The sequence below is a fragment of the Oncorhynchus clarkii genome, chromosome 4 (genome assembly GCF_045791955.1).
Source record: "Oncorhynchus clarkii lewisi isolate Uvic-CL-2024 chromosome 4, UVic_Ocla_1.0, whole genome shotgun sequence".
NCBI classification, from domain to species: Eukaryota; Metazoa; Chordata; class Actinopteri; order Salmoniformes; family Salmonidae; genus Oncorhynchus; species Oncorhynchus clarkii.
Window position 1 is genome coordinate 34,663,777 of NC_092150.1, and position 144,179 is coordinate 34,807,955.

General features: G+C 42.2%; 1 protein-coding gene across 1 annotated transcript; it reads right to left on the reverse strand.

Moving 5' to 3' along the window:
- Positions 1-38,302: 38,302 nt before the first annotated feature.
- LOC139406752 (cadherin-2-like) lies at positions 38,303-111,620 on the reverse strand. The gene is made up of 16 exons (XM_071149748.1): positions 111,401-111,620; positions 100,749-100,887; positions 69,939-70,183; positions 67,765-67,938; positions 67,063-67,218; positions 65,843-65,987; positions 65,590-65,762; positions 65,326-65,463; positions 64,862-65,047; positions 63,223-63,476; positions 61,971-62,113; positions 60,916-61,149; positions 60,340-60,573; positions 51,383-51,522; positions 47,975-48,136; positions 38,303-39,924 (listed from the first exon to the last, which is right to left on the reverse strand). Exons 1-16 carry the CDS (start codon positions 111,446-111,448, stop codon positions 39,718-39,720), a joined length of 2,778 nt encoding a protein of 925 aa, XP_071005849.1. The 5' UTR covers positions 111,449-111,620; the 3' UTR covers positions 38,303-39,717.
- Between the last annotated feature and the right edge of the window lie 32,559 nt (positions 111,621-144,179).

Genomic DNA, 144,179 nt, shown 5'->3' on the forward strand with positions numbered 1-144,179 from the left:
TCACGCTCCTTTTCCATCTGCCTCTCTCTTCCCCTTCTTTCCTTCTCTCTCTTTCTTGTTTCTTTCTCCCTGCTTGGAATTATACTGGCATAAGCACACATTGAGATATGAGGCCTTGCATGGTTATGACATTCTCCATCTGTCTTTGAGACACAGAGACTCGGAAAGGGAGAAGAGACTTCAGAAACACTGCCACAAGGAGAATACAATGCTCTGTTTATTTTTTACTGTGCGTTGGTTTATGTACATGTGTGTGTGTATGCAGCGCTTCAAGGCCAAATCTGATCTTCCACTTGAACAGAACAAATGCTCCAATTCTGATTGAATGATTCTCAGCTCTCCTCTCAGCTCTCACACTGCTGTCTCCATGGAAATTAAATTTGGTTTGGGTTTCTTTGCAGGGCTGTTAGACTATTTAACAAGAGTATGGACTGATCAGAGTGAGACAGTGTGTGTGTTACAGAGTGACAAAGAATGTGCGTGTGCTATATAAAGGTAATGAACAGTTAATCATGTTTTTCATGAGATTGGATGATATTTGTATGAAACCAGACCAAAGTATGATGACCAAAGCATGAAAAATGACTGTAGCTTCTATTCAGAACAACAAATTTAATCGCAGCATGCAACAATTTCAAAGATGTTAATGAGTTACAGTTCATATACGGAAATCAGTGAATTGAAATAAATACATTAGACCCTAATCTATGGATTTCACATGACTGGGCAGGGGCAGTGCCACCCGCTGAGGAGCCAAGCCCAGCCAATCAGAATGAGTTTTTCCCCACAAAAGGGCTTTATTACAGACAGAAATACTCCTCAGTTTCATCAGCTGTCCGGGTGGCTGGTCTCAGACGATCCCACAGGTGAAGAAGCCGGATGTCGAGGTCCTGGGCTGGCATGGTTACACGTGATCTGTGGTTGTGAGGCCAGTTGGATGTACTGACAAATTCTCTAAAATTTTGTTGGAGGTGGCTTATAGTCATCCGGTGCCGAGTGGCTAATCTGCCTTTGCCATCTGTACTATTTGAAAACATACAATCACTGGATAATAAAGTGGACGAACTAAAAGCACGTTTATCCTACCAATGGGAAATTAAAAACTGTAATGTCTTACGTTTTACTGAGTCGTGGCTGAACAACGACATGAATAACAAGCAGCTGGTGGGTTATCCTGTTTGGGATAGGGGGCAGCATTGGGAAGTTTGGATGAAAAGCGTGCCCAGAGTAAACTACCTGTTACTCAGGCCCGGAAGCTAGCATATGCATACAATTAGTATATTTGGATAGAAAACACTCTAAAGTTTCCAAAACTGTTAAAATAATGTATGTGAATATAACAGAACTCATATGGCAGGAGAAAATCTGAGAAAAATCCAACCAGGAAGTGGGAATTGAGGTTTGTAGTTTTCAAGTGAATGCCTATCCAATATCCAGTGTCTGTGGGGTCAGATTGCACTTCCTAAGGCTTCCAGTAGATGTCAACAGTCTTTGGAAGTTGTTTCAGGCTTCTATTGTGAAAGGGGAAAGAATAAGACCACTCAGAGTAAGTGGCTCAGCTGAAAGCCATGAGTTGTTTGATGGCCGCCGTTGGTTATCTTTCTTTTCTATTGTCAACGCTGTTGTCCGGTTGAAATAATATTGAATATTTATGATAAAAAGATGCTAAGATTTGATTAAAGACATCGTTTGACATGTTTCTATAAACTTTAATGGAACTTTCTTGACTTTTCGTCTGGATGTTGTGCCCGCGCTTTGTGCATATGGATTACTGAACTAAATGCGAACAAAAATGACTTTTTTTTTACATAAAGATTCACTTTATTGAACAAAACAAACATTTATTGTGTAACATGGAGTCCTGGGAGTGCTACCAGAGGAAGATAATCAAAGGTGAGTGATTAATTTTAATGCTATTTCTGACTTTTGTGACACCTCTCCTTGGCTGGAAAATGTATGTATGTTTTTTTGTGGCTAGGCGCTGTCCTAACATAATTGCATGGTGAGCAGGAAAGCCTTTTTGAAATCGGACACTGTGGTTGGATTAACAAGAAGTGTATCTTTAAAATTGTGTATAATACTTGTTTGTTTGAGGAATTTTAATTATGAGATTTCTGTTGTTTGAATTTGGCGCCCTGCAATTTCACTGGCTGTAGGCCAGGTGTTCCGCTAGCGGTTTTGCTCGCCCGAGGTAGAGAATTTCATGATAAGCTGTAGACCACACTATCTAACTAGAGTGTAAGGGTCCTGTGTGTAGCTGGTGTAGAGAATCAGGCGCAGGACAGCAGATACGAGCCATCGACGAACTTTACTCAAAAAGACAAATATACAAAGTAACCTCACGAGCCCACAAAGGCATATCGAATTACAATAAACAATCACTCACAAACATAACATGGGAAACAGAGGGTTAAATAATAAACAAGTAATTGGTTGAGTGAAGCCAGGTGTGTAAGACAAAGACAGAACAAATGGAAAATGAAAAGTGGATCGGCGGTGGCTAGAAAACCGGTGACGCCGACTGCCGAACGCCGCCCGAACAAGGAGAGGGACCGACTTCGGCGGAAGTCGTGACATATGGAGTTTTCATCTATATTCTTCGTAGCTGTCTATTTACCACCACAAACCGATGCTGGCACTAAGACCGCACTCAACGAGCTGTATATGGCCATTAGCAAACAGGAAAATGCTCATCCAGAGGCAGCACTCCTAGTGGCCCGGGGACTTTAATACAGGGAAACTTAAATCCGTTTTACCTCATTTCTACCAGCATTTAAATGTGCAACTAGAGGGGAAAAAACTCTAGATCACCTTTACTCCACACACAGAGATGTGTACAAAGCTCTCCCTCGCCCTCCAGTTGGCAAATCTGACCATAATTCTATCCTCCTGTTCCTGCTTACAAGCTAAAATTAAAGCAGGTCAAAAAAAAAAAAAAAAAAGTGAATCGGTCAAAGAAAAAAAATGGTCAGATGAAGCAGAAGCTAAGCTACAGAACTGTTTTGTTAGCATAGACTGGACTATAAGTTCACTGGTGACGTTGTCCCCAAAGTGACTGTATGTTCAGTGGCTTGTGAAAGTATTAACCCTCCTTGGCATTTTTCCTATTTTATTGCTTTACAACCTGGAATTAAAATGGATTTGGGGGTGAGGGGGGGGGGGACTATCATTAGATTTACACAACATGCCTACCACTTTGAAGATGCTAAATATTTTTTATTTTGAAACAAACAAGAAATAAGACAAAAAATTGTAATCTTGAGCTTCCATAACTATTCAACCCCCAAAGTCAATGCTTTGTAGAGCCACATTTTGCAGCAATTACAGATGCAAGTCTCTTGGGTTATGTCTCTATAAGCTTGGCACATCTAGCCACTGGGATTTTTGCCCATTCTTCAAGGCAAAACTGCTCCAGCTTTTTCCAAGACATTTAAATGTTTCCCTTAAACCACTTGAGTGTTGCTTTAGCAGTAACCTTAGGGTAATTGTCCTGCTGGAAGGTGAACCTCTGTCCCAGTCTCAAATCTCTGGAAGGCTGAAACAGGTTTCCCTCAAGAATTTCCCTGTATTTAGCACCATCCATCATTCCTTCAATTCTGACCCATTTCCCAGTCCTTGCCGATGAAAAACAACGCCACAGCATGATGCTGCCACCACCATGTGTCAATGTGGGGATGGTGTTCTCGGGGGGATGAGAGGGGTTGGGTTTGCGCCAGACATAGAGGTTTCTTTGATGGTGTAAAAGCTACATTTTAGTCTCATCTGACCAGAGTACCTTCTTCCATATGTTTGGGGAGTATCCCACATGCCTTTTGGCAAACATCAAACATGCAAACAAGCTCTGGGGAATGTACAGCTTAAAGTGGTCACATGGACATATACTCCAATCTCAGTTGTGTAGTTTTGCAGCTCCTTCAGGGTTATCTTTGGTCTCTTTATTGCCTCTTATTACAGTTTTTCTCAATTGCTAAAACACTAAAACCCATTGGCTGAACAAAGTTCTCAGTTGCCTGGACTCATTTAGCTAATTATGCAGTCTGTTGTCAATACCTTTAACCATTTCACATGGTAAAACACAATTTGCAGATCTCACTTACACTTTTCAGCAAAACTCTAAACACATTCTCGTTCTCAAAACACATTCTGGACTCTAATGCACATGTCATCCATACTGGTAAAAAACAAGTGGCAACAATCAAATACAAATCGGGAACACATGTCATTGATTGAACACAACCACTCCAAATTGATTTAATAACCTGTTTCAAATCCTGCGACACAACCAGTATAAGTCAGTTCAGAAAGCAAACAGGTTGTTGAAGGTGGGAAGGAGAAAGTCTGATAATGGATACAGTGCATTGTAGGCTGTATACTGTACAATGGACAAATTGCATGGCCCTAAACATTGTGCTTTCCATTTATTAACAGTACTGACTGCTCAATAGATTTTGACTGGTTGCAGGTTCATATAAACAAAGAACAATAATTACAGTATCACAGAGCCAAAGGACAAGTTTGTGAGATGCAGGGTACAGTACTGTAAAAATATGGGTACAAGGAGAAGGAAGAACAAAAAACAAAATTGCAAAGAGCAAAGCAGAGTGGTAATTTCTGATCAATTTTGAGCTACTATGATAGAACATGTTTTCGTTCATCAAAAGACAATGACAGAAAAATATGAATATTTCTTTAGATTAAAAATGTACTTCTCCCTGAAAATATTATGTTCTGAACAATGTGTTTTCTATTTTTCGGTGTTTGAGAGTGTACAGTATATGATTTTGATCACGTTGTTTATGATTTGAGAGCAGTGTTTGATTTTGAACACAGGTAAAACTGTTTGGAGGCGAATGTTTCATTTTGCAAGAGTCAGAGGTTATGTAAATAGTGCTTGAAGATGAGGTTTTGTATTTAATGTTTTCAGGAAATGGAGCAAGGTTTCAAAAATTGTGTTTTAGCAATTGAGAAAAACTGTAATGCCCTCCTTGACTGGTCTGTGCGTTTTGGTGGGCGGCCCTCTCTTGGCAGGTTTGTTGTGGTGCCATATTCTTTGCATTTTTTAATAATGGATTTAATGGTGCTGTGTGGGATGTTCAAAGTTTCTGATATGTTTTATAACCCAACACTGATCTGTACTTCTCCACAACTTTTTCCCTGACCTATTTGGAGAGCTCCTTGGTCTTCATAGTGCCGCTTGCTTGGGGGTGCACCTTGCTTAGTGGTGTTGCAGACTCTGGGGCCTTTCGGAACAGGTGTATATATATACTGAGATCATGTGACAGGTCATGCGACACTTAGATTGCACAAAGGTGGACTTTATTTAACTAATTATGTGACTTCTGAATGTAATTGGTTGCACCAGATCTTTTTTAGTAGCTTCATAGCAAAGGGGGTGAATGCATACACCATGCATACACCATGACCTCGAGAGTGGTTCACACCAGACATCCTAAGAATATTGCTGAACTGAAACAGTTTTGTAAAGTTGAATGGTCCAGAATTCTACAAAACATTTGGTTGAGTTCATTGCTGCCAATGGAGGGTCAACCAGTTATAAAATCCAAGGGTTCACATACTTTTTCCAGCCTACAATGTTAATGTTTACACAGTGTGTTCAATAAAAACATGAACATGTATAATTGTTTGTGTGTTATTAGTTTAAGCAGACTGTGTTTGTCTATTGTGACTTATATGAAGATCCGATCAAATTTTATCACCAATTTATGCAGAAATTCCAAAGGTTTCACATACTTTTTCTTGCCATTGCATATATTTTTTTAATTGACTTGAAAAAACATGACTCGACTAGACTTGCGCTTAGAATACACGACTTGAACTTGACTCGTCCCTTTCTACTTGGGAGTCGACTTGAGACTTGGACCTTGTGACTTGAGACTTGATTGTGACTCGAATAATGGAGTATTGGTCCCACCTCTGCATAGTGTCTTCTCTGTGCTTTCACACTGATCACTGAAACAGAGCCCTGTATCCAAGGGAGGAAAGAGTACTTAAATATCCTGCTGTACTGTTACTTTAATTACATTTTAGTCAAGTAGAAGTACAACTACTGGTGTAAAACTAACATATGGAATTGTTTAAAGATGTTCATACCATGGATAATTTAGCTATCTGAGACATTGAATTTGGCCTTGCTACCCATAGAAACGCATTGAATAACATATTCATACATAGAAAACAGTCAAAAAAGATATCAAAACGAAGTTTGTTTTAGTTTCTGTCCTATTTCTGAGATATATAAGAAAGATCAGGAAATACTTTATTACATTTTTACACATATTTAATCAGTTTCTGGGGCACTAAACTACTTCCATATACACTAACTGTACAAAACAACAGCTCTTACATGACAAACTGACCAGGTGAAACCTATGATAATTTATTGACGTCACCTGTTAAATCCACTTCAAATCAGTGTAGATGAAGGGGAGGAGACAGGTTAAAGAAAGATTTTTAAGCCTTGAGACATTTGAGACGGATTGTGTATGTGTGCCATTCAGAGGGTGAATGGGCAAGACAATTGTAAGTGCATTTGAACGGGGTATTGTAAATGCCAGGTGCACTGGTCAAGAACTACAACGCTGCTGGGTTTTTCGTGCTTTTCGTGCTTTTCTGTGTGTGTCAAGAATGGTCTGCCACCTAAGTGACATCTAGCCAACTTGACATGACTGGGCCAACATGGGCCAACATCCCTGTGGAACTCATTTGCCACCTTGTAGTCAATGCTCCAATGAATTGAGGCTGTTCTGAGGGCAAAAGGGGTTGCAACTCAATATTAGGTAGGTGTTCCTAATGTTTTGTACACTCAGTGTATACTCAGACGAGTCTTGTGAGGCTTTTGGCCGTCCTAGAGCAAAACAACCATGCATGTGTTCATGAGAGTCTCGCCTTTCACCTTGCCACATGACTCACTGTCTTTAGGAGTGAACCATTTTCGTTAATGGGGTCGTGTACCTAATAAACGGATTGTTTAAAGCCTACATGAACATTAGGTTATGTAGTGTTCCTTGAGTAAAAACAAACTATTTCTGTTCGAACGCCTTCACTTCTCTCTTCACTTGCGGTTCAGGAAGCGCTGATTTCAAAGTGAATCGAGTCCATCCAGTCCAACACAGCCAAAAAGACTCACAGAGGCAGGAAGGCCTGTGTTCAATTTGATTTACCACCCCCATGCTTCCATGGCGGATGATACTGGTGCTATATCTGAGTGTTTAACACATTTTCTGTCCTTGCAGTCAGTCATTTTAGGGGATTTGAATCTGGATTGGCCATCCTCGGCCTCAGATTTATTTAAGAGTATATGCATTGATTTTAATCTGACTCAATTTACCTCAACCCACATGGCTAAATGTGAAAAACCCTATTAACTTTTCATTGATTGATTTATTTCTAACTAATAACCCCCATAAATACTTCTCTAGTGGAGTATTTGCATATGATGTTAGTGATCATTGTCCCAAAGTATGTATTAGAGACACAAAACTACTAATTCTTGTTTAAATACAGAAATGTTTTGTTTCTCAAAATATTTTCTGCTCAAGGGTTTTTATATGACATGTTATACTCTGATTTAGCCAGTGTCTCCTGTATTCCTGACCCTTAGTTGGCTCTAGAAAATATATCCTCCATATTTATTCCTCTGGCAGATAAATACGCCCCTTTTTTTATTTTTTTTTACCCTCTTTTTCCTCCCCATCTTGTCTCATCGCTGCAACTCCCCAACGGGCTCAGTAGGCAAAGGTCAAGTCATGCATCCCCTGAAACATGAACCGCCTAACCGCACTTCTTAACACCTGCCCGCTTAACCAGGAAGCCAGCCGCACCAATGTAAACACCGTTCATCAAACGACCGAGGTCAGCCTGCAGGCACCCGGGCCACCACAAGGAGTCACTAGAGAGCGATGAGCCAAGTAAATCCTCCCCCGGCCATACCCTCCCCTAACCCGGATGACACTGGACCAATTGTGAGCCGTCCTATGAGACTCCTGGTCATGGCCGGTTGTGATACAGCCCAAACACGCCCTTTTTAAACAATTCAGAGTCCGATATAGATAGAATCCTTGGTTTTCTTCAGAATTAGCTGAGCTCATTCAGAGGAAAAATCAGGTCTGGGCCAAAGCAAGGAAAACTGACTTTGTAGTGGACTGGCAATCTTTCAGACAATTGAGAAACAGATGTACTATATTGATTAAAGCTAAATCAAGCTACTTTTTAAGCTCTGATTCTGCTGGTGATCCTTCTACATTTTGTAAAAAAGTAAATGCAGTGAAGTATACAAAGTCCTCTTTACTGCCTAAGCAAGTTCTGTCTGACTCTGGTATAATAACTGATAAGAATGAGAAGTGATGCATTAAATCATAATTTTATCTCGTCAGGCTTTTAATTTGAGAGAACCGGTGGTGTATAGTTGAGTCAATCGATTGCTCTTCCCTCTGCCAGCCTCTAGCTGACTCGACAGATAACCCGTCAACTTCTAGTGAATCTTTGTTTTCAACTTACTATCTGTGATGTGCTAGATGCCTTGCTTAAGATTGATGTAAAAAAACACGAACTGATATACTTGATCCGTTTTTTTCTGTAGCTCTCTGCCCCCCTGATTGCTGAATCATTAACCCATACTTTTAACCTAGTTATATCTGGTAGAATCCCCAAGGTTTGGATGGCGGACCATGTACTCCCCCTTCACAATGGTGGTGACCCTTGTGAACTAAATCATTGTTTGCCTTCTAAACCTTCTTGCTTAGCTAAAATATTAAAAGTCTTGACAAATTCTCAGCTAAGATCTGTCTTATCTTTGAAATCACTCAGGTTTTAGACCAGGTCCTAGTGCTATCTCTACTGTATCCCTAGTTACAGTGTAAATTAGCTTTTAGTTTGTTCCACAAATAAGTTGGAAGAAATCTTCAAAATGTTCTTAAATTTGAGGTTCTGGTTCCTCTTATTCAATTCAAAAAGCTCATTGAGGACCTTATTACTGATGAATGACCCTGTTTTTGTTTCTGCTTGCATTTTGTATTGATATTGATCTGTATATTTGCTGTAATTTATGTAATTCAGGGCTCAACTGTAAGAGACCTTGGTCTCAGTATGACTCCCTGCTCATATAAAGGTTAAATAAATGAATTAAATACACATATTGAATTCTGTGTTATGTGGCAACTTAGATCATCTTATCACCCAACGCTCTTAACCACTAGGCTAACTGCCTAATGCTAGACAACAAGGCTAACACTAACGTATGTAAGTTAGCAGCTAGTATAGCTAATAGTCTAAAGCCATCCATTACGAAATTTTGGATTATTCATAGCCAGCTAATTTTCTTACCTCTACAATGTTTCCTCGAGTTTTGTTGGCTGCCACCTCCACCATCCTGGATAAGCAAAGCTTGCATTTCATCACCTTTCCTGACATCTCCAGCCGCGTCCTGAGAGCATGCGCAGACCAGCTGGCTGGTGTGTTTACGGACATATTCAATCAATCCTTATTCCAGTCTGCTGTCCCCACATGCTTCAAAAGGGCCACCATTGTTCCTGTTCCCAAGAAAGCTTAAGGTAACTCCAATTTGCAGACGACGCAATCACAACCACACTGCCCTAACCCATCTGGACAAGAGGAATACCTACAGTATGTGAGGTATTCAGCTCAGCATTTAACACCATAGTACCCTCCAAAGTCGTCATCAAGCTCAAGACGCTGGGTCTTGACCCTGCCCTGTGCAACTGGGTACTGGACTTCCTGACGGGCCGCCCCCAGGTGGTAAGATTAGGTAACAACATCTCCACTCCGCTGATCCTCAACACTGGGGCCCCACAAGGGTGCGTTCTGAGCCCTCTCCTGTACTCCCTGTTCACCCATGACTGCGTGGCCATGCACGCCTCCAACTCAATCATCAAGTTTGCAGATTACACTACAGTGGTAGGCTTGATTACCAACAACGACGAGACGGCCTACATTTTAAATCGGGTTGAGGACAGGATTCTGACTGGGCCACTCCAGAAGTTGTATTTTCTGTTGAAGCCATTGTTGATTTACATCTGTGTTGTGTGTTGTTGTCCTGTTGCGTCACCCAACTCCTGCTGAGCTTCAATTGGCAGACAGCCTTACATTCTCCTGCAAAATCCATTGATTTTTCCATTGATGATAGGAAGCTGTCCATGCCCTGAGGCAGCAAATCAGCTCCAAACCATGATGCTCCCACCATACTTTACAGTTGGGATGAGGTTGATGGTGTGCTGTGCCTTTTTTTCTTCAGTGTTGTGTTCCTTCCAAACAAGTCCAATTTTGTTTAATTAATCTGTCCACAATATTTTGCCAGAAGCATTGTGGAACATCCAGGTGCTCTTTCGTGAACTTCATACAGCAGTGGCTTCTTCCGTGGTGTCCTCCCATGAACACCATTCTTGTTTAGTGTTTTACATGTCGTAGGCTGTCAGAGATGTTAGCATGTTCCAGAGATTTGTGTCTTTAGCTGACAGTCTAGGATTCTTCTTAACATCATTGAGCATTCTGCAGTGTGCTCTTGCAGACATCTTTGCAGGATGGCCACTCCTATGGAGTTGCAACAGTGCTGAACTTTCTCCAAGACAACTTGTCTTAACGTGGACTGATGAACATCAAAGCTTTTAGAGGTACTTTTGTAACCCAACTAGCTATTTTTCCTAAAGCTTTATGCAAGCTAGCCAACGAACAAGCTTCAGCAAAACATTGCTAGCGGTCTTCAGCTAACCGGTCATCAGCTAACCTTTAGCTCGGAAAGCTCTCGCCAGTTCGAACAACGCGACTCTAACCAGAGCATTCATTTTGAGCTCCTGGGCTACAATATCGACCGGTCCATCGATGTCACTGCATGAAGAGGAATAAACAGATACCCCCATCGCGACGTCCCCAAAGGCTAACTCTCTAGCCCTTGCTATCTCCTTGCTTGCAAATTCGGCCTGCTAACTGCTAGCTTGTTTAGCCCGGTCCGCTAACTGCTACCGTGTTTAGCACCGTCTACTAACTGTTAGCTTGTTAGCACAGGCCTGCTAACCGTCTGAATCGCCGCGTCCCAAACACTCACTGAACCCATATTTACTTTCTATCCCTTTTCGATTTTTAATTTGTTTATACCTTCCGGTAACCTGCCTCACCCAATGTGATACGGAACCGCTATTATCTTTACATTTTTAGAACACACTCAAGAACCTCCAGAAGCTAACCAGCTAACTGGCTACAAGCTATTTGGTCATTGTTAGTTTTCTAACCTGGAGTCCAGCTTCCCTGCCCCATCCATGGACACTGATCACTTGACTACATAGCTGATGCATGCTTCACGGTAATCCATTCTGCTTGTTTATGTTTTATCTGTCGGCCCCAGCCGCACTTAGGCTCTGTGTGTATAATCCGACCCTCTCTGCCTAATCAATCGCCATTCTACCTGCTGTTGTTGTGCTAGCTGATTAGCTGTTGTCTCACCTACTGTTTTAGCTAGCTCTCCCAATTCAACACCTGTGATTACTGTATGCCTCGCTGTATGTCTCTCTCATATGTCAATATGCCTTGTATACTGTTGTGCAGGTTAGTTATCATTGTTTTAGTTTACAATGGAGCCCCTAGTTCCACTCTTTATACCCCTGTTACCTCCTTTGTCCCACCCCCCACACATGCGGTGACCTCACCCATTACAACCAGCATGTCCAGAGATACAACCTCTCTCATCATCACCCAGTGCCTGGGCTTACCTCCGCTGTACCCGCACCCCACCATACCCCTGTTTGCGCATTATGCCCTGAATATATTCTACCATGCCCAGAAACCTGCTCCTCTTATTCTCTGTCCCCAACGCCCTAGGCGACCAGTTTTGATAGCCTTCAGCCGCACCCTCATACTACTCCTTCTCTGTTCCGCGGGTGATGTGGAGGTAAACCCAGGCCCTGCATGTCCCCAGGCACCCTCATTTGTTGACTTCTGTGATCGAAAAAGCCTTGGTTTCATGCATGTCAACATCAGAAGCCTCCTCCCTAAGTTTGTCTTACTCACTGCTCTAGCACACTCTGCTAACCCTGATGTCCTTGCCGTGTCTGAATCCTGGCTCAGGAAGGCCACCAAAAATTCTGAGATTTCCATACCCAACTATAACATCTTCCGTCAAGATAGAACTGCCAAAGGAGGAGGAGTTGCAGTCTACTGCAGAGAGAGCCTGCAAAGTAATGTCATACTTTCCAGGTCCATACCCAAACAGTTCGAACTACTAATTTTGAAAATTACTCTCTCCAGAAATAAGTCTCTCACTGTTGCCGCCTGCTACCGACCCCCCTCAGCTCCCAGCTGTGCCCTGGACACCATTTGTGAATTGATCGCCCCCCATCTAGCTTCAGAGTTTGTTCTGTTAGGTGACCTAAACTGGGATATGCTTAACACCCCGGCAGTCCTACAATCTAAGCTAGATGCCCTCAATCTCACTCAAATCATCAAGGAACCCACCAGGTACAACCCTAACTCTGTAAACAAGGGTCATTGACGTCATCCTGACCAACTGGCCCTCCAAATACACCTCCGCTGTCTTCAACCAGGATCTCAGCGATCACTGCCTCATTGCCTGTATCCGCTACGGAGCCGCAGTCAAACGACCACCCCTCATCAACGCTCCCTAAAACACTTCTGTGAGCAGGCCTTTCTAATCGACCTGGCCCGGGTATCCTGGAAGGACATTGACCTCATCCCGTCAGTTGAGGATGCCTGGTCTTTCTTTAAAAGTAACTTCCTCACCATTTTAGATAAGCATGCTCCGTTCAAAAAATGCAGAACTAAGAACAGATATAGCCCCTGGTTCACTCCAGACCTGACTGCCCTCGACCAGCACAAAAACATCCTGTGGCGGACTGCACTAACATCGAACAGTCCCCGCGATATGCAACTGTTCAGGGAAGTCAGGAACCAATACACACAGTCAGTCAGGAAAGCTAAAGCCAACTTCTTCAGGCAGAAGTTTGCATCCTGGCAGTTCTGGGACACTGTGAAGTCCATGGAGAACAAGAGCACCTCCTCCCAGCTGCCCACTAGGTAACACGGTCACCACCGATAAATCCATGATTATCGAAAACTTCAACAAGCATTTCTCAACGGCTGGCCATGCCTTCCGCCTGGCTACTCCAACCTCGTCAGCTGGGCTTGACAATCTGGACCCTCTACCTGAAACTATCCGCCGCCATTTCGCAACCCCTATTACCAGCCTGTTCAACCTCTCTTTCATATCGTCTGAGATCCCCAAGGATTGGAAAGCTGCCGCAGTCATCCCCCTCTTCAAAGGGGGCGACACCCTGGACCCAAACTGTTACAGACCAATATCCATCCTGCCCTGCCTATCTAAGGTCTTCGAAAGCCAAGTCAACAAACAGATCACTGACCATCTTGAATCCCACCGTAACTGTGCTATCTAACCTCCAAACGAGCTTCAATGCCATACAGCACTCCTTCCGTGGCCTCCAACTGCTCTTAAACGCTAGTAAAACCAAATGCATGCTTTTCAACCGTTCGCTGCCTGCACCCGCACGCCTGACCAGCATCACCACCCTGGATGGTTCCGACCTTGAATATGTGGACATCTATAAGTACCTATAGACTCTAAACTCTCCTTCCAGACCCATATCAAACATCTCCAATCGAAAACATCAAGAGTCGGCTTTCTATTCCGCAACAAAGCCTCCTTCACTCACGCCGCCAAACTTACCCTAGTAAAACTGACTATCCTACCGATCCTCGACTTCGGCGATGTCATCTACAAAATTGCTTCCAACACTCTACTCAGCAAACTGGAAGTTTATCACATGCCATGTTTTGAGTTTACCACCCACCACTGCGACTTGTAAAAATATATATATACACACGTTTTAAATAGGGCAGGGCAGCGCTAACCAGCATCTCATTGATTGGACTCCAGATTAGCTGACACCTGACTGCATTTTTTTATATTACATATAACCATTATTGAAGTAGGCAAGTCAGTTCTTATTTACAATGACAACCCACTGTTCCCTAGTAGGCTAACTGCCCCTGAACAAGGCAGAACAGGGATTTGATCCAACAACCTTTCGGTTACTGGTTACTGGCTCAACATTCTAGGCTACCTGCCGCCCCCAATTAGCTTTTGGAAAAGTCATTAGCCTAGGGGATCACACACTTTTTTAACCTACACTGTGAATGTTAAATGATGTCTTCAAAACAAGAAAAGTAGAATGTGTTTGTCATTAGTTTAAGCACACTGTCACGAACAGGCTTGAAGTTCGGAACAAAAAGGGAGACAACGTGGAGATAATAAATATATTTTGTTATTCCTTAACTGAAGTAAACTAATTACAATTAACAATGGTATGTGTAGTCAGTAATCAGTAGTTTGAGTGTTTGCGTGCATAAATGTGATAATGAGTGGTGTTGAAAGGTGCCAAAGTACACAAACAAAACAGCCACAAAAATGCCATAACCAAAATCTCAGTTTCTGCATGGAGAGAATCTCAATGAATGGGGAAGTGTATTTATCCCGGAACCAGGTACGTATCCCATGTCGCTGACAACCCTACCGGCTCTGCCCACCGGCATCCTATTAAGGAAAACTAGAACAAAGAGAAAGAATATGGCAGAGTGGGAGGGTCGTCACCCCCCATAAAACCGGGAACCAACAAGGACCCCGAAACACCATACCAGTCACACAAACAAAATACTGCCCTGGATCCTAGCAAATTGACTCAGCCTGCATCCAAAACTAATAAGGGGGTACGTGTTCACACTTCCACTTGCCCCAATCTCATCCTCCCCAGACCTCAGCAACCTTTGCGCACAGGAAGCAACCTTTAAGAGGAAAGAAAACGAGACCTGAAGAGAACAGCTGGAGCGACAGAACAATACCGTCCTCTGTCGACTCCCACTGTTCAACCTCAGAGGAACATGCACAATAGCGTTAACAGATTTACATGGCACAGTTGGTGTGCTTTTCTCCATTCTGGAGTGGCAACTAGATCGTTGGTCAGTGTACTGGCGTGCAACCATATATGGACCTTGAATCTTGGCTTGAAAAGGAGAACCAACAATTGGCAGCAGAGCAAGAAACTGGTCACCTGGACTAAAGTGACGAAGCTCAGTTCGCCGATAAAATATGCCCTTCATCATCTCCTGTGAAGACGATAGCTTCTCTTTAGCCATTTCACCAGCAGCGTACAGGCGTCGCCGGAAATCACACATAAGATAACAGGAACTGAGGGGGCTCGGGAGACTTCCAGTCATCCTGGAGAACAGATAGAAGTCCACGCACACTATGTACAAACACAAGGTCATTTGGACTGAAACCAATGTTCTCCTATGAAACCTCCCTAGCGGCTAACATTAACCAGGGCAACCCCTCCTCCCAATCCATCTCAGTACAATAAGCTCTCAACAAAGACTTTGATGAAAACGTTCCAGCGCTCCTCGACTGCGTGTGATGGGGCTAGACAAATTGTGTTTAATATGGTGTTGTTGGAGAACCTGACCAAACAGATTAGAGGTGAAATTAGATCATTGATCACTCGGAATGACCTTAGGGATTCCAAACAGTGAGAAACTGAGTCAAAGCTTTTAGCACAAACTTAGTGGTGATAGACCGGAGAGGGTAGGCAGCAGGAAACCTAGTTGTCTGACGTCAGTGAACAGGTAACTACTACCCTTTTAGAACAAGGCAGAGGACCAACAGTCAATAATCAGATACTCAAAAGCCTGGCTGAGTGCAGGAATAGAAAACAGTGGTTCCGGCTTAATAGCTTGATTAGGTTTACCAGTTAATGGACAGGTGTGACAAGTTGTGATGAACTCAGACACATCCCTCTTTAACCTAGACCAAAAAAAAAGTCTTAGTATGCGATTGTAGGTTTTCCTCACACCCATATGTCCAGCAAAGTCGGTGTGAGAAGTTGTCAACACCAGCTCACAAAGCTTAACTGGTACAACAACCTGACTAATCGCCTCTCCAACAACTACCATGTTACACCCACTTTCTCATCTGGACATCCTCTTGGAGAAAATAGCCATGGGCGACATCTCCCAAATGTTCCACAGGCACAATTTGGTCACGCAACTCTTCTAATGTGGAGTCAGCCCGTTGCTCCTTGATTAGATCAGAGCGGGGTACAGATAACAGGGAAAGTTGACATTTCTTTCTGCCATTCTTGTTAACAGGCACAGTGACAAAGTCGCCATGGCTCATAGAACGCGTTACTGCACACGCAGAGAACCTCTGGGAAACTCTGCGCACCCTCATCAGGAAACCATACAAATGACGGCTTAGCGAAAACCACTAGAGAAGGAAACACGGCAGGCCATACACACTCACCAGCCAAGATATTCCCAAGGACAACATATATACCCTCAATAGGCAATGGAGAACACACACCCACAACAACCTCACCTTTCACCAGTCCACAATCCAAAATCAGTTTATGCAATGGGACTGACAGTGTTCAAACCTATTCCTCTAATCAGTCTCAGCAGAGAAGGGTAACAGACTCCAACACAAACGACTCAGAGGCACCTGTGTCTCTCAGGATCTTCACTGGCACTAGGTTGTCATTTCCTAACATAGACACAAAATCCCTCCTAGTGAAAGATAAATAGTCTGGGTCAATATGGACTTTCACATGCCCCTGGGCATGAGACAGTGTCAGGAGTGAACCGAGGTGGGACAGGCGCTGCGAACGCCATAGGCTTAGATTTACCATAAGCGCAAGTACTGAATTTACCCTTAGTGTTATTCGTCTTTCCAATGACCTGTTCCTTGAAAGTAGTGAGACTTGACCAAAGTCAGCTTTACCAGAGGAGTCAGGCTCAACCCTTAGTTGTATGAAACTCTGCCTGTGTACCAGAGTATATCGGTGAGCGAGGCCCAAATCTCTCCGAACACCCCCACTAACTCCGAATACGGGGCTCTGCAAAGACTTGAGTCAAAACATACTCGTCCGCCAGAACTGCAGCTTCAGCGACAGTCTTTACTTTTCGTTCATGTATGTGGCTATACAATCGGGGATTGTGTCCTTAAATTGCTTTAGCATAAATCAGATCACACAGCCATTGGAAAGTCATAACTGGTGGAACATATGCAGATATCCAGGTAATTTCAATGGGTTCACATACTTTTTCTTGCCACTGTATATATACAGGCAGACTTGTTCAACTACAAATCGTTGTGTATTTCCCGAGGCTACCAGACAGCCTTTTTCATTATTTTGTCTATAACACATTTTGATTATGTCATTTGATTAATTTGAACAACAAATTCCACATTTCAAGCAATTTTGACATACTAAAAGACTAGTACAAAGTGACTCCCAACCCCTCCTGTCTCAGCCTCCAGTATTTATGCTGCAGTAGTTTGTGTCGGGGGACTAGGGTCAGTCTGTTATATCTATTTCTCCTGTCTTATCTGTTGTCCTGTGTGAATTTAAGTATGCTATCTCTTATTCTCTTTCTCTTTCTTTCTCTCTTTCTTTCTCTCTCTCAGAGGACCTGAGCCCTAGGACCATGCCTCAGGACTACCTGGCCTGATGACTCCTTGCTGTCCCCAGCCCACCTGGCTATGCTGCTGCTGCAGTTTCAACTGTGCTGCCTGCGGCTATGGAACCCTGACCTGTTCACCGGAAGTGCTACCTGTCCCAGACCTGCTGTTTTCAACTCTCTAGAGACCGCAGGAGCAGTAGAGATACTCTGAATGATCGGCTAAGAAAAGCCAACTGACATTTACTCCTGAGGTGCTGACCTGTTTCACCCTCGACAACTACTGTGATTCTTATTATTTGACCCTGCTGGTCATCTATGAACATTTGAACATCTTGGCCATGTTCTGTTATAATCTCCACCTGGCACAGCCAAAAGAGGACTGGCCACCCTTCGTAGCCTGGTTCCTCTCTAGGTTTCTTTCTAGGTTCTGGCCTTTCTAGGGAGTTTTTCCTAGCCACCGTGCTTCTACACCTGCATTGCTTGCTGTTTGGGGTTTTGGGCTGGGTATCTGTACAACACTTTGTGACATCAGCTGATGTAAGAAGGGCTTTATAAATACATTTGATTGATTGAAAGTAGACCTGTGCTAGTAATTATTGCTTGATGCCCCATTGCTGTTGAGCTTGCAAAGTAAACAATTAATATTATTTCACTACTATTTCACATTTGAGGCTCCAAGTCCTAGTCAAGTCTTAAGTTATTTAATTTGTGACTCGATCCAAGTCATGTGACTCGTCCACACCTCTGCATCTGGGATATAGCGCACATCTCTGTTACTCACTCACACAGACATTCACTCACGCATACAGACACACACGCAGCCTCCTAAAGGAGCCTGTTAACATGAGCAATCCCTGTAAGATTAATTCTACATGTGGCACATCTGCTCCCGCTCCCCCTCTCTGGCGCTTGAGGCCACAAGGTTTCTCATCATTACACACACCCTTCACCATCATTATGTGCAACAGTGCTTCATCGGACTCACCTGGACTTTATCAAATCATTGATTGCCTCCCTTTGATTGCCTCTGTCACTTCCTCAGTTTCATCCCCGTGTCTGAATTTATGTTGTTTTGTTTCTCTTGTCCAGACACTGTTTACGCTTTGTTTCATGTCTATTTACTTATTAAATCATCACCCTGTACTTCCTTCCCATCTCCCAGCATCTGTTGTCTCAAGACCGTTACAGAATGCAGACACCACAATTGGACGCATCAGGGAGCTATTATTATATTTTTGGGGGAGTGGGTCAATGTGCCCCTGCTGAAGCAACCGGAGATGCCTCAGCTGGCTCTCATGCCTCAGCTGGCTAGAGAGGCTCACAAGCCTTGGAGCCCGGTTGGCTCGTCGGGCTCCCGTGCCTCGGCCGGCCCGTCAGGCTCACCCAGGTTTGACACCAGGTAGCGCCCCTAGATGGGGGGTATGGTCACATCTGCTTCCGCTCCCCCTCTCTGGTGCTTGAGGCCGCCAGGCTGCTTGTCATTACGCACATCTGCCACCATCGTTACGCGTAGCATGATGTTTCCACCCCCATGCTTCACAGTAGGTATGGTTTTCTTTGGGGGCAACTCAGCATTCTTTGTCCTCCAAACACGACGAGTTGAGTTTTTACCAAAAAGTTATATTTTGGTTTCATCTGACCACATGACATTCTCCCAATCTTCTTCTGGATCATCCAAATGCTCTCTAGCAAACTTCAGACGAGCCTGGACATGTACTGGCTTAAGCAGGGGGACACGTCTGGCACTGCAGGATTTGAGTCCCTGGCGGCGTAGTGTGTTACTGATGGTAGGCTTTGTTAATTTGGTCCCAGCTCTCTGCAGGTCATTCACTAGGTTCCCCCGTGTGGTTCTGGGATTTTTGCTCACCGTTCTTGTGATCATTTTGACCCCACGGGGTGAGATCTTGCGTGGAGTCCCAGATCGAGGGAGATTATCAGTGGTCTTGTATGTCTTCCATTTCCTAATAATTGCTCCCACAGTTGATTTCTTCAAACCAAGCTGTTTACCTATTGCAGATTCAGTCTTCCCAGCCTGGTGCAGGTCTACAATTTTGTTTCTGGTGTCCTTTGACAGCTCTTTGGTCTTGGCCATAGTGGAGTTTGGAGTGTGACTGTTTGAGGTTGTGGACAGGTGTATTTTATACTGATAACAAGTTCAAACAGGTGCCATTAATACAGGTAACGAGTGGAGGACAGAGGATCCTCTATAAGAAGAACTTACAGGTCTGTGAGAGCCAGAAATATTGCTTGTTTGTAGGTGAACAAATACTTATTTTCCACCATAATTTGCAAATAAATTCATAAAAAATCCTACAATGTGATTTTCTGGATTTTTTTTCTCATTTTGTCTGTCATAGTTGAAGTGTACCTATGATGAAAATTACAGGCCTCTCATCTTTTTAAGTTGGAGAACTTGCACAATTGGTGGCTGACTAAATACTTTTTTTTCTTTTTTTACTTTTTTTTCTGTATAAGTGCAGTTTATTTTTAAGTGGAAACAGCAACAAAGTGGCTACACAAGCTCACAGAACAGGAACCTCGAGTGCTGAAGTGCGTAGGGCATAAAAATCATTGGTTCTCGGTTACAACACTCTCTGCTGAGTTCCAAAATGCCTCTGGAAGCAACGTCACCACAAGAACTGTTTGTCTGGAGCTTCATGAATGGGTTTCATGGCCGAGCAGCTGCACACAAGCCTAAGATCATAATGTGCAATGCCAAGTGTCGGCTGGAGTGGTTTTAACCTTTTTGCAAATGGACTCTGGAACAGTGGAAATGCGTCCTCTGGAGTGCTGAATCAGGCTTCACCATCTGGCTGTCCAACGGACGAATCTGGATTTGGCGGATGCCAGGAAAACGCTACCTGCCCCAATACATAGTGCCAACTGTAAAGGCTTGATGGAGGAAGAATAATGGTCTGGAGCTGTATTTCATGGTTCGGGCTAGGCACCTTAGTTCCATTGAAGGGAAATCTTAACACTATAGCATACAATGACATTCTAGACAATTTACAACTTTGTGGAAGCACTAAATCCATTCCTGTTTCAGCATGATAATGCCCACATGCATAAAGCGAGGTCCATACAGAAATGTTTTTTTGAAATCAGTGTGGAAGAACTTGACTGGCCTGCACACAGCCCTGACTTCAACCCCATTGAACACCTTTTGGATATATTGGAATGCTGACTGCAAGCCAGCCGTAATCGCCCAACATCAGTAATGACCTCACTAATGCTCGTGTGGCTGAATGGAGGCAAGTCCCAGCAGCAGTGTTCCAGCATCTAGTGGAAAGCCTTCCCAGAAGAGTGGAGGCTGTTATAGCAGCAAAGGGGGGACCAACTCCATATTAATGCCCTTGATTTTGGTATGATATGTTCGATGAGCAGGTGTCCACATACTTTAGGTCATAGGTAGTAGGTATATGCCAATGAGCTGCTTTGGCATGGCGATAGCTTCACCACGTTTTCACATGTGAAATGTCAAGACAAGTGTTTAAAAAAATGAAATGTCATATGTAAAGTGTTCCAAAAACACATTTTAAAAATAAATAATGTGATTTGCTACATGTGAAATCATATTGTTTTTCCATAATGGTACTTCTGATATAATAAACTATTATTTAAGGTAGCACATCTGCTCCTGTTGTTTGAGCGCAAACCCCACTTATCCTTAATAACATACTGTCTATGAAACAAGTTTGTGAGAAGAACATCTCTCTCCTTACTCATTTTGCTATCTGGAGAGTTGGCGGTGGGTGGAAAGAGAGTGGTAGAAATAGAGATGTGGTCAGAGAGAAGGGAGTTTGAGAGAATTGGAGAGGAGAGAAAGGGAGAAAGACAGGGAGTTTGCATGGCCTAAATGCAAATGGAAAAACCCACAATATATTTTGAGTGTTATAAGAGAGGTCTAGGATGGTGTAGTAAGTCTCCATAGGGTCATGTTATTCACAGCGTCACAGCTTTACTCCACCATGGATACAGAGTCCTTACAGGCCAATGTGACTATAGTCGTGTGTTTACTATCATTAAATGTGAAGACTGTTATTTTATCAAATCAATTCTATATGTGTAATTATTATTATGTGATTAAACTAATCATGTAAACTTAATTAACTAGGAAGTCGGGGCACCACGGAAGCATTCGTTTATATAGAGCGGCTGTCTCCTGAATCCACTCTTAACGATCTGAAAATATTTTATATCAATAGCAGTCAATCATTAATTATTCTTTACCTTCTATCAGTCTCATCTGAACGTCGTAAAATTCTTGTTTATCTGCACGAACCCTAGCATAAATTATGAATCAGCGATATACAAATTGGCTTAATTATTTATTTACTAACTAAATCATCACAGAAATACATAACAAACAAACAAGAGATATTGATTACTAAAAATGATATAGACGTGCCAGTGGGATAAGCCGATATGACAGCTTGGTAGACAACGTGAAAGGGGTGGGACTGAGAAAGAGCGGGAAAGACACATGAATTCATGACACACAGTCTATATTTATATTAATTGAAATGGTAATCTTTTGAACATGAACGGCCGCTCATTCGACAATAATTGCAATGTATATATATAATTGTTTATACGTATATTTAGCCCGTATGTCATTGTCTTCTCTGTTGGAATCCTCAATCGTTCTGTAGGGTTCATCAGTCTCTGGTTAACTTTCATTGAAGTCACAAAGTCTTTCGTGGTTGGAGGTGATTAGAATGTATACTTCAGAGTATCATTCAGAAATGTTCTCATAGAATAGATGCTTTGGTAGTTGTTGGTATTTTTGTTCTAGGTTTACGTCATTTCTAGCTGCAGACTAGTATTTCTACGTCTAAGATTTGCTCTTATTCTGTAGTGATCGATATTCTCAGAGTTTAACAATTTCCAGCCGTGTAGCCAATGCTCCATGTGGTATAGTCTTGTCCTTTGGTAGAGTTGCAGTTTAAAGCATTTCACACACCAGCATCACCCGGCATGTTTTGGTCTTAGAAATTCAACCATTTGCAACCTTAGCTTACGCCAGAGTTTGCGTGGTCTGGTGTGAATTTCATCAGGGTTTTATACGTTTCAGTAGAAAAGGTTGATTCCTTTACGCCACATATGTCAGAGTCAAGGCCCGCGGGCCACATCCGGCCCGCAAGAAGGTTTTTTACGGCCCCTGGGATGATCTTGATTTATTATTAGAACCGGCCCGCAGCAAGCCGGCAGCCCGCAGATCTTTTACACGCACCAATACTACATTTCCCACAATGCAAAGGTGACGCACCGAGCAGTAGGCTGCTTCATTTCAATATTTATTGGCACAGCAGTCGTCAGCATCACAGTAAAATTAACTTTCAGATACCCATCAAAAATGGCAAAACGGAAGGTGGATACTGAGAACCGGGGGTTTCAAACAAGGTGGGAGTCGGAGTATATGTTCACGAAGGTAGCTGGAAAACCTGTGTGTCTTCTGTGTGGAGAAAGTGTGGCGGTACTGAAAGAGTATAATCTGAGACGACATTATGAAACGAAACACGCGGACAAAAACAAGAATATGGACATGGAACAAAGGCTACAAAAGGCAGAGGAATTAAAACGAGGCCTCAAATCTCGACAGGCTCTGTTCAAAAAAGCCAAATCACAAGGCCAGGCTGCTGTCAAGGCCAGTTTTATTTTGGCAGAAGAGATCGCTAAATCAGCCCGGCCATTTACGGAGGGGGATTTCATCAAAAACTGCATGATTAAAGTTTGTGACGAAGTTTGCCCAGAAAAAAGGCAACTCTTTTTAAATGTGAGTCTGAGCAGAAACACCATTGCCGAGAGAGTAGACCAGTTGTCCATCAATCTAAAAGAGCAGCTTGTGAAAAAGGGAAAAGATTTTATTGCATATTCCTTGGCTGTGGATGAGAGCACCGACATTTCTGACATTGCCCAGTTGTCAATTTTCATCCGCGGAGTGGACTCCAACCTAAGCGTGACAGAGGAGTTTTTGGCTTTACGTCCTATGCATGGCACAACTACGGGGCATGATTTGTATGAAGAGGTGTCAAGATGTGTAAATGAGATGGAGCTGCCTTGGGAAAAACTCGTGGGTTTGACAACCGACGGAGCACCTGCGATGTGTGGACACAGGAGCGGACTGGTGGCGAAGATACGGGAAAAGATGCAAGAGGAAAACGCGACAGGTGAGCTGACAGCTTATCATTGTATCATACACCAGGAAGCGTTGTGCGGTAAAGCCTTGAAAATGGAGCATGTAATGAGCATCATCACGCGCACAGTTAACTTTATCAGAGCCAAAGGTTTGAATCACCGCCAGTTCAAGGCATTTCTGACGGAGTTAGAAACGGAGCATGGTGATTTGCCTTATCACACAGAGGTGCGATGGCTAAGCCAGGGAAAGGTGCTTCAAAGATGTTTCGAGCTTCGTGAGGAGATTTGTCTGTTCTTGGACAGCAAAGGGAAAGACACAACACAACTCCGAGACGAAATGTTTCTGTGTGAAATGGCTTTTCTGTGTGACATTACGAGTCATCTGAATGCAATAAACTTGCAGCTGCAGGGTCGGGATCGTGTCATCTCTGATATGTACAGTACAGTGAAGGCATTTAAAACCAAACTGACTCTGTGGGAGACGCAGATGCGGAAAGAAAATTTGAGCCACTTTCCCAGCTGCCAGACCATGAAAGAGAAGCTCTCTACCAGTGCGTTCCCGAGCACACAGTTGGCTGATAAAATAGGTATGCTTGCCGCTGACTTTCGACGCCGATTTGCTGACTTTGAAGCACAAAAAAGCAGGTTGGAACTGCTCGGTAACCCATTTGCTGTTGACGTGGAAAGCTCACCACCAAACCTCCAAATGGAGTTGATTGACCTCCAATGCAATGATGCACTGAGGGCAAAATATGCGGCAGTGGGTGCTGCGGAGTTCGCCCGTTTCCTCCCCGGCACAATGCCCCAGCTGCGCATCCAGGCTGCTCAAACGTTGTCTATGTTTGGCAGCACATACCTGTGTGAACAACTGTTTTCTTTGATGAACCTGAACAAAACATCACACAGAAGTCGACTTACTGCTGAACACCTCCACTCAATTCTGAGGATTTCTTCAGCTCAGAGCCTTACCCCGAACATTGATGAACTTGTGGAAAAGATGGGACACCACCAAGTATCACCCTCAACCTCAAACAAGTGAACATTACTGTGCAATCACATATTTAGAGTTTTTACTCAGTTCAAGTTTAAAAGTTAAAATTTAATATTTGTTTTCACTGCATGTTACTTCTCCTTAAACAAAGTGTTGTTTTTGATTAATAGATTTTTGCACTTTATTTTTTTGTATTTCATTTCAATTATATTTTAAAAATATTTCAGTTGAGTGGATGATAGAAAATTGCTATTATTGTTTTTTCTTTGAAGTAAATTTAGCCCACTTTTGCTAAAATAGAAAATATAGTCTACTGATGGTGCCTTGAATACCGGTTTCTTTCATTTAATGTTCATGTTATGGGGATATTTATATAAAGGAAATTTGTCTTTTGTGTCTGTTGAAAATTAAAGATTACTGACAGAGCCATAAGAAAATATTGCTTTATTTATCTGATCATATTGTAATATATTTGTTAGGTTTTCAGTAGGTTCAATTAGGTTCACTAGACTATATGCGTCATTTAAAAATTTTTCAATGAACATTCGAACAGTCCGGCCCTCGTCTTGTAGCTGATTTTTTTATTTGGCCCTCCGTCCATTTGACTTTGACACCCCTGCTTTACGCCAACATAATGTCTATGTCCACGTGGGCATGGCCATTGACTAGTTCATCTTCATATGAAAATCCATACTCTCATTTAGAAGGTTAACATGACATTACATCTTTTCACAAATAGTTCCATGTTTAATCACATATGTTTCACAATATTTAGATGTAAACCTGAGAGCTTGGAAACGTGCACTTTAAGAAATACCGTTATGTGTGTTTCCTTTCCTTCATGAGCTCACCAAATGAAACACACTCAACATAAGTGTCCCTTAAGTGTCCACGGATCATTCCCACATTCTCAAAAGTAGAAATATTGTTTCATTCTCCCATTTTGGGGATTAGGAGTTTAGCCAAGTCTCTCTCTGTCACACATTCCAATCTTAATATAACAGACCCAGAAGCAGTATTTACGACTGTCATAAACTGTGGAGAGAGAGAGAGAGAGTAGGAGGAGGAGGGGGGGGGGGGGTGTATGACGTCACTGGGCACATCATGACACAAGGCACAACTCAAAATATGTTAATGAGCTATAGATTCTTTCGTCAGCCAAAAATATTTTCTCACAATGCACCACAATTGTAAAATGTTACAGCAGTGTAGCGCAATGCCATTGAGCCCCCATAATGCATTTCTCTTTACAATACTATACTGTAATATACAGTAATATACTGTAATGTTTTGCTGTAAATATACAGCAATTTGTTACAGTGAGTTTGTGTCTACTATACATGCTTGTGTATTTGTATGTGAGTATAGGCGTGACTTTGTGTGTGGAGGTGTGAGAAAATGTGTATTCATATGTATGCTTGTATGCACAATGTGTCTATCCACAATTGTGTATTAGCTGGTGAAGCATGATGAATGACTTAAATGTTAAGTAATGTCAGAACCAAACCAGACCCTGAAACGCTGCATTTTTCAATTATCCCACAACAATACAGAATGTGTCATTGACCCGGAGAATCATGGAGCCTTTTCAACACATCTGAAACCATCATAGATTGTTAACCTAATGTTTGGGAGTCACTGGGCTTTATTGTGTCTGTGTAGACCTACTCGGCTCATTGGTCTGTTTTGGGTTGTGTGTCTTACGTGATTGAATGCCTTTGTGTATATTCCTGCAACTGTGTGTTAGTGTGTGTGAGAACGCATATTGTGCGTGTCCATTGACAGTGTCTAAAGTGGGGAGATCACTGGGATCGAATTTTGGAAGGGTCATGAGCTATCCAGCACCCCCCCCCCCCCCCCCCCCCCCCCCCCCTTCCTCCTAGCACCCCTTCTCCCTGCTGAGTACAGTACCTTCCCCTGTCCCCCTGCCAATACTGACCCGGAGAGAGAGAGAGATTCTGAGAATGAGAGAAAGAACACACTTAATCTGACATAGCACTAAACCCATGAGAAGAAACGCTGAGCACATAAAGAGAAAACCAAAAAAAGAGAAAAAAGAGAGGGTGTGAAACAGATGGCAAGTAGGAGGAGAGGGAGAAATGTAGCAGCAACCTTTACGACAGTTCTAAGCTGTGGATGGGGAGGGAGTTGGTTAATTACTGGCCTTTAACACAGCTGAGACAGAAGCATGCTATAATGAGCAACCTTTTACAGAACTAAGTGTTATGCGATGGTTATGTCCCAATTTGGCACCCTATTTCCATGTAGTGTACTACTTTTGACCGGAGCACAAAGGGTAGTGCGCTATGAAGGGTAAAGGGTGACATTTTGGAAACAGACATAGTGTTGTGAAGACCGTGGAGTGAGAGTGGACAGGAAATGACAGTTCACCAGTTTAGCCTACTCTGTACCAGAAGACAGACTGACTCATAAGGTCATCTTAGAAGTTTTTGACATAAGTAAAACTTTTAGGGCAGGCAACAGAAAAGTGCAGGTGAGTTATGAGAAAGCTCCGACTTTGCAGATAGCTACTTTATTGAGGAAAAGTACTTACTATGCCTGTGATATGTGGTTGTCCCACCAGCTATCTTAAGATGAATGCACACTCTTACTGTAATAAGGATAAGAGCATCTACTAAAAGACTAAAATGTAAAATGTAAAGTGAAGGTGAATTAGCTAGTGAATTATTTAATAACACTCATGCTAAACCCTTTATTAAAGCCCAAGATGCAGTGAGAATCTATTTATCTTAATTAGACATACAGATGATCTTGTTAAGATATATTAATGAGATGCAAAGCCGCTCAGTTGAAAGTTCTGTCTTTTAGCGAGTGGCGTGTGTGCAGTGTGACTGTGTGTGTGTGTGTGTGTGTGTGTGTGTGTGTGTGTGTGTGTGTGTGTGTGTGTGTGTGTGTGTGTGTGTGTGTGTGTGTGTGTGTGTGTGTGTGTGTGTGTGTGTGTGTGTGTGTATGTGATTAGTAATTGTAGCAGATCGCACCAGCAGTAGAAAATTAAGCTCTGCATCACACAACATCGTGGAGGTCAGCAGATTTCTGTGTTTGATCCTGTTGTTTTCACACCACTGACTCTTCTTCTTTCGGATTAGGTTGGCAGATCGCATCCAACTTTTAAGGTGCATACACCACCATATACTGTACTGGAGTGTGAGGCCAGACACGACCTACCTACATCAAATTCTCTTAATTATTCCTGTTCCTCTAAGAAAGTAAAATAGAGACCTAGACTCCCCTTCCTGCCCATTTTCCTTACCCCACTACACCACCCAAACCCCAACCCTGTCCAGCCTCTCTCCCTATCTAAGTCATACAGTTCACAAAATATCAACACATGTTCCACCGTTTCCTCCGCTAAGCACTCATCACACAGACCTATTTCATATCTCCTTATCATCCACAACCTGCCATTCAAACCTGTGTGCCCAAACCATAGTCTGCTCCACACAACTTCCTCTCTCTTACATCCCGTACTCCCCACCTCTTCATTTACTGACCAGTGCACGCAATAAAATTGTCTACACTTAAAATTGCCTCCCATCCTCTCCAATCCCATTAGCAGCTGCCCATCTGCACACTACTGAACACTGCAGCCGAACCAAAGCAGATCACCACTCTGAGTTGTTTTATCTCCTCCATCCATCTCAAACCTATAATCATGGCAATCAACTCAGCCGCATACACTGAAGCATAATCAGTTAAGCGCTTACATACTCTAACATTGAAATGTGGGATATACACCCCTGCAACCACCCTACCACTGACTGGATAATTTGAACCATCTGTATATATCCTTAAGAACAAATAAAACTGATTATCTATATATGTCTCCACACAACGTCTCACGTCCTCACCCCATTCTCTCCTGCCTTCAAACATGTCCACATCTACACTTGGTTTCGGAAACAGCTATGGAAGAACGTTCCCCAATGCAATTGCTGGCCCTATCTCTCTCTCCCCCAGTCCACATTCTACTACATTCTGCCTGATTGTCCACCCGCACGCTCTCTGCTTACCCACTCTTAACTCCCAGCATTCCCCAGTTGCCGTGACCGCAGGATGTCATTCAGAACTCCCTTTCAACCTTGCTCAGTACTCTAATGCTAGTTTGTCCAACCTTATCCTCTGTGGCAGTTCCCCACTATCCACCTGCAACGCTTCAAAAGGTGTCGTCCTGAAAGAACCCACACACACAATCTCAGGGCCCTTGACGGTATCCTGTCCAGGCACTATTGTACCGTTTTGGCTGCCGATCCATATACAAAGCACCCATAATCCAAATATGACCTGATCAATGCCTGATACATATACAGTGTTTGTTGATCTGACCTTCAATCATATCCTGCCACTGCCACTGCCACTGCCACTGCCCATGAGGTTCAGCACCTTCCTACACTTCATTTCAATATACTCAACATGTCTCTTCCAGGTATGCCTGTCATCAAACCACATACCTAAATACTTAAACTGACTCCCTACCTATATGTATTTGCAGCATAACATCTTTAACCTTCCTCCTTGAATACACCGTAAAGCAGGACTTGGCCACAGACATCCTAAACCCCCATGTTAGAGACCAATCTTCCACAACTCCCACAGCTCCTTGCATCTTCCTCATCACATATTTCCCACTTCTCTTCCATACAGCCCCATCATCAGCACACAAGACCACACCCCCTGCCTGTCCCACCTCCTTAAATACGGTATGTAATCTATCATCAGGGTGAACAACACTGGACTGACCACACCCCCTGAGGAGTACCATTGTCCATTTCAAAACCCACTGACAATTCTGACCCCACCCACACCTGTATGACTCATATAGTCCATGATTCAGATATACAGATGTCCCACAATGCTAAATGCACTCAACTTGATCATCCACCCTTCTTTCCACATTATTGTAAGCTTTCTCAATGTCAAAATACACAACAATCATCACCTCTTTTATTGTCTGGGCCTTGGCTATCTCTGTACTAACTGTCACCATGGCGTCCATGGCAAACCTCCTTCTCCTGAACCCACTCTGTGCTACGCTCATCAAACCCCAATCTTCCAAGAGATACAGGTACATCATCCTTCTCACTATCATCTTTTCAATCAATTTACACATGTTGGATGCCAGCACGATAGGCCTATAACTGCCCGCCTTAGTGGGATCTTTACCTGGTTTTACAAACGGCAGCACCTCTGCACGTTTCCACCCAGCAGGTATCACCCCAATCATCCATAACTTATTATACAACCCTAAGACTGCTTCCAACACACTCTCCGGTGCATGCTTAAACATCACATAACACACCCTATCTTCTCCAGGAGCAGTCCACCCACAGCCTCCAACACCCTTGTCATCTCAAACATAGAGAACTCTGCATCCATAGCTTCTCCTGACTCCCCTTTTCTCTTTAAAACATCTCCATGCTCCTTTAACTTTTCCCTGTCTCCTCTTCGCTCTCATCATACAGGTACTCACATCTATGAACCGCTGCTCCATGAAATTCCTTTCTGTCAAGCAATTCTTAAGTACCCGTTGAGCTATATCCCCTTTCCCGCACCACCTGAGCAGTCATCTGACCACCACGACACCACCTGCCGTCTTCCTCCCCCCCGAACACACTGGAACAGTCACATCTGCAGCTGATATAATTATAGACGTTACTGCCTCAGCGCATTCATCCACGGACCCCTCCATTGATAACTTTTGTCCCGCCCGCTCACACAGGTACATGAACATCTTCCAGTTAGCTTTTAGGTGCCCTTACACATATGGATGCTACACACACACACACACAAACACACACGCATACATACACACATGCACGCACGCACACATACACACAGTGCTGCTGTCTAGGGGCCATCAACAGGCTAGCTCAGAAGTAGGGAATAGAGTTATTATACGTTTACTATACCACTTTACACGAATCTCCCAAATTGCAACCTATTCCCTACTTTTGGCCACGGTCCATAGGGTGCCATTTGGGAAACAGCATTGGGCCTAGATTCAATTAGATCGAGCATTGACCAGTGTTAGCTGACACCCGCATAGCTGATGTTTTGGCGGTGTCGGATGTATAACTACGCTGGACCTGTCAAATCATTGTCACAAAGCCAGACCCGTCCCACTTGCGTTAGAAGATCTAACAAAAAATGTTATATTTTGAGCAATTGCCTCTTCCATTCTTGTGGCAAAGCTGCGATGAGTTCGTTATACTTTTGTATCGAGCATACATCTCCATACACCTTTGATAATTGCTTGTTTGACATAATTTTACTGTCATTATTTACAATGTCATTCACAAACATGATACCTTCCCTATAAAAATGTTCCACAAAATGGTGTATTTCCTCTAGCAGTACATTGGAGTTTAGCCATATTATTTGCTGTAATATTTGTTCTGCCTCTCCTGGAGGATGAAATTGGAATTGTAACCAACTCTGTGTGGCTTCATTTAAGGACTGGGATCCATAGTCAATCTACCGGAAATTGTTGGTTTAATCTGAATAACAGCAAAAATACCCATTTTGAACATTGGATATTCCTGCTGGAATCCAGTTTTAGATATAATTTCGGTGTAATGGAGGATTTAAGAGAGAGGTTTAATACCTTAATATTGAATAGTTTTAGCCCTCCAAATATATGGTTATTAAATAAATATGCCCATTTGACTTTATCTGGTTTGCCATTTAAAAACATTTTTAATAATTGATTCTTCCATGATTTGAAAAAGGTTTATCCTGGAGTCGGTAGAGCAAATGCAATATCACTGGAGAATTAATCAGGGTAATTTTCCCATAGATGGACAAGTGTTTCTTTCTCCACGGTTTCAAGACCCTATCTATTTTGCTAAGTTTTCAATCAAAGTTAATAGTTGTAAGATCGCTCAACCTTTCCAGAATATGAACACCGAACACATCAACTCATTTAATCGGGAGACCACATGGCAATTTCAAGTTGATCTTTTAGAGTACAGTACACTTATTACAGTTGGATTTTGTCCAGAGAAACTGGAGTAATCATTCAGGTCCTCAATAAGGCTCTTCAAGGTTGAATATTAAGGACTCTGATGATGAATCATCAGCGTTCCTTGATACTTTTGTCTCTAATCCATTCATTTTTAGGCCATTAATCTAGAAATATTCACATTTTATCATTAGATATGATTTTTTATAGCTAACAGTTCAATGGCCATATTACATAAGTATGGTGACAGAGGGCAACCATGTTTTATGCCTCTGAACAATTCAAAGTTCTCAGAGATGTAACGGTTATTTCTTATTTTACATATATTATTGTTGTACATTACTTTTACCCATCTTGTGACAGATTCTACAATGCAAAAATAAACAGGCACTTGCTCAGAAAAATAGATTTTGATTAACAATTTTTTTTTTATTCTCAAAAAGAATTTTTTTAATGACACTGAGCCTTTTTCAAAAAGGTTTTATGAGATTGGAGAACACTTTGTGACTGATCTTAGACCATTCCTCCATACAAAATCTTGTCAGATCCTTGATATCCTCCGTCTGCACTTATCGACTGCCCTCTTCAAGTCCAGAGACTGAAATCGCCATTGACATTTTTTGATTTTGTTGTCAATAACCCATTTCTTTACAGATTTTGATGTGTGCTTGGAGTTATTGTCTTGCTGGAAGATCCACTTGCGGCCAAGTTTCAGAGGCAACCAGGTTTTGGGATAAAATGTCCCGGTACTGGGTAAAGTGACCATGCGCTGAAACTTTGGTGACTAGTAAGTATTTTTTAAGCCTTCTGTTTTGGGCTGGATGTGTAGTTCATACGTGCATAATCTATGAGCATAATTACTGTTTTACCACAATCAGCCACAAAATCCTTAGTTGAAAACAACTGTTATCTGGAAACTGTAGAAGCGCAGTATTTTCATGTCATCTGACCATACTGTAGCACTGGTTCCAATCCAAGTGCCAATGCCATTAAAGTTGGATGACATGAAAATAGAACTCTTTGGCCATGCATGCCAGTGGTGGGTTTTGTGTCGAAAGAAAGACGTATAAGCAGAAAAATTTAATATTCTGGTGGAGCTTTGATGTTATGGGGATATTTTGCTTCCACTTGTCCTGGGGCCATTGTTAAGGTCAACAGCATCATGAACTTTACCCAGTACCAGGACATTTTTTGCCAAAAACCTGGTTGCCTCTGCCAGGAGGCTGAAAGTTGGCCACAAGTGTATCTTCCAGCAAGACAATAACCCTAAGCACACATCAAAATCAACAAAGAAATTGTTAATTGACCACAAAATCAACATTTTGCAATGGTCATATCAGTCTCCAGATTATGTATGGAAGAATGGTCTATGATCCCCCCAATGTGTTCTCCCATCTCACAAAAAGTTTTTGAAAAAGGCTCAGTGCCATTATTCTCACAAATTGAGGTATTGAAAACAGGGGTGCCAATAATTTTGACCCCTATCTTTTTGAGAGAAAAAAATATTACAGGTGAAACAAAATCTATTCTCTGAGCAATTGTATTGGTATAAAATAATATAATTTCCCAATTATTTTTGAGCATACAATAAGGCTCAGTATTTATATTATTTATTTTATACAGTCTTTTTGCCAATTTTTATCAAGCGTGCCAATCATTTTGGACCTGACTGTACATGCTTGTGTGTGTGTGTGGGAAAGGGGGATACCTAGTCAGATGTACAAATCAGTTAAGTACAAATTCTTATTTACAATGATAGCCTACCAAAAGGCAAATGGCCTCCTGCAGGGGCAGGGGATTAAAAATAAAAAATACATTAAATAAAAATATAGGACAAAACACACATCACGACAAGAGAGACAACACAACACTACATAAAGAGAGACCTAAGACAACAACATAGCATGGCAGCAACACATGACAACACAGCATGGTAGCAACACATCACGACAACAACATGATAGCAACACAACATGGTAGCGGCACAAAACAGTGTACAAATATTATTGGGCACAGACAACAATACATCATGCAAAGCAACCACAACTGTCAATGATTGAGTATTTGAATGAAGAGATTGAGATAAAACTGTCTAGTTTGAGTGTTTGTTGCAGCTCGTTCCAGTCGCTAGCTGCAGCGAACTGAAAAGACGAGCGACCCAAGGATGTGTGGGGACCTTTAACAGAATGTGACTGGCAGAACTGGTGTTGTATGTGAAAGATGATGGCTGCAGTAGATATCTCAGATAGGGGGAGTAAGGCCTAAGAGGGTTGAATCAGAGAGGTGCGGAGGGCTGCTTTAATCGACATCAACGTTTTCGGCGACCGGGGAACAGTGGTTTAACTGCCTTGCTCAGGGGCAGAACGACAGATTTTTACCTTTTCAGCTCAAGGATTTGATCCAGCAACCTTTCCGTTAATGGCCCAACGCTCCTACCTGCCAGCATACCTGCTGCGTGTGTTTGTGTGTGTGCCTTCCAGCAATATACACGTACGCTGTGAGGGAGCAAGGGATGTGGCATGGGTCAAATATTCATCCTAGGGACATGCACGCTTACACACAAACACTCACACACAAGTAGGCACACACAACCACACTCACAAATACAGTAGGCCTTCCGTCCCTGAGGGCTGCTTGAGTACACTTAATGCATATACATGTACTAAGTGTTGTATTCACACCCTTTGGCTTTTTCCACATGTATTTATTTATTATTTACAGTCTGACTTTAAAATGTTTTAAACTGTGATTTTTGGTCACGGACCTACACACACAATTCCCCATAATGTAAAAGTGGAATTGTGTTTTTCAAAATTTGTACAAATTACAGTTTTTCTCAATTGCTAAAACACTAAAACCCATTGGCTGAACAAAGTTCTCAGTTGCCTGGACTCATTTAGCTAATTATGCCTTATGTTGTCAATACCTTAAACCATTTCACATGGTAAAACACAATTTGCAGATCTCACTTAGACCTTTCAGCAAAACTCTAAACACATTCTCATTCTCAAAACACATTCTGGACTCTAATGCACATGTCATCCATACTGGTAAACACAAGTGGCAACAATCAAATACAAATAGAGAACATATGTCATTGATTGAACACAACCACTCAAAATTGATTTACAGTTTTTTCCAATTGCTAAAACACTAAAATGACATGCACAGCACAATTATTTAAACTGACACACAGAGAGCAAAACCTCTTCTCAAGTCTCCAAATGTCTAAACACATTTTCTGCTTTACACACATTTTGCAATTCAAAATGGCACTTTTTAAATGCACTGCACACGGTTCTCTGCATAAGACACAACAATCTGACATAAAGTCACATATTTGCCATTTCAAAACACTGCCATTCAAAATTACACTACATGAGCTAATTGGCCAATACATGTGCCACCTGGCCAAACACCTCAATGGTTAATTGTTACCACTTCAATCAGGAAGTAAGCACTAAGAAAAGACCACAGGTGAGCACCTTTTGTTTTACAACAACAATGGAGGCCGTTGCAGAGAGAGGAAGAGGAAGAGGGAGGGTGAGAATGAGAATGAGAGGAAGAGTGAGAGGTATGGGTAGAGCTGCTAGAGGAGTTCATGGCCAAAGAAGACAACATCTTTCAATTTAAATCAGAACAACCTTAGTTGATCATGTCATCAACCATGGGCTGACAATGCGAGAGGCTGGACAGAGAGTACAGCCCAACTTGAGCTGTTTTACTGTCGCCTGTGTCATACGGACATCTAGACTGGAGTACAGGTATGTAACCAACATTTCTTTCACACTATGTAGTACACCCCATGTCATAGTGTATCAGTTGGGTGACACCTGTTTACTTCATGAATGGCTGATGTCATACACTAACTGCACAAATTTCCTGTAGATTTTACTCTACTGTGGGAGAAATATCTTTAGTCTGCATTGTCCAAGCCCTATATTTTAGTTTTTTTGTTTTTCTAAAGGACTGAGAGACGCAACCATGATAGAGGAAGGGGCCAAATGTTCACCGGGGTGCAGGAAGCTAACATTGTAAACTTGGTTTTGGAAAAACACAAGGCCAAATCTACACTGGAGTGGTTTATCAAGAAGACAGTGAAATATCACTGCACAGTTGAAAAATATGTGACAAATAGAAATGAATGCTGTTCAGAGATAGATGGGAGGGGTTGAGTGGAGTTGAAGGATGGGAATAAAAACAAACAAAATATGGTTATTGTAAAATATACTATGTCTGTAAAATATATACAGTATAGTTTGTATAAGCTGGAGGTAAAGGCCTAAGAGTTGTTTTCCATTAGTTTACTCCAATTAGGGAAGGGATGGTAGGGTTAGGGGAAAATAATACATTTACAGTATATATTTGATGTATATATATTTATAAAAAAAATATATGGGGGATGGGAAATGATTCAGACAATTACATTGATGGAAGCCACAATATATCTGCAATATTAAAGTTGAGGTACCCCTAAAATAAAATAAAGAAGACAGTGAATGTTCCTGAGTGGCCGAGTTACAGTTTTGACTTAAATCTACTTGAAAATGTATGGTTGAAGAATTTTTAAAAGAATAATTGGCAAATATTGCAAAATCCAGGACTGGAAAGTTCTTAGAGACTTACCCAGAAAGACTCACCGCTGTAATCACTGCAAAAGGTGCTTCTACAAAGTATTGACTCAGGGTTGTGAATACCTGTGTAAATTACATATTTTTGTGTTACATTTTTTACAAATGTACAAACATATATAAAAACATGTTTCCACTTTGTCTTTATGGAGTATCGTGTGTAGATGGGTGAGAGAAAAATATAGATTTCATGTCATTTTAATTCAGGCTGTAACCCAACAAACTGTGGAATAAGTCAAGGGATATGCATACTTTCTGAATGCACTGTATATGGACTTACTGTTAAGAAACTGTCACCTAAGAACATACTAATGAAGGGGAAAGAAAGCAAGGTGCACCTTGTCTGTGACACTTGGCCATAGTAGAACCCATGATCACATTTGAGGGACAGAGGGAGGGGTATTACTTGTCATTTCTGTTATACTTTGTAACTGCCAATAGTCTGCTACGAACCAAAGGGGAATGATGATAAGCTCCTCCTACCAATTAAGTCATAAAACGCTCTGTCTTTGTCATTTCTTTCTGTATTCAGGTAGTGAGTGCATCGAGGTAATAAAGTGGTGTTGGTTGAACATATTGCCCTCCTCGTTTCAGTTGGAAATAATTCTTTCAACTCTGTTTTATTCAAACAGCATCCTTTCATTTTTTTCTCTGTCTCCCCCTCTTTCTTCTCCCCTCTTTCTTCTCTGTCTCCGGCAGGCTGTAGAGTAAAGATATACAGTAGCTGACATGCCCTTGAGGGAGTTAATGGATGCCACACTGGAGAGTGAAACCAGTGTGAAACCACAATGCGTTTCATGTTGGATTTAAAACAAAGGAAGAAGAGAAAGAAAGGAGAAGATTTAAACCTTCCACAGTACGCTACAGCTCAGGCATCCCCACTGGGAGAATTAGAGGACAAACACACACAGAATAACAAACTGGGAATTACAGTGTGCGTGTGTGTGTGTGAGAGAGAAAGAGTGTGTCTGTGTGTGTGTACAGTAGGCCAGCATGTGGTGTTTATATAAGACTATTATATACACACCCCCACCATTCAGTTAATTGGGAAATCAATGTTTAGATAATAAACTAGGTGCAATTAAAAAATAAAACATATTCCTCCCGAGTGGCACAGCAGTCTAAGACACTGCATCGCAGTGCTAGCTAGAGGCGTCCCTACAGACCCAGTTTCGATCCCAGGCTGTGTCACAAACGGCCGTGACCGGGAGTCCCATTGGGCGGCGCACAATTGGCCCAGCGTCATTTGGGTAGGGTTTGGCCGGTGGGGGCGTTACTTGGCTCATCGCGCTCTAGCGACTCCTTGTGGCTGGCCGGGTGCCTGCAGGCTGACCTAGCTGTCAGTTGAACGGTGTTTCCTCTGACACATTGGTGCGGCTGGCTTCCGGGTAAAGTGAGCGGGTGTGAAGAAACGCGGTTTGTCGGGCCATGTTTCGGAGGACGCATGACTTAACTTTTGCCTCGCCCGTTGGGGAGTTGCATTCAACACCAGTTACTGGTGTTGATTGATTAAAGGCCTTGTGTGTATTTGTAGATAAAGGCCCTTGGAAGAGTGAAATAATGTAAAGATAGATGTCTGTGTGTGTGGTGGTGGGGGGGTGTTAATATAGGAATGAGAAAAGCAGAATAGGAAAAGAGAATAGGGATGGGAAAGAGGGATGAGATAGATATATTGTGTAGTTTAAAAATAGGACTTGCCAGTAGCTGGTTGAAGATGACATTGATTGATCAACAGATACCGGACTGAAGAACTGCCCACAGAGGACTCCGTACATACGCACGCACGCAGTGAGGTGGAGGAGTAGGATGGAGGTAGCGTGGTGGTTTGTATGCTGCCTAAGGCATTAGCAACCTAAACTCCAAACCACAGATACATATTAACAGCCCACGCCCCTTCCACTATCCTCACCACACTAATGTCTATAATAGAGATGGAAGAACGGAGAGGAGAGAGGGAGAAAATATAACCCTGAAAAGGAGCTGGAATCCCTGAGTTGGGAATAAAGGGTGTGTGTGTGTGTGTGTGTGCGTAAAAATTTGGAAAATACCTTTTTGTATAATGAAAAGATAAAAACATGCAAAACATTTTTAATCTGTAATCCAAATTATACATATACAACGTTCTGGATAGTAGCATTACTTTCAGAGACCACGCTCAAAAAAGAACAACAACCAAAAATAAAATACAATCTGTACATATTTGTGTTTACAGTGAGTAGCCAATCAGAGAAGAGTACCAGATGAACACTAAGGCAGATGAACGGACAGAATTAACACCTTCATCATCATTGTCATCTTGGTTTAGTCAGAGTTGGAGTAAATTCCTTTGGAATTTAATCAATTCAGGAAGTAAACTGAAATTACAATTACAGTTAAAAATTTGGAATTGGAATTGCAGTTTACTTCCTGAATTGACTGAATTCAAGTGGAATTGACCCCACTCTGGTTTTGGTCGTCTCCACCGACCAAACCTCAGAGTAACTAAACAATATGTCTACTACAAAATGTAGGACTGGTGACTTTACTTAGCAAAAACTTACAATGTGAAAAAAGCTTAAAACAAAACAAAGAAAAACAGGGAAACTATCTAGTATTTTAGCATTTACTGTACATGTCATCTCTCAATGCTCTCGATCCAGCAATGGGGAGTGTTCATCCTGTGTGTCTCCATGGCAACGAAGATGACTTACACACTCTGGCAGTGAGGTGTAACCTGAACAACACTTTATTTCACACATCAAACACACGTGGTGAAGCATGCGTTCCTCATTTTAAACATCCGCTCTCTTACAGACGAAAATCCCTGCTAGAGTCAGGACCTTGAAAGTCATGAAGAACAAAAAACGAAAACAGAATCAAAATAATGTACAACAAGGCACGTTTTCACCCCAGTGCTTCTGTACTGTGAGATTCAAGTGTAACTAAGCGTCTTTAACATCGTTAACTGCTGAGCGACCACCCAGACTCTCTCATTCGCCATTAACTACCTGTCAAAGTACCAACGGTCGGTTTACTTCCAATGTTCTCCTCTGAGCGTGTGGGCTAACACTCCGCTAGCCTCAGTTAACCTGTATGCTAACTGGCTAGGCTAGCAGTTGCCACAGAAATGTACTCGAGCTGTTAGCGACCCTTAGCATGTAGGCTAAAACTCCAATCTAACCTCAGTTAGCCTGCATGCTAGCAGGCTAGGCAAGCAGTCACCATATTCTCCTCTGAGTTTTAGCTATCCTAAGCATATGGGGAACAATCCACTAGGCTCAGTTATCCTGTATGCTAGCAGGTTAGGCTAGCATTTGCCACACCAACATACTCCACTTTGTTTCTGTCCTCTGTTCAAGTCAGCCAAAATAGAAGTCTCTTTACAACCAGCACTCCTTCCCTGTCCCATGATAAAAAAGTGCCACTCATGTTCCCTCCCCCATCCCACCCAACCCTTGCCAATTCCCCCCAGCACGGAGCTAGTCCTAGTTGTCCCCTCCACCATAGAGGTCTGCCAGCTTGCGGAAGCGCGGGCCCCAGTCGCTGAGGTAGTCGTAGTCCTGGTCTTCGCCGGAAGAGGAGGAGTGAAGGGAGCTGAGGGAGCCAGCGGTGGAGCCACTGCCCTCATAGTCAAACACCAGAAGACTGTCGTAGGGAGGCGCTGTCGGGTCATTATCAGCTGCCTTCAGACCCTGTGGAGGGAGATAAATAAATAATGAGAGAGAAAGGGGAGAGAGATAAAAGGTAAAAGGAGGGAGTAAAGGAGATAAAGAAGAGGAGACAAAAAGGGAAAAGGCGAAAGAGGTAGGGGAAAGAGAGAGAAAAAGGGAAAAAAATTGTCAGGAGAGAGAAAAATAGGGGGAATGAGATATATAGAATGAGAGAGATAGAGGGAGCAAGAGAGTAAGGGTAGAGGAGAAAAAAGAGGGATTATGGAGGGTGGAGGAGAGAAGAGGAGGATTTAGGTCAGGCTAGACAGATGCTGGGTCTGTCTCTCTGAGGAGATTCAGCAGATTACTGAGCACAGCACTATATTTAAAGCCAACCCATACTTCACACACACACGTGCACACACACACCACAGCTGACAGACTTTGTTATAATATAATAATAACTTTGTCATTGACTGACGACTTGTCACAGTGCTAAAATCAATCAAATAAATTGGATAAGATGAGGCTCTAGACATGTTTTTGGAACATGTCAGACTCAGTCACAGACAATTTGTGATCAGAATTTTAACAACCACAGTGTTAAATGTAACACTTCCATAGAAAATATATTGGACCATCTCAAATAGTGTTAACCTTAGTTTATCAACACTTCGAAAAGTTAACACCCCAAGAGTGTTGAGTCCTTAAACACCATGGGTGGTGTAAAACCCCATAAATGAACACTTGCTGATGCTGTTACACTTTCTCAGTGTTAGGGAAATAACACCTGTGGTGTTACAGTAACTCATTTTGGGGTGTTGTTCTAAAACTGTAAGGCAGGTATGCCCAATCTACTTTTTCATTTGCCAGCCTGATGAGGTCTACAGTCTCTAAATCGAAACCAACCCACAAAATGTATGAAATGCAACACACCACTGAGTATGGACCTGCTGCTATGATACCTATTTGATGCCCAAATATAATGTGGACAAATAACATGTTTTCCACAAATAAGTGCAAATTACTTAATTTTCTACCATTGTGTGACTTTTGGCATTGGGTGGACTTCCGCCGAAGTCGGCTCCTTTCCTTGTTCGGGCGGCGTTCGGCGTCACTGGCTTTCTAGCCATTGCAGCTCCATTTTTCATGTATCAATTTGTTCGGAATTCCGGAAAGCTTGCTGATGAATTACGCAGTGACAACTAAGAAAGTCGGGGAAAGAATCATATCGTTCGCACAATGCAACGAACCCACTAATGCGGCCTACCATAGCGGGTGCCCCATCGGTAGTAATGGAGACAAGCTTACAAAAAGGCAGTTGGAAATGCTTCCTTGATCATCTTTCCATCTTTGAACAACGTTTTATGCTTAGTAGTCAAGCGACTCACACGATAAGAGGCCACGGTTGCCGCCTTCCCTTTGGTCCCAGGCCTTGTGAAAATCGACTGCTGCGCTGCCAGTTGATTTTTTAGTTCTTGTACCTTTCTTCTTCGTAATTCAGTCTTTCCTGGACAATCTCTTTCCTGGGTTTTGTGTGTGTAAGTTGTTCTTAAACCATACTTTCTGCAATGATGTTCAAATAATTTGTTTTATTTAGTATAGTATAAGCTTTTGTCTTAAATTAAGCAGCATAAGTAATGCCATAGGCATTTTGAAAAATAGTAAACAACTGATTATAGGCTACTAAAGCTAACTTTTTACTGCTGTGCAATGGAGATGTGATGAAAACAGTGGAGAGAACAACAAAAAAATTCAGCTATTTATTGCTGACCAGCAGATGGCACCAATGGGCATTGTGATCAGATAAAGAATCTCAGAGTAAAAAGTGAGGAAGCATTCAGAACACCTCGGTTTCCCACCTCTACTGGTTTGCAAAGCGTTATATAATTCCTATTGGAATCCAGCCAAGATAGCCAACAATAGGAACTTTTAATAACACGCAGCTGCAGAAAAGGTAGAGAAGATGGTTAAGGCAGTCTCATTTAACAATCTAAACTGGAACAACCATCTCAATAACGCATTAAATAAATCCAACCTCTTACACAGATTGGATTCGTTTAGAAAAATGTATGTTATCTTCGTGTAGTGCAAGATAAATTAATCAATCAATGTGCATGCAGAAACATAATATTAAAACAAATTATCTATGAGAGCACCAGCTGTTCTGGACGACTGCGTGATCTCGCTCTCTGTAGCCTATGTAAGACCTTTAAAACAAGTTAACATTCACAAGGATGCGTGGCCAGACGAATTACCAGGACATATATATATTTCAAGCAGACCACCATAGTCCCTGTGCCCAAGAATGCCAAGGTTACCTGTCTAAATAAATACCGCCCCATAGCACTCACATCTGTGGCCATGAAATGCTTTGAAGGGCATTGCTCACATCAATACCATCATCCCAGACACCCTGGACCCACTCCAATTCGCACACCGCCCCAACAAATCCACAAATGACACAATCTCTATCACACTGCCCTCTCCCACCTGGACAAGAGGAAAACTTAAGTGAAAATGATGTTCATTGACTACAGCTCAGCATTCAACACCATAGTACCCTCCAAGCTCATCACTAAGCTCAGGTTTACTGACAACTGCGTTGTCGTGAATGACTCAAACGCCACCATTAAGTTTGCTGACGAAACAACGGTGGTTGGCCTTATCACCGATGACGATAAGACATCCAAAAGGGAGGAAATCAGTCACCTGGCAGTGTGGTGCCAGGACAACAACCTCTCCCTCAAAGTCAGCAAGACAAAGGCGCTTGGGTGGCAGGTTACTGTATATTTACAGGACCTTCACTAACACAAATTTACAGCATATTACTGGAACACCTGACTACAGTAACATGCTGTATTTCTAGAATTTACAGTGCATTACTTTAAGCATAGTGGTTAGTAAAACTATGGCAAATTTACAGTGCAAGTAGTTAGTGCCAAAGCTGGGCAGTATTTATGTTGTATTTGATAAGGGATTTCAATACTTATTTTGTCATTTGTATTTCACTGGCCTGGACTACAATTCATATAGCCTATTTTTCAACAGTTTAATTACCACACATGTATTCCATATTTTCTATAACAAATACATACTTGCATGTAGCCTGCTTAACTACAACATTCTTGGTAACGGTAACAATCTTTTTACTTGCTATGACTGTGGTGTATTTTTGTTTACCTTAGTTTAATACACTGACTAAGTCGCTCTGGATAAGAGTGTTTCCTACTGTATATGACCAAAATGTAAATGTAAAAAATAACACTTGTAAAGCACACTGCTAGGTATTATTCTAAGGACCACTGCCCAAAAACAAGAGCAAATTTGATCAATATACAAATAGTTTGAGGGCGGAGCTTATTAGAATAACACCCCGCAATGTGCTTTGCAAATGCATTTTTTTTACATTTACATATTGGTAATTTAGCAGACGTGCTTGTCCAGAGTGATTTACAGTCAGTGCATTCACGTAAGGTTGATCAAAAACATCATAGGCTTAACAAGTAAGATTTCTGGAACCATTACTGGGAATGCTGTTGTAGTTAAGGATACGTTGGTCTTCAAAATATCCTATATTTGTAATAAGATACCTTTAGGATGAATCTTTGCCAGTCTCTGGCTAGTTCAGAGTAAATTACTGTTATATTCACAGTAATTTGCCACCAGTGTCCAGTAAATTACTGCAACATACAGAGCAATGACATGGTACAATACTGTAAGAATGTAAATGCTACTGTAATCATGTTGGTATTTTAGTATTTTACTCTAATTACTTTGCATTAGTGCTAACTGGTTGTCTGCTAGGTACTTGTATATTACAGTATATTTATGATTATTTGGTGTTTCACGTTTATGCTAGTGATGGGTCGTTCACAAATGAGTCGGCTCTAAGAGAGAACTTTTTGATCCGCCTCGCATATCAGAATAGTCAAATCTATTTATAAAAATAAATAAAAAATTAAGATATGAATAATCAAAAGATCTAAATAAATAGAATGAACCAATTCAAAGAACAACAAAAAAAATGCTCAAGCGCACACACATTTGTTCTGACTGTCTGCTCAGGCTAACAGCCTCAGCTGTAGTTCCTGTCAATCAGACACACAGTGTCAACCAATGAACCAAAGATCCGTGAGGGCCGAGACAACTCACTCACAGTCACACACTTAGCAGCCGAGGAGAGAGAGGAAGGACAGCTGTGAAAACAACAGCTGGAAAATGAGTCGGAAGCACAGTAGCATTGGATGCATTTTAATAATGTAGACAATGTTAGAGCACAGTGTAGAATTTGCCAAAACAAAATCTCATATGAAGCCGGTTCTATGCACAACCTACACCATCATATGGGAACTGTGCACCCAACTGTGAAGCTAGCGGTTGCGGAGCTTTGAGAAACTAGCGGGCCTGCTAGTGATAGTGGTGGAGCCAGCACCTATCCACTCAGTCAAGTAGGCCTACTCCGCGACCCACAGCAACGCAGTCTTCTATGGACCAGTTTATGCCAAAGTCTATGTCTGTAGCAAAACAAGGCCAAATTGTTATTGCATTGGTTAAAATGATTGCCACCAATTTAAAGTAACTTTAGATCATGGAGGACAGAGGTTTTTAGAAATTATAGCAATAGTCTAAATCCAATGTACACAATTCCAAGCAGGAAAACTCTTTCAAAGTCACTTATTCCACAACTGTACGAGGGCACATGGGCTTCAGTGCGGGAAAGAGTCCAAAAAGCTCCTGCAGTTTGCCTTACTACTGACTGCTGGACATCAAGGGTAACCTCTACTTACATGTCAGTTACATGTTACTTCATTGAAGATTTTTGATGTCTAGCTGACTTCTGGACTGCTTTGAGTTCAGCCACAGACACACCTCAGAGAACTTGGCAGAGGAACTGTTGAGAGTGGCCAGAGAATGGAAAGTCGATGGAAAAGTGCTGTTGTGTTAGCATCAATGCAGCTAACATAACCCATCATCTATGTCTTGCCCACACAATCAACCTGATTGAAAGAGATGCTCTGAAGGTGATGAAGCCCACTGTGGACAAAGTGAAAGCAGCTGTGGAATACTTCCACAGGAGCACAGTAGGTGCTGAAAAACTAAAGTCTACACAACGCCAGATAGGGATGCCTGAGCTGAGGCCTAAACAAGACTGCACTACAAGGTGGAATTCAACATTTTATATGTTGAAGCGGTTTCTTGAGTCAAGGATGCCATCACCTCTGCCATTGTCAATGCACCTGTTGATGCTCTGACCCAAGCAGAATGGGAGGTGGTGGAGGAGGTGTGCAGAGTCCTGGAACCCTTTGAACAGGTCACTGTGGAGATCAGTGGAGAGAGGTACAGTAAGCAGTTATTACTACATCATTATTTAATCCAATATTATATATGTATATGAGCAGTAGATGATAATGTAGTTCCAGTAGACAAAACCTGAACTAATAAACGTACTGTTCTCTCTTTTCAGCTATGTGACAGTCTCAAAAATGATACTTCTGTATAAGGGTCTGCAGCGAATCACAGCCAGCCGCCAGAGAGAAGCAAATGTAACCACAGGACATGTGACAGAGTTGATGGACACCCTATATACATCAATGAACAGAAAGTTCCACAGAGTGGAATATAATCACGTGCTATCAGAAACTGCTGCACTTGACCCCAGGTATATGAAGTCAGACTTCAGTGAGGCCAGAGCGATTGATGATGCTCTTCAAAGAATAACCTGAGCAGCAGGGAGGGACATCCCCAGCAGTCAGCTGGCTCATGCACCAGAGCAACAGGAAGAAGAAGGATCAGATGGAGCAGAAGCACCAGCAGTAGTACCACAAACGTCTGCTGTTTGGATGCTGTTTGACGAGAGAGCAACTGGGGATGCAGCACGAAGGAATCCCTCAGCAGATGCCATAATGGAGGTCCGATACTATGTGGAGGAGCCCCTCCTCCAAAGATCTGCAGATCCTCTGAGCTGGTGAAAGAACAAACCCTCTGTCTACCCACGGTTTACTAAAGTCATGACAGGGAGACTCTGCATAGTGGCCACATCCTTTCCCTTTGAGAGGGTCTTCTCGAAAACAGGACAATAATTACTGAGAGAAGAAACCGCATCAGCCCCTCGAAAGTGAGGCAGCTTGCATTTCTGAATGCTCAAAGTTCAACAGTCACATCTCAACATCAACTGTTCAGAGGAGACTGTGTGAATCAAGCCTTCATGGTTGAATTGCTGCAAAGAAACCACTACTAAAGGACACCAATAGAAGATACTTGCTTGGGACAAGAAACACGAGAAATGGACATTAGACCAGTGGAAATCTGTCCTTTGGTCTGATCAGTCCAAATTTGAGATTTTTGGTTCCAACCCCTGTGTCTTTGTGAGACACAGAGTAGGTGAACAGATGATCCCCACATGTGTGGTTCCCACCGTGACGCATGGAGGAGGAGGTGTGATGGTGTGGGGTGCTTTGCTAGTGACACTGTCAGTGATATATTTAGAATTCAAGGCACACTTAACCAGCATGGCTACCACAGCATTCTGCAGCGATACACCATCCCTGCTGTTTGCGCTTAGTGGGACTATCATTTGTTTTCCGACAGTACAACGACCTAACACACACCTCCAGGCTGTGTAAGGGCTATTTGACCAAGGAGAGTGATGGAGTGCTGCATCAGATGACCTGGCCTCCACAATCACCCAACCATAACCAAATTGAGATGGTTTGGGATGAGTTAGACCGCAGAGTGAAGGAAAAGTCAGTCAACAAGTGCTCAGCATATGTGGGAACTCCTTCAAAACGGTTGGAAAAGCATTGCAGGTGAAGCTGGTTGAGAGAATGCCAAGAGTGTGCAAATACGTCTTCAAGGCAAAGGGTGGCTACTTTGAAGAATCAAAAAATATATATTTTGATTTGTTTAACACTTTTTTGGTTATTATATCATTCCATATGTGTTTTTTCATAGTTTTGATGTTTTTCACTATTATTCTACCATGTAGAAAATAGTAAAAATAAAGAAAAACCCTTGAATGCGTAGGTGTGTCCAAACTGTTGACTGGTACTGTACATATAAATTGTATGGTACTGTACTCTGTGGGGTACAGCATTCTCACTAATAGGCGCAATTAATACTGTATAACCTCTTTCAAGGCACACCTCAAAATATGTTAATGATCCAGAGATTATTTCGCACTCCCACAGCATTTTCCCACAATGTAATAAAATTACAGTATGCTGCTGTAAATATACAGTTAATACATTACTTTACTGTAAAATTGTACTGTCAAATTATTTTAAAGCAGTGTAGCGGAACGCCGATGATCCCCGATAATGCATTGCTCTTTACAGTATTGTAATATAGAATTACAGAGGCTAACTGAAAGTTTTTCAGTAAACTTTCAGCAATTTGTTACAGTGCACCTGTTGTTTACGAAGCATGGGACAAATAACAGCGAAATGGATGGGGATACCTGGTCAGTTGCACTCCTGAATGCATTCAACCTAAATGTGTCTTCTGCATTTAACCCAAACCTTCTGAATCAGAGAGGTAAGGGGGGCTGCCTTACGTGACATCCACATCATTGTGGGGGTTTTCTGCCTTGCTCAAGGGCAGAGCAGCAGATTTTTCCACCTTGCCGGCTCAGGGATTTGAACAAGCAACCATTCGGTTACTGTCCCACTGCTCAATAGAAAAACATACTGTATTAACCCTTGGCCAAGAGTTGTCCTCATCGCCTAGATACAGTATAGACATCAACTCACTAGATTCAACACACATATTAAATCCAACTAATTAGCTCCAACTGGAGCTGTCTAGAGGTGAAGCCCAAAGCCAGTCTCTCTCTGGGGATTAATGAAACTCAATGGATTTATCTTAAAATAGCCAGCCGGGCCAGCCCATGTTGTTATCACGCTAATCCTCACTGTTAGCAAAGCTAATTAAGAATTACTCATAGAGGCTCTCTCTCTCTGTGTCACACACAGTGAGTCACATACACATACACACAGTCATGCACACACAAGCTCATACGCATAGTTTCACACAATGACACACATGTAAGCGAGCATGCTCCCAATCAGACTCACACACACTCTGTAGCTACCTCGTGGATGAAGTCTCCTATATCTCCGGGGTGGGGTGCAGCAGAACGGAGGGGGTATATATGGTCCTGGTGTAGGGGCCTCTCATCCATACGTCGGATCCCCACCTTCACCATTTCCGTCTCCAAGGCGTCGGGCTGCTGCAGCTGGCTCAGGTCATAGTCCTGGAGGGGGAAGGGAAGGAGGGAGGGAGGGAATGAAGGCGGGAGGGAGGGAGAGAGAGATGAATACACTGAATCAAACAATGTAACACAGGCTGCACTACCATGTCGATCCTTACGTATTATTCCCATGTTGGTGACACTGTGGTGCGGTAACCACGACTGAAACGGTCATAAGCAGTTTATTCTACATAAACAATGCATGATCAGAGATCACATAAGGTTATGAGATGAGCTTGTGACACTGGTTGGAAATGCAGTGATGTGGTGGTGAAAACAATATGTGGGTAAATGCTGATTGCCATTTGCTGTGAATAAAGTCATGCTCACTATCCTTTCAAAGCATTTTCTGCAAAAGGTGGGTAAACACTCACGCAAAATAAAAAAGGTGCATAAACGGCGTTACGTGCGTTCACCTTTCACTATACCACTGCGTATACACTGTAAAAAGCAACATGATGCTGTTGTACACCTGAAGTGCTTTTACTGATTGGAATGATTGAAAATTACACTTTGGTTCGTTCAACCTATTCTTTTCAATTCGTCTGAAATCAAATAACAAATTTGACGGTTCAATGTTTTTTATGGAATGAAAGCTTCTAAATTGCTTTCAACACCTCATGCGCATTGGATAGCGGTAGTGGTGGGAAAATGACGCTTCCTGAAGCATTGAGGCTCTCCAGACAATTCACATTGTTATTTTTGCTCACCCTTGAGAGGGAATGTCATTCCAGTTAATGTGGCCTATTCTATTCATTACTCAAACATGTACACTGCCAGCATCTGTGATGATACATTATGTGCATAGGTGCGTGTGATTCAAAAGAAACGGATAATGTTTCTATGTTATAGTAGCCAATGCTTGGTTAGGATCTTGTGGCTACTACATGTGAAAGTCGAATATGTTTGGAAACATAATTTAAAGTTATTGACCCCCCCCCTTGAAAATGGGTTGTATTTACATTAAATATTAGTTTTGGATTTGTTATTTATTAAGTTTAATCAAAAGGGAAACTTAAGTTGAGTGTTGAATGAAATAAATTGCAAGTTGAAATATACAGTAGGTTTGGTAATAATCCAAGGAAACAGTTGGCATTGAAACATACATTTGAATTCAACACATGCCGTATTTTTGCATTTAAAAAACATAACTCATTTACTTGTGAGCAGGTGAAGATTTTTGTTTTAGGTTCATCCAAAGAGTCATTTTTAACAGTGTATGTAACTGCTGTCATGATCCTTATCTCTCATTCCAACATGACCTTACACTGACTCATTGAATGAGAGAGTGTTCATTTTTTTATTGTTTATTTCACTTTTGTTTATCTATTTTACTTACTTCGGCAATGTAAACAGGTTTCCCATGCCAATAAAGCCATTACATTGAATTGAGAGAGAGCGTGAGAGAGATAGAAGGCTAAGAGAGATAGTCTCTGATCTCCTTTTGAATTGCCAGTGTCTGGTTCATTGAGAAATCATCCAGAAAAACATGATGAAACATTCATCTCCAAGGGGGATCGACTTAAAGAGCATTTTCAGGGACAATAAAGCCTGGCCAAGTAATGACCTTGGGCTTTGTTCACCGTAATAGCGAACCAATGAAACACTTTCAGGGGAGAGCTGTGAATGCCACCATAACATGATGGACAGAGAGAGAGGTCGAGGAAATGGATGGATAAATACAGATGGCTTTGTCACTATGCTAGGCTTTATTGTTATTTCCTAGACAGAGGAGAACACATGCAGGCTTATTTCCCTTTGGCACCTTATTCTCTTTAAAGTGCACTACTTTTGACCAGGGCCCAAAAGAAGTGCACTATATACGGAATAGGGTGCCATCTGGAATGCGACCACAGACATCTCTACAGACAGCCAGCTAGTCAGTCAGGTCTGAAAGGGACTCAGCCATTGTTACCGGAGGAAAATAGCTGGGTTTTGTCATTGCTCACCATGCTCAGTCTTTGACACCAGGATGATAGGCTAAGTACACAAAAAGCTGATGAAATTGTTTTATCCATTTAAAACGCTTAATGTAACATGTGCAATGTGTGTGTGTGTTTGTCATTTGAGAGGCTGTATTATAACTGTATGTCTGGAAGTCTTTGTGTTTGGGTCTTCTGAAAGAGGTTTGTGCTTTTCTTAGCAGTGGCTGGTTGCAGAGGATATGGCCGTTAGTACCACAGAAGAGAGCCACAATGTGCGATTAATGTATAGAGAGACTGTACACCTTACTTTTTGGATTGTCTGGATTTGTTACAGGTCAGGCCTGTGCTGTTGTTAGCATTGGCTATGACCATCAACACACAATGATGTTAGCCTCAGTCTAGTAACCATTTACGACCAGAGGGCCAGACTTTGTCTACATCCCAAATGTCGCCCTGACCAGGGCCCTATGGGTTGCACCCTCTGCGGCTCTGCCATTGGCATCAGTGTAGCATAGTATCCGTTTAGAACCAGAGAGCCAGACTATGTGACTGTTCCTGTAGCTGTCCCTGGCCTGACCACTCCCCATAGCCCCTCACCACTGGGAGTCCCAGACAGACATTACTAATCCATCTCACAGCTGGGGGGGCTGATCAGGGGGAACTAGCCGCTACGCTCACCAACAGTTCATTTTCCCGTCACTGCCGATTCCTCGACATGACAATTTCCCCGAACAATGGGTGGGTAGTAGCATCCATCGCAGTGAAAGATGGCCTCCCATGCCATTGCCATGGCAATAAATGTTCATCACCCCCTCTCAGAGTGCCATTATTAATATCCAATGATTGGTCAGCTAGGTCCTACAACCCCCATGGGCAAGTCCACTGGAACAGAATGACGCTGAGACTCATTCATTGATTTCTAATATTAACAAACAATACACCTCTATGAACAAGTACTACTTGTAAAAATGCACAAATAATATTTTACAAAAACAAGTGCAAAGTTTGCATCTGCACTGTTCTTCAAGTAAATGTGATTTTGTATATATTTTTTTCTGTGATTGTAAATTTGACATACATTTTAAAGTGAAACATCTCAGAATAGTTCAGTTTTCGTGGAATTGCCCCCATGTGACAGTCCCTCAGTGTGTGTGTGTGTGTGTGTCTGTGTGTCAACAACTGTAAATCCTCCTTGCCTCCCCCCTTTACCCAAGCACTGACCTTGTCTCCCACTAGCAGTTAGCGGACGGCTAACCCTCCATCTGATTCAAAAGCTGATTGGCTATGCTATCATTATGCTAATGTTAGTGTGTGTTTTCTCTACCTGGTCCTCCTCTCCTCCTCCTTCTTCGTCGTACTTCAGTATGTTGTCTCTGACATCGTCCTCTGGGTCGATGAGCAGCTGCTTGGCCTGACGTTCCTTATCCCTCCTCTTCATCCACATCACAAAGAACAACACCATCACTACGAAGAGGGGGAGGGAAAAATAGGGAGGAGGAGGGTAGGGAGAGAGGGAGGATGAGGGGAGAGAGGAAGGGACAGAGGAAGGAGTGGGAGAGAAAGAGAGGAATAATTAGAACTTCACAACCATTTCATTTGAGCAGTGCACATTGCATCCAAGGGCACATTTACACTACATTCACTTATCACTCAAAAACAGATAGAGAGAGAGAGAGAGAGAGAGAGAGAGAGAGAGAGAGAGAGAACAATAAAGAGGATGGTGGTGGAGAGAAGATAGAAAGTAGGTAAGGATGAAGGGAACAACAGTTTTTATTCATCCATATTTCTCTGCCATGTTAAAGAGAGGAGGTTTTAAGCTTGAAAGGAGCCTGATCAGCAACTCCCTGCTTTGATCCACATATTCAGTGCAGATTTCAGAAGATGGCTGGGTGTGAGGCTGGGGTTGTGACAGGTGCATTAAGGGTGAGGCAAAGGGCTAGACTGGGGAGGTTGGGGTAGACTGGGCGAGGGGGGTAGAGGGGTGTCAAAGGGCTGTAAAAGGGGGAAAGGGGGTTAGGAAGTACCGGTGATGTGCTCAATACGGAAGAGGTCCATTGAAGCGGATGCTAAGCTAAGGAGACTGTTTCGCTATGTTCTGGCATTTTTCCGATAACGTTTAGGAGTTTACCACATCAGTCAATGGCTTCTCTAATAAATGCATCGACGACATCGTGACCATACGTACAAACCACAACCAGAAGCCATGGATTACAGGCAACATCCGCACTGAGCTAAAGGCTAGAGCTGCCGCATTCAAGGAGCAGGACAGTAATCTGGACACTTCAAAGAAATCCCGCCACAACCTCCAACGAGCCATCAAACAGGCAAAGCGTCAATATAAGACTAAGATCAAATCCTACTACGCTGGGTCTGATGCACAAAGGATGTGGCAGGGCTTGCAAATTATCAAAGATTAAAGGGCCAGCCTGGAGGCAAGCAACACTGAACCATGCATGAGCTGTATGCAGGGATTTCTCCTATAAAGCAACATTTTTTATGGAATGGTCTGCCTATCCATGTGAGAGAGACATAGACTTGGTCTCGACTAGTGATGCACCGATATGATATTTTTGGCTGATACCGATATCCGATATTTCCCTTGCCAAACAAAAACGATACCGATACCGATAACCAATAACCAATATTTACAATTTTAGCAGCTTTTAAAGCATTCTAGTACAGTTAAATAGTTAACACACACACATGGACGCAGTGGTCCAAGGCACTGCATCTCAGTGCAAGAGGCGTCCCTACAGTCCCTGGTTCGAATCCAGGCTGTATCACATCCATCTGTGATTGTGAGTCCCATAGTGCGGAGCACAATTTGCCCAGCGTCGTCCGGGCCATCATTGTAAATAAGAATTTGTTCTTACCTGACTTGCCTAGTTAAATAAAGGTTAGACACGCACACCAAAAAGTTATTTTGTTGGCATTTACAGATGTCCCCATTACCAGTAAAACATAATGAAAACCTATTTCTTTCACTTATTTACTGTGCTGTTTCGTTGTTCATTTGTTCAGTCGTTTCTTTCTCAAACAGGATTTCTGTGGAACGCTGTTTGGGTCTTTGCGTGTCAAAAAAGATACACGTCAAATAACACTATTTGACGTGTCAAATAACACAACATCTGTTTCAGTAGCTACAGTTAGCTAGCTAACTATACAGCTAGGTGTCATCTAAAATAACTCTAATTTATAAGACAGTTCTTATTTGATTAATGGTGGTCGGACCCATCTATGTGAAGCTAGCCACAATAAGGATTAATCACAATAGTGAACTATGCAGTTAGCATTATAGTTAGCAAAATAAAAGTATGGCATAATTCTACTATTTGTATTCATTTGCATTACTGTCAATTACATACTTTTATTTTGAAAGCAGGCTGGTTGTATTGGTGCTAGCTAGGTACCCCAGAAGTTGCGGTCGAACAAATGATGCTTTATTACCAATGCGGTATTGTAAACACATCGTTCGTGGCCGGTGTTTCCTTGTTTGCAGACTTTTTTCTATAGCTTTGACAGTGCTACTGTATCTTTTTTGACACGCAAAGACCCAAACGGCGTTCCAGTTAAGTTAAGTTAATAGTAGTGACGCAATTACTGTGCAACTCCGGTAGGGGGGAAATAGCGCACTTGGCAGTGTGTCCCAGTGCTCGACCAGTCGGCGAAAGCCAACATCTCCGACGACAGAGAACGGTTGATTTTCAAGGGCAATGAATTCCATTATCTTGGCTTTAATGTATTTTGCCTTTGAGTTGTGGAGCTGAAATTTTGTTACTCTTTCAAACGACTGCTAGATCCACACAGCAGTCAATGTGGGCTAGTTTAGGAATGCTGTGTTGCACGTACAGCGCAACATTTTACGTGGCGTCATTACATCATGTTACATAGATGCACGTCAGCTTTGACATCGGTTTTGCACATCGGGCGTTAAACTAGACATCGTTCGTTAAACTAGATATCGGACAATACCGATGTTAGCATTTTTAGCCAATATCGTCCGATTTCGATATGTTCACCGATACATCATCATCCCTAGTCTCGACCTTTAAGTCTTTACTGAAGACTCATCTCTTCAGTAGGTCCTATATTTGAATGTAGTCTGGCCCAGGGGTGCGAAGGTGAACGGCAAGGCACTGGAGTGATGAACCACCCTTGCCGTCTCTGCATGGCTGGCTCCCCTCTCTCCACTGGGATTCTCTGCCTCTGACCCAATTACAGGGGTTGAGTCACTGGCTTACCATGCCGTCACTGGGAGGGGTGCGTCACTTGAGTGGGTTGAGTCACAGACGTGATCTTCCTGTCTGGTTTTGTTCCCTCTTGGGCTCGTGCGGTGGAGGAGATCTTTGTAGGCTATACTCAGCCTTGTCTCAGGGTAGTAAATTGGTGGTCTATTGATATCCCTCTAGTGGTGTGGGGGCTGTGCTTTGGCAAAGTGGATGGACCTGTCCGGGGGCATCGACGGACTGGGCCACAGCGTCCCCGACCCATCCGTCTCAGCCTCCACAGGTGTATAAAATCGAGCACACAGCCTGGCAATCTCCATAGACAAACATTGGCAGGAGAATGGCCTAACTGAAGAGCTCAGTGACTTTCAACATGGCACCGTCATAGGATGCCACCTCCAACACCATCATCAAGTTTGCTGACAACATGACGGTGGTAGGACTGATCACAGACGACGATGAGGCAGCCTACAGAGCGGAGGTCAGAGACCTGGCAAGCAGTGTGGTGCCAGGACAACAACCTCTCCCTCAACGTCAGCAAGACAAAGGAGCTGATAGTGGACTACAAGAATGAAGGGGTGAGCACACGCCATCTACATCGTTGGGACTGTAGAGGTGTGGGTCAAAGATTTGGCATGGGCCCTAAATTCCTCAAAAAGTTCTACAGCTGCACCATTGAGAGCATCTTGCCTGGCTGCATCATCGCTAGGTACGGCAACTGCAAGGCACTTGACCGTAAGGCGCTACAGAGGGTGGTGAGTACGGCGCAGTACATCACTGGGGCTTAGCTCCTTGCCATGGGCTCCTGAGTGGCGCAGCGGTCTAAGGCACTGCATCTCAGTGCAAGGGGCATCACTACAGTCCCTGTTTTGAACCCAGGCAGTATCACATCCAGCCGTGATTGGGAGTCCCATAGGGTGGCACACAATTGGCACAGGTTTGGCTGGGGTAGGCTGTCATTGTAAATAAGAATTTGTTCTTATTGTCTATTTAAATAAAGTTTAAATTAAAACAAATCCAGGACCTATATACCAGGTGGTGTCAGAGGGCCCAAAAAAATGTCAAAGGCTCCAGCCACCCAAGCCATAGATTGTTCTCTCTGCTAAATATGTATCTGTTTTTGTATGTACATTGACTGATTTAATTTTATGCTCCACAAACATTTTTCGAAACTAATACAATCAGATTCTTTGCACCCGTTACAGAAACAATTCTGTTTAAATGGCTACCTTAGACTCCTCATAGTGTTCCAAACCCTGACATTAATTATGAAAGCAGGTTGCGGGTGAACAACTATTCCAACTGTTCAGCTCGTGCTATATGGGGTGGGTCGAAGGCATAGCCCACCTCGGCTTCACCAAGCTCTGGCTCACCCCCCTTCCCTTACAGATGCACTGTTGGTAGGAAAACAAGTAGAGACCACCCACCAGGTAGTGGCTTTGGTAGACACTGAAGCCTTGGGGTGGTACGAATGAAATGGGGTATCGACCCCAGAAGAAGGGTCCCCCACCACACCTAAGGTTCCGGCGGTAATGGCCTGTCAGCGCTGTGGCACCTAGGGCGATGCGCCTAGGGGAGGAGTCTCCTCCGGGCCCCGATGGATGGGTACGGAGTTGATTCGGAAGAGCAGGAGGAAGCTTTTTTGATAAGGACACCCCGTTCCCGTACAAAGAACCGAAGATAGCTTTTTTAACAAAGTACATTTTTAACATGTTTTCCATGTCTTAAAATTTTTTACTTTTGTTTTAAATCATGTGTGCACATTTAAAGGCTTTACAGATTGGATATTTTTTAAGTACTTTTGTCTTAGGTTGTTTTTTATTGTTTCAATCAAGAACACATTAAACTAATCGATGTAATATTCAATGCTGTTTTAAATGCATATTTATATCGCTTTAAAGTGTACATACGATGATGTAAATATATGAGCTGTGCAAGTGAAATTGTGTTAATACAATTTTACCAAAAGAGAAACAAAAAAATTCCAACTGTATTCTAACTATGGCTGGATTCCAATAGGATTTACAAATCCCTTTGCAAGCCAGTAGAATGTCACTTGCAGGTAGGGTTGCAAAATTCCAGTTACATTCTTGTTTAATCAGCTTCTTGACATGCCACACCTATTTTTATTCAGGTTAGTTCATAGGAAGAGAGTGTAGATGCAGCCTTTTTTTTCTCCATTGTCGAAAGTTATGTGTAAGGTCCAATGCTAACGCAGACAAGGCCTGCATTAAAGCTGGGTATTCTATCTGGAGGAATGCTATTGATAGTACCAAATGATTTGCTAGGCACCCATCAAGCAAAGAGAATTTTAAATACACTGCAATGTGTAAAGAAAAACTAGTTTGATGTGCTATGGGAACATCGCTGTCAACACTAATTAATGATAGGTAGCTGGCAAGAAATCGCATGTATTTGACTATGATTATGGACATTATTGAGTTCCTTGTTTCAAACCAGCAACCACTGAGGGGGACATTGGATGCAATAGAGCCAAGAGGAGAGGGGGGCAGTGAATTTTTTGGAATATAGTCTCCGAAAAGACAAGGAACTTGTCAAGGTGTTTAGCACCATACCCCACAATGCCACAACACTGCAACTCTTCTGAAAAGGTAAGAAACAATCTAGCTGGTTGGTTTTTATCAAAGTCTTGGTGGAGTATCCGGTGGTGTCATTTCAGGAAAAACCTAGGTCATGCAATGGCAAAATGACTTCCTTAGCTAGCCTAGGTTTACAACAGCCTTGTTTAGTGTGTAAGGCACTATCCATGAGACTGTTAAAGCACAGCGGAGATTTCGTTGTTCATTGTGGTATAGCGTGATATAAGCAAAATTCAACATAATTCCAATCCAAGAAACCAAAATGACACCCCTGGGTATAGCTACATATCAATATGTTTCATCATAGAAATAGATACATTATATTATGGTTTTCTTGCTAGCCTGTGCTCTTAGAATTTTTTTCCCTGGAGGGGTTGTTTGGCTGTCCCCATAGGATAACCTTCTTTTGGTTGAAGGGAAAACCCTTTTGGGTTCTATATCGGTTCTTCAAAGGGTTCTCCTATGGGGACAGCTGAAGAACTATTTTAGGCTCCAGATAGCAAAAAAAATATCAGAGTGTATTGGTTTTCGTGGTTGTAAATGGAACTGTATGTATTGGAAATGTGTTTATGGTAGGCTGGCATTGCTTAATTGATTGAGTGGGTTGAATTTTATCCACAGAAGCATATTGTGCCATTTCACAAGGTGTTGCTGAACTCATGAGTGGCTTGATTTTCCATGTTTGAAGACAGCTGTGTGTCCTTGTCTAAAAAACAAGGCACATTGGCAAATTATATTGGCTTAGGCGGGGTGTGGCTTTCCGATAATTCTTTTTTGGCCAACCGCGAGTGGAAGTGTTGTACCAGTTTAACTGTGCTATGTTAGAGGAACATTTTGACGTCTACAAGGACCAAATGGCTTTGTAACTGTGGTGGTACTATATGTGACTTGGCAGATGTCGCACGTCACTACTTCAACAGAGAGCCATTTTAACGTAAACTTTTCTTTAAGCAAAATGTTTTTTTGGGGGGCAGAAATACCTTCTGGAACATGTGAACTTTCATGTGCCTTAATAACAAACTTGTATGCCATTTGTAAATACGAATACAATTGTTCAATTATGAGCCAAGTTGGTTTAGCCACGAAAAAAAGCGAGCAACCTTCCCCCTAACCATGATTGGATTCCGTCTATAATATGAGCTGGTCAGTATGTGTAGGTAATCCTTTCTAATGCTGCTTTTTTGAAAGATATCACGTAGTAGAGCTGCATAAGTCTACCTACATGTACATATTCCCTCAATAACCTCGACTAATCTGTGCCCCCGCACATTGACTCTGTAGTTGTAGCCCTTGTATATAGCCTCGTTACTGTTATTTTATTGTTGCTCTGTAATTATTATAATATTTTTTTTAAACTTCCATATATGTTAGTAAATACTTTCATGACACTTATTTTTCTTAACTGCATTGTTGGTTAATTAAGGGCTTGTAAGTAAGCATTTCACTGTAAGGTTGTACCTGTTGTATTCTGCACATTTGACAAATAAAATTAGATTTTGATTTGATTTGTTGCTCTCCACTTTCTGGAGGACCGAGTTTTTAAATAAATGGAATTAGAGTATGATAGCAAAGAAGATGGAGCGAATTCTGGCATTTGATTACATATATGCAGACGGTGTTGAAAAGAAAACACTCAGCTGTTGAAAACACCTGTCTCTGGATTACATCTTCAAACTAAGGACAACCATGGCACCCTTGACAAAGAGGGAGAAGCGTCCATCCTTGTATATGGGTAAGAGAGTCTAGCTAGCTACATTTTCAGATATTACACATTTTTAATTTTGTCAGAAAGTTGTTTTCATTTCAAGTTAAAGTGTACTATTAGCTAGCTAGCTAACGTTACTTGTATGATCTGTGTAGTAATATTATTTGTATTTCAGAGCCATTGGCATAGCTAGCTAACATTAGGCTATAACTAGCAAACATTAAACCTGGTTGGTTAGCTACCTGCATATTCATGCAGTGTAGTAACGTTATGAGTTGGGATTATGGTTCATTGTTTAGCTAGCTAGCTACATATCTAAACAAAAGACTCCGCTATGCAAGTAACTATTTCAATACCATGTTTATGATGTCACTGCGATAACTGTCGTTAGACGTAGCTGGTAAATTCACTCTGGCTATCGACTCCGATTTCAGAGCACTCCTGTTTGAGTGTGCCAGAGCGCACTGACGAATAACTGACAAATTTATGAACGCTCAACACCCGATGAAAATGGCCGCTGTCAGTAAACGTTGCAAAATTAAATTGATGCCAGCAGCACAGTTGCAGTCACCAATGCTCTGGATAACATAAAAACAGCCTAACCAGCTCTGCTAGGGTGAGTAAAATGGTCAGAGTGAGCTCTTCTCTCATTTGTGTCTGGAAATAGCTAGCAAGCTAGCCAACGTTAGCTAGTTAGCTTGGGTGCTTGACTGCTGTTGTTAGGCCTTTAGTCTTGACATTTTTGGTTGTTTAGTACATAGCCTCACATGTGAATCCTTAAAGAGATAGGTGGGGCTAAATATTAAAAGGATATGAGTGATGCTGAATGGGTGTAGATAAAGAAGAGCTCTCTAGTAGGTACCAAAACATTCAAGGGTGATTTTCTCAAAAGTGAGGTTACACGCTTATCAACTTTCAAAGTAGAAATACTTTCCCATTGTTCCTCAACTGTAGTGTATGATATAACGTTTTCTAACTCTACTTTTATCCAATGTAAAAAACACCATGTAAAATGTTGTTACATAAGTCCGAATCGAGCCAGTTGGTCACATATGGAGGCAAAAAGCATGCTTTTTTACCTGTCGAGAAAGGTAGTGATGTTACGTTTGATGCTGGAGATTCCGAGGCATGCGTCAACATTGCTAAGTAGTGTACTTTGAAGCAGTGTGCCGATGCCTGTATCCTTTTATCAGAAGCACATGATCAATGGCGTCCGAAGCTTCGTTTGGTCGAACAACCAACTAATTGGTTTGGTATTGGTTTGGTATTAGAAAAAAAGGCCACGCTGCGCACACGCTATGGGGTATGGGATGTCATCTATAATGATTTGGCTGCTCTAAATGATTTTGATCAGGAGGTGCCACTAGTGTACACTATGTTGATCAAAGCCTCGTAATGAACATGTTTCGACACAATTGGTTGGAAAATCTCGATGCTTCAGGAAACTTCATGTCTCCAACACTAGAGAAAGGTATTATCTGACGTATGTACTGGGGTACAATTATGTACCTACAGTATAACTAAAAGTACAAAGGAGGTCAGGGTACCACCCCAGTGACAAGCGGAGACACACTTTTAGGAACAAATCCAAACATTTATTTCTGAGATTGTACTGGAGCTATAAAAATACCCAGATAGGAGAATGTGGGAGATAAGGCAGGGGATATGGCTGTGTGCTGTTAGTGTTGGTGTGTGCAAGTCTGCTTGAGTGTGTGGGTAAGCCTGTCCTAGCCTGTATAACCAGACTCACCTAGCAGTATGATGATACAGATGAGGATTGCGATGATGGCTCCAGTGCCCAGCCCTGCTGCGATGATGCGTTCCATGTCCACGCAGTCTCCATGGTGATCACACTGACACACCTTGACCTGTAGGTAGGATGTATTGGACATGGGCAGGTTGCCTGAGTCTGTGATGATGATAGGAACCTCATAGATACCACTCTCCAGAAAACCTATCCGCAGCCTGATCTGAGCATATTCACCTGGGATAGGGACACACAGAGAGAGAGGGGGAGGAGAAGAGAGAACGAGAGAGAGGGGGGAAGGGAGAGAGAGGGGGAAGAGAGAGAGAGGTGGGGAGGAAAAGAGAGTTTGTGGGGAGTTACAGATGGAGGTTGAGAGTTTTAGAGACAAAGACAGGAAATAAGAGTGTGAGAGAGAGAGAACATGGGAGAGTAATAGAGGGAAGGATAAAGAAAGAAAGAGAGCGAGATGGGGGAGAATGTTCAACAAGTTATTTAGTCATGCCAATAAAACATTTTTGAATTCAATTCAGTTGAGAAAGAGAAATGGAGCAAAAGAGGGGAAAAAGCAGACAGACTAACCATTGAGGCGTGTGAGGGTCCAGTTCCTGCGTGCATCTGCCGGCCGCTTGGCCAGTTCGAAGGCGAAGGGGCCGGCGTTAGGGGTCAGATCGGGGTCACTGGCGGTGATGTTGATGGTGTTGGGCTCAGGCTTCTCACACATCTCCACCTCCGGAGGGAAGACACGAGGAGCATTGTCATTTATGTCCAACAGGTACATCTGTAATGTACCTGTACCACTGGCTGGGGGGATGCCTGAGAGAGGGAGGATAAAGGGATGGAGGAAAGAGAGATGGAGAGACTAGTGAGATAAGCAAAGTGAAGAAAATGGCACCTTACATAGACAGGAATAAAAACAATAAAAACAATGTTTGGTGCAACATAGATACTGTACTGAACTATATGTTGAAAGGAACACATTACAGGCACATTACAGCACTCATACCAAACAGGATTCATGCTGTCATACATAATATTATGTCACACCCCAAACCATATTGCAACACTCAAATTTCTTAAAACAACACTCCGTCAACAGCTACATATGACTTCAGTGAAACTAACCTCCTAAATAAGAGATGAGAGAAATGTATGATCAAACACACCAGTAGGGTGAGTAAGGGAATGAGGGAGAGGGAAATCAGTATGTTAGGGAGGCTGCCTGAGGCACACAGCTGACCTGTGTGTGTGTGTGTGTGTGTGTGTGTGTGTATTTGCCAAAAGCACAATGAAGAGCTCAGTCAGGATTGTGCTGAGACGCAGCAGGGGCTTTCTGTGCGTGAGTGGTGTTTTTAGAGTCTGTGTATGTGAACACTAGCTTGTGTGCTCATGTGTATACATATAATTTTCTGTAGTAGTACTACCATTGTCATCTGATATTTTCCTTTCTTTTTCGGGGGGGGGGACAAGATATTTATCTTATCGCGCCAAGAAAGTGAGTCAAACTAAATGGATTGTAATTGAATTGAATTGATGTGAATAGTGAGATTTAGCTCTAAGTGCTTCTCTGCATGAGTACTCCACACAGCTATACACTGTAAGTTCCAAAAACAGTACAGGTCCACCCGCACTCTCACCATTGTCAGTGGCCATGAAGGTGATGTTGTAGAGGTTATTCTTCACATATGGAGACTCTCTGTCCAGCACAGCGATGGTGGAGATCCGCCCGTTTACAGGGTCTATCTTCAGCCAATTAGCAGGGTCGAACACCTTGGCGTACCTTAAAATCAACCAATGAGATGACAGTACAGAATTTACCCTTTGCTAAGCCCCGCCCCCCTTGGTTACTGTTGCAACCTCAGACTACATTTTCCCAGGAAGCCCAATACATCACTCAAACCACTGGTGAAATCCCCTCACAATGATCTCAAACTGTGTTTTCATACGGGGAAATTACTCAGGAGTTTGACATTTCAGCCTGTTTTGGTGGGAGGGAGATTTGGCCTTCCATGGCGACATCCCCATGCAGTAAATTAGTTAATAGACCAATAAGAGAGTTTCAAACCACTCTGCCAAAACCAGCTAATTTTCCATTTCCTCTTTCTACTCATACCACTCTCAGACAGTCCAAACAACATTTTTGCTTGAGAAATATTTCAATTTATTTTTGACCTTTTTAATTGAAAACAATCACAGTAAGGTACTCAATTTCTGCCCAGAAATGATTTGATATTACAATAAAAACGGGTGCATTGGACCTTTAAGTGGCTAGCTAGCAATGTAAGGTGGTTAATGAGACTGAGAGCTAGCAAACAATATAACAAAAGTATAATTTGGATAAAAATAAATAATCAACAGGCTCTGCATTTCAGGAATCACAGTAGCAGGTTCCTCTGGTGCACTGTTTGGTTATTTAGCCATTTAAACAATTGCTTTTTTCAAGAAATGCTCTCTGTTTTTGCCATTGCCCTCACCAGCTTATATGAGTTTGAAACATGAGCTTATTCGAGGTGTCAGACTTGACGACAGTTCCTATCCATTGGAGCATTGCGAATGGATAGGAACTTTGGAGCGGGTCAATTACAACAGGAAGTAACGCGAAACTATGTAATGCATTTGAAACATACACATTCAACACATAAAAAAACACATTGACGCGGCAGGTAGACTAGTGGTTAGAGCATTGGGCCAGTAACCAGAAGGTTGCTAGATCAAATCTCTGAGCTGACAAGGTAAAAATCTTTTGTTTTGCCCCTGAACAAGGCTGTTAACCCACTGCTCCTAGGCTGTCGTTGTAAATAAGAATTTGTTCTTAACTGACTTGCCTAGTTAAAAATATATATATATTAGCTAACATGCCCAATGCTGATCCCTCTCTCATCTACTTACCGTATGTTCTGTTGCATGTATCTGTCAGGGTCCTGTGCTGTAAAGGTGGTGAGTAGCGAGCCGCCCGGTAGCCCCTCCTCTAGTTTGATGACTTTGGGGTTGGGGGAGAACTCTGGGCTCTCGTTGACGTCTGTGATGCGTACAGACACGGTGGCGGTGGACTGACGGGGCAGGTGGATACCACGGGCCAGGGAAACCTCGTTCTCAGCCAGTACCGTCAGCACGAAGGAACGACTCACCTCATAGTCTATAGGCTGGAGAGATACACACATACCAGTTAGCCACGCAGTTTACACTTCAATTTGTTTGTAAATCTTACATACCAAAGCTCTCAATTTGAAAACAGACGTAATGTACAGTGGCTTCAGAAAGTATTCAAACCCCTTGACTTTTTCCACATTTTGTTGTGTTATAGCCTGAATTTAAAATGTATTAAATTGAGATTTCTTGACACAATACTCCATAATAAGTGGAATTTTGTTTTTAGAAATGTTTACAAATTAATTAAAAATGAAAATCTGAAATGTCTTGAGTCAACTATTCAACCCCTTTGTTATGGAAAGCCGAAATAAGTTCAGGAGTAAAAATGCTCTTAATGAGTCACATACCGTAAGTTGCATGGACTCACTTTAGCATGGTGAAGTTATTCACTACACTTTGGATGGTGTATCAATCCACCCACTCACTACAAAGACACAGGCATCCTTCCTAACTCAGTTGCCGGAGTGGAAGGAAACCACTAAGGTATTTCACCATGAAGAAAACCACTAAGCGAATTCACCATGAAGGAAACCACTAAGCGATTTCACCAAAAAAACATGGCAAAGAAAGGAACTTTCAAAGTTTTATGTTTGGGGCAAATCTAATGCAACACATTACTGAGTACCACTCTTCATATTTTTAAGCATGGTGGTGGCTGCATGATGTTATGGGTGTGCTTGCCAAGGTCTGGGGAGTTTTTTATGATTAAAAAGACATGGAATAGAGCTAAGCACAGGAAAAATCCTAAAGGAAAACCTGCTTCAGTCTGCTTGCCAACAGACACTGGGAGACAAATTCCAGCAGGTCAATAACCTAAAATACAAGGCAAAATATACAGTATACTGGAGTTGCTTACCAAGATTACATTAAATGTTCTTGAGTGGCCTAGTTACAGTTTTGACTTAAATCAGCTTTAAAATCTATGGCTGTCTAGCAATGATCAACAACCAACTTGACAGAGCTTGAAGAATTTTTCAAAGATTAATGTGCAAACATTGTATAATCCAGGTTTGCAAAACTCTTAGAGATTTACCCATAAAGACTCACAGCTGTAATCACTGCCAAATGTGATTCTAACACATATTTACTCAGGGATGTGAATACTTATGTAAATTAGATATTTCTGTATTTAATTTTCAATACACTTGCAAAAATGTCTAAAAACATGTTTTCACTTCGTGTGTAGATGGGTAAGAAAAACATGTATTTAATCAATTTTGCATTCAGGCTATAACACAACAAAATGTAAAATAAGTCTGTGCTGTATCTCTGTCTCTTTGTCTGCATGTATATACAGGTATATGCTGTAAAAGTTCATTTTCCATTCATAAAAAAATACATTGGAAATATTTCTCATCAGAGCTGTGTAAATCCATACCTTAACCACAGTGACCAGTCCCTCATTGGTGGTGAGGTCAGTGGGGATGGAGAAGCGTCCAGTGGGGTCTCCAGCTGTGATCCTGTACACAGTACTCCAGGCTGCACTGTGGGGCTGGTCCTTATCTGTTACTGTCAGATTAGCTACGATCACATTCACACGGTTCTCCTGCACCTCTCCATAGAACTACAGAGCGAGGGGAAGTGAAAGAGAGAGGTGGGAGTGAAAGATGAAAATATTGCTCAATAATAGGAGAAAGATAGCCTCTTTTGATAAAACATTTGGTTTATTTGAAAAAATATATCATTCTGTGTTTTTTTTCTTCTGTGTTTGAGAGAGAAAGTGTGTGTGTCTGTTTGTACGTGTTTGTGTATTGTATGTCTGTATGCATCTGTGTGTGCACATTTGTGTGTGTGTATGTCTGTCTATCTGTCAGTATGTCTGTTTGTCTGTCTGTGACTTACTTTGTCAGCGGTGAACTCTGGGGGGTTATCATTGACGTCAGTGATCCTGATGATAGCCGTAGCTGTGTTAGACAGGCCATAGGTTGGGTTCCCCTCCATGTCAGTAGCCTGGATGATTAACGTGTACTGAGGAACTTTCTGGAAGAAGGAAGACAACAGGGTACAGGCCCATGTTACAGCGTATAATATAGACAGTCTATATTGTGAACACACAATCATAAAAACATTGATACACATTGACAGACAGCACACACACACACACACCTCTCTGTCTAGCCCTGCAGCCACAGTGATGATTCCTCCTGTCTTGTTGTTGATGGTGAACATGTTGGATGAGGGGTTTTCAGGATTCTGAGATATAATCTTGTATCGGAGCATCCCATTGGCTGTTTTAGGGTCATCCTTGTCCAGTGACGTAACTGTCATCACAAAGGACCCTGGGAACATGAACCAAACAAGTCAATTAAAACCTCTCACACAATGGAATATACGTGCATGCGTGCGTGTGCGCTGTTACCTGGTTTGGATCCCTCTGGTACTGATCCGTTGTAGATGGTGTGTGTAAACTCTGGTCTGTTGTCATTCATGTCTATGACGTTGATGACGATGTCTATGGGGTTCTCTATCTGGTTCCCATTCAGGTCCACAGCATGGGCTCGCAGCTACACGGATGCATACAGTAGTACAGGTTAAACGCATGTTAAGGGCGTGGGCTTTCAACTATAGACACACAAATACAGGTTCATGGTTAGACACACTTATGGGAATGGTATGGGCTCGCAGTTCCAGAGACTAATACAGGGTTAGGGCATGGTTGTCTTAACCTGGTTAAACCAGACTGTTAGCATAGCGTTCAGTCTGAATTCACCAGGCCATGGCTGTTCTCTTTCTATCACATTTGTTTCCAACTCGATAACTCATGACTTTCCCTCTTCTCTTGTTTTCGCTCTCACATGGATCAGAAAGGATTCCATATGTGTAAGCAATATGGTAATAGCTCCTCATAGACCTTGGATAGGATTGGTGTAGTTTTCAGCGTTTTGCTTACACTTCATAGGGCAATCCACCAAGGGCAGAGAGAGGGGAAGGGTGTAAGTTATCGGGATTGGAACAGGGCTATTGACTCTGAGGTTTGTATATACTTGGCCTCTCAAGGTTGGATCTAAGGATTCTTAAGTGTTTCTCTCCTAGGGCCTCTCCCCTACTGCTCTCTAACAGAGAGCACTACAGGGATGAAAGCTGAGTACGCTCCGCTGTACACTGTACCCTGTCTCCAAAACAGCCATGGCAGAGAGGTAGAGGCCTACCGCTAGGAGGGGAGTAGTAGCTGCCATAACATACAGCTGTTACAGTACCTACTCCTATACCCTGTCTCATAGCTGCAATCCTGGCTGTGCAGCTCCCTATACCATGTCTCCAGTACTGCCACGGCAACACCTAATTAGTATTCACGACAGAGCTTCAGTGACTCTGACAGCTACATCACTCTATGAATATTCACGAGGTGGCCCCATCCTTCATGCAAATGCTCTGCTGCAGATCATAGTTGCTTGTGTGTCTGCATTGAGTGTGTTCTCAAGATCAAAGTTTCCTGTCCAACTTACTCTGTATGGCGTTTTACTACATTTCACATAGACCGATAAAGAATGTTGGCCACCAAGTCACCCATTATGGAGTAATTGACAGGAATGTGGATGCTAAATCTACTCATTCTAGTTCTATGAGCTGAACACTTACATGGAAGTTGGAGATGTGTTCCCGATCGAGGGGTTTGGTAACAGAGAGCTGGCCAGAGATGGGGTTGATGATAAAGATCCCGGTCGGAGACTGGTCAGCACCGGGTCCAGTCACACTGTAACGCAGGAGACTGTTCTTATCACGGTCCGACCGGATCTAGCAGGAGGGAGAGAGACAGAGGGAGGTAGAGTGAGAGATATTCCCAGTTTAGATACAGTACATTTACAACCACACTTTTATTCAAAACATATTTAGCTCCCCTCAACACCATACATGGGCTGTATAGTACAAACAGGAAACAGCAGATGCACCATAAACCTTAATAAACATGTTTAAATCACCATCCCACTCCCATTAACCCCCTGACTCAGCCTTATGCCGCTGATTACAATATAAATATATCAGCAGATGGTGTTAGGAGGAAATAGTGCGCTTTTCATACACTGGAACCACACACATACAGTACATACTGTACATATACACAAAAACTGTACACACAAACACACACTATAAAACCCTGTGAGCTAGTGGGGAAATGTGTAAAATGTGTCCTTTGAACTGTGTGTGTTGTGTGTGTGTGTCTCTGTGTTCCAAATCAAACTGTATTTGTCACATGCGCCGAATACAACATGTGTAGACTTTACCGTGAAATGCTTACTTACAACCCGTTTGTGTGTGTCTCCGTGTATGTGTCTCCCCTACCCTGACTAGCTCCTCGGGGAACTGTCCTCGTGAGTTCTCAGGGACGTTGATGGGGGGAATGACCCAGTCCCTCTTCACCCGCCTCAGAGATCCATCGTCCCCAACGACCAAGCTGTGCCATGGAAACACGATCTCTCGCACCTGCTGAGTCACAGCTGCAGAGCTGGAGTTCACCTGCAGAGATGAGACAACAACAAAGGTTACACACACACACACACACGCACACGCACACACATGCACACATGCACACACACACACACACACACACACACACACACACACACACACACACACACACACACACACACACACACACACACACACACACACACACGCACAGAGACACACAGATTACTCAGACCCACACACCAACACACACAAAAACACTATGACAAACACTATGATTTAGTGTATTCATGGCCTCGTTCCACAGAGCTGGATTACTGACATCATTTCTGAGGACCTGACCAATGATCAGACTGGCTGGCTGGCTGTGTATGTAACCTGTGTGTGTGTCCTCATATATATTTGCAGCCTAGGAATGCAGTTTTGTTTCCTCCACACTCTAATCTGAATTTGAATACAACCCTTCAGCCATCTCATCCTCTCGCTGCATCCCTCCACCTAATCTCTATCCCTATATTTTCATCCTTTCTCTCTTTCACTTCATTCTCTCCATCTTTCCCCTATATACCCTCATCCAACAGCCTTATTCTGCGTCATAACTCTCCCACTTGCCTCTCCAAACCTTCCCTCTCCTTCCTTCCTCCCTTTTCTCAGAGTATTCTCATCCATCCGTCTGTTGAGCGAGCTAGCTGACTAATAGCTGCCTAACACTCCACTTGTTCAATTTCACAGCTTTTATTCACAAGTTTGGTATCGGTGGTATTTTAACAGCTTTTTCTTTCCTCACACTGTTTTTCCTGCTCCCACAGAATGCTGAGAGACATTAATGGACACACTAAGCATATGGCACTGCACTATTTCTGGGAAAATGTTTACTGGGGAATGTCTCCTCATATATAGAGGACCTCCTTATTGCTCTAATTAACACACAGCAGGCAGTAGCACCACAAAGCAAATTGTTGAGGTTTAAAGAACAAACAAAGTAACACGAAAAGTTTTAAATCATTACTGAACGTGTTGAATCTGTGGACCCATATAGATGCCAAAACTGTGTTAAACACTGCTTAGTGTAAAACCTTATTCAAATATTTCCCAGAGTGCCTTGGCTTTCAAGTAAATTGTAGAATTACCACCTATGACTCTATTTGTTAGTGACAGAGTGGGGTCCTGTGGCCTTCACCAAGTGAGATCCTAAGTGAAAATGTTACCATTAAAAATAATACATATTTAACACAATATGTATTTCATAAGGATTTATTTTGAGGGCTTAGTTTTACACTAACACGGGGTCCTGAAACGTGAATTATTGCACCCATTACTGAAACGTTTGATCCAGTTTAGATGCTTTAGGTCGTCTTATAGCTTAGTCTTTCCAACCCTGGTAAATTGTCTGAATACAGGTTGTGGGTGATAAAAAGGTGGACATCCCAACACTGTCTGGTTTCCAATAAGAATTACACATCACCTTGAAAGCAGAAAATGGAACAACCATGTCCCTGCCACTAACAACTTGAGTCATGGGTGTAAACTCAATTAGAATAAGGCTTTACACTAAGCAGTGTGTTAATTTAACACTTTTGGGGTGTCTAAATGGGCCCACAGACTCACAACACTTTCAGTGTTGATTAAACACTCAGTGTTAAATTAGTTTGTTTTTTAAAACTGAAGAATTTGCTGTGCAGATGCTTTCTGCATTCCAAATGCTACCCTGTTCCCTACATAGTGCACTACTATTGACCAGGGACCTGGTGAAAAATAGCACACTATAAAGGAAATAGGGTGACATCTGGGATGCACTCTGTACTGTAGTGAGCCTCGTCTTCTTTCTGTGGTTATCAGCACTTTACTGGCCATCAACGACTAACAGAGTAGGTACATACCCCCGATAACATTATACTTCATCATCTTGTTTAGGGCCAGGAGTTTTTACAGAATGCATGGGTTGTGTTTTCATTTCCGCATGGGCCACATATGCGTAGTGTAAAAGTGTATTGCTTTAGATAAGTTGTCTGTTAAATGAAATAGAAAATCGGTATTACATCCCAGACCTGTTTGATGAGTTTGTGTTCTGTCGTCTCTGGCTTTCCGTCGTTCCGGAGGAGGAGGTAAACATGCGTCTTCCAATCCTCCTTGGTCTCCAGATCCCTTGCTCGCACCACCAAGGCGCTCTTCCTGTCACCAAGACGGAAGGCATGCCGGGCGTACACCGTGCCATCCTCATCCAGCCTGAAGTCCTCCACGTCAACCACCTCCAACAGAACCCTGTCGCCCAGGCCACAGTCTGCGAACCTCACTGCAGGGAGAGAGAGCGAGAGAGATGTCAGCCAGATTTGAAAACAGAGGAAGACAACATACAGTACCAGTCAAAAGTTTGGACACGCCTACTCATTCAAGGGTTTTTGTTCATTTTTACTATTTTCTACAGTGTAGAATAATAGTGGAGTCATCAAAACCATGAAATAACACATATGGAATCATGTAGTAAGCAAAAAAGCATTAAACAAATCAAATATATTTGATATTTGAGATTCTTCAAAGTAGCCACTCTATGCCTTAATGACAAATTTGCACACTCTTGGCCTTCTCTCAACCAGCTTCACCTGGAATGCTTTTCAAACAGTTCCCACATATGCTGAGCACTTGTTGGCTGCTTTTCCTTCATTCTACAGTCCAACACATCCCAAACCATCTCAATTGGGTTGAGGTCAGGTGATTGTGGAGGCCAGGTCATCTGAAGCAGCACTCAATCGCTCTCCTTCTTGGTCAAATTGCCCTTACACAACCTGGAGGTGTGTTTTGGATCATTGTCCTGTTGAAAAACAAATGATAGTCCCAATAAGCGCAAACCAGGTGTAATGGCGTATTGTTGCAGAGTGCTGTGGTAGCCATGCTGGTTAAGTGTTCCTTTGAATTCTAAATAAATCACAGACAGTGTCACCATCACACCTCCTCCTCTATGCTTCACGGTGGGAACCACTTATGCGGAGGTCATCCATTCACCTATTCTGCGTCTCACAATGACATGATGGTTGGAGCCAAAAATCACAAATTTGGACCAATTTGACCAAAGGACAGATTTCTAACGGTCTAAGCAAGTCTCTTCTTATTATTGGTGTCCTTTAGTAGTGGTTTCTTTGCAGCAATTCAACCATGAAGCCTGATTCACACAATATCCTCTGAAAAGTTGATTTTGAGATGTGACTGTTGAACTCTGTGAAGCATTTATTTGGGCTGCAATCTGAGGTGCAGTTAAATCTAATGAACTTATCCTCTGCAGTAGAGGTATCTCTGGATCTTCTTTTCCTGTGGTGGTCCTCGTGAGAGACAGCTTCATTATAAAGTTTGAAGGTTTTTGTGACTGCATTTGTATAAACTTTCAAAGTTCTTGAAATTTTCCGGATTTGACTAACCTTCCTGTCTTAAAATAATGATGGACTGTAATTTCTCTTTGCTTATTTGAGCTGTTCTAGCCATAATATGGACTTTTTACCAAATAGGGCTATCTTCTGTATATCACCCGTACCTTGTAACAACATAACTGATTGGCTCAAATTAACTTTTAACAAGGCACACATGTTATTTGAAATGCATTCCAGGTGACTACCTCATGAAGCTGGTTGAGAAAATGCCAAGCGTGTGCAAAGCTGTCATCAAGGCAAAGGGTGACTACTTTGAAAAATCTCAAATCTCAAATATATTTTGAACTATATAACACTTTTTTGGTTACTACATGATTCCATGTTTGTTATTTTATAGTTTTGATGCCCTCACTATTATTTTACAATGTAGAAAATAGTAACAATAAAGAAAAACCCTTGAATGAGTAGGTGTATCCAAACCTTTGACTTGTACTGTATATACATATAAAGTGGGGCAAAAAGTATTTAGTCAGCCACCAATTGTGCAAGTTCTCCCACTTAAAAAGATGAGAGAGGCCTGTAATTTTCATCATAGGTACACTTCAACTATGACAGACAAAATGAGAAAAAAATGCAGAAAATCACATTGTAGGATTTTTGATGAATTTATTTGCAAATTATGGTGGAAAATAAGTATTTGGTCACCTACGAACAAGCAATATTTCTTGCTCTCACAGACCTGTAGCTTCTTCTTTAAGAAGCTCCTCTGTCCTCCACTCGTTACCTGTATTAATGGCACCTGTTTGAACTTGTTATCAGTATAAAAGACACCTGTCCACAACCTCAAACAGTCACACTCCAAACACCACTATGGCCAAGACCAAAGAGCTGTCAAAGGACATCAGAAACAAAATTGTAGACCTGCACCAGGCTGGGAAGACTGAATCTGCAATAGGTAAGCAGCTTGGTTTGAAGAAATCAACTGTGGGAGCAATTATTAGGAAATGAAAGACATACACGACCACTGATAATCTCCCTCGATCTGGGGCTCCACGCAAGATCTCACCCCGTGGGGTCAAAATGATCACAAGAACGGTGAGCAAAAATCCCAGAACCACACGGGAGGACCTAGTGAATGACCTGCAGAGAGCTGGGACCAAAGTAACAAAGCCTACCATCAGTAACACACTACGCCGCCAGGGACTCAAATCCTGCAGTGCCAGACGTGTCCCCCTGCTTAAGCCAGTACATGTCCAGGCCCGTCTGAAGTTTGCTAGAGAGCATTTGGATGATCCAGAAGGAGATTGGGAGAATGTCATATGGTCAGATGAAACCAAAGTATAGCTTTTTGGTAAAAACTCAATTCGTCATGTTTGGAGGACAAAGAATGCTGAGTTGCATCCAAAGAACATCATACCTACTGTGAAGCATGGGGGTGGAAACATCATGCTTTGGGGCTGTTTTTCTGCAGAGGGACCAGGACGACTGACCCGTGTAAAGGAAAGAATGAATGGGGCCATGTATCGTGAGATTTTGAGTGAAAACCTCCTTCCATCAGCAAGGGCATTGAAGATGAAACGTGGCTGGGTCTTTCAGCATGACAATGATCCCAAACGCACCGCCCGGGCAACGAAGGAGTAGCTTCGTCAGAAGCATTTCAAGGTTCTGGAGTGGTCTAGCCAGTCTCCAGATCTCAACCCCATAGAAAATCTTTGGAGGGAGTTGAAAGTCCGTGTTGCCCAGCAACAGCCCCAAAACATCACTGCTCTAGAGGAGATCTGCATGGAGGAATGGGCCAAAATACCAGCAACAGTGTGTGAAAACCTTGTGAATACTTACAGAAAACGTTTGACCCCTGTCATTGCCAACAAAGGGTATATAACAAAGTATTGAGATTGACCAAATACTTATTTTCCACCATAATTTGCAAATAAATTCATAAAAAATCCTACAATGTGATTTTCTGGATTTTTATTTCTCATTTTGTCTGTCATAGTTGAAGTGTACCTATGATGAAAATTACAGGCCTTTCTCATCATTTTAAGTGGGAGAACTTGCACGATTGGTGGTTGACTAAATACTTTTTTTGTCCCACTGTACATATATTACTCTGCGACTAAAATAATCTTGGCGACCAACAACCTAAAGACCAAACAATCGACCTGTCAACTAATTGGGGTCAGCCCTAAAATGTAGTAATGACCAAATTGGCTACATTTCATTAAATGGACAAATCTGTGAACTGTCTTGCAAGTTTTCAATTGACACAATACCTGTTAGCCAAGGTGTCAGCTAGAGATTACGTGCAGGAGCTTGCAGGGAGTTGTAGTTGTATATGATATCTACTAGAGACTAATATATTGATAAAACTCACCTTGTCTGAGAGAGATTTACATGGTTATCAAAACATCAAGCCAGGGTAGACCTACACGAAACACAGCCTTTATTTTAAGTGTTTCTAAAAATCCCCTATTGGAAAAATGAATGGTGGAAATACAATTGGAACCATTTGACCACTAGGTTTTATGGGTATTATGACACCTCGACTGTGGGGCTCTATTGATAACTAAAATAGCAGTGCAGATGGAACTCTTTTGCTAAGTACAGAGATGTATTCTAGGTAATGCGTGTTTATGGAACTGTTATAGACTTTGTGGTGCAGAACAACGATTAGTGTATTCAAAACCCAGGTGGGGTAATACTTTAACTGCACAACGTACCACTAACTTTAAAACCTCCATACCATTTCATGACTTTATTTATAATTGTTTGGGATGGTTTGAGACCATCTGGGACCATCACGTGAAATCCTAATGACTGGTAAAACAAATGTTATGAGGAACTCTCACAAACATCCTAACATGGGGAAAAAAAAACGTGAATTTCACATATGAAATGTCACAAGTGAAGTGTTCCAAAAACACATTTTAACATGTGAAATGTTTAATGTCACATGAAGTGTTCCATGTGATTTTCCACATCAAATCGACGATAGATTTATTGGCAAGAATACATTTTTGGATGGCTTATTTGTTACCATAATTATACAGTATATCCCCACACTTTAAAAAAGAATAGAATGGTCACGGTACAATGTTTTTCTTTGGTTCACAAAAGAAACGGTACCTTTTAGGGTACATGTCCGGATAATCTTAGTATAATGGTATGTTTTTTCTACACAATATATTCAATACAAGGTACAATTATTACTGCACTTTGAAATGTAGGCGGTGGCAATGTGCTCGTTCGGGCTCATTAGCATATTTGGGGGCATAGTTTAAAATATGTTGTATTTGTGCCAACTGTCTGAAAATGTTGTATGAGTTTAAGTGGTTTATCGTTATGTTGTCGACAGTTGAGCATATCTTTTGACACTGTCAATTCTGCAAAGGTTGTGTGATCTTGTGACAATCAAGCGATGCATTGTTAAGAGCTTGCTGTTGAATTTTACAGTAGCTGGATGGAAGCTGGTTCACAGGAAGATAATGTCACATTTTCCACAACTTATTGTCATCTAGCTACAAGGTATTGTATGCGTCACAGTAAATTACTTTAGCTCATGTCACACTCACTGAACTGATGGTGTGGCAGTGAAGTGAGTACTACATTATCATGACAAGCTATATATGAAATATTCTATGGCTCTTTGGTATGCCATGCAATTATGTCAGCCTTTAACAGGGCTGGAGAACTGACAATCTTAATAAACAGAATACAACAGAGCACATTAACTGGGATGACAGAGCTAGCTGAAAGCCACACCTCCAATATTTGGTTAGACTGTCACTGCTAGCTTACAATTAAAAGTAATGTCAGCCAGAAACGTATTGAATAATGTTTCCGGTTCAGAAAATACAAATTGCAGTTAACTTACTGGAAAATACACAATTACATTTTTACAGTGGAGCTCATTAGGGACACATGTGCTTACAAAGTTTGCAGAACAGACAGTGTCAAAGGAGGTGCTCAACTTGCATCAGAACAACCATCAAACACGTAAACCCTTAACTGCTACAACACTTTGACTGACGGTTGGTGCAAATACGCATTTGGCCATGTCCCCAAATATGCTAATGAGCCCCACCAGTACATTACCACCACCTATCAATGATGACCGTGCCTTTTACCTACAAGGTACCGAACTGTACCATGTGAGTACCCCAAGGAACAACACTGTACCCTAACCATACCCTTATTTATTTTTGGGGTATTTTAATACATGTTCCAAGCAAAAAGTATGAACCTAATGGCACTGCAGTAACACTGATGCACTCAACCAAGCAGTTGCAAGTTCAAATCCCTGAAGCGTTCATATATACTCTGTCAAAGTGTCCTTGGGCACTGGTAGATTCAAATTAATGTAAAGTTGGTGGTGATTTTACATAATTCTGGGCAGCATTTAGCGAAGTGCAGGAAGGTCATTTTGCCAATATGTTTGTAGCCTTATCTCCTTTATGCTCACAGAACTTGTGGTTTTGCAGAACATGTCGCAGGACATTTCAGGTTGGTAGTGACCAAAAGGTTTCATGTTCAAATCCCAGTTAAGGCTGAGTCCCAAGTGTGGTCATGGTACTAGATAATAGTAAAAAAAAATTTTACACTAAATGAAAGCAGCATACTGTCTTTTTACAGAAATTACACCTTGTTGTATATATTTTAGGCAAAGTGCAAAAACATATTCTTGGCAATATACAGACAGGTATGTATAGCCAATCTCCATTATGTCCACAGTCCTGGTGGTGCAGCAACCGAAAGGTTGTGAGTTCAAATCCAAAGTGAGTTTGAGTCCCAAATAATCCAGAGGACCATGACAAAATGTTCTAAAGACATTATTGTGGACATCTCTGAAACAATATGGGAACCAGACAAAACCTGCAAGGGACAATGAATTTATACATCAATAATGTGCCACAAAGTAAAATATTCTCAATGACAACTGGGTTTTAAAATGTTTTCACAAATATAGTTTCATGGTATCACATTTTGAATTTCTGCAACCCCATGTTGTCACATTTACTTCAAACCAGCAGTATACTCTAACACCATGTATCCCACTGCTGGTTTGCTGCTAAAGCTAAGCATGGTTGGTCCTGGTCAGTCCCTGGATGGGAGACCAGATGGTGTTGGAGGGCCAGTAGGAGGCACTCTTTCCTTTGGTTTAAAAAAATACACCAGGGGTAGTGACTGGGGACATTGCCCTGTGTAGGTTGCTGTTTTTTCGGATGGGATGTTAAACAGGTGTCCTGGCTCTCTGTGGTCACCAAAAGATCCCATGGCACTTATCGTAAGAGTAGGTGTGTTAACCCCGGTGTCCTGGCTAAATTCCCAATCTGGCCCTCATACAATCATGGCCAACTAATCATCACCAGCTTCCAATTGACTCATTCCTCTCCTCTGTAACTTTTGCCCAGGTCATTGCTGTAAATGATAATGTCTTCTCAGTCAATTTAACTGGTAAAATAAAAAAGATTACATGAAATAATGTGGTTTTTCCATAAGCTGTGCCAGGCTTGACCAGACAAAAAGAATTATATTTAAAATACACGCACGCACGCGCACACACACGCGCACCAGATCCCTGCTTTGGGGGCAGCAGAAGGTGGGGTCTTAGCTAGGATTAAACTGAAGCTCAGGACTGATTGTTTTTCTTTGTTTCATCCAGTCAACAGACAGAGAAGTCAGGGCTGGAGCTGCACATCTTCTCTGTTCGTTCTGCAGCAACTGACTCACCATTATGGATCACCTCCTATGTTCTTGCCTTATCTCTGGCTTCACCAATGAGCCACAGCAGAGCCAGTCTGACAGATTCAGAATGTGTGAATGTGAGGGAATATCTGCATAGAGATGGAAACGTTGTAACTGCCATTCCACATGGTTCTCCATAGATCTGTTATGGTACAATGGTTACGTACAATATGGCTGGCTGGACCACAGTCAATAAGCTGCATTAATTCTACCCAGTAAGTTTCTACAGGTAGTTGTTATGTTGGTGCATGAGTCCATGTGTGTTTGTGAGAGTGTATGTGTGCACTTATTTTCCTACATTACTAGGACCCCGATATCCTAATATTTCACCTTAATGTCCTGAAAAGGTAGGAGAACAATAACTTTTTTTTAAAGTCAGGAAGTTTTTCAGCTCCTGAATTTGTTCAAATGCTATTATAAGCTTAAGGGTTAGGTTTAGGTTTAGGGTGTGTGTGTGTGTGTGTCTGTGTGTGTCTGTGTGTTGGTGCATGCGTGCATGCATCAGAAACCAGATCCCAATTCTAAATGTTCCTATTTGAAAAGCATTGAAGATGTCATGACTCTCCTGTGAAGATTTGAAGGATCAGGTTACAGTGGGTCCGCTCTATAGTGCACTATCTCTACCGCAGAAGGGGAGAGATGGAGTAGGCCGCTTTATGGCGCTCGTAAAATACTCTGCTTCTGGGCTCTCTAGTATTGAGATTGGAATGTGACACTTGGCCAAACTTTGACATCAAAATGTTGAAAAATTGAACATTATTTCTGTATTCCAAACAGATGGACTGGTCCGTGGACACTTAAGGAACTGTCATGTTGAATTTGTTTAATTTGGTGACCTCATGAAGAACATGAGAGACACATTGCTGTGTATTTGTATGTATACACTTCTCAATTATGGGGTTTGCATTTGAATGTTGTATAAAATAAATTATTAAGTATAAGAAAGATAACATTGTGATGTTAGCCTTCTAAATGAGAGAATGGATTTTTATATAAAGTAAGAACAATGGTACTCTGAAAGATCCATTCTCAAGAACATGTCCCTATGCAACAAACATTAGTTTGCCTGATCTATCCATTATAACAGAGCTACGAAGGACACGGCGACCAGAGTTAAACAACTAGAGACTCTCTGATGAACTATTCTCCACAGACTGATCCAGTGTTTTCAACGGAGAGACAGCCATGACATACAAACGTAAATATATACATTGCATTTCTAAAATCCAAATAAGCGGTTGTTAGGGTGCTAAATATCCATATTCACAATAAACGTATTCAACCCTATGTATGTAGTGGGTCCATTCTGTTCTCCCTCTGTTTCTTATCTGTCCCCACCCCCTTTCCTTTGTCTACCAAGCTGTCATATCGGTTTCGTCCACTAGGGACTTTTTCTTTGTGTCATGTTAGTAACCAATGTATGACCTATTGTGTATGTGTTTATGCAATTCTGTGATTATTTAGTTAGTTAGTTAATAAATAATTCAGCCAATTTGTATATCACTGGTTCATGATTTATGCTAGGGTTCGTGCAGATATACAAATGTTTGCAACATTCAGAATATGACTCTTGAGGTAATAATGCATTAATAAGTGACTGTAATCAATAAGCTATGAACATTTCTGAAGAGTTAAATTCGGGAAATAGAGACTGTTTAAGAGGTCCAACTTAGTTACATACTTAGCAGCACCAATAGTGTCGATACAGTCATCCAGTCTGGGTAACGGGAACCAATTTGGCATTGTGACAGAATTTACCTTTCGATAATCCGTACATAACCTGGAGGTTTAGGAACCAGAATGCAAGGAGAACTCCAAGGGCTTGAACTTGGCGTAGCCAGGTCATTCTCCAACAAATATTTTACCTCATCCCTCATTATCTTCCTCTTGGAAGCGTAGATACGATATGGGTGTTGCTTGATAGATGTAGCATTTCCAACATTAATGTAATGTTCCAACACGTTTGTGCGAGTAGGAATGCCATTAAAGAGACATGGAAAACTGTGTAGTAGCCTCACAATATCATTGGCCTGTCCATCCGTTAAATGAACCAGACCTGACTGGATAGACAGCAGCATTTCTGGGCAATCTAACACACTGCTGTTGAGTATTGCACAACTCCAATCCATCTCCAACAACATCATCAATATGACAGTCCACTATCATAGCAGTAGTAGCAGAGGAGACAGCAGTACCTTCCTCTGTTTTTGAACTATCTAACTGTGTGATGGGTCGGGTGTGGTATGCTTTCAACATGTTAATGTGACACACACGAGATTGGCGTTGTCTATCAGGAGTTTGAAGCACATAGTCAGTTTCACTTATTTTCTTTTCAATAAGGACCAGAGAAACGAGCTGACAGTGAAGATCCTGGAATAGGTACTTGGTCACCTGGCTGTAGTGGACGAGAAACAGCCTCTTTATCATAGTGTCTTTTCATGCTCCTCTGTGAGGAAGACAGAGCTTCCTTTGCGAGAGCACAAGCTTGGTGTAGGCACTCATGAAAGCGACTAACGTAGTCCAACACATTCTCGTCTCCTGTACACAACTCTTGAGACAATAACTGTTCTTTAAGGACTTTCATTGGTCCTCTCACTGTGTGACCAAACACTAGTTCAGCCGGGCTGAAACCTAGGGACTCCTGCACAGTTTCACGAGCAGCAAACAAAACTAGAGGAACTCCCTCATCCCAATCTTTCTCAGATTCCAAACAATATTTACGTAGCAGACTTCAGTGTCTGATGCCATCTTTCAAGCGCACCCTGAGACTCTGGGTGATAGGCGCTTGACACACGGTGCGTAATTGACAAGGATTTTAACACCTGCTTGAAGAGCTTGGATAGGAAATTGGTACCTTGATCGCTTTGTACCACCTTAGGTAACCCGAATGTTGTGAAGAATTGTATTAAGGCTTTACTCACAGACTTTATAGACATTGTGTAAACCTCATCTTTATCAAATCCATCAGAGGGACCAACTCTGAACCTATGTACGTCTACGTATGGGTTGTTTAGGTTGCATCTCATTATATTCCCAGTATTACTTTATCAAATCTCTAGTAATTGATTATACACACATACAATTCATCATATTTTCATATCTTCACAGAATCCATACAGAATGTTCTGTCGATATTATGGAGCTAATTTTGAATATTTTTCGGCGTTTTCGTGACTGCAATTTCTGGGCGATTTCTCAGCCAAACGTGAAGAACAAACGGAGCTATTTCGCCTACAAAAATACTATTTTTGGAAAAAAGGAACATTGACTATCTAACTGGGAGTCTCTTGAGTGAAAACATCCGAAGCTCATCAAAGGTAAACGATTTAACTTGATTGCTTTTCTGATTTCCGTGACCAAGTTACCTGCTGCTAGCTGGACAAAATGCTATGCTAGGCTATCGATAAACTTACCCAAATGCTTGTCTAGCTTTGGCTGTAAAGCATATTTTGAAAATCTGAGATGACAGGGTGACTAACAAAAGGCTAAGCTGTGTCTCAATATATTTCACTTGTGATTTTCATGAATAGGAATATTTTCTAGGAATATTTATGTCCGTTGCATTATGCTAATTAGTGGCAGTCGATGATTACGCTCCCTCATGCGGGATGGGGAGTCACTAGAGGTTAAAAGGTTACTGGCAGGTTCCGTTAACTTCACGTGCTTCTGAGATTTCTGCCTTTGTGACCCCAGACAGCTTCCTACAGTACTCAATCATGGCTTTTGGGATGCGAAATGCACCAGACACTTTCCAACGACTGGTTAACTCCGTATTAGCTGGTGTTCCTAATTGTAGTGCATACCTTGATGACCTAGTGATTTATTCGTCTGAGTGGTCAGATCATGTTGACTCACTAAGGGTAGTATGTGAACGGTTGGCAGCTGCTTCTCTAACCTTGAACTTGGCAAAGTGCGAGTTTGGGAAGGCTACTGTTACCTATCTCGGTAAAGAGGTTGGCCATGGACAGGTGCGCCCTGTTGATGCCAAGGTCTTGGCTATAACTGCATTCCCTGCACCTACCACCAGACGAGAGCTACGCCGCTTTTTAGGGATGGTTGGCTACTCCCGTAGCTTCTGTAAAAATGTATCTGCGGTAGTTGCTCCATTGACCGATTTGCTCAGTCCGGCTAGATCATTTGTGTGGTCCCATGATTGTAAGAGAGCTTTTGAATCTGCAAAAGCACTCTTATGTAGTACCCCTGTACTTGCTGCTCCGGATTTTGAACAACCATTCAAACTTGAGGTAGATGCTAGTGCCAGAGGTGCTGGTGCTGTTCTGCTGCAGCAGGACAAGAGTGGAGTGGATCATCCCGTTTGTTATTTTTCACGTAAATTTAATAAATGTCAAACAAACTATGCGACAATAGAACAAGAAGCTCTTGCTTTGTTGTTGGCTCTGCAATACTTTGAAGTATATACTGGTTCCAGTGCCCTATCAGTGATTGTATATACTGACCATAACCCCTTAGTTTTTCTCCACTGGATGTACAACCAGAACCAGCGCCTTATGCGTTGGGCGCTGATTGTACAAAATTATAATTTGGAGATCCGCCACAAAAAGGGTTCTGATAATGTGTTGGCAGATGCTTTGTCTCGTGTGTAAAAATGATTTTTGTATGTTTTGTAAGGTTGACTTTGTTGTTGTTCTTGTGGTTTATTCATTGAAATACTGTGGTCGCAAACCCTTGTGTTGCTCTTTTAACCAGTTAAAGCTAGGGGGGCGCTATTTCATTATTGGATAAACAAACGTGCCCGTTTTAAGCGCAATATTTTGTCACAAAAAGATGCTCGACTATGCATGGAATTGCCAGCTTTGGAAAGAAAACACTCTGACGTTTTCAAAGCTGCAAAGATATTATCTTTGAGTGCCCCAGAACTGATCTTACAGGCGAAACCAAGATGCAACTTCAACCAGGAAATGAGCAGGATTTTTGAGGCTCTGTTTCCCGTTGTCTCCTTATATGGCTGTGAATATGCTGTGAACGAGCTTATGCGCTCTGCCGTTCCTCCAAGATGTCTGCAGCATTGTGATGTATTTGTAGGCATATCATTGGAAGATTGGCCATAAGAGACTACATTTGCCAGGGGCCCGTCCGGTGTCCTTAGTCTACGTTGGTGCGTAACTCTCAGCGGCAAAAATTTTACCATGCGATACAGACAGCGAAGTATCGTTCCTGGAAGTGTGCATCATTGAAAAGATATGTGTGAAAAACACCTTGAGTATTGGTTCTAAACAAAGTTTGCCATGTTTCAGTCGATATTATGGAGTTAATTTGGAAAAAAGTTTGGCATTTGGATAACTGAATTTTCGCTTTTTTTTGGTAGCCAAACGTGATGCCGCAAACGGACCGATTTCTCCTGCACAAAAAATCTTTCAGGAAAAACTGAACATTGCTATCTAACTGAGAGTCTCCTCATTGAAAACATCCGAAGTTCTTCAAAGGTAAAATATTTATTTGAATGTTTTTGCTGGTTTTTGTGAAAATGTTTCCTGCTGATGCTAATGCTAAATGCTACGCTAGTTATCAGTACTGTTACACAAATGCTAGTTTGCTATGCTTGAGAAGCATATTTTTGAAAATCTGAGATGACAGTGTTGTTAACAAAAGGCTAAGCTTGAGAGTTAGTATATTAATTTCATTTAATTTGCGATTTTCATGAATAGTTAACGTTGCGTTATGGTATTGAGCTTGAGGCTATCATTACGCTACCGGATCCGGCATGGCTCAGCGCAAGAGGTTAAGGGTGGGTGTGTTACGGATACCAGTATTCTGTGTGTGTATCCTGTGTGTGTGTGTGTGTGTATCCTGTGTTCTTTTCTCTCCTTCTCCCTTCACAGGTGAAAATCATCACTCCCCAATCAGTCACCAATCAATCATCAATCAGAAGACACACCTCCTCCTATTTCCTACCCAATCACAGTTACTTTCCCTTGGTTTAAAAACCCTGTCAGTTGTTTGCTCTAGATCTCCATCTCTCTGTAAATGCCATGTCTGTAGATCTCTCTGTTTCACTCGCTTTATGTATTGAGCTATCTTTTGTTTGAGCACCTCCATAGCACTTTGTCATCACCTGTGAGTATTGTTTTTGGTTATGTTTGTTTGCTGGTGGGGAAACCAAGACAAGTCGCCCATGGGCATACACTACCCGTAGGTAAACTTTGTTAAATACACTAGTTAGAACTGGGCGGACCACCCACTGTATTTTTGGTTAGTTAGTTAGCTGTTGTTAAAATAGGCTAGTCTAGCTTAGGGGTGTTTTGGATGCTTATTGTTCCTTTCCTTGGGTCCAGCTCAGCCCCTTCCTGCTCCCCCCATTACCGTGTGTTTACAAATAAACACTGAGTTTGACGGTAGATTTCAGTTGTCGTAGTTATTTCGTTCTCACTTTTACTTTGTCACTATTAGAATTTGCATGAGTTATGTTACGGGTCTTATGACTGTCGGGCCAAAAGGGATTCGTAACACATGGTCTCAACAGTGCACTTCAGATACAGTGTCGGCACCAAGTAGATTTATAGTATAGTGCAAATATATATATCTCATAGAATTAGGCTTCAGAACCAAGTGTACGATTAGTTTGTGTGTGTGTATATATATATATATATACAGTGCCTTGCGAAAGTATTCGCCCCCCTTGAACTTTGCGACCTTTTGCCACATTTCAGGCTTCAAACATAAAGATATAAAACTGTATTTTTTTGTGAAGAATCAACAACAAGTGGGACACAATCATGAAGTGGAACGACATTTATTGGATATTTCAAACTTTTTTAACAAATCAAAAACTGAAAAATTGGGCGTGCAAAATTATTCAGCCCCTTTACTTTCAGTGCAGCAAACTCTCTCCAGAAGTTCAGTGAGGATCTCTGAATGATCCAATGTTGACCTAAATGACTAATGATGATAAATACAATCCACCTGTGTAATCAAGTCTCCGTATAAATGAACCTGCACTGTGATAATCTCAGAGGTCCGTCAAAAGCGCAGAGAGCATCATGAAGAACAAGGAACACACCAGGCAGGTCCGAGATACTGTTGTGAAGAGGTTTAAAGCCGGATTTGGATACAAAAAGATTTCCCAAGCTTTAAACATCCCAAGGAGCACTGTGCAAGCGATAATATTGAAATGGGAGGAGTATCAGACCACTGCAAATCTACCAAGACCTGGCCGTCCCTCTAAACTTTCAGCTTATACAAGGAGAAGACTGATCAGAGATGCAGCCAAGAGGCCCATGATCACTCTGGGTGAACTGCAGAGATCTACAGCTGAGGTGGGAGACTCTATCCATAGGACAACAATCAGTCGTATATTGCACAAATCTGGCCTTTATGGAAGAGTGGCAAGAAGAAAGCCATTTCTTAAAGATATCCATAAAAAGTGTTTAAAGTTTGCCACAAGCCACCTGGGAGACACACCAAACATGTGGAAGAAGGTGCTCTGGTCAGATGAAACCAAAATTGAACTTTTTGCCAACAATGCAAAACGTTATGTTTGGCGTAAAAGCAACACAGCTCATCACCCTGAACACACCATGCCCACTGTCAAACATGGTGGTGGCAGCATCATGGTTTGGGCCTGCTTTTCTTCAGCAGGGACAGGGAAGATGGTTAAAATTGATTGGAAGATGGATGGAGCCAAATACAGGACCATTCTGGAAGACAACCTGATGGAGTCTGCAAAAGACCTGAGACAGGAACGGAGATTTGTCTTCCAACAAGACAATGATCCAAAACATAAAGCAAAATCTACAATGGAATGGTTCAAAAATAAACATATCCAGGTGTTAGAATGGCCAAGTCAAAGTCCAGACCTGAATCCAATCGAGAATCTGTGGAAAGAACTGAAAACTGCTGTTCACAAATGCTCTCCATCCAACCTCACTGAGCTCGAGCTGTTTTGCAAGTAGGAATGGGAAAAATTCAGTCTCTCGATGTGCAAAACTGATAGAGACATACCCCAAGCGACTTACAGTTGTAATCGCAGCAAAAGGTGGCGCTACAAAGTATTAACTTAAGGGGGCTGAATAATTTTGCACGCCCAATTTTTCCGTTTTTGATTTGTTAAAAAAGTTTGAAATATCCAATAAATGTCATTCCACTTCATGATTGTGTCCCACTTGTTGTTGATTCTTCACAAAAAAATACAGTTTTATATCTTTATGTTTGAAGCCTGAAATGTGGCAAAAGGTCGCAAAGTTCAAGGGGGCCAAATACTTTCGCAAGGCACTGTGTATATATATATATATATATATTTTATATTATATTTTGTTCAGTGTAGGCCTCTACTTGAATGCATATTCTACAAGCTACCTCTATCCTAAATGTTACTTTTATGTTCAGTGGGAATGAGTCACACGACTGCTATACAGTTGTTAGTGAATGTTGCACTGAAATGTCACAATGACAATGTTACGATGAATATTGCACTAAAGTACAAGTTCAAATGTTACAAAATTGTTTCAATACATGTTGCACTAAAATGACAATGTTGAAATACGTTGATGGTTGATGTTTTTTTGTCTTTGCTCTGTGTTCATATCGGTGTTGTGTAAGGGTTTTAGAAATGTGAAATAGTCACACTAGAACGTGATGTGTCATTCTAGTGGCAATGCTGGGGACTGCCAGTGACAGTTTTAAATGTGTTAATAACTGGGCTGGGATATATTAGAAGTTTGATGACTGCATAGGAGAAATACGTTAATTCAGTCTACATCACATTATCCCACCGGTCACAATTGTGACTGACAATAAAACACACTTCACCTACTTTCCCATAAATGTCAAATGATTTATTTCAAAGGGTTACTAGTGACATATGATTTGGATATTTTCATGTGTGGGAAGCATTGGGGATTAAATGGGTTAAGTCTATGGTGTCAATAATTTTGTCTTTTGCCATTTCTGTTTATTTTCTGATTTTAAATGGATACATTAAGTTCTTAATCAAAAACAAAGGTTCTGTAATATTAACAATTAAGTAAATAAAGACCAAATACATTGTTCAATTTCAACTTATTAATAGGGAACATTTTAGTTACTTGGTGCAAGGGTGACAATATTTTTGGCAATGGCTGTAGATTGATGGGTATAACAGCTGTTAAACGTGTGCGGTGACAGTTGGGGGTCAGTGGATGATAGAACTTCCCTCCATCCAAGCCTCCCTCTCCTCTCCTGTCACAATCACTAACCCTGCACCAGAGACTATTCCCTGCCTCAAACTCCACATTAACAAAACATGTCCATTTCAACTCCCACATACTATACCATACATGCTCCAATAACTACCCCTCAAACGACAGCAACCAGTTACAGTTGCAAAGCCATTTTCAACCCCCTTCATTATATCGTTATTAAACATGACCCTTAGTAATTAAACATGACCCTCAGCTCTGTCCCCAGTGTCTGCTAAGAACACAGCCTGCATCCCAAATGGCACTTTATTCCCTAGGTAGTGCACTATTTTGGGCTCTGGTCAAAAGTAGTGCACTAAATAGGGAGTTGGGTGTCATTTGGGATACAGATATATAGAGAACAGGGTGTCATTTGCAGAGAGGAGCTGGTTGCTTAGCGCTGTTCTGGTCACCCCGACAACCCCCAGAAGGTGATGCCTTTCTCTCGCCCGGGTGGCGGGGCTGGGTATTAAGGGGGAGGGGTCGTGGCTCCATTGTTCACTACCAGCTCCTCTGACACCACCATGGAAATCATATCAAATCAATCGGCCACGCCCTGAAAAGCCAATACGGTGCCCATAAACAGGCCCTAAGGGAACAGTGACCCATCACATGCACAAACACTATAACGACACACACAAGCGGACCCACGTGCACACGCACACACACAGATTCCACAACAATGTTATGAGCTACTGTAGATAGCTGTGTTGAGTTGTGTTGCATTGTGAATACAGTAAGTAAGCACTGTGATGTGCTAGGCTACACTGTCGATTCCTTCCACCTGCATTTATCCACCATGCAACATTAAGACTGAAGAGAAGTCCTGATGAATATATCCACCCAGTCACACACAGCAGATTCATTACAGTCAGAGTAGAATAGCAGAGAAGAGATCCACTCAAAAGCCAACCTCCTTCAGCCCCTTATCTACCAGTAATGGTAGGGCCATTTTCACTGTTTGAAGCCATTTACATATATACTGTAACATAACATCCATCCTTGTGTGTGTGAGGGGGCAGACGGCCGGGCCCTGGACAAATGTGCACTTCGGGATACAGACATACAGCAACACATCAGCATAGATTAGTGGGTTTATGGAAGATTAGCCAGACAAGAGGTGGATCACCGCATACAATTACTGTATATATAGAAACACTATGAATTATCGGATCTCTGTAGCTCATCGGGCATGATTTTGTAACTGATGGAGCTATAACTGAACAAATGAAGGATGTTTTTCGACATAGATCACTACTGTACTTAACTATATTTTGACACTCAAGGGAGGAGGCGGAGTGTGCATATACAACTACGTACAGTACATATACACTATCACATATAGAACCTTGAATGGTGTTACTCTTTTGCAACATTGTGCAACACGTGACATGAGAACCTGAGAGACCGGCTAGACTACACACAGGGTATGGCATGCTGTCATTGATAAATATGAATTTGTCCTGGTAAATAAAGGTAAATAAATCTGGGACGTTGTCTGTGGAGAGGGATGGAGAGGAAAATACATTGATGATTCTCAGTGGTGGAAAAAGTAACCAATTGTCATACTTGAGTAAAAGTAAAGATACCTTAATAGAAAATTACTCAAGTGAAAGACACCCAGTAAAATACTACTGAGTATTTGATTTGAAATATACTTAAGTATCAAAAGTAAAAGTAAAAGTATAAAACATTTCAAATTCCTTATATTAAGCAAACCAGACGGCACCATTTTCTTGTTTTTATTTTATTAACGGATAGCAAGGGGCACAATCTAACATTCCAACATAATTTACAAACGTAACATTTGTGTTTTGTGAGTCCGCCAGATCAGAGGCAACAGACCAGGGATGTTCTCTAGATAAGTGCATGAATTTGACCATTTTCCTGTCCTGCTAAGCATTCGAGTACTTTTAGGTTTGAGAGAAAATGTATTGAGTAAAAATAACATTATTTTCTTTAGGAAAGTAGTAAAGTCAAAGTCAAAAATATAAATAGTAAAGTACAGATACCCCAAAAAACTACTTAAGCAGTACTTTCAATTATTTTTACTTAAGTACTTCACACCACTGACGATTCCACGCCTCATAATCTGTTGTTTTCCTGTATCCTGTGTTAAACCTGTGATTTCTTCCAATTATCATCTTCTGCACTCTGAAAACACCCTACAAAGCACCACACACTCCTATGCTTCACACACACACACACCACACACGGAGCTGTGGTGTTAAAAAAAACCTTTTTTTTTTCGGATGCAGAGCTAGGTCTTTATCCTATTAACAGCCCAGGCCAAGGCATTCAGCTATGTAACTCCGTTAGACACCACATGCTAACTAAGGCATGGTAGGTTTCACGAAGAGTTACCACACACAAAGGCAATCTCAATGTGTCTGTGTGTGGTGAACAATCTCCAGCAGCAGGCAGTATATGGTAGCCTGTCTCTCTGTGTCTCATTATAATAAATGGTCGTGTGATAATGCTGCTGCAGTATACATTACTACATCTAAGGTGGCCTTGTGTATGGATGGTGTAAGGTTGTTTAATGCTTCATAGTTAGGCCTTTGTTTCATACAATGTTTGAAGTTGTTTTTATGGTGAGGTAAAGGTACTATATGTCCGTGACAAGTTGCTAGTTCTAAACAGAGAAGGTCGGGGAAGGGGGTAGGCGGTTGCGGAGGGGGTAGGGGTTAGGAGTTAGGAGTTTGACAAGGGTAAGTGGTTTTGACAGACAGGAGACTGTAAATACAAACAGAGCTAATCATTATAGGTCAGCTGTCATGTTACAGACCTGACTCTGATTCCAGGCCGGACACACACAAACACACACACTCCTGACCCCGATAACAACAAATGGTTATGCCAGACGGGTGGTATAATATAGCCTACACACACAGAGATGCAAAGGCAGACACACATGGAGAAAGGTTGTTTGTCAGGCTGATACCACATGGGTTGGATTAACAATGACATGGATACAGGTTGTCTGAAACGTGTCCCCTAGAAATCCTCTCAGAAGAAACCAGTCCACCCCTCTGAACCGCAAGAGCAAAACATATGTGGTAGTTAGGAATGTTGCTGCACACACACACACACACACACACACGCGCACGCAGAGACACACCGACACCCAAAACAGCATGACGGACATCGACTGCTAACGGTCACTGACGGTGGGCAGAGAATGGGGAGCTGGGAGGGTGAGAAAGTGAGGCATAAAATGTCATTACAGATGAATGTGCTGTACTCGCTTTTCCCCCCACCCTTGAACACAACCCAGAGTGTGTCACTGACTCTGTGTGTGTGAGAGCCTATAGAGACACTGTCAACACAGATTAAAACAGAAACTCTCTGTGCCTCTAACACTGTAATGAACTCTCCTTATCTCCCGCCGCTTCCCTCTCTGAGGTCGAGAAATGGTTGTGCCTGTTGTCCGTATGTGTATGTCTTCATGATGTGGATGGAGATCTAACAGTCTGTGACAGGCCTAAACGCCACTGACAAGCCCGACTGATTACATTTCCTCTCCATTAACTATTCGGTTCACTACTTTAGACCAAGACCTGTAGAGCTCTGGTCAAAGGTAGCACTATATAGGGAGCCATTTGGGATGCAAACAGACTGGTCTGTCTGTCAGTCAGTCAGTCAGAGAGAGAGAGACCAGCCAGGGAGGAGAACACACATGCCTGATCATACTGGGTTTTATCTGTCAGTCATAGTACGACTACATATCTGTGTGACCGACTGCATCAATTCTGTCTTATGTAGCAACATTTTAAACGTTGATTTATGAATTGGATAAAAGTAGACTCAAAGCTGGAAAATTGTATATTATACACTGCAGTTGAGGAACAATGGGAAAGTATTTCTGCTTTGAAAGTTGATAAACTTTGTAACCCACTTTTGAGAAAATGTCCCTTGAATGTTTTGGTACACCTACTGGAGAGCTCTTCTTTGTCTACACCCATTCAGCATCGTCCACACTCTCTTAAGCCTTCGCCCCAGCCATCTCTTTAAGGATTCATATGTGAGGCTATGTACTAAACAAACAGATAGATTAGTTTAGTGAACAACCAAAGATTTCCAGACTAAATGCGGTAAAAGTAATAGCCTACAATAAGGAAAAACTCCAGGTAAAAATACACTTATCTAGTCCTTGGCCTATATCCTAATCTGACTTTGGTGCAGGCCATGTTGTTCTTCACATTACCGTCTCTGGTAAACACACACTATGTCAAATAAAATCTAAGTGTATTTGTCACATGCACAGGATACAGAAGGTATCAACGGTACTGTGAAATGGTTATTTGCTTAGTAGCAAAATCAAAAACAGAAAGTGTCCAGATAAAAATATTTTATCATTATTAGATGACATTTGCCCAGCACACTAAATTGATGGGTCATGTGAAGGAAATGCTATAATCACCCCCAGCCACATCTAACTAAGTGGATGGGTCACTATTGTCTAGACATGTACACATGTTGATGAAATACAATAGATGGCCGTAATCACCCCCAGTCACACCTGGCTAACTTGATGGGTAATGTAATCATCTGGTAAAATTGAGTATTTTGTAGCCCGCTAGCTAAACAATGAACCGGCATAATGCCAACTCATACCACTACCAATACAAACAATCTGCAGGTAGCTCAAGAGCTAACCAACTAGGTTCAATGTTAGCTAACATTAGGCTATAACTAGCAATGCAACTGGCTTCTGATTCAAATAATATTTCTATACAGATCATACGGAGTGGCAGCGTAGCCTAGTGGTTAGAGCGTTGGACTAGTAACCGAAAGGTTACAAGGTCGAATCCCTGAGCTGACAAGCTATCATTCTGCCCCTGAACAAGGCACTGTTCCTAGGCAGTCATTGAAATTAAGAATTTGTTCTTAACTGACTTGCTTAGCTAGCGAGCCAGCAAGCTAAAGTTTGCTAACTAACAGTACGCTTAACTTGCAATGAAAATGACTTTCTGACATGAGAAATGTATAATATCTGAAAATGTAGATAGACAGGGCATCAATGTTGTTGAGAAAAGTAGCAAAACTTTTGTAGTTCTCGATGGCTAACGTTATATTTGCTCAAAAACGGCGCTGTAGAAAATACTATCAACACATACTGAACAACTCACGCTATTGACAGAAGCATGCTACATTGCAGATCAATCCAAACTCATCTCCCGGCATTTCCAGCCCATCCCTTATCTCAGCCAATCATGGCTAGCAGGAAGGTTCCTGCCCTTTTTCATGGCTAAACCAACTATGCTCGTAATGTAACAATTTTGATGTATTTATGGATGGAATACAAGTTTGTTATTAAAGCACAAGAAAGTTCACATGTTCCAGAAGTCATTTCTGGCAACATTTTGATAGAAAATAAATGTTTACGTTCAAATGTCTTTCCTGTGATGTAGTGACGTGCGACATACACCTAGTTTCCTGAAACAAATCACATATCTGCATTTTAGTATATTTGGTAGGAGCTGAGAAGCAGTGGAGAGGAAAGGAGATGGTTTTTACAAACATCTAAAATATTCACAGGAGCTGGACAAAAATGTAATCAAATACATAGAGGAAAGAGCAATGTCCGCTCACTGTTTTCCTGCACTTTTGGAAAACAGTGAGAGGAAATTCCCTTATATTCTTTCTCTCTCTCGCCATTAAACACACAACCTTCAGAGGGTCAGTAAGTCACATTAGGAGTTTAAATAAGGATAAGGACAGATACTCAGTGTGGACGGACGGACGGACGGACGGTAGCTGCACTGCACACACCAGTGCTCGCAAAGGCACAGACGCACATACACACACACATATGCATGCAGCCACACAAACATTCATGATCCTCTAAGACACAGGATCTATCCAAAAAAGGAGGTAATGAAAAAACAGGAACAGAGATAGACAGAGGACTATGGACATGAAAATGAAGTCGAAGAAACACACACACACACACACACACACACACACACAGGGTCATCATAGTGCACCAACGAGCCAAACTCCTGATCCTCACTCCCCCTGACTGGCATTCCTTAGATACTTGTAGAGGTCTGCGTGGCACGGCTGGTGTTTCTCAGTAAGTCGGACACACACACACACAGACATATAATAAGAACCAGACCCAGTCCAAAGACAAAACCCCTCTTACATGCACACACACACACACACACACACACACACACACACACACACTCTCTGCCTGGTTGTTGTGCATTGTACTTTGAGTAGAGTTCATGGTGAACGCTGAACTGTAACTGGCTCTGCTCTGTGGTAGCTCTGCGGTCACTAACCGTCTCCTGCACTCCCATCAACTCTCACTGACCGTGAAAAGACCACTGGGACCTCCCTATCACTCTAGTGCGGTTCAACCACTGACAAACCAACCGCTGTGATTATACCTCAAAACAGAAACCGCCCAGGGCAGGGAGAGAGCACGGAGCAAGTCTCAGAGGAAAACAAAGAAAGAGGAGAAAGTATATGATGGGATGGAGAAGGAAATAGAAGAGGATTTTAAGTTGACGGCTGTTGATCTACTAGGAAACGGTCTCAAAGGAGAGAGGGGAAAATATGGAGGGATAGAGGGGAGAAAAGAGGGATGTGTTTTCATTGATCGCAGATGGTCGAGTCCTCTAATCAGACATTTGGAGTGATTGTGTTTGACAGGAGCCCCTCCCTCCTCTGTTAGCTAGTTCCCCTGAAGACCTGCGCCAGCACTTCCTACTACCCACGCTAACACGTGTCACACACTATGCCTCAGATACATACAACTCCGTTCTCTCACAGTGAGAGAGGGGGGGGGGGGGGGGTGATGATGATGATGATGAAGAGAGAGAGAGAGAGAGAGAGCTCTTTGTCTCCAGTCTCAAAATATGTGTAGCATTCACCCCAGCTGCCCAGGCAAGGCGAGTGGGTTCCCCCTGGAGGTCGGGCCCCCCAGATAGCATATGAACATGTCATAAGCCATAACAAAAAAAATATGAATTTGCTTTAAACTACAAAATGTATGGACCTTGTGGGGGGGAGGGGGGCACGAAACTGCGCTACGCCACTGAGACAGAGACAGTGGCAAATGGGGTTGAGCGTAACTGGGACAATCTCACACACAGAGAAGAGAGGGACAGCAGAGAGAGATAGAGAGAAGGGAGATAGTGAGATCAAGCATGAATCAAATCAGTGTCTTCTGCTTCCCAAGAGGCAGTGCAGTTGTGTGTGGAATTTACACGTGTGTGAATTAATTGAGAGGATGCCACTGCACAACACACTGACTAGCTGACCGTAATACAATCGCTCTATCTCGCTCGGTCTGTCACTCTTTCGCTTTCTCCAAAGGGGCGGCAGGGTAGCCTAGTGGTTAGAGCATTGGACTAGTAACCGAAAGGTTGCAAGTTCGAATCCCCAAACTGACAAAGTACAAATCTGTTGTTCTGCTCCTGAACAGGGAGTTAACCCACTGTTCCTAGGCCGTCATTGAAAATAAGAATTTGTTCTTAACTGACTTGCCTAGTTAAGTAAAAAAAAAAAAAATCTCTGTCTTTCGCTCTCTCTCTCACATGCACATTACTGGGAAGGATGAGCATGGTTCGAGTCAGCCTACCCCTAGTCTCTGTCACCAGGGTGATCAGGTGAATCAATGACCAGAAATACACAATGACAGTCATGGTCACATCAAGCATTAATCTCCACAGTAACTCCAAAAACAGCCCCAAAATTCCCACATGCCTATTTCTAAAGAGTGTTGTGGTCAAATGATTGTCATGACTTCTGCCGAGGTCGATGCCTCTCCTTGTTCGGGTGGTGCTCGGCGATCTATGTTTCATTTTCCATTGGTTTTGTCTGGTCTTCTTACACACCTGGTATTATGTGTATTTAACCCTCTGTTTCCCCTCATGTCCTTGTCAGAGATTGTTCATGTTTTATGGATTGGTGTGCGACGGGTTCTTGTACCCATATTTATTTTATTATGGACTTTGATTTTGGAGTTTGTGTTTTAAGTTAATAAAATACTCCATTTATACCAAGTTTGATTCTCCTGTGATTGACTTTCCTGCCACCTACATACACGACGTGACAATGATTCTGCTTCCCCATACAGGGAAGGGTTCAGAGAAAGTCCGCATTGACCAGAGAGTCAACACTGGCTGACCACCATGCCAAAACAAACACGCTGAACCTACAGGAGAGCCAATCCTCCAATTCAGGCCCCATAACTAATACAGACAGCTCAATTAGCTAATGCTGAGGCCAGGCTGAGAATGATAGTCCAGCCTATGAGGCAGCAGTGATCATCATAGGTCAGCAAAACAGAGATATAACCTATTCACCAGCCAGGAATGCCAGATCACCACTAGAAGCAGCAACCACAGAGAATCACAGGAAGACGTGGAAACAAAGACCGTCGGATGTGGCCCATACATGGAGCATCTATGAACTTTCCTCATCCCTCTCTTTCTATCCTTTCACTCTTATCTCTCCATATCTTAATCCTCTCTTTGTCCCTTACCTAACCTCTACTGCAGCCTGGCTCCTCTCTCCACCCCTAACACCTTTTTAACCATCTATCGCACCCTCCATTCCCCTCCTTCTGATTTGAATTATTGCTTCTCTCCATCCCTTCATTAATAATTGACTCTCTTCCTCCTGCTCCAATTAAATAATTAACTAAGCCTCCAGCCGCCTGTACCCCTCTATTTGTCTGTCTGTCTCTGTCACTCTCTCTGTGTGTGTCTGTGTGTGTGTGTGTGTGTGACTCACTCTGTCTGTTCCTCATTCTATGTTAGTATCTCTCTGTCCCTGTCACTCTCTGTCTGTCCGTATGAAGGCCTGCCTGTATGTGACTGTCTGTCCTGCTATCTGTTTGTCTCTGTCTCACACTGTAAACCCCAAGACATTAACTCAAATACTTTTAGTAAGTTGAACTCAAAGTTAATTAAGTTTAAAAAAAACATGTTTATGTGGTACTGAATCAACATGAAATGAGAAGTCATATCAACTACATTTTTTAAAGTTATGATGACAAATATATGCTTCTTCCTAACATGCTCTACTGCAGGTTGATCTTTTGGGGAATTGTTTTTCATATCTGTGTTTTTTTCATGTACATTGAGTGATTGAGTGATTATTGCTACACAAAGATTAATAACATACATTTTTCTAAACTACTGAAGTGGTTGTTTTAGTTAAATTGGCTTAGGTAGTCTCCTTGCAGTCTATCTAGCTCTTGCAATCACTATGAATGCAGGTTGCAGTTAAATAAACATTCCAACTGTTGGCTATCTTAACTCTGGCTGGAATCCAACAGCAATCACACTTCACACATCAAGCCAACATAATGTGACTTGCAGGTTGCATTTCCCAAGTAAATTTCCCAAGTTTCCTAAAAACCCCAGTTGGAAGATTCATTGAAATCCTTCAACCAGGATTTTTATGAAAATCTTGGAGTTTTGTCGAAGTTACTGGAATTTTGCAATCTACTTGCAGGCCTGATGTGGCATGTAAACTGTTTCAGGCCTCAAAATAAGGCCATATTAGGTAAGTATTCTCGTAAAGACTTTACCCACAATGATAACATTCACCTAGGAACTCACTTGGTGAAGGCCACAGGAATTAAAATAAACTAATTTAACAACCATGTCTCTGTCACAAATAAATACAGTCATGGCTGGTAACCCTACAATTCACTCGATAAGGCAAGGCACACTCAGAAATTATATTGGAGGCTTGGCATATTGGGGGTGTCACAGTGACTCATTGACTATCAGTTTGAGTAATGACTACAAAATCACTGTAAGTAACTCAAATCAAATCAAATGTATTTATATAGCCCTTCGTACATCAGCTGATATCTCAAAGTGCTATACAGAAACCCAGCCTAAAACCCCAAACAGCAAGCAATGCAGGTGTAGAAGCACGGTGGCTAGGAAAAACTCCCTAGAAAGGCCAAAACCTAGGAAGAAACCTAGAGAGGAACCAGGCTATGTGGGGTGGCCAGTCCTGTATTAAGTGCAATGGGTTTCCTCAAACGTTTTGAGTAATGACAGCACATTGGGGTTTACAGCGCACTGTGTGTTGTTCCTTCCGTCACCTTCTCCTGTTTTTAAGCATGCTACAATATAGTGTAGGTAACACACACATGCACTAACACCCACACTCACACTCAATACACACTCAGTCAGAGGCATGGTCAAACACTCTACTGCCATGTTATCCTGTCTCTCAGTCTGTTGCACTGAGTGTTGTCCTGTTTTGGTACACTGGGTGCATGCAGAACTACACACACACACACACACACACCACCCCGTGACTTAACTGTTGAAAGCCTTTTCCCAACTGAAACAGATACAGGATGCCTCCACCCCCTCCTCTCTATGTAAGCTCCCTGTGATTGGTTGACACAGTTTCTCCAACACTAAACTAAGTATTGGGCTGCATCACTTAGGACACCCTTTTGACCAGACCCCTCTTTTTGAGTTAATATTCACACATAATAATATCAAAGGGATTCCATGACTTCCTGGATGAGAAAATAACGAGGCAGGAAACAGGAAGAATTTATCTCCAGGCTGTGCCATCTGTATCATGGTTATGTCCCAAATGGCACCTGATTCCTTGCATAGGGCACTACTTTTGACCAGAGCCCTATGGGCCCCATGTACAGAGTAGGGTGCCATTTGGGATACAGGAAGCCCTCTGAGACAAAGAGAACCATGGTCGTACTGGATTGATTCTGTTAACAATGGTGGTTTCAACCAAAACACAAATTTGGACGTTGGCCTTTCAAACTAAAACCAAACCAATAAGGTGTCCTCCTGTGTGTGTGTGTGTGTGTTTGTGTGTATATACAACCTAATGGCTAATCTCCGGATACAAAGAACCAACAAAATGATTCAGCAGGACAATCAAAAGCTTATTTAGCACAGGTGACGTTGTAAAACACACACACGTCTCTCTCGCTTTCCTTCTCCTCTCTCCCTCTCTGTGTTTTACCATGGCACCCTGTCAGAACACTAGCATAAAAAGTCAGAACACAAGTCAGTTTCACAGGATCCAATGGAAAAGTAAATAAAATAAATAGCCAACAGACTAGAGACGACAACAGGACAGGTAGCACAATACACTCTGAATTAACCATCCTGAACAGACAGACTCACAGCTAGGTCTGCCTCTGTATGCCTCTGGCACTAGTATTAACAACACACACACACACACAAAATAGTGAGACCCCGGGTGGGTCATCCTGTCTGTACACACACAAAGGTCATTGATCAGAGGATAGATACAGGCTGACAAGATGAATATAATTTATCACACAGTGTTTCATTTGTATGTGGAGTGTGCGTGTGTGAATGAGTGTGTAGGAAAACACCCACTGTGTGTGTGACGAGGCAGATGGTTTCAGCCCCTTCCACCCCACTGCCCCCAACCCTCACGCCCTCCCCTAATACTCACCTAATCCTCCACCTCCTGATCGTAATGAAACACTCCTCCATATTGTTGCATAGTGCAGAGTGTATACTCCACCCACTGACTGCAAGACTTACCAACGGGCCATTAAAAACTGTAATATCTTATGTTACCAACGGCCATTAAAAACTGTAATATCTTATGTTACCAACGGGCCATTAAAAACTGTAATATCTTATGTTACCAACGGGCCATTAAAAAATGTAATATCTTATGTTACCAACGGGCCATTAAAAACTGTAATATCTTATGTTACCAACGGGCCATTAACTGTAATATCTTATGTTACCAACGGGCCATTAAAAACTGTAATATCTTATGTTACCAACGGGCCATTAAAAACTGTAATATCTTATGTTACCAACGGGCCATTAAAAACTGTAATATCTTATGTTACCAACGGGCCATTAAAAACTGTAATATCTTATGTTACCAACGGGCCATTAAAAACTGTAATATCTTATGTTACCAACGGGCCATTAAAAACTGTAATATCTTATGTTACCAACGGGCCATTAAAAACTGTAATATCTTATGTTACCAACGGGCCATTAACTGTAATATCTTATGTTACCAACGGGCCATTAAAAACTGTAATATCTTATGTTACCAACGGGCCATTAAAAACTGTAATATCTTATGTTACCAACGGGCCATTAAAAACTGTAATATCTTATGTTACCAACGGGCCATTAAAACTGTAATATCTTATGTTTCACCGAGTCGTGGCTGAACGACGACATGGATAATATACAGTTGGCTGTTCCAGTAAAAAAATGTATGTGCATCGGCAAGACAGAACAGCTGCCTCCGGTAAGACAAAGGGTGGCGATCTGTGTCTATTTGTCAATAACAGCTGGTGCATGAAATGTAATATTAGGAAGTCTCGAGGTTTTGCTCGGCAAGAAAGTTTAAATTTATATTTTTTGTAGCTGTCTATTTACCATCACAAAACGATGCTGGCACGAAGCAAACAAGAAAAGGCAAATCCAGAGATGGCCGGTGACTTTAATGCAGGGAAAATTAAATCTGTTTTACCTCATTTCTACCAGCATGTTACTTGAGCAAACAGATGGAAGAAAAACTCTAGACCACAATTACTCCACACACAGAGACGTGTACAAAGCTCTCCCTCGCCCTCCATTTGGCAAATCTGACCATAATTCTGTCAGATGATGCAGATGCTAAGAATCCCAGCCGCGAGCTGCACAGTGACACGAGGCTACCAGACGAGCTAAATTACTTATGCGCGCTTCCAGGTAAGCAACACTGAATCATGGATGAGAGCACCAGATGTTCGGGACGATAGTGTGATCATGCACTCCGTAGCCGATGTGAGTAAGACCTTCAAACAGGTCAACATTCACAAGGGCGGAGGGCCTTGTACTCTGACGTGTACTCTGAGCATGCACTGACCAACTGGGAAGTGTCTTCACTGACATTTTCAACCTCTCCCTGAGAGATTCTGTAATACCTACATGCTTCAAGCAGACCACCATAGTCCCTGTGCCCAACAACACCAAGGTAACCTGCCTAAATACCTTCTGACCCGTAGCACTCACGTCTGTAGCCATGAAATGCTTTGAAAGGCTGGTCATGGCTCACATCAACACCATCATCCCAGAAACCCTAGACTCACTCCAATTTGCATACCGCACAAACAGAACCACAGATGATGCAATCGTTATTGCACTACACACTGCCCTTTCCCACCTGGACAAAAGCAACACCTACATGAGAATGCTGTTCATTGAATAGAGCTCAGCGTTCAACACCACAGTGCCCTCAAAGCTCATCACTAAGCTAAAGACCCTGCAACTAAACACCTCCCTGTGCAACTGGATCCTGGACTTCCTGACGAGATGCCCCCAGGTGGTAAAGGTAGGCAACAAAACATCTGCCACTCTGATCCGCAACACGGGGGCCCCTCAGGAGTGCATGCTTAGTCCCTACCAGTACTCCCTAATCACCCATGACTGCGTGGCAAAGCACGACTCCAACACCATCATTAAGTTTGCCGACGACACAACGGTGGTAGGCCTGATCACAGTCAACGATGAGACAGCCTATAGGGAGGAGGTCAGAGACTTCGTGGACTACAGGAAAAAGGGGGCCGAGCACACTCCCATTCCCATTGACAGGACTTTAGTGGAGTAGGTTGAAAGCTTCAAGTTCCTTGGTGTCCACATCACCAACAAACTAAAATGGTCCAAACACACCAAGACAGTCGTGAAGAGGGCACAACAACGCCTATTCCCCCTCAGGAGACTGAAAAGATTTGGCATGAGTCCTCGGATTCTCAAAAACTTCTACAGATGCACCATCGGGAGCATCCTGACGGGTTGCATCACCGCCCGGTATGGCAAATGCTCGGCCTCTAACCGCAAGGAGCTACAGAGGGTAGTACGTACGGCCCAGTACTTCACTGGGGCCAAGCTTCCTTCCATCCAGGACCTCTATACCAGGTGGTGTCACTGGAAGGCCCTAAACATTGCCAAAGACTCCAGCCACCCTAGTCATAGAATATTCTCACTACTACCACACAGCAAGCAGTACCAGAGTGCCAAGTTTAGATCCAAAATGCTTCTTAACAGCTTCTACCCATAAGCCATAAGAATGCTGAACAGCTAATCAAATGGCTATCCGGGCTATTTACAATGCCATCCCCCTTTTTTTCACTGCCGCTACTCACTGTTTATTATCTATGCATAGTCACTTTACCCCTACCTATATGTACAAATTACTTCAATTACCTCAACTAACGCACATTGACTCGGTACCCTGACTCAGAATTGTTATTTTATAGTTTCTCTTTTATTTGTTTTATTTTATTTTATTTAGTTTCTTAAGTAAGCATTTCATGGTAAAGTCTACACCTGTTGTATTCAGCGCATGTGACAAATACTGTTTGATTTGATTTGATTACCCAACCCTCAGTCCTGGCCGCAGCTAAAAACATTACGACTCAAATATCACCCAAACATAATATGAAGCTACTCCCAAAACATATCATGTTAGGTTACTCTCCAATAATATCCCCACCCAGAGTTTTAGGTTGTTGTTTGAATCGCCAGCCCTTGTGGTAAAGTAAGGTGTGTGTGTGTGTGTGTGTGTGTACCGGTGAGGAGTGCTTGTCCCTCTCTTAGCTCCTCGTCCACGGCAACACTGTACTCCTCCTGGGAGAAGCCTCGTGTGCATGGCAACGATCCCTGCCTCCATGGCAATAACCCCACGGCCCCTCCGCCCTGCACAGCAATCTGGAGAACAGAGAGGAAGAACAGAAGGGTGTGAGAAAAAATATCAATATAGTCCTGGATAGGTTACACATACTTAAATATGTATGCACTCACTGCACTGTAAAATGCTTTGAAAAAAAGTGTCTACAGAGTAGCTTATATTAAAAGAGTTCACAACGATGTAATAACCACTAATAACTATCATAATAGGCAAGAGAAGTGACATAATAACCACCATCAAATGCAATATATTATATATTATATATTATAGGCTGCATAAAAGAGACATACTATTCTAATGTATAATGTATAACATAACAACATAAAGGTCTATAACTGTCAAATAACAGCAACAGTATTTGCACATTAGGAGGGGCCTAGCCCAGCGGCAGACAGACAACTAATATCTAGCGTGTAGGCTACCTCTCTATGCCCTCCGCCCTACCCCCCTCACAGAACGGCACAATGACATATGTTGTTGTTAAGACTCCACTCAGGCTGGTGATTGAAGTAATGAGTGTAAGGGTAAGCAGGTAGTATGATTAGACTGAGAAAGACCTCCTGTCGGCGTGCCAAATGGCACCCTATTAGTGCACTACCAATGGGCTCTGGTCAAAAGTGGTGCACTACATAGGGAATAGGGTGCCGTTTGGGATGCAGTCCCTATACAGCACTTCAGAAACGCACTTCAGAAACGCACCCTCCCTCTTCTCCACCATCATGGTGATCACAGATCTGATATGGCTAGACAACTGAAAGCTATGTCTTGGAACCCTTTGCTTGCTTTCACCTACCAGATTGTTTTCAGATCAGTGATTCATTCAGGGAAGATATGGAGGAATAGGGTATTTCAGAAGTATTGAAACATCGGTGTGAAGGCAGAGCACTATCATGGGGAAACGGAGCCGAGAACAAACCAGACCAGCTCACATCATAGATGTGTGTGTCAAAAAGCTGTAACCCTTGACCTTTCCATGACGTGACGTAACTCATTCATCTCATGCCTATTCTATTCAATTCTAATCAAAACCTCAAATCTGCCAACTCTCTGCAAATCACTCATCTGTCTCTATTTATTTGTATATCTGTTGCTTATCGTAGCCTAATTTCTAACATAAAACATCTCCAAACATGGTTCAAACACTCTCATACTCTTCTAAATGAATACATTAATGCAATGAAAATGCAAAACCAAATAGGTTGGGTAGTAGGGCTGACCCCATTTAGTCGACAGGTCGATTGTTTGGTCGATAGGCTGTTGGTCGACTGAGATTTCTTTAGGATGTTAAAGTTTCTAGATAGAACCCTTTGCCCCACAAATAACCCTTGTCATCCAAAAAGGGTTATTCTGATCAAAACAGTTCTTGGTAGAACCCTATCCCTCTGCAAAGAACCCCTTTGGAACCCTTTTTTCTAAGAGTGTATATAGAACCATTTCAAAATCAAAATCATGTTTTTAATCAAATGTGATGATATTTGGATGAAACCAGATCAAAGTATGATGACCAAAGTACGAAAAATGACTGTTGCTTATACATTCATTTACTTCATATGTATACAGGGTGGGTCACCATTGAGAACAGGGTCTCATTTGCAAGGGAGCCCTGTGAACATGAACATACAATAAATAATATCAATATAATAAATACAACAAGATTATTCAAAACAAACACAACTCTCACATATGACCTTCCTTAAACTCGATCTAAACTGTCCAATGGGGGCCAGCGAGTCAAATTTCAAGGTTGCCTGAAGACTATTCCATGAGCTGGGGGCATAAAAACTAAAAGGATTTGTTCCCGTGGGACCTCAAGAACCAGCCAGTGTAGAGTGTGGGTATTACAAGTGCTGGATCTCCAGTTAATATCTGACCTGAGGTAGTGGGGGAGTCTCTGGAGAACCGTTTTTATATACAAAAAGTAACCAATTTTAAGCCCTTCTGGTAGTCAGAACTATACGAAATGCAGTGATATCAACAAAAATGGTCCCCAGTGAAAAGAAGGCAGTGCTGAATAATGGACTGAATCAAAAGGTTTTAAAACAGAGGCTGCCGCATGCATGTGGATTATATCCCCATAATCAAGTACTGGGAGAAGCGTATATATATGTATAAGCGTAAGTCTACGGACCCTGTAGATGGGTGCGCCCTCGACAAGGATGGGGGGGGGGGGGGGGGAAGACGAGCGGGGGCGCGAAGGGCGGGCTTGATGCAGGAGACATGGAAGACCGGGTGGACGCGACGAAGGTATCGCGGAAGAAGAAGTCGAACTGCGACAGGATTAATGACCCGAGAAATACGGAACGGACCAATGAACCGCGGGGTCAACTTGCGAGAAGCCGTCTTAAGGGGAAGGTTCTGAGTGGAGAGCCAAACTCTCTGACCGCGACAATATCTAGGACTCTTAGTTCTACGCTTATTAGCAGCCCTCACAGTCTGCGTCCTATAACGGCAAAGTGCAGACCTGACCCTCTTCCAGGTGCGCTCGCAACGTTGGACAAAAGCCTGAGCGGAGGGGACGCTGGACTCGGCGAACTGAGATGAGAACAGCGGAGGCTGGTACCCGAGGCTACTCTGAAAAGGAGATAGCCCGGTCGCAGACGAAGGAAGCGAGTTGTGGGCGTATTCTGCCCAGGGGAGCTGTTCTGACCAAGACGCAGGGTTGCGAAAAGAAAGACTGCGTAAGATGCGACCAATAGTCTGATTGGCCCGTTCTGCTTGACCGTTAGACTGGGGGTGAAAGCCGGAAGAGAGACTGACGGAAGCCCCAATCAAACGGCAAAACTCCCTCCAAAATTGAGACGTGAATTGCGGACCTCTGTCCGAAACGACGTCTGACGGAAGGCCATGAATTCTGAAAACATTCTCGATGATGATTTGTGCCGTCTCTTTAGCAGAAGGAAGCTTAGCAAGGGGAATGAAATGAGCCGCCTTAGAGAACCTATCGACAACCGTAAGAATAACAGTCTTCCCCGCTGACGAAGGCAGTCCGGTGACAAAATCTAAGGCGATGTGAGACCACGGTCGAGAGGGAATAGGAAGCGGCCTGAGACGGCCGGCAGGAGGAGAGTTACCGGACTTAGTCTGCGCGCAGACCGAACAAGCAGCCACGAAACGACGCGTGTATATGTATATAGGGCAGCAGCCTCTAAGGTGCTAGTGATGGCAATTTAACAGACTGATGGCCTTGAGATAGAAGCTGTGTTTCAGTCTCTCGGTCCTAGCTATGATGCACCTGTACTGACCTCGCCTTCTGGATGATAGCAGGGAGAACAGGCAGTGGCTCGGGTGGTTGTTGTCCATGAGGATCTTTTTGGCCTTCCTGTGACATTGGGTGCTGTAGGTGTTTTCCCCCGGTGAAGCGTTGGGCAGACTGCAACACCCTCTGGAGAGCCCTGCGGTTGTGGGCGGTGCAGTTGCCGTACCAGGCGGTGATACAGCCCGACAGGATGCTCTCAATTGTGCATCTGTAAAAGTTTGTGAGGGTTTTAGGTGTCAAGCCAAATTTCTTCAGCCTCCTGAGGTTGAAGAGGCACTGTTACGCCTTGTTCACCACACTATCTGTGTGGGTGGACCATTTCAGTTCGTCAGTGATGTGTACACTGAGGAACTTGAAGCTTTCCACCTTCTCTACTGCAGTCCCGTCGATGTGGATAGAGGGGTGCTCCCTCTGCTGTTTCCGGTTGTATTTAATAACACCACAAAAAATGTTGGGATAATAATGTAATAAATAACACAGAAAAGAAATACTGCAAAGTTGCTTAGGAGCTAGAAGCACAGCTGCCCTATCTGTCAGCGCCATCTTTACCTACAAAAGCACACCAAATGTCCATCTTATCTGTTATGTGAGCAGAGGCTGTCATAACCTGCTTTGGTCATGAGGGGATGGTGTTTTGTTTTAGAGATCTGACTACCTTCCAGAATGAAGCTGGATTCCCACGATTCTCAGATATACATTTCAAGAAGTACTGTATGAGGATTGTGCTTTTCTAACCTGGGATAGGCATCTATTTTTTAAGCTTTTACATAGAATCAGTCAGCCTAGTCTTAGCCCAAGCTAAATTTCTCACCTGATGTTTCTTTGATAGTTCAGGGATTAGCTCTATCCCTTACACTTAGTTTATTGAATGGAGCATGCTTATCTGCAATAAAATAATGTAGGGACTGATCTGAGTCAGAGATATCTGTCACAACCCCCATTCACACAATCCTAGAACAGACAAGAATGGTTGTCATTGAAATTCATATCATTTGTCATGTAACAATGTGAGTGCGAGATTTAGGTAGTTTTATGCAGGCAATGGGACAATGGTCACTGAACTCATTAGCAAATATTCCATTGGTTGTATACTTGTGAGGGGCATTTGTCAAAATAATATCTAAAAGAGTAGATTTTTCAGGGTGTTTAACCTCTTTGATCTCTACGGGCGCTATTTCATTTTTGGATAAAAAACGTTCCCGTTTTAAGCGCGATATTTTGTCACGAAAAGATGCTCGACTATGCATATTCTTGACAGTTTTTGAAAGAAAACACTCTGAAGTTTCAGAATCTGCAAAGATATTGTCTGTAAGTGCCCCAGAACTCATACAGGCGAAACCAAGATGATGCGTCAACCAGGAAATGAGCAGATTTCTGAAGCTCTGTTTTCCATTGTCTCCTTATATGGCTGTGATTGCGCAAGGAATGAGCCTACACTTTCTGTCGTTCTCCCAAGGCGTTAGCAGCATTGTGACGTATTTGTAGGCATATCATTGGAAGATTGACCATAAGAGACTACATTTTCCAAGTGTCCGCCTGGTGTCCATGCGTTGAAATTGGAGCGTAAAGCCAGGTGCAATTATTTTTCCATTTGAGAGCAAGGAGAAACCAGGCTTCCAGGAAGGATATATCATTGAAGAGATATGTGGAAAAACACCTTGAGGATTGATTCTAAACCACGTTTGCCATGTTTCAGTCGATATTATGGAGTTAATTTGGAAAAAAGTTCGCGTTTTGAGGGCTGAATTTTCGTTTTTTTTTTTTTTTTTTTTTGGTAGCCAAATGTGATGTACAAAACGGAGCTATTTCTAATACACAAAGAATCTTTTTGGAAAAACTGAGCATCTGCTATCTAACTGAGAGTCTCCTCATTTAAAACATCAGAAGTTCTTCAAAGGTAAGTTATTTTATTTGAAGGCTTTACTTGTTTTTGTGATAGTTGCCTGCTAAATGCTAACGCTAATGCTAATGCTAAATGCTACGCTAGCTAGCTACTGTTACACAAATGATTGTTTTCCTATGGTTGAAAAGCATATTTTGAAAATCTGAGATGACAGTGTTGTTAACAAAAGGCTAAGCTTGAGAGATAGCATATTTATTTCATTTCATTTGCGATTTTCATGAATAGTTAACGTTGCGTTATGGTAATGAGCTTAGGTCTAAATAAAATAGAATCCCGGATCCGGGTTTGGTCGTCGCAACAGGTTAAAGGGCGGGTTCAACTGAGTTAGATTTAGCTCAATCAGAAGCTGGCATCAACTAATTCTGATTAAGATCAACCAAAATGAATAAATCAGATTTGGCATAGTCAGATAACAAGTCAGACAATTGGCTAAGAGCACTTGTTGGTTGTAAATATGGTTTGAGAGGCCAGAGCTATAATAAAATACATTTTTGAGATCAAACTGCTGGCATTTACATGAATCAGTTCAATGCCACAGCTGCAGGATTTCAGATCAGATGGAGTCTCTAATACAAGCATTCTATGCTCAATTGATAACCCCTTACTTGAAAATACCATAGGGCTAGTTTGAAATGGTATAGATAAAAGATTGTCTAGAACTGTACCATTGTGCCTATGCTTTGAGCGAGGAAGTAGACTAAAACAAGAGTCAATGAGGGTTACCTGTTGCGAACATGCAGTATGAAGATAATGCTGATAATTTATGGTTGGGATTACCTAAGCGAAACATGGGGTGTTGGTAAGTCAATGTCTCAGCGCAGCCTTGAAATGCAAGACCAGGGTCCAGGCACCAAGATGATTTGGATGGACCCCATCCTCTCTGTAGAGTATCTCTTGTTTCCAAACGATGTCAAAGTTATCCACAAAAGTAACTTCAACAGAGTTAGAGTAGATTCATAGCGAATCATGTAGTGCCAGCAAACTACTGAATCTTTCGCTGACACGACTCAGGTGCCACACCTGGGGGCCTGAAATACTTGGATGCTTGTTGGATTCTTTCAGAGTTCCAATCAGTTCTTTAAAATCCTGTTTCAGCCACTCCGAGCTAGCAATCCTAATGTAATTAGATCCCACATGGATTACTATAGCTACAGCTCCCATGTTCTGGTGTAAAATGGTAGGAAGCAGCCTAGTATTATCTTGTAACCAAGCCCCAGGATAGCACAATGTTTTTGAGTCTGGGGCAGAGTCCCTCTCGGGAACTTGGAGAATCCTAGACCGAGGCAGAATCTCCCTGGGAAGGAGGGTGGATAGGGACGAAGGCGCGAGAATCTCCATAGTCAAGACGGCAAAGCTGTTGAACAATTGGATTTGGGTTGAGCTTCCGAACACCAAAGAAGCCCAACTAGCCACAAGCCACTTCTCTCCATTTGGCCTACGGCGGGTGACATGCTTCCATGGTTGGGCAGCAGGATTGGAGACAGTATAATCCGCTAAATCCACCAGAAGTAACGGTCCTGCTCCATGTCCCAGGGGAGTGGGAGACTTCTTCGGGAAGGGGTCCCTGGAAAGCATTGGCTATTAAGTCAAGGAGTGTTGACATGGTGGTGATACTCTCAACACCTCGGAATGGCGTCCAGGCTGTGGTGTAGAGAAGGAGAAGGTAGGCGGGGGTACTTTCCCAAGTAGATTAGGCAAGTTTTGAATTTGTTTTCTAATAGTAGCCACTTCTTCCCTATGGTCCTCTGCGAGTAAACAATTGTTCCATCGGAATTCTGGTCGGTCCACATTGTTCCAGAAGAGAGCATAGTATAAGTACAGCTCCTGCAGTGCATGAGATGCTTGCTTTTTACCCTGAATGGGGAAGCCTCCGTGGGAAGAGACATAGGAAATACATCCGTGGCGCAGAGACAGCAATTTCAGGCAAAGCAAAAATATAATAATAAAAATAGACAATAACTGATGTATTTTTCTGGACCTATATAGACCGTTGGTAAATACAGCCAATACAACAACAAAAAAGATTAAAGGGAATAGACTGTAGCCTGTTAAACATAACTTCCTGTGAAAAACAATTCACTGTCAAACAAATATGTGTACTCGCTCTCCTTCCAGTCAAAAGGTGTGTGTGATGAGTGTAAAAGTGTGCTTGACCTAAAGTTTGATCATGAAGTTACTGGTCCCCTCCCCGTGTCAAACACTTGGATTCAGGAGGCGGGATTATTAAGGGGATAGAGTGACGTCACCATAACTCTCTCGTTTTAATACACCAATGGTAGCGTGACATTCTCTTACTTAATTTAAATAAGTACCGCCTTCTAACTAACATCGGAAAAGGCATGTATGCATAGGGGCGTGGTTTAAGTAGATGGATAGTTACTCTACTGGTGCCATAATTTGACTGTATGGTGTCAGCAAGTATAATTCAAAGTTTACAATATTAACCTATGGCAAAGACACGTATATGTTTCTCCTTTCATGTGTGTCTGGTTTTAGCTAGTTACTGGCTAGCTAGATCTTCAGTCAGCATGGAACAAAAGTGTGGGGGGGAGATTCAAAACTATGACGCAGTTGTCATGTCAACACATCCGTCAGTGCCACATCACAAAAGACACACCAAATGGGAGATGTATAAAAACAAAATCTAAATAAATGTGTATCACAACATTTTCTTGAGATACTTCTACTGCAACACTGCGCCCAAGTTTCTTGACATAGGCCTTACAAAGAGCAGTCAGTCAAAGTGAATAAATTAATATACGCTTCCCGCCCACTCAGCCTGTCTTTTAAAATGTCTTGGTAGTTAGCCATGAGAAGAAATTTAATTTTTCTTACATTTTGAGCATTTCTATCCCCCCAAAATATTATGGGTGATATTTTAGTCACTCAAAAGGCTATTTTACATGGGAATCAGATTGACTGTTCAGGACCTTTAAAATTCCATGAGTGTTATGATTGTGTTAATTGACAAGTTGAATCGGGTGTGATAGCACTGGAACCACTGGATGTTGCTGAGAAGAGAATTGACCACTGACTTTGTCTATTGACACAAGGCTATAGGTGAGTCTTTCACAAAACAATGCTAACAATGCTATAACATGTTGTACTGGCATAACACAACAGATTAGATAAACTGGAATGGCACTCTCACTCACCATTGCACAAAAAAGAGCTGTACGATACGCCGCAAAAATGTAAATGAGCCGTCACCTTTTGGGAACTGCAAAGAGTTCTTTGAGTAATTATGGTTCCACATAGAACCATCACCATTCCCAAAGAACTCTTGATGAACCCTCTTTTCTTAGTGTCTAGGTTAGGGCTGAATCAAATTAGGTTATAGTGTATCTCTAAATACACATCCGATTTAGTGCACGGGCGCAACTTCAGCCTTGTGACCTGTCTGCAGTACACAATATTAACGGTATCGTCTCAAATAGCCATAACAGCATCGCATAGGCTAGAAAAGTCAACCTTTCTACACCCGTCCCATAACCCTGCATAGCCTAGGTTACAGATCAAGCCTACAGTTAACGACCGCTATGAATCATGGGTGAATACAGAGCAGAGCGTAAACTAAACGGTCCCTAAGAGGCTATTGGGAATATTTCCAAAACGACAACAATTCCCTTCACTGAGTAAGCTATTGCCCATCAAATGTGCAGCGTGATTAGGCAAATCAATGGGCAATTCAGTAAAGAAATAACATAGGAGAGCTGCAGTTTAAACAAAGTGCAGGCTACTGTAGCAGCTATGACTGCAAAATTGTGTGCCAGACCGAAACTCAGATATTCATGTTGAAAAACCAATTAATATTAACAAAATGGAATGCACAATTAGCCTACATTTGAGCAAGATCCTAATGCATACACCCTTAGAAAAAAGGGTTGTAAAAGGGTTATTTGCGGAGGGAGAGGGATCTACCTAGAACCTTGAACATCCTAAGATCCCGTTTTGGAAGAAAGGGTTCTTTGGAAGGCATGGGTTCTACATGGAACCGTGTATAATATTTCACAGCATGCTCTATTGCTGAGAGATTTTCAGAATTGTTCGGTTTACTGTAATATCTTTTTTTTTTTTTTTTATGTAAGTTGATTAGTTAATACATTTTATGCTACACAAAGATAAATAACATAGTTTTCTAAACAATCTGTTGGATTTATTGCACACGTTACTGAAATGGTTGTTACAGTTTACATGATTGAGGTAGTCTCAATATTGTACCTTCCCTACCCCGGCAGTCATTCTGTTGGATATCTTAACTCTGGCTGGGTTCAAGGTAGATCCCTTCATAGATGCTTCTAGGAAGAACCTTTAGATGATAAAATGGTTCTTGGTAGAACCCTACATAGAGGGTTCGAGGCAGAACCATATACAGGGTTTTTTTTGCAGATCCCTGCAAAGAGGGTTCTACCCAGCACCAAAAAAGGGACAAACTGAAAAACACTGTTCAGTTCTACTTAGCACCTTTTAATTCTAAGAGTGTAGTTTAAAATCAATATAAACCAACAACCTAATATGTAGCCAATGTAGAGGGAAATTAATGCAGTCATATCCTGCAGACTTACGCCGAGTTGGTTGTCTCAATGGTTGGTTGTCACAGCGTTAATTACTCCCAATCTAAATTGGCACTGTGTAATATTTGTAAGGTTCAAAAGTGTGAATTCTTTGAAATAACTCCTCCACCTGGTCAATTCATGTCAACATGACAAAACATTTGAGGTGAGGAGAATTTGTGTTTTTCATAGGTGAAAGTACAAAGGAAATTATTGGTATTTTACTTGTAAATGTTTGAATTATGGGAGTATCCTTGAATAATTCTGTGCACACACAAATGTACAAAAAAATGTAATGTTATTCTAACGGAGTAAATGCTTAATTTTGTTAGGAATATCGTTCCATCAAACAAAGGCTTGGCTATTTATAAGACTCTATGCAATATTGCTTAATTTCATGTTACAAAAGGAATAAGCTACTAGCAAATATTGTGACAACCAACCCCCTACTGTGTGTCATCCAACCCCACGATGGGGCTGTTGGTGTGTGACATCCAACCCTGCAATAGGGCTGGTAACTGGTTGTCACAAGTGGACTGAATGTTTGGTGGCTTTATAACTCTTCTTTGGAATATAAAAAGGGTCCTCATTTCAACCCAAGACCTTGGTCTTTCTCTTAATATTGAAAATAATACTGTAAAGAATACTGGTGCTGAAAAATACAAATTAGAGTAATACTTGTGACAACCAACCCCGGTCTCCCCTAGTGAGTTGACCATCATCATAGAGCAAAAACCAAGCCGTCACTCAGACCCCTGTCCCATAGCCAACAAACCAACCCCACCACTACACCAAACCGAAGAAACGGTTTCGTAGCCTACCTGCACAGCTGCCAGTCGCATCAGCAGCGCGACTAAGGTTCGAAACATGATTAAATCCCTCCTTCGAATGTGTTGGGAAAAGCCCCAATCTCTCTTCGCGGATCAATGCGAGAATGTTCACTAGTAAACGAGCAGCTGCAGCATGTAGCAGCCTCGTCTCTCTCCTCGCCGTCCCAGTTCTGTGCTGTGCTGCTGAGCGGAGTGCACTCTGTCTGGTACTGAGGCTGAATGACTTAACTGGCTACCAGTCGGACCGACCGACAACACGGGCCTCAGTGTCTCTACCTACCGGATAACATCAGATATGGCAGGAATCACACAAAGATCCTCTTCGCCCTGTCTCTCTCCTCTTCTCTCCCGACAGAGAATGACAGACCACGCCCCTCCTGTACAACCATCTTAGTCCTACCCTACACAACTCTTGGAGGGGTTAACATGGTTGGATGAGGGAGTTGGGTATAGGAATTGACGTTTGATGTGAAACAATGACGGCCTATGATTGAGCAGTAAAAAATGAGGCCAATGAATGACCATGTGAAGTGGCGCTCTTGGTGGTGGTTTCAACAAGCTCTCACAGTCTCATGTCAGAATTAGACATTCATCCATGTTTCTCAAACGTCCAATTTTAAAGTTGTTCCAAACATCACATTTAGAAGTGTTTAAGGTTACGTTTAGGCATTAACTCCGAAATTGTAAGATTAGGCATTAACTCTTAATGGTTAAAATAAGGGTTAGTCTAGCAATACTGAAACCTACTTAAAGGTAACAGCACTCACTGTTGCCCCTAGTGGCCAGTATCCACATCATCTCCCGATGTCCTCAGACATCGATGGACATTAATACTGACTTGTATCACGGGTGACCTGGCTCTTCAGTGAGGAGGCAAGAGAAGATGTTTGCAACGGACATGCAGAGTGAGGGATTATATTAGTTAGAAGGAAAGGCGCCTAACCCAACTAACTAGACAGTAAATCAACTCTGGTAACGCCATAGAGAACTCTTCTTTGTATCTGTCCCACTATGGCATTTTATCTGAGCGCACAGGCAGCACCATTGAGGCCATTTGCATGTTTAACTGGGCAAGTCAGTTAAGAACAAATTCTTATTTACAATGACAGTCTACCGAGGAACAATGGGTTAACTGCCTTGTTCAGGGGCAGAAAGACAGATTTTTACTTTGTCATCTCAGGGATTCGATCCAGCAACCTTTCGGTTACTGGCTCAACACTAACCACTAGGCTACCCGTCGCCCCCCATTTTTCGGTCACACTTTATATGGATAGTCTGGATTTTCCATCTGTAGATGCTCATGCTATTAACAAACTATCTGTTGATAAGCAACTACTTGCAAAGGTTATGGTTAGGTTTAGAATAAGGGTTAGGGTAAGGGTTAAGGCTAGTCTTAGGATAAGTGCTGAGAGCGAATTACTGGAGCTTTTTTTTTTGTGCAGTAGGATTGTACTGCAGGCTGAGAGATGGGCCAGGATGAAGTGAGCAGATGTCGGAAACAGGAGCTGGACTCAACAATGGTGAGACATTGCATGCCATCCTGGCCAGTTGGCCACTAACAGGATTGGTGATGCAGCCAGTACATACACACACGCTCATTGCTTCATACTTGCGCTTTCTCTCTCTCTCTCACACACACACTCACACACACACTGATTGTCCTGGGATTGCAAGGACATTGCAGGTGTATGTTTGTTATTTGTAGGCTAATTGTTTGTGTGTGTGTGTTTTCATGCAGTGTCTCAGTGAAGCGAAAAGCTTTCAGCAGTTCCACTAAGTGGAGTCAAAGCCCAACGCTGATCACTACACTCCTCCCGCACACCTCTAGACTCTCTCTCTCTCTCTCTCTCTCTCTCTCTCTCTCTCTCTCTCTCTCTCTCTTCCTTCTCTCTCTGAACCTTCCTCTATCTTTCTCCCTCTGGCTTTTGCTTTCTCTATATGCCTTTACTCTCTCTCCACCTGTGCCTTTCTCTCTCTCCTTCTCTCTCCATCTCACTCTCCCCCCCAATAACCCTCATCATGACCCTGACAACACACTCAGAACAGAAGGACTTTCTTCAGACAACTGTTCATGGTTGCCTCCCCATGATGGAATCCATCCATAGACGGAATCCTGCCCCCACGGAGGCACTCACACTGAACACACCTACCAACTGTTTGTGAGTACTCCGTGGCCAGGTGGGTCTGGGACAGTTTTGTTACTCCTTTCTGCATTAGAAGTGTCACTGCTGCTCAAGCTAGCCTCTGTTCTCTTCATATGTCCACACAGCTGTACCCTTGAAAGATCTGAAAATAACAGGATGGACCAAAAACGGGTCACTCTCAGACATCCCTTTGTCTTTGGCAACGTGACTAAGTTACTCAGAAACAAGAGAGGAAAAACACTGGCTTCTTCTTACTTACATCAGAGAAACAGACAGTGGAAATGTACAGGTTTAAGGCTCATACAGCGCATGTGTATAACAAAGTTTGTCATTTGTTCCATCAATAAACATATGCGTTTCTTTGCCATAGATGAACAGCGTAAACTTTAAATTATATTTGCTGACACCCTACGGTCAAATTTTGACACCAGCTATCTAGATTTATAAACCATGCCCCACCTCATGGCCTCAACTGCACCATTTGTTTTCTCTCCGTTGCCTACACGCACTTTAAATATTTGGATAATAAAGCATTTAAAGCATATTGAAGATAGAACTGAACTCCTAATGAGTTCCGAGAGATGATCTGTTGTCCAATGATTATTATTAATATTATTTAACCCTGCATTATAATGATTTAAAAGCCCCTTAGATATTCTCACAGACCAGATACAAATCCTATTCATAATGAATAACCAGATGCGTGGCAAGCTTGATTTTTACTTACTATATTACGTATTGGATCACAAAAAAATATAACTTTGACATTACCATGTGGTGTATCAATAAAATGGACTAAAGGGGATGTGGACATACTCTGCATACGAATCCCAAAAGAAAGTAATGATCTCACTCCAATACATTTTTATAGAAAGTTAACAAAAATAGTTAAGATCTTGCTACTATGGAAAGGTCTATTTGTGGAAGAATCACCCTGAGTAAATCTTTAGTCATATCACAGGTTACCTATTTGCTTATGGTTTTGCCTACACCTAGCGACCTGTTTAAATTATTTGAGAAAAAAAATAATTTGAAATTACTTTATCAATTGGAACCTTTATCAAGTGGAAGGGGGGGGGGGGGGTGAATAAGGAACTTGTCTGTCGGCCCTGCATTAAAGACCAAAATTGTTAAAAGAAAATTGTTATAATAAAAAATATATACCAGTTTCATTTAAGGACCAAAAAACTGACATCTGTGCCTGTCATGCCCTGACCTTAGTTATCTTTGTTTTCTTCATTATTTTGGTTAGGTCAGGGTGTTACTAGGGTGGGTATGTTAGTTTTTGTATTGTCTAGGTTTTTTTGTATATCTAGAGTTTTTTGTATAGCTAGAGCTTTTTGTAAGTCTAGGTATTTGTATGTCTATGGTGGCTTGAATTGGTTCCCAATCAGAGGCAGCTGTTTATCGTTGTCTCTGATTGGGGACCATATTTAGGTAGCCATATTCCCTGGGGTATTTTGTGGGTTCTTGTCTATGTGTAGTTGCCTGTTCGCACTCATGTTTATAGCGTCACGGTTCACTCTGTTGTTTTTTTATTTTGTTAGTTTGTTTCAGTGTTCATTCGTTTAATAAATTAAGAATGTACACTTACCACAGTGCGCCTTGGTCTCCTCCTTACAACAGACGTGACAGTGCCATATACATTAGATTACAAAATAGTTGGGGAGAGATTTTTTATGTACCGATTCCATGGCAACATCATTTATAAATTGACACTTAATTTTACGTTCCTCCTGAAAGCCCTAATATTAAAAACAGTCAAATGCAGTCTCTCCGTCACCCACACACACGTTTAACATTTGGATATTAAAGCATTTAAAAGCTGACATTGTGTCACGCCCTGACCTTAGAGAGCCTTTCTATTTCTCTATTTGGTTAGGTCAAGGTGTGATTTGGGTGGGCATTCAAGTTTGTATATTTCTTTGTTGGCCGGGTATGGTTCCCAATCAGAGGCAGCTGTCTATCGTTGTCTCTGATTGGGGATCATACTTAGGCAGTCCTTTATCCCACCTTCAGTTGTGGGATCTTGTCTTGGTTTGTTGCATGTTTTTGCACTACGAAGCTTTACGTTCGTTGTGTTGTTTTTTTTGGTGGAACATTAATAAAGAAAATGTACATCTACCTTGGTCCGGTCATTCTACAAACGAGGACCGTAACACATTGGTTGATTTTTTAATACTTCTGACAGCCAGAATTCTGACTCCACCCATAACTTTTGGACTTTTAAAAATTCCCAGAAGGCATGGATTATTATAACCTACTGCAGCCTAAAACCTATTGGCGCAAACAAAGTTTCCATGATAGGCAATTAGCAGGACAATAGACTCTTCAACCTTTACAAAAGAATAGCTTGGCTAGGTGTGAAAAAAAACAATCAAATTGCAATGTATTAAGTACTTTAAAGTTTTACATTTCTAACTACAAACATCATGCAACCGCAAAATGTCGGGTAAGCGTACACTGTACAGTATTTCTTCAAAAAGAGGAGTGGGATGCACAACTGAGCAAGAGGACAAGTACATCAGAGTGTCTGGTTTGAGAAAAAGACTCCTCACAAGTCCTCAACTGGCAGCTTCATTAAATAGTACCCTCAAAACACCATTCTCAATGTCAACAGTTGTCACGTCCTGACCATAGGAAGCCTTTATTTTCTATGGTAGAGTAGGTCAGGGCGTGACTAGGGATTTAGGCTAGTTTATATTTTTTATGTTGGGTTCTAGTTTGTTTTTTCTATGTTGGTGTGTTGGTATGATTCCCAATTAGAGGCAGCTGGCTATCGTTGTCTCTAACTGGGGATCATACTTAAGTAGCATTTTTCCACCTGTGTGTTATGGGATATTGTTTTGAGTAAGTGTATGTAGCACCTCTGTTGTCACAGTTTGTTGTTTCGTTTGTTAGTTTTGCAAAGTTTCACTATTAAATATTATGTGGAACTCAACATCTTGGATTTAGTTTTTTCTTGGAATAAAAACACCATAATCAAATTAATTAAGCTACATTTCTTAAAATCAATCCCATATACTATGTTCTTCCAAAAAAGGTTTTAAATTCTCTAGTACAGACAATATTAAAAACATTCAAATGCTTCTCAAAGATCCCCTCTGGTGGTCAAACTAGCACTAACTAGCATTAATGGCAACAATGGCTGACCACGTAAATAACGTGCCATAGAATTCTTGCGGCAGCCCGCAAGCTGTGCTGCAGTACGACACAACTTTTAAAGGAAGAACCACGTGTAGTAGATGAATGGCATCTATTGCTAGTGACAGCAAGTTGCCTGTAGTTTATTGGTATCATTTTTCCAGTAAGTTACTGTGAATTCTACAATAACTTACTGACAAAGGGTTTTCAGTTAAGAAATTACAAATTGACTGTAAATTCTGGCAACAAGTTGTCATTAAGTTACTGGAAATGCACTCCCACCTCTTTACAGTGCAGCCAATTACTTCTTACAATGTTCTTACGGAGTTTGCAGAAGAGACCGTGTCAAATGGGGTGCTTAACCTGCATTAAACCATGACTGTTTACATGTAATTCATGTAAATCATGCCTTTTAAAGTCAAATATTCTCAATAACATTTGACATCCGGGTTTTTCACATGCTCACATTTTGGCACGTGTAGTTTCACGGTATCACATTCAAATGTTGCATCCCCATGATACCCATGAGATACTGATAATATGTCACTGTGAAGAGAATTGTATTGGATTCACCATTTGTGTACCACGTCTCCTAGAGGTCTGAACCAAGAGTTTGACTATCAGACCATTTCTTACATGAATATGTCACTTTGATTTGTTTTGCCTTCCATGACACCTACTTGGTCATTTTTATAAATATATATTATTTTCTGTAACTACTACATGTGCCCATCTCATTGTTGTCAAATTATAGAGATAGAGATTATAGAGATAATTATTAGAGATACACAAATTGTTTTTGACCCACCATGCGTCATGTCCGCAATGGTCCGCAATGGTCATGTGAGGTGAAATGTGTATATTTTGAGATGTGAGCACTCAGTTTGTTTGTTTGTTTGACCTGACAAAGCTCCGTTTCGGATCGAAAAGTTGTCAGTAAAGCGGTGAATTGGGAGCTTTAACAGTGTGCGGGCCTTCTTGTTCTTTACTAGCACCCCCATGTTTTCCCATTTGGTTCACAAGATCATGCTTTCACATGTGCTCAAATGTTGTTACGTGTAATTTCATGGTAGCACATGTAAAAAATGTTACATCCCTTGTGTAACATTTATTTCACAGATCATGTTTTCACGTGTAGTTTCGTGTTATCACATGTTCATTTTCTATTATGTTATTGACTGTTTATCCCATGTGTAACTCTGTGTTGTTGTTTGTGTCGCACTGCTTTGCTTTATCTTAGCCAGGTCGCAGTTGTAAATGAGAACTTGTTCTAAACTGGCCTACCTGGTTAAATAAAGGTGAAACATATCTATATATATATATATATATATATATATATATTATTTTTTTTTTTAAATTTTAAATCACATATTGTCACATTGATCACTTGAGATCACACAAGATCATATGTTTTCACGTCTTCACGTGTGAAATTCAGGTGTTTTTCCTGTAAGGGTTCCTTGCTTCCCTTTCTATATTGCATCCTCCCCTCGCTCTCTTTCTCTTTCTCTCTCTCTCTGCATTTACCACATCTCTTTTTTTATTTTCCACTTACTCTCATGCCCACTCTCTTCCTCTATCCCTAATCTGTCTCTGATTAGCCATGTGTCTCATCTTGATTACTATCTGTCTCCTCAAATCATTCCAGAGATCTTGCTAGGGTACTGTGGCATGTTAGTATAGTGTGTGTCTGTGTTTATGTGTGTAGGCTAGGCATTAGGCAATGTGTGTGTGTGTGTACCTTTTAGCACTGTGGTGTGAGTGTGTGTGTGTGTGTGTGTAGGCTAGGCATTAGGCAATGTGTGTGTGTGTACCTTTTAGCATTGTGGTGTGGTGTGTGTGTACCTTTTAGCACTGTGGTGTGTGTGTGTGTGTGTGTGTGTGTGTGTGTGTGTGTGTGTGTGTGTGTCTAATACATTTGTTTGATTTGTTTTACTGCTTGTGTAAGATTTTGACTCTGGTCTCAGTCATTAGAACAAAAAAAATGATATGCAAAACTATATTACTTTCACCTTGAGCCCCAGTCTCAGGATGTCTGATGATTGGAGCTCCTGTTTATATATGTGATATCGCATATTCAGTCTATAGGGCCGGAGGGGTTAGTGCTCGAAATGGCGAACCGCTCTGATGAGAGGGATCTAATAGATATCCCTGGGCCCGGGCACTTATCTGGGCTGGGCAATGAGCAGCATTCAGTACTGTCTGTGGAGTTCAGCACTGATACCTTCTCCCTTAGCACTTTTCGCATTAGCATCAATGCTAGCTGTGTGTTCATAGTAACTAGCCTAGCATAGTCTAGCATAACATTAGCCCCAGAGATATAGGCTAGGTACAGTAATATGCTCACTGTACTCTAATTATCTTTAGCACTTTAGCTTGGTCTGACACAGAATGCTTTCTAATGGGTCCTGGCCAGGCCTGCACTGTTAAACACTTATCCATAACCTCCCTGCTCTCAGCACTCAGCCTTTAAGTGCTGTGCTGCACATCAACATTTGTCCAAGTTAACATTAGTGAGCAGAGCTCAGAGCTCCCCTCCACTGCTGTATACTGGAATAAAGTGAGTTAGGTCAGCCTGTGACATTGTTACAGTGTAGGTGCGTCCCAAATGGCACCCTATTATTCCTTATATAGTGCACTACTTTTGTGCAAGGGGCCGCCTTACCCACACAACATTGGGACCCTCTTTACATATTTCCACTAATGGATGCACCTCATCATCCATTGCTGCTGTGTTTTCACACTGTGGTAAATCACCCAAAAGATATGTGAGTTTATCAAAATTGAATTTGTTTTCGAATACTTTGTAATCTGAGGGAAATATGTGTCTCTAATATGGTCAAACATTTGGCAGGAAGTTAGGAAGTGCAGCTCAGTTTCCATCTCATTTTGTAGGCAGTATGCAAATAGACTGTATTCTCTTGAGCGCCATGGCTGCCCTCAGCAGCCTTTCTCAATAGTCTGGACATAGACAAAGATGTCCTTAATTTTGGGGCAGTCATCGTAGTCAGCTATTCTGCCACTGTGTACTCTCTGTTTGGGCCAAATAGCATTGTAGTTGGCTCTTTTTTTGTAAATTCTTTGCAATGTATCAAGTAATTATCTTTTTGTTTTCTCCTGATTTGGTTGGGTCTAATTGTGTTGCTGTCCTGGGGATCTGTGGGGTCTGTTTGTATTTTAGAGGAGAGCTTAGGGGGCTCTTCTCCAGGATAATTTATCTGTAGGTGGTGGCTTTGTTATGGATCGCTTCCTTTTTGTAGAATTCAACGTCTCTTTTCTGGATTTTGATAATTAGCGGGTATCGGCATAATTCTGCTCTGCATGCATTATTTTGTGTTTTACATAGTACACAGACAATATTTTAGCAGAATTCTGCATGCAGAGTCTCAATTTGGTGTTTTTCCCATTTTGTGATTTCTTGGTTGGTGAGCGGACACCAGACCTCACAACCACAAAGGGCAATTGCCATATCCTAATTGGTATGTCAAATTTTATGTTCCTTTTGATGTCATAGAATGCCCTTCTTGCCTTGTCTCTCAGATCGTTCACAGCTTTATGAAAGTTACCTGTGGCACTGATGTTTAGGCCAAGGTACTGTATGTATTGTTTTTTGTTTGTGTGCTTTAGGGCAGGTATTTCTCGCAATGCCGTCAGGGGTACGCCAAATAAAAATGTGATTCACATTGAAAAAAAAATAGTGTTCAGCGAAATAACAACACAATGTCAAATACAGGTAGACTACTCAAATAATTAACATCCAATCACAATAACCGTTACTCTCACTGGAATTCCACTAACGCTCCAAATGTAGCCAAACGTAGTTGCCACTCATGTTGGTATCTGTACTGATGGCGCAAAATAAATGACAGGGAGATATAGTGGAGTGGTACAAGCGTGCAAGCAATTGCTCCCGGTGCCACTTGGGTTAACTGCAGCATCCAGCGAGAGGCTCTTGCTGCCAAGGGAATGCCTGACAGCTTGAAAGATGTTTTGGACACTACAGCGAACATGGTTAACTTTGGTAATAAAGGAAGACCCCTGAATACAATACAATGATATGGGCAGCGACCATGTACAGTGACTTGTGAAAGTATTCACCCCCCTTGGATTTTTTCCTATTTTGTTGCCTTACAACCTGGAATTAAAATAGCTTTTTGGGTGGTTAGTATCATTTGATCTACACAACGTGCCTACCACTTTGAAGATGCAAAATATGTTTTATTGTGAAACAAACAAGAAAAGATATAAAAACTGAAAACTTGAGCGTGCATAACTATTCACCCCAACAAAGTTAATACTTTGTAGAGCCACTTTTTGCAGCAATTCTAGCTGCAAGTCTCTTGGGGTATGTCTCTATAAGCTTGGCACATCTTGCCACTGGGATTTTTGCCCATTCCACAAGGAAAAACTGCTCCAGCTCCTTCAAGTTGGATGAGTTCCGCTGGTGCATAGCAATCTTTAAGTCATACTCAATTGTATTGAGGTCTGGGCTTTGACTAGGCCATTCCAATACATTCAAATGTTTCCACTTAAAACACTCAAGTGTTGCTTTATCAGTATGCTTAGGGTAATTGTCCTGCTGGAAGGTGAACCTCCGTCCCAATCTAAAATCTCTGGAAGACTGAAACAGAATTTCCCTGTATTTCGGTCCGTCCATCATTCCTTCAATTCTGACCAGTTTCCCAGTCCCTGCTGATGAAAAACATCCCCACAGAATGATGCTGCCACCCCCATGCTTCACTGTGGGGATTGTATTCTTGGGGTGATGAGAGGTGTTGAGTTTGCGCCAGACATAGCGTTTTCCTTGATGGCCAAAAAGCTCAATTTTAGTCTCATCTGACCAGAGTATCTTCTTCCATATCTTTGGCGAGTCTCCCACATGCCTTTTGACAAACACAAAATGTATTTGCTTATTTTTTTCTTTAGGCAATGGCTTTTTCTGGCCACTCTTCCGTAAAGCCCAGCTCTGTGGAATGTATGGCTTAAAGTGGTCCTATGGACAGATACTCCAATCTCCGCTGTGGAGCTCTGCAGCTCCTTCAGGGAATACGTGGTCTGTCGCACGGTAATTTGGTAAAAAGCCAATTTGACATTTGCTCACTACATTGTTTTCATAGAGGACATGTACGAGTCAGGAAATTGTCTAGAAGGGATTGAATTTGTTGTCGCCTAAATGTTTTTTGGTAAATTTCCACACTACCATTCCTCCATCTGTAGAATTTCTAAATATTATTCAGTTCCTTTGGCTTTGATGCCTCATGATTGAGCATAGCACTGTTTAAGTTGAGTGTGATTTTTCTGTGATCTGATAGAGTGTTCAATCAGTCCACTGACACCCTAAGAGACTCTGGGTTGAAGTCAGTGATAAAGTAGTCTACAGTACTACTGCAAAAGATGAGCTATAGGTGTACCTACCGTAGGGGTCCCCTCAAAGCCTACCATTGACTATGTACATACCCAGCGTCCGACAGAGCTGCAGGAGTTGTGGCCCATTTTTGTTGGTGATGTTGTCATAGTTGTGTCCAGCGGGGCATATGGGGGAGGGAATGCTGTCACCTCCAGGTAGGTGTTTGTCCCCCTGTGAGGGTGTCAGGTTATTGTCCAATTCTGGCATTTAGGTCGCCACAGACTAGTACATGTCCATGGGCCTGGAAATTGTTCATCTACCCCCTCTAGGATGGAGAAGCTGTCATCGTTAAAGTTCTAGGATTCTATTGGGGGGATATAGCTAGCACACATTTTCTCTAGTGAGATAATTTCCTTATTCATTTCTAGCAAGATGTAAAATGTTCCTGTTTTGACAAATTTAACAGAGTGGGTTAGGTCTGCAATATACCAAATTAGTATACTCAGGGGGAGTCTCTTCCCTGTTTCACACCTGGTAGTATGGTGGATGGGACTACCAGCTCTCTGTAACCTTGCGGGCAACCATTGGGTACGTCTCCTTTATACCATGTTTCTTGTAGGAGGACAATGTGTGTGTTTCAAATTTATTTGATGAAGTCTGGGTTCCTGCTCTTTAGGCCAAAGGAAGATGACCCCAGACATTGTATATTCCAGTGTGAGATAGTAAAAGCTTTGTGTACCATAGTGTATTTTTCTATATCTTTATGTACAGTATCTTAGTCTTTCTTCATCTCTCTGTTTATCTCGTCATCCTCTGCCTTTTAGGGATCTTAACACTTCAGATTTCTCCAGTGTAATAGACCTGAACCTTTATACATGCATGCCACTCAAACACACACACACACACACACACACACACACACACACACACACACACTGTTTTATCTCTCTATTTCTCTCCTTCCCACTTTCTGTCTCTCTGGAACACAGACACTTAAATGATGCTCTGTCATGTTATTTACACATCATCAGACGTGTGGGCAGCTGCCCAAAATCCCTGTGGGAATGTAAGGTATATAATCACTCACTGCTGGGCCTCCTTCTGCTGACCATCAGCTTTTACCACTCTAGACTTTAACTCAATAAAGAGAGATCACATGCAATAAAGCTTACATTTAACTCCCAGAGAGGTCTTCTCTTTGTCAGTAAAAAAGTTTGGAGCTGGTATATAGCAAACCTCTTGTAGAGTGGACTTTCACGCTCTGTGATGAGTCAGCAACTTTGAAAGTCTAACATTGTATCAGCCATGCACCTGTGTCTGTTAACCCCCTCTCTCTCTCCCTCTATCTCTCCCTCTCTCTCTCTCTCTCTCTCTCACACACAGACACACACACACACACACACACACACACACACACACACACACACTGATGAAACTCAAACTCTCCTAGCTTCCTAGTCTATTTTAACAAAGAGTCTCCTCTGGTGGAAAACAGTCAACCTGTTCTCTGTGGCCCTTCATTTACTTTTCATTAACTTAGAATTTGTCCCAAATTGACCCCTTTTTCCCATATAGTGCACTACTTTTGACCAGGGTCCATAGAGTTTTGTTTATGTAATAGGATGCCGTTTGGGACTTAGAGTTAAACAAAATTCTTATCTAAAGAAACTTACAGTACATTTATACAGAGGATGAAACACAACTTTTATATGAGCACAGTATATGTATAAAATCCTTTGGTAACAAGGGCTAGGCTGTGTTGCCCAATGATGTAAAAAATCACAGACTACCAAATGCAAAAATTATGCAAGGAAAAACAGAGGGAAATCTAATCAGACAAATGAATCAAGTCAAACAACATCATCACACTCTGTCAAGTGGATCAAAACCAGCAACTCCATCACCTGCTTCTTCATTAGGGCACACACGCACACACACACACACATATATATATATATATTTATATATTTATATATATATATATATTATATAGTATATATATATACATATATATATATTTATATTGTTGCATGCGTGGGCACGCGCAAACACACACACACACAAACACTAATGGCTCATTAGCCTTGTTACCCAATGACACCAGTTAACCAAATACCCACACAGCTATCCGTTGGCTTAGAAAGCACATACAACGTATTAGAACAAAGTAGTATGACAAAGTATGTTTTTATTTGTGTGTGCGTGCATGCGTGTGTAAGAGTGAGGGTTTTAGTCTCCACTGATTGAGACACTTTTGGAAAACTGATGCACAGGCTGCATTAAGACAATCAGATCAGTTCTGATAAAGAGCTGATGTGAAAAGCTGATGTGATTGGTTAAAATACCAATTAGTGGAAAAATATCTGAATTGGGCCGCCTGTCTAAAAGCAGCCATTCAGACATTTTATTGGGTTAGTGAAAAATATACATGTCTGAATTGGTTGTTTTTATTGTCTGTCTGCAATAAAGAAAGCCATTTACTGAGACAATGCACAAGCCCACAGTAATATGAGGAGAAATGCAGGACTGCATAGCAGCAGTTAATGAGAAATACCTCAGCAAAAGCCTTGGACTGCCACTGTATTGAGCTGGAATGAATTGTAAGAGAAAGATACCATTCTGAAGTATTTTTATGGTATGAGAGTTGTGCTGTGTCACTTTCCAATAATGCTAGATATAGGCCCACACGCACATCCCCCCCACGGGCATGCTCTCTCTCTCTCTATCTAGCTCACACACCTTTAAGATCCATTGAACCGGTCAAGAGAGGAAGTGAGATACTGTCCTATTTGGTTGATGGGTTAATAATCAGCTCTGAAGACAATCAATGCCTTTCAGTCCACTTAAAAACACTGTAGTATACAATGGTATTAATACTATAGTATTCACTGTATTGTTTTTGTGGACTAAAGTCAGCAGAAACACTACAGTGAATACTGTAGTAAACGGTACTATACTGTAGTATTTACAGTTAACTATATTTTTTTGATTGATATGATTTATTTAAGTGTTATATAGCTACCGGTGCCTTACAAGACACTACTGAACATAGTATAGTTTTCCATGTACTAAAAACAAAGTAACATTTTACAAATGAAACGCATAGAATAATTATGGCAAGCACAGATACCATCTAGCCACACTACACAAACAATACATTTCTCCTTCGCCTCCAGGCATTGTGAACACACTGAGCAATCTCAAATTTAAATCAAATCAAATTCTATTGGTCACATATACATGGTTAGCAGATGTTATTGAGAGTGTAGGGAAATGCTTATGCTTCTAGATTCGACAGTGCAGCAGTATCTAACAGATAATATCTAACAATTCCACATCAAACCTAATATCTAACAAATTCCACAACAAAACCTAATACACACAATCTAGTAAAGGAATGGGATAAGAATATATAAGTATAAAATATATGGATGAGCAGTGACAAAGCAGCTGAGATGCAATAGATAGTAAAGAATAGATAGTGAAGGATAAAGTATACAGTATATACATATCAGATGAGCAATGTGAGATATGTAAACATTATTAAAGCGGCATTATTAAAGTGACTAGTGTTCCATTTCTTAAATGTGCTGAGAATTTTCCAAATCCAAGCAACTATCCTGCAGTATTCCCATGAAATTGTGGGAAGGTTGTGTGCAAAATAACCATAGGACAACCACTGTCTCACTCAGTTCTAAGAAACATATGGTCCTCAGAACATTATGTGCTAGTTGGGGATATAGTAGGAACCTAGATCAATGAAATGCATTCTGTACTGAAGAAGATTCTATTTTGTGTTTGTGTCGATAATACAGTATGTGACTAGGAAGAGAGGTGGAGGAAGAACGGAGGAAGGAAAGGATAGGAGAAAGAAGTAGATTTGAATGGACTGGACTCGATGGATGTATGAATATTGTACCGTATACTACTGTACTCTGCTGTATTGCAGTCTACTGTGTACTGAGTGAGACATAATAAAAGACACGACAGAGGTAGTTAACAGGGAACAGAACTATACTGAACCCTCAACTCAACCCTATTCGCCCAGTTTACCTTTACACACTGCCCCTCCCCGGTTCCCACTAAGAGCTTTCTTCACCTTGATGAGATAAAACCCATCAATAGGAATCTCATTGTCTCGCTGACGCCACATCACTGACTGGTAGCAGGGAAATTATTTATCATTTAAGTGCATGAAGGCATCTTTACACACAGTGATTCAGTTTGATGTGTTTCCCCTATGTGGCGCAGCTAACAAGTTTAATTGTCTTTAATTTTCTTCTTATAGCATTGCAATGGAATTGTTAGAGAATTTCCAGTCATCTGGTGATTTTCAGTACCTATACTGTTCTCTTTGAAGTAGAAAGAAAAATCGATATAAGTTTAAATATTAAACATGTAAAAAACAGAACGTAAGCAGAATCCGTGTGGATGAGGCAAGGTAGACCAAAAAGATGTGACTGGTCTGGGCCATATCGGATCTTGTGAAGGCTACTGGACATGCACATGGTTTATTCATACATAGACAACATCGGCCTGAACTTGTGAAGAACTTTGGACAGGAACATTAGTTAATCAGTGTGCATGTCATGCCACCAATATAATCGATGCCCCAATGCCTGAGCCAATAAGATAATGGAAACTAAGAAAGACAACAAGATTCATAAAGTGGAGTGACGATGTTATGTAAGGGTAAGACTGTATAAAAGTGTCACGATTGTTGGAAGCATACTCGGACCAACGTGCAGCGTGATCTGGGTTCCACATCTTTTATTTGAAATAAGTGAACCACACAACAAAACAATAAAGACTAAACGAAATGTGTTGACAATGGAGTGCTAACATGCAACTACACATAAACAATATCCCACAAAACATAGGTGGAAAAAAGCTACCTAAATATTATCCCCAATTAGAGACAACGATTACCAGCTGTCTCTAATTGGGAATCTAATTATTAGAAATAATAAACTAGACTAACCCCCAGTCACGCCCTGAACTACTCTACCATAGAAAATAAGGTCTCTCTATGGTCAGGACGTGACAAAAAGCCAAGTACTAAGAATGGAGAGTCAGTTCTTCAATGGAATTGCTCGGCTTTGTTACTGTTTGCAAAAGTTAATTTGATTTCACAAGCTCCGGTCAAAGGGCTCTGGTCAAAACAAGTTCACTGTACAGGGAATAGTGTGCCATTTGTAACGTAACAGTGCTATTGTTGGACTTGCCGCCACATGCACTGTGCACGCCTCATGAGAAGGGAGAGAAGAGAGAGACATGTTTAACACATAAAGTATCTCAGAATAGAAGCACTGGGATATATTGTTTTCAGGGTCTAACGGAGCAAAATGTCAGAAGTGTGAGTGCCTGTGACGCTTTCTCACATCCTCCAACACAAACCTGGGTTCTGTTCATTAGTTGATGCAACGGAAAATGTTTTAAAGTGCTTGGCAATAGAAACAAAGAATGAGTGTGTGACGGTGTGCCTATGAGCCATCACCATGTCGGGACACTTTCCCCCATTTCTCCTCACACAACTGGACTGACTGTTTGGTACAACCACCCCCTCCTCGCTCTATATCTATCTCTGACAGTGTGAACATGTTAACGACACTGATCTTTCTCTCTACTTCTTTTGGATACTCAACTCCTTCTATATATTTCTCTCCGCTGTTGTCCCTTCTACCTCCCACCCATTCCCATCCACCCTCTCACTCCCCACCCTCTCTCTCGTTGTCTCTCCCTCCCCACACTTTATCTGTTTCTCTCCCTGTTTCCCTCCACTTTATTGTCCTCTCTCTCTCCCTCTCCCTTTCTCTCTTTCCTTCTCTCTCTTCCTCCAGTTCCCTCAAATGTCTTTCCCTCTTATTCCCTATATCTCTCTCCCCTATATCTCTATCCTCTTCTCTGTCATAGAGCCTTAGTGTCTGTCTGTTATCTCTAGTTTCTGCAGGCTGTCTGGGTTGCTATGGTTCAGCAGGCTGTACACAATACAGGGATGTCTAGCTGAGCCTAGTCACACATGAGAGAGTGAGTGATTTGTCCTCCATAGCCCTTGTTCATTAAAACAGATTAAGAGATAGCATTAGCATACAGCACTAACATTGACTGTCATTACCGTAAGTGTGCTAATCACAGCAAAGGCCATTGTTTGTTTTGACTTGGTTAAGTAGGCTTTGTATGTGTGTTTGGCCTATCACGGCAGTGACAATGAATGTAAATAAAGTGGGTCTCAGGCTCACATTGTGTGTGTCCCAAATGGCACCCTATTCCCTATGTAGTGCACTACTTTTAACCAGGGCGTATATGGCTTTGGTCAAAAGTAGTGCACTATGTGGCGAATAGGGTGCCATTTAGGATGCAATATTGTATTCCCATGCGATCTCAATGTCACCTGGCCTCTGTCACTTTGTCACACAGACAGAATGAGAGTATATTTAAGCAATCAGGAGAGTATCTTGCTACTACAGAGACTGGGTAAAGACAGAATAAAACAAAGGATGTGCCCGCTTTTAGGCCAGGATACATTTGTCCCAAATGGCACCCTATTCCCTATTTAGTGTGCTATACGTTTAACCAGGGCCCATAGGGCTATGGTAAAAAGTAGTGCACTATATAGGGAATAGGTTGCTATAGTATTTGGGACGTTACCCAGACCTCTGCTTGGCTAGCTGTAATATAATGATGTCTAAAGGAAACTAGGTTGATGCAGATGCTTTCCTTCCACACAATGTCTCCTACCGCAAAACTCTGAACAAAACACAATGTACCTACTCTAAACTGCGTGATGATTCTTTCAACCACGCACCCAGACAAGTTTAGCTATCTTTTGAAGTTTAGCTTTCTTTCATTGCACCTAAACAAGTTGAGCTCTCTTAAAAAGTCAACCATATCTCGACTCCACCTCAGGGCCAATTGCACCAACTGTTCCTACATATTTATGAGGTGTAAAACAAGAGAAGCAGGCCCGGATCTCACCTCGAGCCATGGAGAGAAGTTATAAAACAAACCACAAACTAGCACTGTTTCCTCAACAGCTTTTGATGCAGATACCCTGCCAAAGGGTTGGATATGGGGAAATGCGTGTGTGCGAGAGAGTGTGTGAGTTTTTTTGGGGGCGCTTGTGTATTTCTGTGAACAGGGAATCAATTTATATACTGTATGTAGAGATAAGTGTGCATGTGTGTGTTTCTGTTTGTGTGTATCCCTGTGTGTCTGCATTTGTGTGTAGGCTGGCTGGAGGGCAGCAGAAACCATGCAACAGAAAACTTTTAAAGTGCTTTGCAATGGAAAACAAATAAGTTGTGTTTCTTATTGCACAAGTTCAGGTATTTCCTCCCTGTTTCAGGACATTTTCATCCATTTATTGCCTGCTCAAAAGCACCCAGGTTGAGAGGTTGAAGACATAGTGATACGTGAGAGGAGGATAAGAGGATGAAAGAACAGAGCAGAAAAAGAGAAAAGAAAACACTCAGGTAAATTATGCATAAGCTGCCTCACTTTAACAAGGAAGACTGTAGGAGATGTAGTCTGTAACAAGTTTCCAAGCAACGGGGGAAAAAGAGGAATAATATTTGTCTAGATAAAAGTTGGGCTGGCGACGTTATAATTTATGACACTAGAGGCCGTGACATCGCTCTGCCTAATGATCAAAGACAAGCTAACAAGCAACCCAATCAGTCAGTCAGGGACTTGTGGGATGCAGTAGTCACACAATGTAGCTTTGCTAGTTTACAGTAATACAGGGTTAATATGGGGCTTGCTAACACAGTGCAAGATCCATTAAAAGTGTGGGACTAATGTAGAGGATGGCTAAGTCTCTCCCGAGACCCAGAAATGCCTTGCCGTTGAATATCATTGAAATCCACTCAACCAAGGCCCGTCAATAGAGCTATTTTTACTGTATATTCTCTCCTTTACTCTATATTCTCTGAGTCCTCCTCAACTTACATTAAAATAAAGTTGTGGAAGATTGTCGAAGAGAGTGTGTGGATTGAGTTGGAAATTGAGAGAGATCGATATCATAAAGAGAATTAGGAAAATATGACTTATGCATTGAACATGTGTTTTTATTAGGTCTGTGCAAATGTCATTTAGTCACTGTGTATTCTCATGACTTATGATTAACAAGTAGAAAAGCTCACAAATCAGAAGAACCCACTGACTATGTTCCAAATGGAACCTGACGCTTCTCTATATGTGTGGCGGCCCAGAAGAACCTGTCGGATGTCCAACCACCCATTGTTGGCAAAATGGAAATAAAATGCCAGGAGTGAAAATGACTGGCAAGTGTAATTGAAATGTGTAATGAATAATATACGTTGAACCCTTTACTCTCTTAAGGTGTATAAATAGTATTGGTTAATTTAATTGTTTTGACATTGTTAGCAAAAGTGAAACTGTTCAAGTTCGGTGCCTGGCTAGCCAACTGACAGCTGCCGTCTTGGCTTAGCCCTCCTAGGCTACATCGTGAAATAAAGCTGATTGTGATATTAATAGGATAATTGGCCCTTTCTAGCAATATATAACTTATGGCACAAGAGAAAATATTATAGGCTACTATGAACTATGTAGGCTATCGACAGATCAGAGAGAATAATTTTTCCATCTCAATAAGATAGCTCATTTGTACAGTCGCAGAGCATACTGCCAGCTCAGCTGCGGGTCCCTGCAGCCCGAACTGCAGAATATCTTTTTCACACACATGAAAGGATGATGTAAAGATATTACAGAAACAATTGCCAGTTCCTTGCAACTAGGCTATGTATCAACAGATCAGAGCGCAGAATTATTCAAATGTTCCATCTCATTATGAAGTTGATAGGGATAAGGGGAGTTTATCCGCGATTGCTTTGCTAGCCTAACTGAAAGCTAAATCCATGAGGCTGGCCCAAATTAAATGATAGCCTATGGAGATGACAGACAGCCATCAAAACGCAAACAGTGATGTATATTTTGTACCCTACTTCATGTTAAATCATAGCCTACCCTACTATTTAGAAATGAGAGACATTTCAGTCACCCTGTTCTAATTCACATTCGATTTTCCTGCATTTGTCAGCCTCCTCCCAATGATCAAAGCATAGGCGGTGGATTATATGCTGTCCTTTATCTCAGTTAAAGTATAATCTATAAATCTTTTAAATGAAAAGTAATTACAGAGAAACTGCCGGCATCCGCTTCTTGCGAATATGGTTAAAGTATTCCCTCGAGCTTCCCGCCATGTCTGAAATGAAGACATCAACTTCCAAATTGACAGCTGTCAATCATTAGAATGGTAGCCTTTTCAGATCGTGAAGTTGCTCATTGTTTAAACAAATTACATCTAATTCATGTGAAAATGTTGCCGGTGAACAAGGTAAACAAATGAATCAGTCTTGAACAGTTATGAACAGATCTGGGAGATGATGTGTGGTAAGTGATTGTGCTAACATATGACTAGACAGCAGTCCTCAGCAGTTTCTTCAGGAACGTGATGGGGATAAAAAAATAACCACCATTTTCATTTCACACAGGGGTCAGGTTCTGTGAAGATCCAGGAGTTTGCAGACAGTGAAGTCACACAGCAAAGTCTGCATAAAGATGAAGAGCCACCTGTGAGAAAATGCTTTCAGTAATCATTCCAAAAGGATTGGATGCAAAACGACCATGGTATCTCTATGAGAAATAAGGCCTTCACTGCTGAAGAGTGTAGGGACATCACCACCCCTTCCCCATCAGTCCCTAAGCCTGGGAGGAGGGCTTACTTTGAGGACTCTGAAAAGAATTCAGCAACTTCACACACCCCAACACGTACATATGCGCACACACACACACAACTTAAACAACAACTTAAGCAGTTACATAATTTAAATACAAATCTGAACTGTCGATATAAATTGTAAATATGTCAAGTGTCAGTGTGCAGCGGTGAGGACGGAGTCAGGCGCAGGACACAGAACTGAGTAATATAACGTACTTTAATCGAAAAGAAACAACCATAAATTCCGCACACTGAAAACACACCATAACACAGCATTCTAATACTCAACAAGGAACAAACAAGCACAAAACATAATGGGAACCAGAGGGTTAAACAGGGAAAATAATATTAACGTAATGGGAACCAGGTGTGTACAATCAAGACAAAACAACATAGAAAAATAAACGTAGATCGGTGGCAGCTATATTGGTGCCTTTCCATGCCGCCCGAACATGGAGAGGCACCAACTTCGGCGGAAGTCGTGACAGTACCCCTCTCCTGATGTGCGGCTCCAGCAGAGCGCCGTCACCGGCCTCGGGGACGACCCGGAGGACGAGGCGCAGGGTGATCTGGGTGGAGACAGTGACATTCCTGCAGTAAGGAAGGGTCCAGGATGTCCTCCACCAGCACCCAGCATCTCTCCTCCGGACCGTACCCCTCCCACTCCACAAGGTACTGAAGGCCCCTCGCCCGACGCCTTGAGTCCATGATGGCTCGCACAGATTATTCCGGGGCCCCCTCGATGTGCAAAGGGGGCGGAGGAACCTCCCGTACCTCAGACTGCTGGAACGGACCAGCCACCACCAGCCTGAGGAGAAACATATGGAACGAGGGGTTAATACGATAATTAGGGGAATCTGTAACGTATAACATACCTTGTTCAGTCTCCTCAGGACTTTAAATGGCCACACAAACCGCAGGGCAGGCGAAAGGGCAGGTTTTGGGTTGAGAGCCAGACCCAGTCTCCCGGTGCATATGCCTCACTGAGGTGGTGGTCGGCGCTCGCCTTCTGTCGTCTGAAGGCCCGTTGCAGGCGCACATGAGCAGTGTCCCAGGTGTCCTCTGAGCGCCGAAACCATTCATCCACCGCAGGTGCTTCGATCTGGCTCTGATGCCACGGTGCCAGGACCGGCTGATAACCAAGTACACACTGAAACGGAGACAGGTTAGTGGAGGAGTGGCGGAGAGAATTTTGGGCCATCTGTCCAGGGGATGGAAGCCGCCCACTCCCCCAGCCGGTCCTGGTAATAAGACAGCAGAAACCTATCCACATCCTGATTAACTCTCTCCACCTGTCCATTACTTTCGGGGTGAAACCCTGAGGTCAGGCTGGACGAGACCCCCAGATGTTCCATGAACGCCCTCCAGACCCTTGATGTGAACTGGGGACCCCGATCAGACACTTTATCCTCAGGCACCCCATAGTGCCGGAAGATGTGTGTAAACAGGGCCTCCGCAGTCTGTAGGGCCGTAGGGATACCGGGCAAAGGAATGAGACGGCAGGACTTAGAAAACCGATCCACAACCACCAGAATCGTGGTGTTTCCTTGTGACGGAGGAAGATCCGTCACGAAATCCACCGATAGCTGTGACCGCGGCAATTGTGGAACGGGTAGCTAAAGTGGGCCACCAGTGCTTCCCAGTGCTTCCCACTACTGTCCGACCGATGCCAGGATGACCAGAGGAGGGTGACATGTGAGCCCAACAGATCAATCGATCAGGAACATCAGACATCCAAATGGACACTGGGTGGGATTGGGCTCCGCACGTAACGCCCTTTCGATGTCCGCGTCAACCCACATACTACCGGTGTGAAGGCAAGAAGCAGGAAGTATAGGAGTGGGATCCATGGACCACTCTGTGTCATAGAGTGATAAAGGATAGAGTGAACACAAAACGGGTGAAAAACATGGCCCACCTTGCCTGGCGAGGAGCCATTCTCCTCACCGACCCGGATGTACTCAAGATTGCGGTGGTCAGTCCAACCGAGAAAAGGGTGTTTAGCCCCCTCAAGCGGATGACTCCATGTTTTCAGAGCCTTGACAACAGCCAACAGCTCCCAGTCCCCCACATCATAGTTTCACTCTGCCGGTCTGAGCTTCTTCAAAAAGAACGCACAGGGGCCGAGCTTTGGTGGTGTACCCGAGCGCTGAGACAGCACAGCTCCTATCCCAGCCTCGGACGCGTCCACCTCTACTATGAACGCTGATCAGGATGAGCTAACACAGGAGCCGAGGTAAACAGATCCTTCAGGTGACCAAAAGCCCTGTCCGCCCCACCTGACCACAGCAGTCGCACCGGTCCCCCCTTCAGCAAAGAGGTAATGGGAGCCGCTACCTGACCAAAGGCCCGTATAAACCTCCGGTAGTAGTTGGAAAACCCTAAGAACCGCTGCACCTCCTTTACCGTGGTTGAAGTCGGCCAATTACACGCGGCTGAAATGCGGTCATTCTCCTTCTCCACCCCTGACTCGGACAGGCGGTACCCTAGGAAGGAGACGGACTGTTGGAAGAACAGACATTTCTCAGCCTTAACGTACAGGTCATGCTCCAACAGTCGACCAAGCACCTTGCGCACCAGAGACACATGCCCGGCACGTGTAGCGGAGTATATTAGAATGTAATCTATATTCACCACTACACCCTGCCCAGGCAGGTCCCTGAAAATCTTTTCTACAAAGGATTGGAAGACGGATGGAGAATTCATCAACCCGTATGGCATGACGGTACTCATAGTGTCCAGAGGTGGTACTAAATGCTGTCTTCCACTCATCCCCCTCCCGGATACGCACCAGGTTGTAAGCACTCCTGATATCCAATTTGGTGAAGAAGCGCGCACCATGCAATGACTCGGTCACACTGACTATGAGAGGCAGCGGGTAACTATACTTCACTGTGATCTGATTTAAACCTCTATAGTCAATGCACGGACGTAAACCACCATCCTTCTTCTTCACAAAAAAAGAAACTCGAGGAGGCAGGTGAAGTGGAAGGCCGAATGTATCCCTGTCCCAGAGATTCGGTGACATATGTTTCCATAGCCGCCGTCTCCTCCTGTGACAGAGGATACAGGTGACTCCTGGGAAGTGCTGCGTTTACCAGGAGGTTTATCGCACAATCCCCCCGTCGATGGGGTGGTGGTTGAGTCGCCTTCCTTTTACAGAAGGCGAGAGCCAAATCGGCATATTCGGGAGGGGCGGGGGGGGGGGGGGGGATGTGCATGGTGGAGACCTGGTTTGGACTCTCCACCGTAGTTGCACCTATGGAAACACCTATACACCTCCCTGAACACTGATGCGACCATCCCTTGAGAGCCTTCTGTTGCAACGAAATAGTATGGTCATGATAGGCCAACCAGGGAAGCCCCAACACCACAGGAAATGCAGGAGAATCGATCAGGAAGAGACTAATTCTCTCCTCATAACCCTCCTGCGTTATCATACATAGTGGAGCTGTGACCTCTCTAATCAAGCCCGACCCTAAAGGACGAATATCTAAGGAATGTACAGGGAATCAAATCAAATTTATTTATATAACCCTTCGTACATCAGCTGATATCTCAAAGTGCTGTACAGAAACCCAGCCTAAAACCCCAAACAGCAAGCAATGCAGGTGTAGAAGCACGGTGGCTAGGAAAAACTCCCTAGAAAGGCCAAAACCTAGGAAGAAACCTAGAGAGGAACCAGGCTATGTGGGGTGGCCAGTCCTCTTCTGGCTGTGCCGGGTGGAGATTATAACAGAACATGGCCAAGATGTTCAAATGTTCATAAATGACCAGCATGGTCGAATAATAATAAGGCAGAACAGTTGAAACTGGAGCAGCAGCACAGTCAGGTGGACTGGGGACAGCAAGGAGTCATCATGTCAGGTATTCCTGGGGCATGGTCCTAGGGCTCAGGTCCTCCGAGGGAGAGAAAGAAAGAGAGAATTAGAGAGAGCATATGTGGGATGGCCAGTCCTCTTTTGGCTGTGCCGGGTGGAGATTATAACAGAACATGGCCTCAGGGCTCAGGTCCTCCGAGAGAGAGAAAGAAAGAGAGAAGGAGAGAATTAGAGAACGCACACTTAGATTCACACAGGACACCGAATAGGACAGGAGAAGTACTCCAGATATAACAAACTGACCCTAGCCCCCCGACACAAACTACTGCAGCATAAATACTGACAGACAGGATGACCACATCAATTTCAATTTCACCTTGAAATGGTCTTGATATGTTCTTCAAAAGAGAGATCAGGGTCCAGAGTAACGCCGAGGTCCTTCACAGTTTTATTTGAGACGACTGTACAACCATTAAGATTAATTGTCAGATTCAACAGAAGATCTCTTTGTTTCTTGGGACCTAGAACAAGCATCTCTGTTTTGTCCGAGTTAAAAATTAGAAAGTTTGCAGCCATCCACTTCCTTATGTCTGAAACACATGCTTCTAGCAAGGGCTCTTTTGGGGCTTCACCATGTTTCATTGAAATGTACAGCTGTGTGTCATCCGCATAGCAGTGAAAGTTAACATTATGTTTTCGAATAACATCCCCAAGAGGTAAAATATATAGTGAAAACAATAGTGGTCCTAAAACGGAACCTTGAGGAACACCGAAATTTACAGTTGATTTGTCAGAGGACAAACCATTCACAGAGACAAACTGATATCTTTCCGACAGATAAGATCTAAACCAGGCCAGAACTTGTCCGTGTAGACCAATTTGGGTTTCCAATCTCTCCAAAAGAATGTGGTGATCGATGGTATCAAAAGCAGCACTAAGGTCTAGGAGCACGAGGACAGATGCAGAGCCTTGGTCCGATGCCATTAAAATGTCATTTACCACCTTCACAAGTGCCATCTCAGTGCTATGATGGGGTCAAAAACCAGACTGAAGCATTTCATATACATTGTTTGTCTTCAGGAAGGCAGTGAGTTGTTGCGCAACAGCCTTTTCTAAAATTTTTGAGAGGAATGGAAGATTCGATATAGGCCAATAGTTTTTTATATTTTCTGGGTCAAGGTTTGGCTTTTTCAAGAGAGGCTTTATTACTGCCACTTTTAGTGAGTTTGGTACACATCCGGTGGATAGAGAGCCGTTTATTATGTTCAACATAGGAGGGCCAAGCACAGGAAGCAGCTCTTTCAGTAGTTTAGTTGGAATAGGGTCCAGTATGCAGCTTGAAGGTTTAGAGGCCATGATTATTTTCATCATTGTGTCAAGAGATATAGTACTAAAACACTTGAGCGTCTCTCTTGATCCTAGGTCCTGGCAGAGTTGTGCAGACTCAGGACAACTGAGCTTTGAAGGAATACGCAGATTTAAGGAGGAGTCCGTAATTTGCTTTCTAATAATCATAATCTTTTCCTCAAAGAAGTTCATGAATTTATCACTGCTAAAGTGAAAGTCATCCTCTCTTGGGGAATGCTGCTTTTTAGTTAGCTTTGCGACAGTATCAAAAAGGAATTTTGGATTGTTCTTATTTTCCTCAATTAAGTTAGAAAAATAGGATGATCGAGCAGCAGTAAGGGCTCTTCGGTACTGCACAGTACTGTCTTTCCAAGCTAGTCGGAAGACTTCCAGTTTGGTGTGGCGCCATTTCCGTTCCAATTTTCTGGAAGCTTGCTTCAGAGCTCGGGTATTTTCTGTGTACCAGGGAGCTAGTTTCTTATGATAAATGTTTTTAGTTTTTAGGGGTGCAACTGCATCCAGGGTATTGCGCAAGGTTAAATTGAGTTCCTCAGTTAGGTGGTTAACTGATTTTTGTCCTCTGGCGTCCTTGGGTAGACAGAGGGAATCTGGAAGGACATCAAGGAATCTTTGTGTTGTCTGTGAATTTATAGCACGACTTTTGATGATCCTTGGTTGGGGTCTGAGCAGATTATTTGTTGCAATTGCAAACGTAATAAAATGGTGGTCCGATAGTCCAGGATTATGAGGAAAAACATTAAGATCCACAACATTTATTTCATGGGACAAAACTAGGTCCAGCGTATGACTGTGACAGTGAGTGGGTCCAGAGACATGTTGGACAAAACCCACTGAGTCGATGATGGCTCCGAAAGCCTTTTGGAGTGGGTCTGTGGACTTTTCCATGTGAATATTAAAGTCACCAAAGATTAGAATATTATCTGCTAAGACTACAAGGTCCGATAGGAATTCAGGGAACTCAGTGAGGAACGCTGTATATGGCCCAGGAGGCCTGTAAACAGTAGCTATAAAAAGTGATTGAGTAAGCTGCATAGATTTCATGACTAGAAGCTCAAAAGACAAAAACGTCATCATTTTTTTTTTTGTAAATTGAAATTCGCTATCGTAAATGTTAGCAACACCTCCGCCTTTGCGGGATGCACGGGGGATATGGTCACTAGTGTAGCCAGGAGGTGAGGCCTCATTTAACACAGTAAATTCATCAGGCTTAAGCCATGTTTCAGTCAGGCCAATCACATCAAGATTATGATCAGTGATTAGTTCATTGACTATAATTGCCTTGGAAGTAAGGGATCTAACATTAAGTAGCCCTATTCTGAGATGTGAGGTATCATGATGATAATGACAGGAATGGAGGTGGTCTTTATCCTAGTGAGATTGCTAAGGCGAACACCGCCATGTTTAGTTTTGCCCAACCTAGGTCGAGGCACAGACACGGTCTCAATGGTGATAGCTGAGCTGACTACACTGACTGTGCTAGTGGCAGACTCCACTATGCTGGCAGGCTGGCTAACAGCCTGCTGCCTGGCCTGCACCCTATTTCATTGTGGAGCTAGAGGAGTTAGAGCCCTGTCTATGTTGGTAGATAAAATGAGAGCACCCCTCCAGCTAGGATGGAGTCCGTCACTCCTCAGCAGGTCAGGCTTGGTCCTGTTTGTGGGTGAGTCCCAGAAAGAGGGCCAATTATCTACAAATTCTATCTTTTGGGAGGGGCAGAAAACAGTTTTCAACCAGCAATTGAGTTGTGAGACTCTGCTGTAGAGCTCATCACTCCCCCTAACTGGGAGGGGGGCAGAGACAATTACTCGATGCCGACACATCTTTCTAGCTGATTTACACGCAGAAGCTATGTTGCGCTTGGTGATCTCTGACTGTTTCATCCTAACATCGTTGGTGCCGACGTGGATAACAATATCTCTATACTCTCTACACTCGCCAGTTTTAGCTTTAGCCAGCACCATCTTCAGATTAGCTTTAACGTCGGTAGCCCTGCCCCCCGGTAAACAGTGTATGATCGCTGGATGATTCTTTTTAAGTCTAATACTGCGGGTAATGGAGTCGCCAATGACTAGAGTTTTCAATTTGTCAGAGCTAATGGTGGGAAGCTTCGGCGTCTCAGACCCCGTAACGGGAGGAGTAGAGACCAGAGAAGACTCGGCCTCTGACTCCGACCCGCTGCTTAATGGGGAAAACCGGTTGAAAGTTTCTGTCGGCTGAATGAGCGACACCAGTTGAGCGTTCCTACAGCATTTCCTTCCAGAAACCGTGAGAAAGTTGTCCGGCTGCGGGGACTGTGCCAGGGGATTTATACTGCTATCTGTACTTACTGGTGGCACAGACGCTGTTTCATCCTTTCCTACACTGAAATTACCCTTGCCTAGCGATTGCGTCTGAAGCTGGGCTTGTAGCACAGCTATCCTCGCTGTAAGGCGAGTACAGCGACTGCAATTAGAAGGCATCATGTTAGTGTTACTACTTAGCTTCGGCTGTTGGAGGTCCTGACGAATCGTGTCCAGATAAAGTGTCCGGAGTGAAAAAGTTGAGGAAAAAAAAAATATATATATATATATATATATATAAACGGTAAATAAAAAGTAAAAAACGTAAATTTGTCAGGTAGCAAAACAGGTTGGCAACAAAACGCAAAAGGCTCCTTAACTGCTTCTGGGCACATCAACAGGAAAAATAGGGATCCCTAATTTAAGAGCAAACGAACGGTCAATAACGTTCCCAGCTGCGCCTGAATCTACTAGTGCCATATGCTAGGAATGCAGGGAAAACTCAGGAAAATCTATAAATATACACATGTGCGCAACAGGAAGCTCTGGGTGAGTTGGGTGCCTACTCACCTGGGATGATCCACCAGTGCCCAACCTGCTGCCTCGAAAATCCTTGGGAACCTCTCCAGCACCGACCAGCAGTGTGTCCTCTGCGGCCACAGGTAGTGCAGGAAGCGGCCCCCCTCCGGTCACCCTTAGAGCACACGGATGGAATGGACAGACCCCGATCCGGACGTCCGCGGGTGGCCAACAGGTTAAATCCACCAGCTGGTCGAGGGTAAGGGTGGTATCCCTGCAGGCCAGCTCCCGACGAAAGTCCTCACGTAGACTACACCGGTAATGGTAATTCAGGGCCCTCTCATTCCATCCCGCGCTGGCAGCCAGGGTCCTGAAGTCCAGTGCGAATTCCTGTGCGCTCCTCATCCCCTGTCCGAGAAGGAACAAGCGTTCCACCGCCGCTCTCCCCTCAGGTGGATGATCGAAGACCGCCCGGAAGACCGCCCGGTGAAATCCTCATAGCGGACCAACGCTGCGTCTATACTTCCCCATTCAGCGTTGGCCCACTCAAGCGCTTTCCCCGACAGACAGGAGATGAGGGCGGACATGCTCTCGTATCCCGAGGGAGCCGGGTGGACAGTCGCCAGGTAGAGCTCCAACTGGAGCAGGAACCCCTGGCACCCGGCAGCCATCCCATCATATGCGCTCAGGAGCGAGAGCTGAATCCCACTGGGTCCAGGTGAGGGAGGAGTGGACAGCGGTGTGGGTTGTGGATTTGGTTCGGGTGAAGTTGATGGGGGTGTGGGAAAACTCCCTTGCTCCATGGTGAGCAGCTGCTGGATGCGTTCCTCCACTGGTACCGGAGGACTGGGTACACCTGCTGACTCCATATTAGTGATGCGTGTTTCTGTCAAGTGTCAGTGTGCAGCTGTGAGGACGGAGTCAGGCGCAGGACACAGAACTGAGTAAAATAACGTACGTTACTCGAAAAGAAACAACCATAAATTCCACGCAGGGACAACACACCATAACACAACATTCTAACACTCAACAAGGAACAAACACGCACAAAACATAATGGGAACTAGAGGGTTAAATAGGAAAAATAATATTAACGTAATGGGAACCAGGTGTGTACAATCAAGACAAAACAACATAGAAAAAGAAACATAGATCGTGGCAGCTAGAAAGCCGGTGGCGAACACCACCGAACGTCGCCCGAACAAGGAGAGGCACCAACTTCGGAGGAAGTCGTGACAAAATATAGTATTATAAACTGGGTGTGTCAAGTCCTGAATGCTGATTGGCTGAATGTATATATATATATATATATCAGATCATATACCACGTCTATGAGAAAACATGTATCTTTACTGTTCTAATTATTTTTCTAACCAATTTATAATAGCAATAAGGCACCCCAGGCTTGCGTCGTGCCTAAGAACAGCCCTTAGCCGTGGAATACTGACAATATACCACAACCCCTCATTCCTTATTGCTAAATTACATCATCAGAATATTGTAATTATTGTGTAATTATATATAGCCTTTAGTATGATTATTATAGTTCATTGTTTGTGATTTTCCACCCTGTATCCACCCTGTTAATGAACTTTAAAATGATGTGAAAAATAAATTATACAAAGAAATAATGATATTGGCTCTGAAATGTGTTAATTCGACTGGTACCAATAATTCAACTCTATAGTTGTGAAATAATTTGTTCTATGTGATATTTTATTGCAAGTAATATGAATAAGTGTTGTTTCAAAAGATATTAAAATAGAGTGTTGGTGTTTTTCATTCAGGCTTTCTTAGAATTGGAATGAAATTCAATGGAATCCTTGAATGCAGTTTTTCTCTTTTTACTTTGGGGATGTGGATGACTTTAACATATAATGACTTTGGAAAGATATCTGTGTTATTAAAATATATTTGTATTCAGGAGAGTTTGTAGTTGTCAGAAATATATACCGTCCCAAAAGTCTAAAATCCCCATGTGAAACATTTTCCTGGGCTGCCACACGTATAGTGCACAACTTTTGACCAGAGTCCTACAGGCCCTGGTCAAAAGTAGTGGACTAAATAAGGAATAGGGTGCCATTTGGGACGTAACCACTGTATGGAAAACAGAACTGACTTTACCATCAACTATTCTTTTCCCCACTTCTTCTTCTCACTTTTTAGAAAGAGGGGAAATTCTCCATTCACAAGCACATCCAATCCCACAAAAAATCCCATGTATTATTCAGAGCCTTTCTTCTTTTCTTTTTTTATTGCCTGTATTTGGAAAACCCTGAATCTAATCATAATTATGAGAAATGAAAACACACCTTAATGAAAGCCTGAGCTGCAGCCAATGTTTTGTCACTGGCCTACAAACAATACTCCACCCATAATGTCAAAGTAGAACTATGTTTTTTTAAAATATATATTTACAAATTAATCACATTTTTAAAGCTGAAAGGTCTTGAGTCAATAAGTATTCAACACCTTTGTTATGGCAAGCCTAAATAAGTTCAGGAGTCAAAATTTGCACGAGTCACATAATAAGTTGCATGGACTCACTCTGTGTGCAATAATAGTGATTGAGATGATTTTTGAATGACTACCTCATCTCTGTACTTCACACATACCAGTATCTGTAAGGTCCCTCAGTGAATTTCAAACACAGCTTTAACCACAAAGACCAAAGAGGTTTTCTAATGCCTCTCAGAGAAGGGCACCTATTGGTAGATGGGTAAAAATATATATAGACATTGAATATCCTTTTGCGCATGATGACGTTATTAATTACAAATTGGATGGTTTATCATTACACCCAGTCACTACAAAAATACAGGTGTCGTTCCTAGCTCAGTTGTCGGAGGGGAAGGAAACCGCTAAGGGATTTCACTGTGAGGCCAATGGTGATTTTAAAACAGTTACAGAGTTTAAAGCTTTTTTGGGATAGGGGGCAGCATTTTCACTTTTGGATGAATAGCGTGCCCAGAGTGAACTGCCTCCTACTCTGTCCCAGATGTTAATATATAAATATAATTATTAGTATTGGATAGAAAATACTCTGAAGTTTCTAAAACCGTTTGAATGATGTCTGTGAGTATAACAGAACTCATATGGCAGGCGAAAACCTGAGAAAAATCCAACCAGGAAGTGGGATATCTGAGGTTTGTAGTTTTTCAAAGCTTGGCCTACCGAATACACAGTGTATATGGAGTCAAATTGCACTTCCTACGGTTTGAGGATTCTACTATAAAGGAGGAGCTCATGAGACCTGTTTGAGTCAGTGGTCTGGCAGAGTTAGCTCTTGTTCCAGTGCTTTTCTCAGACATAGGAATTCTCCAGTTGGAGGCTTATTGATGTTTTATATTAAAAACATCCTAAAGATTGATTCCATACATCGTTTGACTTGTTTCTACGACCTGTAACGGAACTTTTCGAGTTTTTGTCTGGACGAAGTGCCTGCGCCTCATAAAGATGGATTACTGGGCTGAACATGCTAACAACAAGTGTCTATTTGGACATAAATGATGGACTTTATGGAACTTTATGGAACAAATCAGTAATTTATTGTCGAACTGGGATTCCTGGGAGTGCCTTCTGATGAATATTATCAAAGGTAAGTGAATATTTATAGTGTTATTTCTAACTTCTGTTGACTCCAAAATGGCGGATAATTCTCTGGCTGGATTGGGCTCTGAGCGCCGTTCTCAGATTATGCTTTTTCCATTAAAACATTTTGAAATCTGACACAGCGGTTGCATTAATGAGAAGTCTATCTTTAATTCTGTGAATAACACATCATGTATCAATGTTTATTATGAGTATTTCTGCAAAATCATTGGTAGTTTTGGAAAAACATTACTGCACGTAACACGCCAATGTAAACTGAGATTTTTGGATATAAATATGCACATTATTGAACAAAACATACATGTATTGTGTAACATGATGTCCTATGAGTGTCATCTGATGAAGATCATCAAAGGTTTGTGATTAATTTTATCTATATTTCTGCTTTTTGTGACTCCTATCTTTGGCTGGAAAAATGTCTGTGTTTTTTTTGACTTGGCGGTGATCTAACATAATAATAATAATAATATGTTGTGCTTTCGTGGTAAAGCATTTTTTAAATCGGACACGATGGGTAGATTAACAAGAAGTGTATCTGTCATTTGCTGTATGGGACTTGTTAATGTGCGGAACGCCCGCCCTAGAAAGGTTAAAACTTAGGATGGATAAACAACATTGTAGTTACTCCACAATACTTACCAAATTGATAGAGTGAAAAGAAGGTTATCTGTACAGAAAATAAATAATACAAAACATGCACCCTGTTTGCAACAAAAAAGGTATTACTGCAAAAAATGTGGCAAAGCAATACATTTTTTGTCCTAAATACAAGGTGCTATTTTGTTATGTTTAGGGCA

Coding starts and splice junctions, on each gene's coding strand:
- LOC139406752 (XM_071149748.1), bottom strand. CDS start 111,448: ATGTTTCGAACCTTAGTCGCGCTGCTGATGCGACTGGCAGCTGTGCAG. Junction 65,763..65,842: donor ACCAGAGGGATCCAAACCAG/GTAACAGCGCAC, acceptor TCATGTTCCCAG/GGTCCTTTGTGATGACAGTT. Junction 51,523..60,339: donor CTGTATCATCATACTGCTAG/GTGAGTCTGGTT, acceptor CCCTCTTCGTAG/TGATGGTGTTGTTCTTTGTG.